Source organism: Bufo gargarizans, chromosome 1, assembly GCF_014858855.1.
Source record: "Bufo gargarizans isolate SCDJY-AF-19 chromosome 1, ASM1485885v1, whole genome shotgun sequence".
Classification (NCBI taxonomy): domain Eukaryota; kingdom Metazoa; phylum Chordata; class Amphibia; order Anura; family Bufonidae; genus Bufo; species Bufo gargarizans.
In genome coordinates, this window is record NC_058080.1 from 36,055,036 (window position 1) to 36,199,214 (window position 144,179).

Below are 144,179 nucleotides of genomic sequence, written 5' to 3' on the forward strand. Positions count from 1 at the left end.
CCTAGTAAAATTCGTTTCGGCTGATTCGCAGAATTTCACAAAAAATTTGCTGTGACGAATTACTTCATCACGAAGCGCATTTTTTTGTAACTAGCAGGTGCAATGACGGGGAGCTGCGATAGCCCCGCCCATTGTACCTCTCAGATGCTGCGTTCATACATGATCGCGGCATCTAAGTGTAAAATTAATAATTTTTTAATTTAATCAACTTACCGCCTCCGTTTGCTCGTGACGGGGCGGCCGCCGCCATCTTGCTTGAAGAGACCGGCCAAAATCCTGTGCGGCACGAGATTACTTCATCACGCCGCCTGGTGTAGTGACATATGATGTCATCGTGCCGGCCGGCGTGATGATGTAATCTTGCGCTGTACGGGATTTCGGCCGAAGATGGAGGCTGGCGGCCCGTTACGAGCAGATGGAGGCGGCAAGTTTGAATTTATTTGTTTTATATACTATTTCAGGTTAAATCGATTCGCTGACACAAAGTGCGAGGAAATTCGGCTTGTGGGCGAATCAAATTTATCCTGAAATTCGGATCGAATTCTACGTTGTGGGACTCGATTCGCTCTTCTCTGATCTTATTACACGGACAGGTAATAACACCTCCGGTATCCTGCACACATGAGCCAGCTGTATTTCTTCCAGATTTTTAGTCATTTTTACCCTTTTGCGCACCCCACATGTTCCACATGGAAAAAAAACTTTTTAATGGTTGCTTTATTTTTGGATTGTTCACCTGTATATTTATGCTTTTATTTGTTGGTGCCACCACATTCCCCACACTTCTAGCCTTCCTATATATACATTTGGGGAAGCCCGGTGACGTCACCGGCACTGATGGGTGGGATTTTCTGGCTAGGGCAGCGCTAAAGCCCGCCTATCGGAGCTGATGACATCACTGAACACCAATATCATTGCAGCGGGCAGGTCCCGTGCCAGGGGTCTCTTCTATGGTGGTATGTGAGTTTTTTGTTTGTTTTTTTATAGTTTTTGTCATCACGCCAGTTGCATTTCAACAACAAGGGACTAAGTCCCCCTTATGTAGATGGTGATGGTGGGACCCAGGTGCAGGAATGCCAGAGTGGTGTAAGGTTTGCCTATAGTGTCCCTTTTGGTGTGGCTTTGCACTTGTCACGGTGCTCCTACCTGGATATCTGGGAACTCCAAGCGTGGTCATAGGCAGCAGTGAAAAGAATGGGTGGTTAGCAGTTGAGGGATTGGTAGAAATGATGGAGTCCAGGCTTTTATTAATGTTGAAAACAGCTTTACTTCAATAAACTCTCATCAGGGAACAATCTTCCAAACTCTATCTTGGTTATCAGCAAGCTTTGGCATAAGGTTTGGCAGACAAACACATTCAGCTCTGCTACATCTGAACCTCTTTAGCTCTGCTGTGCTGTCAGATTAAATATAAACTTTTCCTTTCTGCTGTCCTTATCTTTCTGTAGTCTGACTCTGTCTTAGTCTGGATCTCTGATCTTTGTCTTGCTCTCTCTCTTCCTGGCTTCTGAGGCTCTTTACTTCTTTTCTCTTGTTCCAGCAGAGCTGAAGATACTCCTGGCTGCTTTGGCAAGGACCACCCAGCAGGGATGAGGAGGACCTGCTTCTTCCCCTTACAGGGGGTAAGCGAGACACAACCTGTCCCCAAGGAGGGGTAGGCTAGACACAACCTGTCCCCAAGGAGGGGTAGGCTAGACACAACCTGTCCCCAAGGAGGGGTAGGCTAGACACAACCTGTCCCCAAGGAGGGGTAGGCTAGACACAACCTGTCCCCAAGGAGGGGTAGGCTAGACACAACCTGTCCCCGAGGAGGGGTAGGCTAGACACAACCTGTCCCCGAGGAGGGGTAGGCTAGACACAACCTGTCCCCGAGGAGGGGTAGGCTAGACACAACCTGTCCCCGAGGAGGGGTAGGCTAGACACAACCTGTCCCCAAGGAGGGGTAGGCTAGACACAACCTGTCCCCAAGGAGGGGTAGGCTAGACACAACCTGTCCCCAAGGAGGGGTAGGCTAGACACAACCTGTCCCCAAGGAGGGGTAGGCTAGACACAACCTGTCCCCAAGGAGGGGTAGGCTAGACACAACCTGTCCCCAAGGAGGGGTAGGCTAGACACAACCTGTCCCCGAGGAGGGGTAGGCTAGACACAACCTGTCCCCGAGGAGGGGTAGGCTAGACACAACCTGTCCCCGAGGAGGGGTAGGCTAGACTTACTGTAACTCAAACTCCTCCCTCTCTAGAGAGGGCTAGAATGGAAAGCAGGCTCCACTCCAGACAAACTAGCGCTGCCATCTGCTGGTGAACCAGGCACGTTACACTTTAATATACCGGATCAGGAATAAATACACAGGATCAACCAGAAGAGATAGAGCTGGGGTAAAAAGAGTGGTAATACCCCCTAGGCGGCCGTTACATCATTATCCCCTCTTTCATTTTTTATTTTATTTTTCTTCATGAGTTATTTCTTTAATGCTAATCTCCTCATGAATTTTCGTATCCCTATGAACGCCTCAAATTTATAAAAAAAAAATGTTGTTACGCAAACTTCAAACCTTTCTCTAATACCTTTAGTTCTTCCTTTTGTCTTCTTCTTTTTGGTCAGTTTCCCTCCCCTACTTCCCCTTTTGTATTTCCTTTCTATCTGGCCTGAAAAAAAAAATCCTGTTTTACAGTTTTTCTTCCCCCTGCTTTCCTCTTACTCTCCGTGTCTCTCCATCACCCTCTTCACCCTCCATCTCTTTCTCTATCCCATATTTCTATTGATCCTTTCTCCTTTCATCATTATATCGGCTGCTCTTTTTTGTACATTTTTCTCTTCTTTTTCCTCACCGTCGTTGCCATCTTTCCGTGTATCATTCTGTCATCTTTGATGTTGCTGTTGGACTCCATCCTCAATACTCTCCTCACTGCGATCCGATAACGCATCTAATCAATGTTAGGAGGATAAAAGCTCCAGTGTAATGTGGGTTTTAGAGTTCAAATCAGCATTATTATTCCCAAAAATAAAGAAAAAAAATACAGATCCCATGCATCAGTTCTGCACATTTGGCATCCGTTTGAGCCATTTCTGGCTGAAATCCGCTATTTTTTTTCCTGCTTTCTGTTGGAAATGGCTCAAATAGAAGCCAAATGTGCAGAACTTATGCACGGGATCCTTTTTTGTTTTGTTCTATTTTTTATTTTTTACAGGATCAGTTTATTTTTTTCTTTATTTTTCTGTTCCGATGGAACAGAAGAACGGAAAACTAATGGTGATGTGAACTCTCCCTTACGAACTTCTCCAACAGTAGCAAAAAATGCAACTGGGTTTTTGGGAGGAAAAAGGAACAATTGCGCACCGTATTCAGGAAACTATATGCTGCTGGCGGTGCTGGAAATCTGCCTATAATACACTTTGCTGTAGAAGCTGGAGTAAAGGCTTCCACACAGAGTACTGTCTCTTTACAAGACCTTTCTCCAGACGTTTACACCACAGCCGATTGCCATTAGATTGCTGTTTGGACCCCGCGCTCTGTGGTCCCCCCCGTAATGATAATCGCTGTGTCTGCACGAACGGATCACCCGATGAATGAGGGCCCTGCTTGCTCATCAGGTGATCAGCGGCACCTTTAGACGGGCGGATTGTGGGTAACGAGCGTTCACGGGAACATTCTTCCCGATAGCCGCCACCTTATGCCGTGAACAGCTCCAGCAGCTGCCTCCCTGTAAACCAGCCGGTCCCAGTACACGAAGTGCCCCTCTCCTGTCCCTGCTGATAATAAAGCCTACAGTGTCCCCGACCCTATAAGGGCTGGCGGTGTCTGCCAGATACTTGGCCTCCAGGCTTCACAGCTAGCACACAATATCCTGACTCCTGATTGGCCGTGAGTCACCAAAACTTTGGGCAGAAACATTTTTGTGAAAGTCATGATGAATCCAATTAGTTTAGAATCAATTTGCTCATCTCTAATCTGATATGATAAGCAGTCAGACTTTCTCCTCTGTCCCTTCCCTATGCTTTACACTACAGCTGTGCTCTTTTATGGCACGGTTATGAGCAGTGACTCCAACTCAGCTGCTTTGTCTAACTCCTAACTCAGGCTCCTGTTCTAGACCTCTGTGCTTCACAGTGCAGCTCTGCTCCTTTATGGCACTGCTGCAATATCTTATCTGCATTGAGGGAGGAGCCTGCATAATGGGAGGAGTCTGGAGAGCGGTCAGGCATGTTTTGGGTACACAGCAGTTCCGCTGACAGGATGATAGAGGTTTTGAGGATTTTTTTACGGAAATTGTCTAGAAATGGAGTAAACATCATCCGCTTTCTTCATATTTTCTTTGTAAGACGTGGGGGAGGGGAGCGGGGTCTCTTAAAGGGAAGTTTTAGAATTGTTACTGCGTCCAAGATGCAGTCATAGCAGAGCGAGCTGGTGAATCCGAGACTGTATCGCACGAGAGGCTTAGATACAAGGCTCAGCAGACTGTATCGCACGAGAGGCTTAGATACGAGGCTCAGCAGACTGTATCACACATGAGAGGCTTAGATACGAGGCTCAGCAGACTGTATCACACATGAGAGGCTTAGATACGAGGCTCAGCAGACTGTATCACACATGGGAGGCTTAGATACGAGGCTCGGCAGACTGTATCACACATGAGAGGCTTAGATACGAGGCTCAGCAGACTGTATCGCACGAGAGGCTTAGATACGAGGCTCAGCAGACTGTATCACACATGAGAGGCTTAGATACGAGGCTCAGCAGACTGTATCACACAAGAGAGGCTTAGATACGAGGCTCAGCAGACTGTATCACACATGAGAGGCTTAGATACGAGGCTCAGCAGACTGTATCACACATGAGAGGCTTAGATATGAGGCTCAGCAGACTGTATCACACACGAGAGGCTTAGATACGAGGCTCAGCAGACTGTATCACACATGGGAGGCTTAGATACGAGGCACGGCAGACTGTATCACACATGGGAGGCTTAGATACGAGGCTCAGCAGACTGTATCACACATGAGAGGCTTAGATACGAGGCTCAGCAGACTGTATCACACATGAGAGGCTTAGATATGAGGCTCAGCAGACTGTATCACACATGAGAAGCTTAGATACGAGGCTCGGCAGACTGTATCACACATGAGAGGCTTAGATACAAGGCTCAGCAGACTGTATCACACATGATAGGCTTAGATACGAGGCTCAGCAGACTGTATAACACATGAGAGGCTTAGATACGAGGCTCGGCAGACTGTATCGCACGAGAGGCTTAGATACGAGGCTCAGCAGACTATCACACATGAGAGGCTTAGATACAAAGCTCAGCAGACAGTATCACACATGAGAGGCTTAGATACGAGGCTCAGCAGACTGTATCACACATGAAAGGCTTAGATACAAGGCTCGGCAGACAGTATCACACAGGAGAGGATTAGATACACAGCTCAGCAGACTGTATCACACATCAGAGGCTTAGATACAAGGCTCAGCAGACTGTATCACACATGAGAGGCTTAGATACGAGGCTCAGCAGACAGTATCACACATGGGAGGCTTAGATACAAGGCTCAGCAGACTGTATCACACATGAGAGGCTTAGATACGAGGCTCAGCAGACAGTATCACACATGGGAGGCTTAGATACGAGGCTCAGCAGACTGTATCACACATGAGAGGCTTAGATACGAGGCTCAGCAGACTGTATCACACATGAGAGGCTTAGATACGAGGCTCAGCAGACAGTATCACACATGGGAGGCTTAGATACGAGGCTCAGCAGACAGTATCACACATGGGAGGCTTAGATACGAGGCTCGGCAGACAGTATCACACATGAGAGGCTTAGATACGAGGCTCAGCAGACTGTATCACACATGAGAGGCTTAGATACGAGGCTCAGCAGACTGTATCACACATGAGAGGCTTAGATACGAGGCTCGGCAGACTGTATCACACATGAGAGGCTTAGATACGAGGCTCGGCAGACAGTATCACACATGGGAGGCTTAGATACGAGGCTCGGCAGACTGTATCACACATGAGAGGCTTAGATACGAGGCTCAGCAGACTGTATCACACATGAGAGGTTTAGATACGAGGCTCAGCAGACAGTATCACACATGAGAGGCTTAGATACGAGGCTCTGCAGACAGTATCACACATGAGAGGCTTAGATACGAGGCTCAGCAGACTGTATCACACATGAGAGGCTTAGATACGAGGCTCAGCAGACTGTATCACACATGAGAGGCTTAGATACAAGGCTCAGCAGACTGTATCACACATGGGAGGCTTAGATACAAGGCTCAGCAGACAGTATCACACATGGGAGGCTTAGATACGAGGCTCAGCAGACTGTATCACACATGAGAGGCTTAGATACGAGGCTCAGCAGACTGTATCACACATGAGAGGCTTAGATACGAGGCTCAGCAGACTGTATCACACATGAGAGGCTTAGATACAAGGCTCAGCAGACTGTATCACACATGGGAGGCTTAGATACAAGGCTCAGCAGACAGTATCACACATGAGAGACTTAGATACGAGGCTCAGCAGACTGTATCACACATGAGAGGCTTAGATACAAGGCTCAGCAGACAGTATCACACATGAGAGGCTTAGATACAAGGCTCAGCAGACTGTATCACACATGAGAGGCTTAGATACGAGGCTCAGCAGACTGTATCACACATGAGAGGCTTAGATACGAGGCTCAGCAGACTGTATCACACATGAGAGGCTTAGATACGAGGCTCAGCAGACTGTATCACACATGAGAGGCTTAGATACGAGGCTCAGCAGTCAGTATCACACATGAGAGGCTTAGATACAAGGCTCAGCAGACTGTATCACACATGAGAGGCTTAGATACGAGGCTCAGCAGTCAGTATCACACATGAGAGGCTTAGATACAAGGCTCAGCAGACTGTATCACACATGAGAGGCTTAGATACAAGGCTCAGCAGACTGTATCACACATGAGAGGCTTAGATACGAGGCTCAGCAGACTGTATCACACATGGGAGGCTTAGATACGAGGCTCGGCAGACTGTATCACACATGAGAGGCTTAGATACGAGGCTCGGCAGACTGTATCACACATGAGAGGCTTAGATGCGAGGCTCAGCAGACTGTATCACACATGCGAGGCTTAGATACGAGGCTCAGCAGACAGTATCACACATGAGAGGCTTAGATACGAGGCTCGGCAGACTGTATCACACATGAGAGGCTTAGATGCGAGGCTCAGCAGACTGTATCACACATGAGAGGCTTAGATACGAGGCTCAGCAGACTGTATCACACATGAGAGGCTTAGATACAAGGCTCAGCAGACTGTATCACACATGGGAGGCTTAGATACAAGGCTCAGCAGACAGTATCACACATGAGAGGCTTAGATACGAGGCTCAGCAGACAGTATCACACATGAGAGGCTTAGATACACAGCTCAGCAGACTGTATCACACATGAGAGGCTTAGATACGAGGCACATCAGACTGTATCACACATGAGAGGCTTAGATACGAGGCTCAGCAGACTGTATCACACATGAGAGGCTTAGATACGAGGCTCAGCAGACTGTATCACACATGAGAGGCTTAGATACGAGGCTCAGCAGACTGTATCGCACATGAGAGGCTTAGATACAAGGCTCAGCAGACTATCGCACATGAGAGGCTTAGATACGAGGCTCAGCAGACTGTATCACACATGAGAGGCTTAGATACGAGGCTCAGCAGACTGTATCACACATGAGAGGCTTAGATACAAGGATCAGCAGACAGTATCACACATGAGAGGCTTAGATACGAGGCTCAGCAGACAGTATCACACATGAGAGGCTTAGATACGAGGCTCAGCAGACTGTATCACACAGGAGAGGCTTAGATACGAGGCTCAGCAGACTGTATCACACATGGGAGGCTTAGATACGAGGCTCAGCAGACTGTATCACACATGGGAGGCTTAGATACGAGGCTCAGCAGACTGTATCACACAGGAGAGGATTAGATACACAGCTCAGCAGACTGTATCACACATGAGAGGCTTAGATACGAGGCTCAGCAGACTGTATCACACATGAGAGGCTTAGATACGAGGCTCAGCAGACTGTATCACACATGAGAGGCTTAGATACGAGGCTCAGCAGACAGTATCACACATGGGAGGCTTAGATACGAGGCTCGGCAGACTGTATCACACATGAGAGGCTTAGATACGAGGCTCAGCAGACTGTATCACACATGAGAGGCTTAGATACGAGGCTCAGCAGACAGTATCACACATGAGAGGCTTAGATACAAGGCTCAGCAGACTGTATCACACATGGGAGGCTTAGATACAAGGCTCAGCAGTCAGTATCACACAGGATAGGATTAGATACACAGCTCAGCAGACAGTATCACACAGGATAGGATTAGATACAAGGCTCAGCAGACAGTATCACACATGAGAGACTTAGATACGAGGCTCAGCAGACTGTATCACACATGATAGGCTTAGATACAAGGCTCAGCAGACAGTATCACACATGAGAGGCTTAGATACAAGGCTCAGCAGACTGTATCACACATGAGAGGCTTAGATACGAGGCTCAGCAGACTGTATCACACATGAGAGGCTTAGATACAAGGCTCAGCAGACTGTATCACACATGAGAGGCTTAGATACGAGGCTCGGCAGACAGTATCACACATGGGAGGCTTAGATACGAGGCTCGGCAGACTGTATCACACATGAGAGGCTTAGATACGAGGCTCGGCAGACTGTATCACACATGAGAGGCTTAGATGCGAGGCTCAGCAGACTGTATCACACATGCGAGGCTTAGATACGAGGCTCAGCAGACTGTATCACACATGAGAGGCTTAGATACAAGGCTCAGCAGACTGTATCACACATGGGAGGCTTAGATACAAGGCTCAGCAGACAGTATCACACATGAGAGGCTTAGATACGAGGCTCAGCAGACTGTATCACACATGAGAGGCTTAGATACGAGGCTCAGCAGACTGTATCACACATGAGAGGCTTAGATACGAGGCACAGCAGACTGTATCACACATGAGAGGCTTAGATACGAGGCTCAGCAGACTGTATCACACATGAGAGGCTTAGATACGAGGCTCAGCAGACTGTATCGCACATGAGAGGCTTAGATACGAGGGTCAGCAGACTGTATCACACATGAGAGGCTTAGATACGAGGCACAGCAGACTGTATCACACATGAGAGGCTTAGATACGAGGCTCAGCAGACTGTATCACACATGAGAGGCTTAGATACAAGGCTCAGCAGACTGTATCACACATGAGAGGTTAAGGCTACTTTCACACTAGCGTTCTTTGCCTGATCTGGCAGGGTTCAGCAAAAACACTTCCGTTACAATAATACAACCGCCGGCATCAATCGTGATTTGAACGGATCCGGTTGTATTATGTCTTCTATAGCCATGACCGATCCATCATAAACTCCATTGAAAGTCAATGGGGGAAGGATCCGTTTTGCAGCCCATAGACTTCTATTATGATGGAATGAATAATGGAATGCCTCTAAAGGCCCTATCGTCATAGAAGTGCCTTATGGTCCGTGGTGACAGAATCCATAACACTATTCTGATTTTAAATCCAAACAAAGCGTGAACGAATTTCAAAATATGAAATTCGCTTATCTCTAGTTGTAATCCCTAGTGATGTTCAGAGGAGAAGTCTACGATATCACAGTGATCCGGATGTACAGAGGTCAGTTCTGGTGATTCGGTGGTCATCCTCGGTGTTCCGGATGTACAAAGGTCAGTTCTGGTGATTCGGTGGTCATCCTCGGTGATCCGGTTGTACAGAGGTCAGTTCTGGTGATTCGGTGGTCATCCTCGGTGATCCGGATGTACAGAGGTCAGTTCTGGTGATTCGGTGGTCATCCTCGGTGTTCCGGATGTACAAAGGTCAGTTCTGGTGATTCGGTGGTCATCCTCGGTGATCCGGTTGTACAGAGGTCAGTTCTGGTGATTCGGTGGTCATCCTCGGTGATCCGGATGTACAGAGGTCAGTTCTGGTGATTCGGTGGTCATCCTCGGTGTTCCGGATGTACAAAGGTCAGTTCTGGTGATTCGGTGGTCATCCTCGGTGATCCGGTTGTACAGAGGTCAGTTCTGGTGATTCAGTGGTCATCCTTGGTGATCCGGATATACAGAGGTCAGTCCTGGTGATTCGGTGGTCATCCTCGGTGATCCGGATGTACAGAGGTCAGTTCTGGTGATTCGGTGGTCATCCTCGGTGTTCCGGATGTACAGAGGTTAGTTCTGGTGATTCGGTGGTCATCCTCGGTGATCCGGCTGTACAGAGGTCAGTTCTGGTGATTCGGTGGTCATCCTCGGTGATCCAGATGTACAGAGGTCAGTTCTGGTGATTCGGTGGTCATCCTCGGTGATCCGGATGTACAGAGGTCAGTTCTGGTGATTCGGTGGTCATCCTCAGTGATCCGGATGTACAGAGGTTAGTTCTGGTGATTCGGTGGTCATCCTCGGTGATCCGGATATACAGAGGTCAGTCCTGGTGATTCGGTGGTCATCCTCGGTGATCCAGATGTACAGAGGTCAGTTCTGGTGATTCGGTGGTCATCCTCGGTGATCCAGATGTACAGAGGTCAGTTCTGGTGATTCGGTGGTCATCCTCAGTGATCCGGATGTACAGAGGTCAGTTCTGGTGATTCGGTGGTCATCCTTGGTGATCCGGATGTACAGAGGTCAGTTCTGGTGATTCGGTGGTCATCCTCGGTGTTCCGGATGTACAGAGGTCAGTTCTGGTGATTCGGTGGTCATCCTCAGTGATCCGGATGTACAGAGGTCAGTTCTGGTGATTCGGTGGTCATCCTTGGTGATCCGGATGTACAGAGGTCAGTTCTGGTGATTCGGTGGTCATCCTCGGTGTTCCGGATGTACAGAGGTCAGTTCTGGTGATTCGGTGGTCATCCTCGGTGATCCAGATGTACAGAGGTCAGTTCTGGTGATTCGGTGGTCATCCTCGGTGATACGGATGTACAGAGGTCAGTTCTGGTGATTCAGTGGTCATCCTCGGTGATCCGAATGTACAGAGGTCAGTTCTGGTGATTCGGTGGTCATCCTTGGTGATCCGGATGTACAGAGGTCAGTTCTGGTGATTCGGTGGTCATCCTTGGTGATCCGGATGTACAGAGGTCAGTTCTGGTGATTCGGTGGTCATCCCCGATAATCGAGTTGTTCCACGTAATGATCTTTGAGGAAGGAGAATTTTTCTGTGTGTTCCTTATATCCAGATAAATCACGGCCTCTCTCTTTTGAGTTATTAGTCACTTTATGCATCACATTGTCACGGTTCACCCACAAGGGCAGCAGCACAGAGTACTTCAGGAGAGGAGTGTGCTGACTGGGAGGATATGTGATGATGTCACTGAGGACAGGACTGCTGTGACCTCTGTGTGGCATCCACATGAAGGGAGACATTGTGATTGAATCTTCTGTAAACATTTCCTGCCCAGATCCTCAGACATCTGGAATAACAGGATCACATGACTCACCCTCGCCCGCTGCGTCGAAAACATCTGCAGCCACTGTATCTAATCCTATCCTGTGTGATACTGTCTGCTCAGCTGTGTATCTAATCCGAGCATGTGTGATACTGCCTGCTGAGCTGTGTATCTAATCCGAGCATGTGTGATACTGCCTGCTGAGATGTGTAGCTAATCCAAGCATGTGTGATACTGCCTGCTGAGCTGTGTATCTAATGCAAGCATGTGTGATACTGCCTGCTGAGCTGTGTATCTAATCCGAGCATGTGTGATACTGTCCGCTGAGCTGCTGTATCTAATCCTATCCTGTGTTATACTGACTGCTGAGCTGTGTATCTAATCCAAGCATGTGTGATACTGCCTGCTGAGCTCTGTATCTAATCCGAGCATGTGTGATACTGCCTGCTGAGCTGTGTATCTAATCCGAGCATGTGCGATACTGCCTGCTGAGCTGTGTATCTAATCCAAGCATGTGTGATACTGCCTGCTGAGCTGTGTAGGTAATCTAAGCATGTGTGATACTGCCTGCTGAGATGTGTATCTAATCCTATCATATATGATATAATTTGCTGAGCTGTGTATCCGATTCGAGCATGGGTGATACTGTCTGCTGAATTGAGTACCATCTGCTCAGGTACGTGTTAAACCCCACTTGGGTTTCAGTACCCTGTGTGCTCAGGTACGTGTTACACCCCCCCCCCCTTTGGTTTCAGTACCCTGTGTGCTCAGGTACGTGTTGCACCCCCACTTGGGTTTCAGTACCCTGTGTGCTCAGGTACGTGTTACACCCCCACTTGGGTTTCAGTACCCTTTGAGCTCAGGTACGTGTTACACCCCCCCTTGGGTTTCAGTACCCTTTGAGCTCAGGTACGTGTTTCACCCCCCCTTGCGTTTCAGTACCCTGTGTGCTCAGGTACATGTTACACCCCCCCTTTGGTTTCAGTACCCTGTGTGCTCAGGTACGTGTTACACCCCCCCTTTGGTTTCAGTACCCTGTGTGCTCAGGTACGTGTTACACCCCCCCCTTTGGTTTTAGTACCCTGTGTATTCAGGTACGTGTTACACCCCCCCCCTTGGGTTTCAGTACCCTATGTGCTCAGGTACGTGTTACACCCCCCCTTTGGTTTCAGTACCCTGTGTGCTTAGGTACGTGTTGCACCCCCACTTGGGTTTCAGTACCCTGTGTGCTCAGGTACGTGTTACACCCCCCCCTTTGGTTTCAGTACCCTGTGTGCACAGGTACGTGTTGCACCCCCACTTGGGTTTCAGTACCCTGTGTGCTCAGGTATGTGTTGCACCCCCACTTGGGTTTCAGTACCCTGTGTGCTCAGGTACGTGTTACACCCCCACTTGGGTTTCAGTACCCTTTGAGCTCAGGTACGTGTTACACCCCCCCTTGGGTTTCAGTACCCTTTGAGCTCAGGTACGTGTTACACCCCCCCTTGGGTTTCAGTACCCTTTGAGCTCAGGTACGTGTTTCACCCCCCCCCCTTGCGTTTCAGTACCCTGTGTGCTCAGGTACATGTTACACCCCCCCTTTGGTTTCAGTACCCTGTGTGCTCAGGTACGTGTTACACCCCCCCTTTGGTTTTAGTACCCTGTGTACTCAGGTACGTGTTACACCCCCCCTTGGGTTTCAGTACCCTGTGTGCTCAGGTACGTGTTACACCCACCCCCCCCCCCCTTGGGTTTCAGTACCCCGTGTACTCGTTACCTGTATTACACTAATGAAGCACTCGTAGTGCTTCCGTGGGGTTCCGATCTGTGCTTCCGCACCGCATCTCCGGGTTTGCGGACCCATTCAAGTGAATTTGTCCGCATCTGTGATGCGAGGTGCACACGGCCGGTGCCCCGTGTATTGCGGACCCGCCGTATGCGGGCAGCAATACGGTAACGGCCATGTGCATGAGCCCTAAAAGTGAGCGCAGATGTGAGGATGCTCGTCATTGGTCACCGTTCACTTCAGGGGTCACACTTGTCTTCTATTAACCACTGCGCACTCTCCACTCTGATCTGCTGGTGGATCTTGTATAAGTATATGGCCAGTGGAGGGCTGCTGCCCGTAGCTGGAGGATCATCCAGACTGAGGTCACAGTGCAGAGCCCCAGTCTATGTGTACCAGGCATCCATGTGGGACTGGGGTCACTGCCTCGCCCATTACCTATGTCCCAGGAATGGGGAATTCCAGCGAATACAGAAGACTGGGAAATCAATCTGCCAGACTTCTCCTGTGCTGCGCCTCTTTTCTGGAATGTTCTTCCTTGGGCAGTCACCCTTTTTAACAATACCTCAGAGGTCATCACAATACAGATGAAAGGGGTGCGACGCCCCCACGGGGCTGTAACATTCACTTTCTGGGCATAAAAGGAGAGGCAGTTACTGTTGCACACGCATACTGGTTGCAGTCTCTAGAAGAGGTACACAAGCTTGACAGTTGCTCTCATACTTGGTAGGTGAATGCACTTGAGAACAGTTGCAGAAAGTCCAAAATCTCTATTGAGGGCTATTGGTGAAATGTCCTCCAAGACGGCTGACCACTCTTGGTAGACCCTTCCGTGTCACAGTTGGTCTCCTACCACAACCTGCCATTGCTTGGGGAGGTTGCACCAGTTTCTTGTATATGATCCCCTGGTACCTCCGAGGTCTCTGTGACCGGTAAGTCACTACCCATTTCCATAATCATTTAGAGCAGCCTCATTACACACCAACAGCACTGGTGTCTGACCCAGTCTGGTCCCTGTTCACACAGTCCATATGGGCTAATAGCTACATCCAGCTTCATGTGAGAGAAAGTACCAGTTCTGTAGGATCGTGGAAAACGTCTGACTGGGAGCAAGTGCACATGTAATCTGCCTATCTACATCCACTTTGTTGTCATCCTGCTGATTATAATGAGATGACTGTTGACTTTACAGCAGCCATAAAGCGAGATGTTTCTGTTTTTGCTGACATCTAGTGGCCAATATGAAAACTGCATGATTGGATAATCTATATTTGTATGAATAGAATATATAGAAACTTGCTGCAAAAAATATAAAATAAAATACAGTGTGAGCACGTGCTGATACTGAGGATTTATACCCTCACACTGAATTTCTGGACATTTCTTTACAATTTTAAGTCCTTGCACTTTTTTGCATTTTGGATTGTATGCAGGATAAAAGAGAGGAAGACGTGTACGCCGGGCGGGTGATAGATCTGTCACTGTAATTAATGCACTGGATCCTGCTGCACCTGCGTGTGAGAGGGTAAAGCCGACCACGGGCATCCGTACAGGATATTAGTACAATTCTGCTGTGTGTTCTGGGAAACAGTCAGCAGGTCTGATGTCAGACACAGTGAGCTATCCCATTATACATGTGTAGATTAACAGGAAGAGAGCCCTTCCCTATGTATGACTATACAGGGCACTGTTAACGGTCAGTATGTGCCAGTCCGCATGTACAGTTATAGATCCCTCTATAGAGCTACAGATCCCACTGTCCAGTTATAGATCCCTCTATAGAGCTACAGATCCCACAGTCCAGTTATAGATCCCTCTATAGAGCTACAGATCCTACAGTCCAGTTATAGATCCCTCTATAGAGCTACAGATCCCACAGTCCAGTTATAGATCCCTCTATAGACCTACAGATCCCACAGTCCATTTATAGATCCCTCTATAGAGCTACAGATCCCACAGTCCAGTTATAGATCCCTCTATAGACCTACAGATCCCACAGTCCAGTTATAGATCCCTCTATAGAGCTACAGATCCCACAGTCCAGTCATAGATCCCTCTATAGAGCTACAGATCCCACAGTCCAGTTATAGATCCCTCTATAGAGCTACAGATCCCACAGTTCAGTTATAGATCGCTCTATAGACCTAGAGATCCCACAGTCCAGTTATAGATCCCTCTATAGAGCTACAGATCCTACAGTTCAGTTATAGATCCCTCTATAGACCTACAGATCCCACAGTCCAGTTATAGATCCCTCTATAGAGCTACAGAATCCACAGTCCAGTTATAGATCCCTCTATAGACCTACAGATCCCACAGTCCAGTTATAGATCCCTCTATAGAGCTACAGATCCCACAGTCCAGTTATAGATCCCTCTGGAGACCTACAGATCCCACAGTCCAGTTATAGATCCCTCTATAGAGCTACAGATCCCACAGTCCAGTTATAGATCCCTCTATAGAGCTACAGATCCCACAGTCCAGTTATAGATCCCTCTATAGAGCTACAGATCCTACAGTCCAGTTATAGATCCCTCTATAGAGCTACAGATCCCACAGTCCAGTTATAGATCCCTCTATAGAGCTACAGATCCCACAGTCCAGTTATAGATCCCTCTATAGACCTACAGATCCCACAGTCCAGTTATAGATCCCTCTATAGAGCTACAGATCCCACAGTCCAGTTATAGATCCCTCTATAGACCTACAGATCCCACAGTCCAGTTATAGATCCCTCTATAGAGCTACAGATCCCACAGTCCAGTTATAGATCCCTCTATAGACCTACAGATCCCACAGTCCAGTTATAGATCCCTCTATAGAGCTACAGATCCCACAGTCCAGTCATAGATCCCTCTATAGAGCTACAGATCCCACAGTCCAGTTATAGATCCCTCTATAGAGCTACAGATCCCACAGTTCAGTTATAGATCGCTCTATAGACCTAGAGATCCCACAGTCCAGTTATAGATCCCTCTATAGAGCTACAGATCCTACAGTTCAGTTATAGATCCCTCTATAGACCTACAGATCCCACAGTCCAGTTATAGATCCCTCTATAGACCTACAGATCCCACAGTCCAGTTATAGATCCCTCTATAGAGCTACAGATCCCACAGTCCAGTCATAGATCCCTCTATAGAGCTACAGATCCCACAGTCCAGTTATAGATCCCTCTATAGAGCTACAGATCCCACAGTTCAGTTATAGATCCCTCTATAGAGCTACAGAATCCACAGTCCAGTTATAGATCCCTCTATAGACCTACAGATCCCACAGTCCAGTTATAGATCCCTCTATAGAGCTACAGATCCCACAGTCCAGTTATAGATCCCTCTGGAGACCTACAGATCCCACAGTCCAGTTATAGATCCCTCTATAGAGCTACAGATCCCACAGTCCAGTTATAAATCCCTCTATAGAGCTACAGATCCCACAGTCCAGTTATAGATCCCTCTATAGAGCTACAGATCCCACAGTCCAGTTATAGATCGCTCTATAGACCTAGAGATCCCACAGTCCAGTTATAAATCCCTCAGTACCCTAAGTACCCCAGTCCGACACTGTACTATGGGATCTACAGCTCTATACATGGATCTACACTGCCTGTCCCAAAAAAAATCCTCACTTTTTTTTTGGACAGGCAGTGTAGCATATAATGTTCCACCGTAGTGCCAGTATGTATATAAAATCTCCTCCATTCCTCCCCAGTAGTGCAAGTATATATATAAAGTCCTCTGTGCCCCCTCCATAGTAATAAAGTCCTCTGTGCCCCCTCCATAGTAATAAAGTCCTCTGTGCCCCCTCCATAGTAATAAAGCCCTCTGTGCCCCTCCATAGTAATAAAGTCCTCTGTGCCCCCTCCATAGTAATAAAGTCCTCTGTGCCTCCTCCATAGTAATAAAGCCCTCTGTACCCCCTCCATAATAATAAAGTCCTCTGTGCCCCCTCCATAGTAATAAAGCCCTCTGTGCCCCCTCCATAGTAATAAAGTCCTCTGTGCCCCCTCCATAGTAATAAAGTCCTCTGTGCCCCCTCCATAGTAATAACGTCCTATGTGCCCCCTCCATAGTAATAAAGTCCTCTGTGCCCCCTCCATAGTAATAAAGCCCTCTGTGCCCCCTCCATAGTAATAAAGCCCTCTGTGTCCCCTCCATAGTAATAAAGCCCTCTGTGCCCCTCCATAGTAATAAAGCCCTCTGTGCCCCTCCATAGTAATAAAGCCCTCTGTGGCTCCTCCATAGTAATAAAGTCCTCTGTGCCCCCTCCATAGTAATAAAGTCCTCTGTGCCCCCTCCATAGTAATAAAGTCCTCTGTGCCCCCTCCATAGTAATAAAGTCCTCTGTGCCCCCTCCATAGTAATAAAGCCCTCTGTGCCCCTCCATAGTAATAAAGTCCTCTGTGCCCCCTCCATAGTAATAAAGTCCTCTGTGCCCCCTCCATAGTAATAAAGCCCTCTGTACCCCCTCCATAATAATAAAGTCCTCTGTGCCCCCTCCATAGTAATAAGCCCTCTGTGCCCCCTCCATAGTAATAAAGTCCTCTGTGCCCCCTCCATAGTAATAAAGCCCTCTGTGCCCCCTCCATAGTAATAAAGTCCTCTGTGCCCCCTCCATAGTAATAAAGTCCTCTGTGCCCCCTCCATAGTAATAAAGCCCTCTGTGCCCCCTCCATAGTAATAAAGCCCTCTGTGTCCCCTCCATAGTAATAAAGCCCTCTGTGCCCCTCCATAGTAATAAAGCCCTCTGTGCCCCTCCATAGTAATAAAGCCCTCTGTGCCTCCTCCATAGTAATAAAGTCCTCTGTGCCCCCTCCATAGTAATAAAGGCCTCTGTGCCCCCTCCATAGTAATAAAGTCCTCTGTGCCCCCTCCATAGTAATAAAGTCCTCTGTGCCCCCTCCATAGTAATAAAGGCCTCTGTGCTCCCTCCATAGTAATAAAGCCCTCTGTGCCCCCTCCATAGTAATAAAGCCCTCTGTGCCCCCTCCATAGTAATAAAGCCCTCTGTGCCCCCTCCATAGTAATAAAGTCCTCTGTGCCCCCTCCATAGTAATAAAGGCCTCTGTGCTCCCTCCATAGTAATAAAGCCCTCTGTGCCCCCTCTATAGTAATAAGGTCCTCTGTGCCTCCTCCATAGTAATAAAGTCCTCTGTGCCCCCTCCATAGTAATAAAGTCCTCTGTGCCCCCTCCATAGTAATAAAGCCCTCTGTGCTCCCTCCATAGTAATAAAGCCCTCTGTGCCCCCTCCATAGTAATAAAGCCCTCTGTGCCTCCTCCATAGTAATAAAGTCCTCTGTGCCCCCTCCATAGTAATAAAGGCCTCTGTGCCCCTCCATAGTAATAAAGCCCACTGTGCCCCCTCCATAGTAATAAAGTCCTCTGTGCCCCCTCCATAGTAATAAAGCCCTCTGTGCCCCCTCCATAGTAATAAAGTCCTCTGTGCCCCCTCCATAGTAATAAAGTCCTCTGTGCCCCCTCCATAGTAATAAAGCCCTCTGTGCCCCCTCCATAGTAATAAAGCCCTCTGTGCCCCTCCATAGTAATACAGTCCTCTGTGCCCCCTCCATAGTAATAAAGCCCTCTGTGCCCCCTCCATAATAATAAAGTCCTCTGTGCCCCCTCCATAGTAATAAAGCCCTCTGTGCCCCCTCCATAGTAATAAAGCCCTCTGTGCTCCCTCCATAGTAATAAAGTCCTCTGTGCCCCCTCCATAGTAATAAAGGCCTCTGTGCTCCCTCCATAGTAATAAAGCCCTCTGTGCCCCCTCCATAGTAATAAAGCCCTCTGTGCTCCCTCCATAGTAATAAAGCCCTCTGTGCCCCTCCATAGTAATAAAGCCCTCTGTGCCTCCTCCATAGTAATAAAGTCCTCTGTGCCCCCTCCATAGTAATAAAGGCCTCTGTGCCCCTCCATAGTAATAAAGCCCTCTGTGCCCCCTCCATAGTAATAAAGTCCTCTGTGCCCCCTCCATAGTAATAAAGCCCTCTGTGCCCCCTCCATAGTAATAAAGCCCTCTGTGCCCCCTCCATAGTTATAAAGCCCTCTGTGCCCCCTCCATAGTAATAAAGTCCTCTGTGCCCCTCCATAGTAATAAAGCCCTCTGTGTCCCCTCCATAGTAATAAAGCCCTCTGTGTCCCCTCCATAGTAATAAAGCCATCTGTGCCCCCTCCATAGTAATAAAGCCCTCTGTGTCCCCTCCATAGTAATAAAGCCCTCTGTGTCCCCTCCATAGTAATAAGCCCTCTGTGCCCCTCCATAGTAATAAAGCCCTCTGTGCCCCTCCATAGTAATAAAGCCCTCTGTGCCCCCTCCATAGTAATAAAGCCCTCTGTGCCCCTCCATAGTAATAAAGTCCTCTGTGCCCCCTCCATAGTAATAAAGGCCTCTGTGCCCCCTCCATAGTAATAAAGCCCTCTGTGCCCCTCCATAGTAATAAAGGCCTCTGTGCCCCCTCCATAGTAATAAAGTCCTCTGTGCCTCCTCCATAGTAATAAAGCCCTCTGTACCCCCTCCATAATAATAAAGCCCTCTGTGCCCCCTCCATAGTAATAAAGCCCTCTGTGCCCCTCCATAGTAATAAAGCCCTCTGTGCCCCTCCATAGTAATAAAGCCCTCTGTGCCTCCTCCATAGTAATAAAGTCCTCTGTGCCCCTCCATAGTATAAAGGCCTCTGTGCCCCCTCCATAGTAATAAAGTCCTCTGTGCCCCCTCCATAGTAATAAAGGCCTCTGTGCCCCCTCCATAGTAATAAAGCCCTCTGTGCCCCTCCATAGTAATAAAGCCCTCTGTGTCCCCTCCATAGTAATAAAGCCCTCTGTGCCCCCTCCATAGTAATAAAGTCCTCTGTGCCCCCTCCATAGTAATAAAGCCCTCGGTGCCCCCTCCATAGTAATAAAGCCCTCTGTGCCCCCTCCATAGTAATAAAGCCCTCTGTGCCCCCTCCATAGTAATAAAGCCCTATGTGCCCCCTCCATAGTAATAAAGTCCTCTGTGCCCCCTCCATAGTAATAAAGCCCTCTGTGCCTCCTCCATAGTAATAAAGTCCTCTGTGCCCCTCCATAGTAATAAAGCCCTCTGTGCCCCCTCCATAGTAATAAAGCCCTCTGTGCCCCCTCCATAGTAATAAAGTCCTCTGTGCCCCCTCCATAGTAATAAAGCCCTCTGTGTCCCCCTCTATAGTAATAAAGCCCTCTGTGCCCCCTCCATAGTAATAAAGCCCTATGTGCCCCCTCCATAGTAATAAAGTCCTCTGTGCCCCCTCCATAGTAATAAAGCCCTCTGTGCCCCCTCCATAGTAATAAAGCCCTCTGTGCCCCCTCCATAGTAATAAAGTCCTCTGTGCCCCCTCCATAGTAATAAAGCCCTCTGTGCCCCCTCCATAGTAATAAAGCCCTCTGTGCCCCCTCCATAGTAATAAAGTCCTCTGTGCCCCCTCCATAGTAATAAAGTCCTCTGTGCCCCCTCCATAGTAATAAAGCCCTCTGTGTCCCCTCCATAGTAATAAAGTCCTCTGTGCCCCCTCCATAGTAATACAGTCCTCTGTGCCCCCTCCATAGTAATAAAGCCCTCTGTGCCCCCTCCATAATAATAAAGTCCTCTGTGCCCCCTCCATAGTAATAAAGCCCTCTGTGCCCCCTCCATAGTAATAAAGCCCTCTGTGCTCCCTCCATAGTAATAAAGTCCTCTGTGCCCCCTCCATAGTAATAAAGGCCTCTGTGCTCCCTCCATAGTAATAAAGCCCTCTGTGCCCCCTCCATAGTAATAAAGCCCTCTGTGCCCCCTCCATAGTAATAAAGTCCTCTGTGCCCCCTCCATAGTAATAAAGCCCTCTGTGTCCCCTCCATAGTAATAAAGCCCTCTGTGCCCCTCCATAGTAATAAAGTCCTCTGTGCCCCCTCCATAGTAATAAAGTCCTCTGTGCCCCTCCATAGTAATAAAGTCCTCTGTGCCCCCTCCATAGTAATAAAGCCCTCTGTGCCCCCTCCATAGTAATAAACCCCTCTGTGCCCCCTCCATAGTAATAAAGCCATCTGTGCCCCCTCCATAGTAATAAAGCCCTCTGTGTCCCCTCCATAGTAATAAAGCCCTCTGTGTCCCCTCCATAGTAATAAAGTCCTCTGTGCCCCCTCCATAGTAATAAAGTCCTCTGTGCCCCCTCCATAGTAATAAAGTCCTCTGTGCCCCCTCCATAGTAATAAAGCCCTCTGTGCCCCCTCCATAGTAATAAAGCCATCTGTGCCCCCTCCATAGTAATAAAGTCCTCTGTGCCCCCTCCATAGTAATAAAGCCCTCTGTGCCCCCTCCATAGTAATAAAGCCCTCTGTGCCCCCTCCATAGTAATAAAGCCCTCTGTGCCCCCTCCATAGTAATAAAGCCCTCTGTGCCCCCTCTGTATTAAAAACAAAAAACCACAGTACCTCCTCACCTTGTCCCGTTCCTGAAGCTCACAGTCCTCTCTTCCCTGCAGGCACAGATCGCTCGGCAGCACTGTGTAGGCGGAGCTTATGCAGATTTTCGGGTTGCCGGCTCCGCCCACACAGGCTGTCTGCAGACTGAATGGTGGAGCGGGAGAAGTCTTCCTGCTTCACCATTCTGTGCGCTGACGGCCTGAGGGAGGGGAGGAGCGCGGGGAGCTGAGCGGTGAGTGACAGGTCTGCCGCTCCTGTATTGATGGAAGCGCTCATCGCTTCTGGCACCCCCCGAGAGCCGGCACCTGGGGAGTACCGCCCCCCACCTTAACACGCCACTGGGACCCTACACTGCATTGTCCACCCGTTTGCTTCCTCGGACGTTCAGCTGAACAGCAGCACTGAAGCAGGGGGCCACTTAGACAATGGGGGCCCTGACCAATTGCCTAGTTTCCCCCCCCCCCCCCTATCTACAGGATCGGTGATAAATATCAGATTGCTGGTGTCTGACTGCTGGAACACAGTTTAGATCCTGCTCTACAGTTACAGTTCCCCTTCTAAGCTATAGATCCCCTTCTACAGTTATAGATCCCCTTCTAAGCTATAGATCCCACTCTACAGTTATAGATCCTGCTCTGCAGTTACAGATCCCCTTCTAAGCTATAGATCCCCTTCTACAGTTATAGATCCCCTTCTAAGCTATAGATCCCACTCTACAGTTATAGATCCTGCTCTGCAGTTACAGATCCCCTTCTAAGCTATAGATCCCCTTCTACAGTGATAGATCCCTTCTAAGCTATAGATCCTCTTCTACAGTTATAGATCCCCTTCTAAGCTATAGATCCTGCTCTACAGTTATAGATCCCCTTCTAAGCTATAGATCCTGCTCTACAGTTATAGACCCCCTTCTAAGCTATAGATCCCCTTATACAGTTATAGATCCCCTTCTACAGTTAAAGATCCTATTCTACAGTTATAGATCCCCTTCTAAGCTATAGATCCCCTTCTACAGTTATAGATACTGCTCTACAGTTATAGATCCCCTTCTAAGCTATAGATCCCCTTCTACAGTTATAGATCCCCTTCTACAGTTATAGATCCCCTTCTAAGCTATAGATCTCCTTATACAGTTAAAGATCCTACTCTACAGTTATAGATCCCCTTCTAAGCTATAGATCCCCTTCTACAGTTATAGATTCCCTTCTACAGTTATAGATCCCCTTCTAAGCTATAGATCCCCTTCTACAGTTACAGATCCCCTTCTAAACTATAGATCCCACTCTACAGTTATAGATCCTGCTCTGCAGTTATAGATCCCCTTCTAAGCTATAGATCCCCTTCTACAGTTACAGATCCCCTTCTAAGCTATAGATCCCACTCTACAGTTATAGATCCTGGTCTACAGTTAAAGATCCTGCTCTACAGTTATAGATCCCCGTCTAAGCTATAGATCCCCTTCTACAGTCATAGATCCTACTCTACAGTTATAGATCCCCTTCTAAGCTATAGATCCCACTCTACAGTTATAGATCCCCATGTGCATTTATAGAAGTATATGTCACAGTTACTGACAAAGCTACAGACCTATATGTACACTTATAGATCCCTATGTGCAGTTTTAGATCCCTATCTGAAGATATAGATTCCTATATGTAGATATAAATCCCTATGTCCAGTGATAGATCTACATATACACTGCACTCATACATACTATATTCATATATATACAGTACAGACCTATAGTTTGGACACACCTTCTCATTCAAAGAGTTTTCTTTATTTTCATGACTATGAATATTGTAGATTCACACTGAAGGCATCAAAACTATGAATTAACACATGTGGAATTATATACATAACAAAAAAGTGTGAAACAACTGAAAATATGTCATATTCTAGGTTCTTCAAAGTAGCCACCTTTTGCTTTGATTACTGCTTTGCACACTCTTGGCATTCTCTTGATGAGCTTCAAGAGGTAGTCACCTGAAATGGTTTTCACTTCACAGGTGTGCCCTGTCAGGTGTAATAAGTGGGATTTCTTGCCTTATAAATGGGGTTGGGACCATCAGTTGCGTTGTGGAGAAGTCAGGTGGATACACAGCTGATAGTCCTACTGAATAGACCGTTAGAATTTGTATTATGGCAAGAAAAAAGCAGCTAAGTAAAGAAAAACTAGTGGCCATCATTACTTTAAGAAATGAGGGTCAGCCAGTCCGAAAAATTGGGAAAACTTTGAAAGTGTCCCCAAGTGCAGTCACAAAAACCATCAAGCGCTACAAAGAAACTGGCTCACATGCGGACCGCCCCAGGAAAGGAAGACCAAGAGTCACCTCTGCTGCGGAGGATAAGTTCATCCGAGTCACCAGCCTCAGAAATCGCAGGTTAACAGCAGCTCAGATTAGAGACCAGGTCAATGCCACACAGAGTTCTAGCAGCAGACACATCTCTAGAACAACTGTTAAGAGGAGACTGTGTGAATCAGGCCTTCATGGTAGAAGATCTGCTAGGAAACCACTGCTAAGGACAGGCAACAAGCAGAAGAGACTTGTTTGGGCTAAAGAACACAAGGAATGGACATTAGACCAGTGGAAATCTGTGCTTTGGTCTGATGAGTCCAAATTTGAGATCTTTGGTTCCAACCACCGTGTCTTTGTGTGACGCAGAAAAGGTGAACGGATGGACTCTACATGCCTGGTTCCCACCGTGAAGCATGGAGGAGCAGGTGTGATGGTGTGGGGGTGCTTTGCTGGTGACACTGTTGGGGATTTATTCAAAATTGAAGGCATACTGAACCAGCATGGCTACCACAGCATCTTGCAGCGGCATGCTATTCCATCCGGTTTGCGTTTAGTTGGGCCATCATTTATTTTTCAACAGGACAATGACCCCAAACACACCTCCAGGCTGTGTAAGGGCTATTTGACCATGAAGGAGAGTGATGGGGTGCTGCGCCAGATGACCTGGCCTCCACAGTCACCGGACCTGAACTCAATCGAGATGGTTTGGGGTGAGCTGGACCGCAGAGTGAAGGCAAAAGGGCCAACAAGTGCTAAGCATCTCTGGGAACTCCTTCAAGACTGTTGGAAGACCATTTCAGGTGACTACCTCTTGAAGCTCATCAAGAGAATGCCAAGAGTGTGCAAAGCAGTAATCAAAGCAAAAGGTGGCTACTTTGAAGAACCTAGAATATGACATATTTTCAGTTGTTTCACACTTTTTTGTTATGTATATATTTCCACATGTGATAATTCATAGTTTTGATGCCTTCAGTGTGAATCTACAATTGTCATAGTCATGAAAAGAAAGAAAACTCTTTGAACGAGAAGGTGTGTCCAAACTATAGGTCTGTACTGTATACACTGAACTCATACATACACACTACAGTCATACATATACACTGTAATCATACATACTACAATCAGATATACACTGCACTGGAATATACAGACTACAGTCATACATATACACTGTACTAATACAAACACAGTACAGTTATACATACATACTGCCCTCATACATATACACTGCCCTTATACATATACATTGATACATACACACTACAGTGAAACATAAACACTTTAGTCATACATATACACAGAACTCATACATGCACACTACAGTCATACATATACACTGCACAGGTACATACACAATATAGTCATAGATATAAAGAGACAGCACATTCCACATACACACTACATTCATACATACAGACCATATTTATAGATAAAAAACATACAGTACTAATACATCCGCAATGCACTTATACATACACACTGCAGTCATAACTATAAAGGTATACACACTATACTAATTTGTACACACAACATTATCATAGTTATACACTAATACACTGTATGTACAGACAGCGCACTCCTCATACACACACTACACTAATACACTGTATGTACAGACAGCGCACTCCTCATACACACACTACACTAATACACTGTATGTACAGACAGCGCACTCCTCATACACACACTACACTAATACACTGTATGTACAGACAGCGCACTCCTCATACACACACTACACTAATACACTGTATGTACAGACAGCGCACTCCTCATACACACACTACACTAATACACTGTATGTACAGACAGCGCACTCCTCATACACACACTACACTAATACACTGTATGTACAGACAGCGCACTCCTCATACACACACTACACTAATACACTGTATGTACAGACAGCGCACTCCTCATACACACACTACACTAATACACTGTATGCACAGACAGCGCACTCCTCATACACTCACTACACTAATACACTGTATGTACAGACAGCGCACTCCTCATACACACACTACACTAATACACTGTATGCACAGACAGCGCACTCCTCATACACACACTACACTAATACACTGTATGTACAGACAGCGCACTCCTCATACACACACTACACTAATACACTGTATGTACAGACAGCGCACTCCTCATACACACACTACACTAATACACTGTATGTACAGACAGCGCACTCCTCATACACACACTACACTAATACACTGTATGTACAGACAGCGCACTCCTCATACACACACTACACTAATACACTGTATGCACAGACAGCGCACTCCTCATACACACACTACACTAATACACTGTATGTACAGACAGCACACTCCTCATACACACACTACACTAATACACTGTATGTACAGACAGCGCACTCCTCATACACACACTACACTAATACACTGTATGTACAGACAGCGCACTCCTCATACACACACTACACTAATACACTGTATGTACAGACAGCGCACTCCTCATACACACACTACACTAATACACTGTATGTACAGACAGCGCACTCCTCATACACACACTACACTAATACACTGTATGTACAGACAGCGCACTCCTCATACACACACTACACTAATACACTGCATGTACAGACAGCGCACTCCTCATACACACACTACACTAATACACTGCATGTACAGACAGCGCACTCCTCATACACACACTACACTAATACACTGTATGCACAGACAGCGCACTCCTCATACACACACTACACTAATACACTGTATGTACAGACAGCGCACTCCTCATACACACACTACACTAATACACTGCATGTACAGACAGCGCACTCCTCATACACACACTACACTAATACACTGCATGTACAGACAGCGCACTCCTCATACACACACTACACTAATACACTGTATGTACAGACAGCGCACTCCTCATACACACACTACACTAATACACTGTATGTACAGACGGCGCACTCCTCATACACACACTACACTAATACACTGTATGTACAGACAGAGCACTCCTCATACACACACTACACTAATACACTGTATGTACAGACAGCGCACTCCTCATACACACACTACACTAATACACTGTATGTACAGACAGCGCACTCCTCATACATACACACACTACACTAATACACTGTATGTACAGACAGCGCACTCCTCATACACACACTACACTAATACACTGTATGTACAGACAGCGCACTCCTCATACACACACTACACTAATACACTGTATGTACAGACAGCGCACTCCTCATACACACACTACACTAATACACTGTATGTACAGACAGCGCACTCCTCATACACACACTACACTAATACACTGTATGTACAGACAGCGCACTCCTCATACACACACTACACTAATACTCTGTATGTACAGACAGCGCACTCCTCATACACACACTACACTAATACTCTGTATGTACAGACAGCGCACTCCTCATACACACACTACACTAATACACTGTATGTACAGACAGCGCACTCCTCATACACACACTACACTAATACACTGTATGTACAGACAGCGCACTCCTCATACACACACTACACTAATACACTGTATGTACAGACAGCGCACTCCTCATACACACACTACACTAATACACTGTATGTACAGACAGCGCACTCCTCATACACACACTACACTAATACACTGTATGTACAGACAGCGCACTCCTCATACACACACTACACTAATACTCTGTATGTACAGACAGCGCACTCCTCATACACACACTACACTAATACACTGTATGTACAGACAGCGCACTCCTCATACACACACTACACTAATACACTGTATGTACAGACAGCGCACTCCTCATACACACACTACACTAATACACTGTATGTACAGACAGCGCACTCCTCATACACACACTACACTAATACACTGTATGTACAGACAGCGCACTCCTCATACACACACTACACTAATACACTGTATGTACAGACGGCGCACTCCTCATACACACACTACACTAATACACTGTATGTACAGACGGCGCACTCCTCATACACACACTACACTAATACACTGTATGTACAGACGGCGCACTCCTCATACACACACTACACTAATACACTGTATGTACAGACGGCGCACTCCTCATACACACACTACACTAATACACTGTATGTACAGACGGCGCACTTCTCATACACACACTACACTAATACACTGTATGTACAGACGGCGCACTTCTCATACACACACTACACTAATACACTGTATGTACAGACGGCGCACTCCTCATACACACACTACACTAATACACTGTATGTACAGACGGCGCACTCCTCATACACACACTACACTAATACACTGTATGTACAGACAGCGCACTCCTCATACACACACTACACTAATACACTGTATGTACAGACAGCGCACTCCTCATACACACACTACACTAATACACTGTATGTACAGACAGCGCACTCCTCATACACACACTACACTAATACACTGTATGTACAGACAGCGCACTCCTCATACACACACTACACTAATACACTGTATGCACAGACAGCGCACTCCTCATACATACACACACTACACTAATACACTGTATGTACAGACAGCGCACTCCTCATACACACACTACACTAATACACTGTATGTACAGACAGCGCACTCCTCATACACACACTACACTAATACTCTGTATGTACAGACAGCGCACTCCTCATACACACACTACACTAATACACTGTATGTACAGACAACGCACTCCTCATATACACACTACACTAATACACTGTATGTACAGACAGCACACTCCTCATACACACACTACACTAATACACTGTATGTACAGACAGCACACTCCTCATACACACACTACACTAATACACTGTATGTACAGACAACGCACTCCTCATATACACACTACACTAATACACTGTATGTACAGACAGCGCACTCCTCATACACACACTACACTAATACACTGTATGTACAGACAGCACACTCCTCATACACACACTACACTAATACACTGTATGTACAGACAGCGCACTCCTCATACACACACTACACTAATACACTGTATGTACAGACAGCGCACTCCTCATACACACACTACACTAATACACTGTATGTACAGACAGCGCACTCCTCATACACACACTACACTAATACACTGTATGTACAGACAGCGCACTCCTCATACACACACTACACTAATACACTGTATGTACAGACAGCGCACTCCTCATACACACACTACACTAATACACTGTATGCACAGACAGCGCACTCCTCATACATACACACACTACACTAATACACTGTATGTACAGACAGCGCACTCCTCATACACACACTACACTAATACACTGTATGTACAGACAGCGCACTCCTCATACACACACTACACTAATACACTGTATGTACAGACGGCGCACTCCTCATACACACACTACACTAATACACTGTATGTACAGACGGCGCACTCCTCATACACACACTACACTAATACACTGTATGTACAGACAGCGCACTCCTCATACACACACTACACTAATACACTGTATGTACAGACAGCGCACTCCTCATACACACACTACACTAATACACTGTATGTACAGACAGCGCACTCCTCATACACACACTACACTAATACACTGTATGTACAGACAGCGCACTCCTCATACACACACTACACTAATACACTGTATGCACAGACAGCGCACTCCTCATACATACACACTACACTAATACACTGTATGTACAGACAGCGCACTCCTCATACACACACTACACTAATACACTGTATGTACAGACAGCGCACTCCTCATACACACACTACACTAATACTCTGTATGTACAGACAGCGCACTCCTCATACACACACTACACTAATACACTGTATGTACAGACACGCGCACTCCTCATACACACACTACACTAATACACTGTATGTACAGACAGCGCACTCCTCATACACACACTACACTAATACACTGTATGTACAGACAGCGCACTCCTCATACACACACTACACTAATACACTGTATGTACAGACAGCGCACTCCTCATACACACACTACACTAATACACTGTATGTACAGACAGCGCACTCCTCATACACACACTACACTAATACACTGTATGTACAGACGGCGCACTCCTCATACACACACTAATACACTGTATGTACAGACAGCGCACTCCTCATACACACACTACACTAATACACTGTATGCACAGACAGCGCACTCCTCATACACACACTACACTAATACTCTGTATGTACAGACAGCGCACTCCTCATACACACACTACACTAATACACTGTATGTACAGACAGCGCGCTCCTCATACACACACTACACTAATACACTGTATGCACAGACAGCGCACTCCTCATACACACACTACACTAATACACTGTATGCACAGACAGCGCACTCCTCATACACACACTACACTAATACACTGTATGTACAGACAGCGCACTCCTCATACACACACTACACTAATACACTGTATGTACAGACAGCGCACTCCTCATACACACACTACACTAATACACTGTATGCACAGACAGCGCACTCCTCATACACACACTACACTAATACTCTGTATGTACAGACAGCGCGCTCCTCATACACACACTACACTAATACACTGTATGCACAGACAGCGCACTCCTCATACACACACTACACTAATACACTGTATGCACAGACAGCGCACTCCTCATACACACACTACACTAATACACTGTATGTACAGACAGCGCACTCCTCATACACACACTACACTAATACACTGTATGTACAGACAGCACACTCCTCATACACACACTACACTAATACACTGTATGTACAGACAGCGCACTCCTCATACACACACTACACTAATACACTGCATGTACAGACAGCGCACTCCTCATACACACACTACACTAATACACTGTATGTACAGACAGCGCACTCCTCATACACACACTACACTAATACACTGTATGCACAGACAGCGCACTCCTCATACATACACACACTACACTAATACACTGTATGTACAGACAGCACACTCCTCATACACACACTACACTAATACACTGTATGTACAGACAGCGCACTCCTCATACACACACTACACTAATACACTGTATGTACAGACAGCGCACTCCTCATACACACACTACACTAATACACTGTATGTACAGACAGCGCACTCCTCATACACACACTACACTAATACACTGTATGCACAGACAGCGCACTCCTCATACACACACTAATACACTGTATGTACAGACAGCGCACTCCTCATACACACACTACACTAATACACTGTATGCACAGACAGCGCACTCCTCATACACACACTACACTAATACTCTGTATGTACAGACAGCGCACTCCTCATACACACACTACACTAATACACTGTATGTACAGACAGCGCACTCCTCATACACACACTACACTAATACACTGTATGTACAGACAGCGCACTCCTCATACACACACTACACTAATACACTGTATGTACAGACAGCGCACTCCTCATACACACACTACACTAATACACTGTATGTACAGACAGCGCACTCCTCATACACACACTACACTAATACACTGTATGTACAGACAGCGCACTCCTCATACACACACTACACTAATACACTGTATGTACAGACAGCGCACTCCTCATACACACACTAATACACTGTATGTACAGACGGCGCACTCCTCATACACACACTACACTAATACACTGTATGTACAGACAGCGCACTCCTCATACACACACTACAATGTGTATTCGCACTTCCCCCATACGGACAGCAGGGGGCTCATTTCCTGGGGTCTCCTCTATTTGCTGATGATTTGATTAGCTGATGAGGCATGGGCAGGAAATGGGGGATCAGTAACGAGTGACTGGTATCATACCCTGCTGAGCGCTGTAATCTGCTTATCACATCCCCTTAACCCCTGCAGAGCCAGGACCCACCCTGCAGACACTGCCTTACATCTGGAATCTGTGAGGAGGTGCAGGGGCCTGGCCAGCAGAGGGAGGCTGCATGTCACTGGGGGAGGCCGGGGAGGAGGGGAGGACTGAGATATATATAGAGGCCCCTCACTAGCTGGAAGATGAGAGAAGGAGTCACACTCTGACATGAGGACACGCTGGGGAAGTAGTCCGCCGCCTGCAGCTCTATGGCCCTGGATATGGATTTTGTACATTATTCTTGTTATGTCCCCTTTAACCGCCCCACAGAAGACTCTCGGTAAGTAACCCCCTCATCTCTGCTGTTCTCTCATCTTCTGGGCCGGGGACCAGGCACCTTGTACCGCCATCCCCTGTGCTCTTCTATGTCGCATGGTATAGAGAATGACGTTATAATCACCTAATGTTATATCCACTGATACACTGTAACAAAGTCCTGCTGTGATACAGTATAGTCTCATTTAACGCTACAGAGCCCAATGTTTTATCCACCGATACACTGTAACAAAGTCCTGCTGTGATAAAGTATAGTGTCATATAACGCTACAGAGCTTAATGTTATATCCGCCGATACACTGTAACAAAGTCCTGCTGTGATATAGTGTAAAATCTCATATAACGCTACAGAGCTCAATGTTATATCCGCCGATACATTGGAACAAAGTCCTGCTGTGATACAGTGTAAAGTCCCGTATAACGCTACAGAGCTCAATGTTATATCAGCCGATACACTGTAACAAAGCCCTGCTGTGATATAGTGTAAAATCTCATATAAAGGTACAGAGCTTAATACCATATCCACCGATACACTGTAACAAAGTCCTGCTGTGATACAGTATAGTGTTATATACCGTCAGTGAGCTCAATACTATATCCACCGATACACTGTAACAAAGCCCTGCTGTGATACAGTATAATGTTATATACCGTCAGTGAGCTCAATACTATATCCACCAATACACTGTAACAAAGCCCTGCTGTGATACAGTATAGTGTTATATACCGTAAGTGAGCTCAATACTATATCCACCGATACACTGTAACAAAGCCCTGCTGTGATACAGTATAATGTTATATACCGTCAGTGAGCTCAATACTATATCCACCAATACACTGTAACAAAGCCCTGCTGTGATACAGTATAGTGTTATATACCGTAAGTGAGCTCAATACTATATCCATCGATACACTGTAACAAAGCAACTGCAATGATTAAATATTGTCTCATATAACGCTCTAGCACTGGGTTCTATCCAAGATACACAGTAACAAAGTTACTGGAAGGTTAGTGTCCCCTGATACATTGTAACGAGCTGCCAGGATAGAATATAATATACAGTAATGTGACGGAAGAGGGGGCGTCAGCACTGCGCACAACATTTAAAACTGATACATTGTAACAAATCACTGCTGTAATTATCAATAAAGTATAATATAAGAAAACATGTAACAACATCTGCAGCCAATAACACTGCACAAAGTGTATGAAGCACATGGGGATGCGTTACAGTGTGTCAGTCACTGCTCTTGTAGATAGCGGTCATCTAATTACCGATAATGAGATTCCTTGTGTAATTAATATAATTAAGACTAGTCTTTTCCTGTAGAGTGTAAGCTCTTATGGTCAGTGAGGTCCTCTCTCTCTTGTAGAGTGTAAGCTCTTATGGTCGGTGAGGTCCTCTCTCTCTTGTAGAGTGTAAGCTCTTATGGTCAGTGAGGTCCTCTCTCCTGTAGAGTGTAAGCTCTTATGGTCAGTGAGGTCCTCTCTCTCCTGTAGAGTGTAAGCTCTTATGGTCAGTGAGGTCCCCTCTCTCCTGTAGAGTGTAAGCTCTTATGGTCAGTGAGGTCCTCTCTCTCTCTCTTCTGTAGAGTGTAAGCTCTTATGGTCAGTGAGGTCCTCTCTGTCCTGTAGACTGTAAGCTCTTATGGTCAGTGAGGTCCCCTCTCTCCTGTAGAGTGTAAGCTCTTATGGTCAGTGAGGTCCTCTCTCTCTCTCTTCTGTAGACTGTAAGCTCTTATGGTCAGTGAGGTCCTCTCTGTCCTGTAGACTGTAAGCTCTTATGGTCAGTGAGGTCCTCTCTCTCCTGTAGAGTGTAAGCTCTTATGGTCAGTGAGGTCCTCTCTCTCCTGTAGAGTGTAAGCTCTTATGGTCAGTGAGGTCCTCTCTCTCTCTCTCTCTCCTGTAGAGTGTAAGCTCTTATGGTCTGTGAGGTCCTCTCTGTCCTGTAGACTGTAAGCTCTTATGGTCAGTGAGCTCCTCTCTCTCCTGTAGAGTGTAAGCTCTTATGGTCAGTGAGGTCCTCTCTCTCCTGTAGAGTGTAAGCTCTTATGGTCAGTGAGGTCCTCTCTCTTCTGTAGAGTGTAAGCTCTTATGGTCAGTGAGGTCCTCTCTCTCCTGTAGAGTGTAAGCTCTTATGGTCAGTGAGGTCCTCTCTGTCCTGTAGAGTGTAAGCTCTTATGGTCAGTGAGGTCCTCTCTCTCTCTCTCCTGTAGACTGTAAGCTCTTATGGTCAGTGAGGTCCTCTATCTCCTGTAGAGTGTAAGCTCTTATGGTCAGCGGGTCCCCTCTCTCCTGTAGAGTGTAAGCTCTTATGGTCAGTGAGGTCCTCTCTGTCCTGTTGACTGTAAGCTCTTATGGTCAGTGAGGTCCTCTCTCTCCTGTAGAGTGTAAGCTCTTATGGTCAGTGAGGTCCTCTCTCCTGTAGAGTGTAAGCTCTTATGGTCAGTGAGGTCCTCTCTCTTCTGTAGAGTGTAAGCTCTTATGGTCAGTGAGGTCCTTTCTCTCCTGTAGAGTGTAAGCTCTTATGGTCAGTGAGGTCCTCTCTCTCCTGTAGAGTGTAAGCTCTTATGGTCAGTGAGGTCCTCTCTCTCCTGTAGAGTGTAAGCTCTTATGGTCAGTGAGGTCCTCTCTCTCTCCTGTAGAGTGTAAGCTCTTATGGTCAGTGAGGTCCTCTCTCTCCTGTAGAGTGTAAGCTCTTATGGTCAGTGAGGTCCTCTCTCTCCTGTAGAGTGTAAGCTCTTATGGTCAGTGAGCTCCTCTCTCTCCTGTAGAGTGTAAGCTCTTATGGTCAGTGAGGTCCTCTCTCTCTCCTGTAGAGTGTAAGCTCTTATGGTCAGTGAGGTCCTCTCTCTCCTGTAGAGTGTAAGCTCTTATGGTCAGTGAGGTCCTCTCTCTCCTGTAGAGTGTAAGCTCTTATGGTCAGTGAGGTCCTCTCTCTCTCCTGTAGAGTGTAAGCTCTTATGGTCAGTGGGGTCCTCTCTCTCCTGTAGAGTGTAAGCTCTTATGGTCAGTGAGGTCCTCTCTCTCCTGTAGAGTGTAAGCTCTTATGGTCAGTGAGGTCCTCTCTCTCCTGTAGAGTGTAGGCTCTTATGGTCAGTGAGGTCCTCTCTCTCCTGTAGAGTGTAAGCTCTTATGGTCAGCTTGTCGTTTTAAGAATTATAGTAGAGAGGAGATATATTATGGGGACCCTGTGACCATACATGTTGACCTCAGGAATCATCTCCAGTTTAGATGTCCTCCAGGTCTCCTCCACTACTGACACTTGGTAATTTTGGTATTTATGAAGTCTCCATTCTGCTGGGACAGTTTTTCAAGGATAGTTGGATGTGGTCGGATCAGTCCCACCAGGTGGTCATGCTCGCATATAGCCCAGGCTCTGCTGGCTGCGGTGGGGGAAGGGTTAATGAGATGGCTCATTTCCTGCTGTGAGTTCATCTCTGTGCTGAGGTAAAGGAGATCCTCCTGATAACACAATGTACAGGAACATGAGAGAATAGCCGACCCCCCCCCCCCCCATATATAATCTGTGCCCCTGTTATAGCTGGAATCTGTGGCACCGACGTTTCTGGGCCTCTTGCCCACGACCGTCTGCCCTCCGAGATATAGGGTCCGTGAGCGGCAATGATCGGGAGCACAAAGCTTCATATGATCGTATAAGTGCGGGACAATAGCCCCGCGGGCGGCCAGAGGTGCACAGCATCATAGTAATCCGTGATACTGTGCAATCCCGGGAGCACCATCAATGCCGCTCACGGACTGTAAATCTCGGAGGGCAGACGGTCGTGGGCAAGAGGCCTTATTGTAATATATGAACACACTGAACAGAGACTGTAAAGCGGTGGAAGTGAGACTTCTAGATTTGTATTGAAGGGACGTGTACACAGGAATAGTCATCGACGACTGAAGTGAGACTTGCCTCAGAAACTAACAATCTAATCAGCAATGGGATGGTTTTCTGCATCTTCAGGGGATTGCAGCTGAGGGGGAAGAGCTGCACTCACTATTCTGCTGGTGCACTCACTATGTACATACATTACTTATCCTGTACTGATCCTGAGTTACATCCGGTATTATACTCCAGAGCTGTACTCACTATTCTGCTGGTGCAGTCACTGTGTACATACATTACTTATCCTGTACTGATCCTGAGTTACATCCTGTATTTCTTTTATTAAAATTTTAAAACAAACAGATAAATAAATATATAAAACAGAGACCAAACCAACCATACAGGACATGATGCTCCTCAGCGCGGCGCAGACAGCACCGGTCCAGCCCACTCGCCACAGAACACCAGCTATGTACAATATTTACAATATCTATGTACATGTACTAACCTTCCTGATCCGGTTGCACCTACCTACACTTAACAAATACAGAAGTTAAACTTACAAAAAGCCCACCCACCACCACCCCAATGCAACACACAATTTTTTTTATATATTATATATATATATATTTTAATTTTTTTTTATTTTTTATTTTTTTTTTTTTTTTTTGGTCCCTGAGCTGGTCCCGCATCCCATGCCCCCAGTACATGATAACAGACGTCCATGAACCAGCCCAGGATTTTCTTATATGTCCCAAAGTCCCCAATGTTCCATGGAACCCTCCCCCCATTTACCCACCACCCAACCTAACACTACACCCGACAACTCAACCTATACAAATATACAAATATATATAGACATAAAGACATATAAACTACATTACATAGTACATTACATAGTAGACCTTAACCTCACCACCCACCGTGAGGCTTTTCAGCCACACACAACCCATTAAAGCCCAAGTTTGGCGCCTGCAAGCCCTATGTCCTCATACAGCCACCAAAACAAAACAAAAATCTACAGTGTCAGCTTCAGCCCACCACCGGGAGGGGAGACAACAGGCTAGGGTACCCTAAAGGCAAAACCCCTCCAGAGGAGAGAGGCTCTACCCGCCCCCAACCTCTCGTACTCCAGAGAGCGCACCTTCACCAGGTCTCCGAGAATGTTCCTAACCACCTCATCCTCGGGGAGGATTTTGCGTTGCGTCGAAACTAAACACCGTGCATGCCACGTGTAGTACCTGACCACTGAGCTGACTAGGAATAAAGTGCAAAGGTCCCTACCACCCAGGTGTCTGAATGCTCCATAGGCCCATTCCGCATAGGAGAGAGTGACCAGCCTAGGCCAGCCAATGGAGGTCCCCACCCTGGTGTAAACCTCTGTGTTAAAGGGACAATGAAGCAGGAAGTGGTCCATGCTTTCCAGCACACCACCGCACTCCTCACGGGGACACCCCCTGTCCTCAGAGCTCCTACACTTCAGATTGTCCCTCACACACAGTTTCCCATGGAAGCAGCGCCAAGTCAAGTCAAAGAACTTCAAGGGGATCCTATTGGAATTTAAAAGCCGTAACCCAACCCTCAGATCCCGACCTGGGCAGTCCCTGAGGGCCAGAGGTTTCTGGAAATGGGTCAACAGAACCCTCTGGTCAAGGAGTCTCCTTGACTGAGTCCTGATTTCCCACATCCCCAGACCCCACCGACGTAATACCTTCAGAACCAGGGCAGCATAAGCCGGGAGATGCCCATGTGGTGTGCGGAGATCCTTCACTTGCCCCCCTGTCTCCCATTCCTGGAAGAAAGGCCGAAACCAACCCCGACAGGAGGCTACCCACAGAGGAGCCCTCTCTTGCCAGAGGTTCGAGAGATTAATCTTAATAAAGGTGTTCACCAGGAACACCACAGGGTTGACCATACCCAACCCTCCTAGTCTCCTCGTACGGTAAGTAACCTCCCTCTTGACAAGGTTCAGTCTGTTTCCCCATAACATCTGGAAGAACAGACTGTAGACCCGAGTCCAGAAAGGTTCCGGCAAGACGCACACACTGCCCAGATATAACAGCAAAGGGATCAGGTAGGTTTTGATAATGTTCACCCTTTCCCTGAGGGTTAAAGACCAACCCTTCCACTGGTCCACCTTCTGAGCGGCAATCTTAAGCCTGCTATCCCAGTTTTGATGGGGGTAATCCCCCTGGCCAAATTCAATGCCGAGGACTTTTGTAGATTCCTGGGGCTCTGGAAGGGTGTCCGGGAGATCAAAACCAGGATCTCCACCTCCCAGCCAGAGACTCTCACACTTATCTCGGTTGATCTTGGACCCAGATGACTCTGAGTAGCGCTCTACCTCAGACAGTACCCACTCTGCCTCCCCTCTCGAAGACACAAAGATAGTTACGTCATCAGCATACGCCACCACCCTCAGTGTAGTCTCCGGAGCCGCCCGGTCCATCCCGATGCCCGCCAACGGCCCACGATCAACCCCTCTAAGGAAGGGATCGATCGCGAACACGTACAAAAGCGGGCTCAGAGGACAACCCTGGCGAACCCCAGATCCCACCCCAAAAGGACGCCCAATCCAACCATTCACAAGCGGGAAACTCTCTGCCCCTGCATACAAGGTCTTAAGCCAATCAACAAACCCCCCGGGCAGGCCATATCTCAGAAGGACAGACCAGAGGTACTCGTGGTTAACACGATCAAATGCTTTTGCCTGATCCAAGGACAGCATGTACCCCTTCCAGTGACCTGCCCTGCCCTGCTCCACGGCCTCCCGGACACTGAGCACAGCACTAAAAGTACTGTGGCCGGGAACAGAGCAATGCTGGGCCCCAGAAAGGAGCTGGGGTGCAAACTTCACCAGCCGATTAAATAGCACCTTTGCCAAAATCTTTCTGTCCACACCGAGGAGCGCTATGGGACGCCAATTCTCAATGTGGAAAGGATCTTTACCCTTTGACAGGATGATCAGGGCCGACCTCCTCATTGACTTTGGTAGAGTACCCGAGGAGAGACACTCATTTAATACCTCAGTCAAGAGGGGAACTAAGGTGTCCTTAAAGGTCTTGTAAAACTCAGATGTTAAGCCATCCGGACCAGGTGATTTTTTGGGAGCAAGCCCCTCAATCACCAGACTGACTTCCTCTTCACTGATCATTTCCGTCAAACCGTCAAGAGAGGGGTCTACCCCTGGTTCAGGGACAGTTTCAGTCAGGAAAGCCGATATCTTATCACGATCAAGATCCCTCCTTGCCATGAGATGTGAGTAAAAGGATCTGACAACCTCCAGAATCCCTGATCTGGACCTTCTCAGAGAACCCGTACTATCAATCAGTCCTGACACAATCTTACTACTCACTGACATCCTGCAGTTTTTGTAAGGGTCGGGCGAGCGGTATTTCCCGTAATCCCTCTCAAAAACCAAAGATGCGTGCCTATCGTACTGACACCTCATAAGCAAAGACTTCACTCTGGAGATCTCCTCACGGCTACCCCCAGTCGAGACAAGACGTTCGAGTTTCCTCCTCAGGCCCTGATACAGGCGATACTTACTCAGACTCCTAAGGCTCGAGAGCTGGCGGAAGAATCTCCCCACCCTTTCCTTGAAGATCTCCCACCACTCAGACTTACTGCCGCAGAGATCCAGCAATGGTACCTGGCTCTGAACGAAATCCTCAAAGGACTGTCTTATCTCCGCTTCTTCCAAGAGAGACGAATTGAGCCTCCAGTAGCCCCTTCCCATTCGGGGGGTCTCTGCAACATTCAGAGAAAACAAAATCATACAGTGGTCGGAGAACTCCACCTCCACAGCGGACACGGCTGAAGAGACGGCTTCCTCCTTTAAATAAAACCTGTCTATTCTAGACCTACAACTAGCCCTATGATAGGTGAACCCCGGGTGGCCTGGGGTGTGCCGGATGTGGACATCCACCAGACGAGCCTCACTAGCTATTTTATTAAGCGCAATGCTGTCGTAAGTCAGCTTGTCCCTGGAACCTCCCCTATCCTGGGGCCTCGTGACAGTATTGAAGTCCCCTCCAAAGACCACCTGCCGACTTGTAAAAAGATAGGGCTTGATCCTCATGAAGAGACACTTACGGTCCCACTTGGACTGGGGACCATAGATGTTAATTAGACGAAGTTCTTGTCCCCTCATGAGGACATCCAGGATCAGGCACCTCCCCATTTCTAATTCAATAACCCGTCGGCATTCTACCGGTGCAGTAAAAAGGACTGCCACCCCGCTATACGGCTCGGCCGCAAGAGACCAGTAGGAGGATCCGCGTCGCCACTCCCTTTTAGCTTTAAATACAGATGCCAAATCTGGCAGCCTGGTCTCCTGCAAAAACAAAATGTCAGCTTCAACCCGGCTGAAAAAATCAAAGGCCGCAAATCTAGCCGTATCTGACTTAATGCTGGCGACATTAATGGACGCCAGCGTCAACGGAGTGAGTGCCGCCATCATGGGTGATTGAATTAGATGGCTTTCTTTTCCCACTGCCCCCACCAACTTTTTCATCAGATGATGGCTTACCCCTCTTCAAACAAACAGATGTGTCCATTTCACCTCTGCCCTTGTGCTCTGACTCCAAGCCAGCCCCCACCCCTGAGGACATGTTTTCCCCAGTAGAAGGAGGCTCGGCGTCCCCCGCAGGCCCAGGTGTCACCGCGACTCCCGAAACCTCCCCACCGGCTCCCTCCCCTGAGGAGGGGGAGGTGTCACCAATGGCTTGGAACCGGTTTGAGAGACTAATCAGAGGGGGGTTGGTTGTACCTTCCTTTGGCATCTGGCGGGTGGGAGAAGATCTTAAATCTCCCTTTTTCCCTGTACGTTTATTACCCTGCTTTTGCCATCCCCCACTTCCCCCGTCATGGGGGGATAATGAGGAGATGGCACCTTCCTCTTCCTGGATCCTCCTAATTTCCTCATCCAGCTCACTGTCCCTTTGGGCCTCAGCAGTAGCAGCAGTCTCAGGGGTGAGATCAGGGGTCATCCCAGCTTCCCCAGTTGCCTGAGGTTCCCGGGATTCACCCATCTCCCTCTCCCTTCGGCGATTTTCCTGACGCCTCAGTTGGGCAGGCGTCTTTTGCTTACTTTTCTTCCCTGGCCCCTCTGTTCCTTCACTTCTGCCAGCCCCTGCCCCAGTAGAATTGGCCTCACGGCTTCCTCCCGCCGGGGCATTGACCGCATTGGCAAAGGAATGAGGGCAGCGACTGAATGGGTGACCTAAGTCACCACACAGGTGACACCTAATCTCTGCACATGATGCAGCGAGGTGGCCAATCTCCCCACACAGCGCGCACTTCTGTACAGTGCAGTTAGCACTGAAGTGTGTGGGGCTGCCGCATCTGTGACAGAGCTTCGGCTGACCCTGGTAGAAAATCTGGATGCGATCCCTTCCAAGGAAGGTGGCAGATGGTATGTGAGTAACTGTTTCCTAAAAGCCTAAGTTTTACCATGAACGTCCAGGCCCCAGACCAGATGCCATGTTCATCCCTGTTCTTCTTGGGAACCTCCACCACCTCCCCATATCGGCCGAGCCACGTCATGATGTCAATACACGAGAGTGACTCGTTACGGGTTAGAACGGTCACCCTCTTCACATTGTTCTGACGAGACACTGCCTGGACGGCAAAATCTCGCCAGCTGGGCTCGTCCTTTGCCATCTCATAGTTCGACCAGAAGAGCTCAAGTCCCTCCGGCCGAACAAAGCTGACATCGAACTCAGGGGTCCCATAGGGATGTATCAAGGCGTAGATGTCTGTCGCCTTGAAGCCCATCTTTAGAAGGAGCTCAACAACTTCTGATCTTGAAGGACATGTATCACTGCCCCTCCACCTCAGACGGACCACATTCCTACGGAGAGCACCCTGCCCAGCTGTCGGGAGGGACCACGTGGTCTCCCCGCTCCTTTGCTCTCGGAAGGCTGAGAGGCCATGCCTATCTATCCAAAAGGATAGATCAACCTCCCTCCCCTCTACATTGATTGTGCTCTCCCCTCTCTTTAGAGCCTCCAGAAGACGCCGCTGCAAAACGCCGTCCCCAGAGCCAGAGGACAAGGAGGGTCCCCTACTCACCCCGGCCGTGACAGTAGCAAAACTGCGCACAGGGGCTGCCACAGCCGGGGGGGCAACCGGACCAGGTTCCACACCCTCCCCGCTTACCAAAGACCCTCCACCACCCACTTCCATATCTTCCATCCCCAAACCAGCCTTACTTACAACAGATTCTGCGACCTCCCTTCCTTCCCTGCTAACAACATTCACTCCACCATCCAAACCCCCAGACATATTTTTATTAAAAATAATTTTCTGCCCCCCACCTGCTCCCTCACTCATACTGGCTGAACCGGTGTGTTTTGGTGTAATTATTGGTACCTCAGCATCACTGGGCCCTGGGGTCGGAGCTGCCCCCAAAAGACAGACCACAGCCCCAACCCCACTTTTATCATTGCCCTCCGCTTCCTCAGTACTACCATTTACAACTTTTGGACGCCGCTGATCCATTACCGGGTGCCGCTGATCCAAACGCTGCTGATCTGTTCTTTCATGGCGCCGCTCATCTGGACCAGCAGCGCCAATACAAAACAAAGGCTTTGGCCTCAGTTCTTGACCTTCATTGGGAGGCGTAACCGTCATAGCTCCGACAGCTCCTTCATGCCTCTGCTGGCCCGAGGGAACAGCGTCATCAGCGGTTGGAGCCATCGGAGCTCCTGCAGCCATCTGTGGCGTGGAGCCACCCCCTCCTCCCATCAGGGAGCAAACTCCAGCGCCAGAGATTTTTCTCTCATCCTCCGCAGTAACCTTCCTGTCCGGCTTTTCAGCCGGTGTCGCACCAGCTCCATCCCCGTTACTGCAAACAGAGACGGAGCTCACCACCATATCGGATACCTCGCTCTCCCCTCTCTCCTGCACCGAGTCCACTGCAGGACACGGGCTGGGCTGAGAAGAGGGGCTAATACAGTGAGCCGGCCCTGCGGTCGACCCGGGGGTCCCAGGGAGGGGGGTGTATACATATCTTACCTGCTCCTGGAGCTTGGTGTTCTTAGCCTTTTTCTTTCCTTCCCCAGGCGTCTCCGGTGGCAACTCATCACCAAAGCATAAGTCCTGGAAACGCACTGGGGACTCCAGGAGCTGGATCTCCTCCACTAGGGCCCCTCCCGGGCTGCAGGTCTCATACTCATCCCCCGAGCCGCAGCTGGGTGACCTTGCTATTTGGCGTGCAGGGGGCCCACTGTACGGAATCTGCTCCTGCAGGCTGCCAGGTGGATCTTGCTGGTCATCATCATCATCCTCCTCCTGCACGACTGGTTCCTTCTCCACCTGGCTGTCAGGCTGCTGCCCCATCTGCCCCTTCTCCTCCGCCATCTTCCGAAAACGTTCCTCGTTTAGGAGTTTTTCCTTAAACGGGCCGCTTTTATCTCGGAGTACAGTCCGCCTTTGCTCAATCTCGCCAATGTCAGCTTGTAGCTGCTTTATTTGGTTCTCCAGCCCCTGCTTCTTCCTCTTTGGGGCCACTCCAACACAAGACCTCAAGCCGCGCAGCTCCTCCCGGAGCCTCCTCAGGGTCTTAGTCGCGTCTTCGTACTCACGGAGGTGGCTCATGACCCGGGATCCGTAGGTGGAAATGGACTCCCGGGCCCTCAGTACGCCCCAGCCTTCCTCCTCAAGATCTGCTTCACCTCCGTGAACACTCGGCTTTTGCTGGGCCCCGGAAGGGCCACTCTCACCCATGCTGGCATTCGGGTCCTCCTTAGCGGATCCAGCCTTGCGGCTCTTCCTACTACCCTCAGACTCAGGGGAGACAGAAGCCACATTACTGCGACTCCTGCCAGATCTTCTTACCCCTGAGTCCTCCATGCAGGCCAAACGCTGGCTTCTCCTGTCCCCTGAAGGCCTGCCGCTGGGAACAGGAGCCTGGGGCTTGCTTCCCTCGCTCATGCCTGAGAACCCACTCTCCCCCTGGGGAGGAGAGAGCCGGCCTCAGGTGGATAGATTTTCCTCCAAACGCTCAGGAGCAGCAGCAGCAGCAGCAGCTACACACAGCCACAGGCGACCACACCCACAGGTAATCGCAGCTCAGGAACAGCTGGTCCAGAGCTGCACTCACTATTCTGCTGGTGCAGTCACTGTGTACATACATTACTTATCCTGTACTGATCCTGAGTTACATCCTGTATTATACTCCAGAGCTGCACTCACTATTCTGCTGGTGCAGTCACTGTGTACATACATTACTTATCCTGTACTGATCCTGAGTTACATCCTGTATTATACTCCAGAGCTGCACTCACTATTCTGCTGGTGCAGTCACTATGTACATACATTACTTATCCTGTACTGATCCTGAGTTACATCCGGTATTATACTCCAGAGCTGTACTCACTATTCTGCTGGTGCAGTCACTGTGTACATACATTACTTATCCTGTACTGATCCTGAGTTACATCCTGTATTATACTCCAGAGCTGCACTCACTATTCTGCTGGTGCAGTCACTGTGTACATACATTACTTATCCTGTACTGATCCTGAGTTACATCCTGTATTATACTCCAGAGCTGCACTCACTATTCTGCTGGTGCAGTCACTGTGTACATACATTACTTATCCTGTACTGATCCTGAGTTACATCCTGTATTATACTCCAGAGCTGCACTCACTATTCTGCTGGTGCAGTCACTGTGTACATACATTACTTATCCTGTACTGATCCTGAGTTACATCCTGTATTATACTCCAGAGCTGCACTCACTATTCTGCTGGGGGAGTCACCGTGTACATAAATTACTTATCCTGTACTGATCCTGAGTTACATCCTGTATTATACTTCAGAGCTGCACTCACTATTCTGTCACTTTAAGGGCTGAAATCTCCCAGTTAACCCTTCCAGTCCGCTTGCTGTGTTGCGTTTTGTCCTCACAGTAGAATAGGATTATGGTGGACTGCCCCTTTAAGTGAGGCCTTTGGGTTACGTCACATTGCACCCTGTTCCACATGTGACCCCAGAGTGTCTCATGACTGTCAGATATTCGGGTAGTGCCCCCCGGGGGGCCGGCCGCCCTGTTACAATGTTTTGTCTGTTCCTGCGGGGGCTCAGAGTTACGGGACAAGCCTCGCTCTGTTCTGCCAAAACCACTAACACTTCAGCTGTTCGGAGAGTGAGTTCCAGGCCCCGGGTCCGCTGTGGGCCCTGCATGTCATCCCGGGGCCACATGTACACATCACATTGTAATGGGACGCATATGCTCTGGTCTAGAAGTGTCATTCCCCTCTGGATTCCGCTCTGTCAAGGTGTCAGTTTTCACTGTAGTTCTGGCATTCTATTCATGAAGTATTTGCTATGGATCCTGCAGTAAGATGATTCCTGGTGGGACATCTACTAATGAAGCTTCCTGAGAGCCCCGACCGAGGTCCACGTTGTCCCCTGTGACCCCCACAGGAAGCTCCGTCCCCGCACAGCCATTGGTCCTGCATTCTTTCCCATAAAGCAGCTATTAGGCTCCCGCATGACCTTCCATCATATGGGACAGCAACCCCCCCAGGACTATTTATAGAGACCCTCTAATTTCAGGTCATGAGAGTGGACCATGAAGGGGTTAAAGCCAGGAAGCTCCAGAGGCCGCTGGGGGTATCACTGTGGGTATAACTGGGGGTAACCATTGCTCTTAAACTTTCTAGTAGACTTTGTTTTGGGCTCCATTCACACATCCGCAATTCCGATCCCGAAAAAAAATAGAACATGTTCTATTTTTGTCCGCAATAGCAGACAAGAATAGGCATATTCCATTAGTGCCGGCGATGTGCGGTCCGCAAAATGCAGAACGCACAGTGTGAATGGACCCGTATTCATAACTGTCATTATTTGTGCTTGCTGTCTGTGAATGGCAATATTCGTTTTCATCCAGCTGAAAACCATCAGGACAGGGGGAGACTGGTGCTGCTGTGTTTAGAGCGTTGTCCGCACTGATACATTGTAACAAACCATCAGGACAGGGGGGAGACTGGTGCTGCTGTGTTTAGAGCGTTGTCCGCACTGATACATTGTAACAAACCATCAGGACAGGGGGAGACTGGTGCTGCTGTGTTTAGAGCGTTGTCTGCACTGATACATTGTAACAAACCATCAGGACAGGGGGAGACTGGTGCTGCTGTGTTTAGAGTGTTGTCTGCACTGATACATTGTAACAAACCATCAGGACAGGGGGAGACTGGTGCTGTTGTGTTTAGAGTATTGTCCGCACTGATACATTGTAACAAACCATCAGGACAGGGGGAGACTGGTGCTGCTGTGCTTAGAGTGTTGTCTGCACTGATACATTGTAACAAACCATCAGGACAGGGGGAGACTGGTGCTGTTGTGTTTAGAGTATTGTCCGCACTGATACATTGTAACAAACCATCAGGACGGGGGGAGACTGGTGCTGCTGTGTTTAGAGCGTTGTCTGCACTGATACATTGTAACAAACCATCAGGACAGGGGGAGACTGGTGCTGCTGTGTTTAGAGTGTTGTCTGCACTGATACATTGTAACAAACCATCAGGACAGGGGGAGACTGGTGCTGCTGTGTTTAGAGTATTGTCCGCACTGATACATTGTAACAAACCATCAGGACAGGGGGAGACTGGTGCTGCTGTGTTTAGAGCATTGTCTGCACTGATACATTGTAACAAACCATCAGGACAGGGGGAGACTGGTGCTGCTGTGTTTAGAGCGTTGTCTGCACTGATACATTGTAACAAACCATCAGGACAGGGGGAGACTGGTGCTGCTGTGTTTAGAGTGTTGTCTGCACTGATACATTGTAACAAACCATCAGGACAGGGGGAGACTGGTGCTGCTGTGTTTAGAGTATTGTCCGCACTGATACATTGTAACAAACCATCAGGACAGGGGGAGACTGGTGCTGCTGTGTTTAGAGCGATGTCTGCACTGATACATTGTAACAAACCATCAGGACAGGGGGGAGACTGGTGCTGCTGTGTTAGAGCGATGTCTGCACTGATACATTGTAACAAACCATCAGGACAGGAGGAGACTGGTGCTGCTGTGTTAGAGCGATGTCTGCACTGATACATTGTAACAAACCATCAGGACAGGGGGAGACTGGTGCTGCTGTGTTAGAGCGATGTCTGCACTGATACATTGTAACAAACCATCAGGACAGGAGGAGACTGGTGCTGCTGTGTTTAGAGCGTTGTCCGCACTGAAACATTGTAACAAACCATCAGGACGGGGTGAGACTGGTGCTGCTGTGTTAGAGCGATGTCTGCACTGATACATTGTAACAAACCATCAGGACAGGGGGAGACTGGTGCTGCTGTGCTTAGAGCGTTGTCCGCACTGAAACATTGTAACAAACCATCAGAACAGGGGGAGACTGGTGCTGCTGTGTTTAGAGCGTTGTCCGCACTGTAACATTGTAACAAACCATCAGGACGGGGTGAGACTGGTGCTGCTGTGCTTAGAGCGTTGTCCGCACTGAAACATTGTAACAAACCATCAGGACGGGGTGAGACTGGTGCTGCTGTGCTTAGAGCGTTGTCCGCACTGATACATTGTAACAAACCATCAGGACAGGGGGAGACTGGTGCTGCTGTGCTTAGAGCGTTGTCCGCACTGAAACATTGTAACAAACCATCAGGACAGGGGGAGACTGGTGCTGCTGTGCTTAGAGCGTTGTCTGCACTGATACATTGTAACAAACCATCAGGACAGGGGGAGACTGGTGCTGCTGTGTTTAGAGCGTTGTCCGCACTGAAACATTGTAACAAACCATCAGGACAGGGTGAGACTGGTGCTGCTGTGCTTAGAGCGTTGTCCGCACTGATACATTGTAACAAACCATCAGGACAGGGGGAGACTGGTGCTGCTGTGCTTAGAGCGTTGTCTGCACTGATACATTGTAACAAACCATCAGGACAGGGGGAGACTGGTGCTGCTGTGTTTAGAGCGCTGTCTGCACTGATACATTGTAACAAACCATCAGGACAGGGGGAGACTGGTGCTGCTGTGTTTAGAGCGTTGTCCGTACTGATACATTGTAACAAACCATCAGGACAGGAGGAGACTGGTGCTGCTGTGTTTAGAGCGTTGTCCGCACTGATACATTGTAACAAACCATCAGGACAGGGGGAGACTGGTGCTGCTGTGTTTAGAGCGATGTCCGCACTGATACATTGTAACAAACCATCAGGACAGGGGGGAGACTGGTGCTGCTGTGTTTAGAGCGTTGTCCGCACTGATACATTGTAACAAACCATCAGGACAGGGGGGAGACTGGTGCTGCTGTGTTTAGAGCGTTGTCCGCACTGATACATTGTAACAAACCATCAGGACAGGGGGGAGACTGGTGCTGCTGTGTTTAGAGCGTTGTCCGCACTGATACATTGTAACAAACCATCAGGACAGGGGGAGACTGGTGCTGCTGTGTTAGAGCGTTGTCCGCACTGATACATTGTAACAAACCATCAGGACAGGAGGAGACTGGTGCTGCTGTGCTTAGAGCGCTGTCCGCACTGATACATTGTAACAAACCATCAGGACAGGGGGAGACTGGTGCTGCTGTGTTAGAGCGTTGTCCGCACTGATACATTGTAACAAACCATCAGGACAGGGGGAGACTGGTGCTGCTGTGTTTAGAGCGATGTCCGCACTGATACATTGTAACAAACCATCAGGACGGGGGGAGACTGGTGCTGCTGTGCTTAGAGCGTTGTCTGCACTGATACATTGTAACAAACCATCAGGACAGGGGGAGACTGGTGCTGCTGTGTTTAGAGCATTGTCTGCACTGATACATTGTAACAAACCATCAGGACAGGGGGGAGACTGGTGCTGCTGTGTTTAGAGCGTTGTCTGCACTGATACATTGTAACAAACCATCAGGACAGGAGGAGACTGGTGCTGCTGTGTTTAGAGCGCTGTCCGCACTGATACATTGTAACAAACCATCAGGACAGGGGGAGACTGGTGCTGCTGTGCTTAGAGCGCTGTCTGCACTGATACATTGTAACAAACCATCAGGACAGGAGGAGACTAGTGCTGCTGTGCTTAGAGCGATGTCTGCACTGATACATTGTAACAAACCATCAGGACAGGGGGGAGACTGGTGCTGCTGTGTTTAGAGCATTGTCTGCACTGATACATTGTAACAAACCATCAGGACAGGAGGAGACTGGTGCTGCTGTGTTGTCTGCACTGATACATTGTAACAAACCATCAGGACAGGGGGAGACTGGTGCTGCTGTGTTTAGAGCGTTGTCCGCACTGATACATTGTAACAAACCATCAGGACAGGGGGAGACTGGTGCTGCTGTGTTTAGAGCGTTGTCTGCACTGATACATTGTAACAAACCATCAGGACAGGGGGAGACTGGTGCTGCTGTGTTTAGAGCGCTGTCTGCACTGATACATTGTAACAAACCATCAGGACAGGAGGAGACCGGTGCTGCTGTGTTTAGAGCGCTGTCCGCACTGATACATTGTAACAAACCATCAGGACGGGGGGAGACTGGTGCTGCTGTGTTTAGAGCGTTGTCCGCACTGATACATTGTAACAAACCATCAGGACAGGGGGAGACTGGTGCTGCTGTGTTTAGAGCGTTGTCTGCACTGATACATTGTAACAAACCATCAGGACAGGGGGAGACTGGTGCTGCTGTGTTTAGAGCGCTGTCCACACTGATACATTGTAACAAACCATCAGGACAGGGGGAGACTGGTGCTGCTGTGTTTAGAGCGTTGTCTGCACTGATACATTGTAACAAACCATCAGGACAGGGGGAGACTGGTGCTGCTGTGTTTAGAGTGTTGTCTGCACTGATACATTGTAACAAACCATCAGGACAGGGGGAGACTGGTGCTGCTGTGTTTAGAGTATTGTCCGCACTGATACATTGTAACAAACCATCAGGACGGGGGGAGACTGGTGCTGCTGTGTTTAGAGCGTTGTCTGCACTGATACATTGTAACAAACCATCAGGACAGGGGGAGACTGGTGCTGCTGTGTTTAGAGTGTTGTCTGCACTGATACATTGTAACAAACCATCAGGACAGGAGGAGACTGGTGCTGCTGTGTTAGAGTGTTGTCCGTACTGATACATTGTAACAAACCATCAGGACAGGGGGAGACTAGTGCTGCTGTGTTTAGAGCGTTGTCCGCACTGATACATTGTAACAAACCATCAGGACAGGGGGAGACTGGTGCTGCTGTGTTTAGAGCGTTGTCTGCACTGATACATTGTAACAAACCATCAGGACAGGGGGAGACTGGTGCTGCTGTGTTTAGAGCATTGTCTGCACTGATACATTGTAACAAACCATCAGGACAGGGGGAGACTGGTGCTGCTGTGCTTAGAGCGTTGTCTGCACTGATACATTGTAACAAACCATCAGGACGGGGGGAGACTGGTGCTGCTGTGCTTAGAGCGTTGTCCGCACTGATACATTGTAACAAACCATCAGGACAGGGGGAGACTGGTGCTGCTGTGTTTAGAGCGTTGTCTGCACTGATACATTGTAACAAACCATCAGGACAGGGGGAGACTGGTGCTGCTGTGTTTAGAGCGTTGTCTGCACTGATACATTGTAACAAACCATCAGGACAGGAGGAGACTGGTGCTGCTGTGTTTAGAGTGTTGTCTGCACTGATACATTGTAACAAACCATCAGGACAGGGGGAGACTGGTGCTGCTGTGTTTAGAGTATTGTCCGCACTGATACATTGTAACAAACCATCAGGACAGGGGGAGAATGGTGCTGCTGTGCTTAGAGCGATGTCCGCACTGATACATTGTAACAAACCATCAGGACAGGGGGAGACTGGTGCTGCTGTGCTTAGAGCGTTGTCTGCACTGATACATTGTAACAAACCATCAGGACAGGGGGAATTTGGTGCTGCTGTGTTAGAGCGATGTCCGCACTGATACATTGTAACAAACCATCAGGACAGGGGGGAGACTGGTGCTGCTGTGCTTAGAGCATTGTCTGCACTGATACATTGTAACAAACCATCAGGACAGGGGGAGACTGGTGCTGCTGTGTTTAGAGTGTTGTCTGCACTGATACATTGTAACAAACCATCAGGACAGGGGGGAGACTGGTGCTGCTGTGTTTAGAGCATTGTCTGCACTGATACATTGTAACAAACCATCAGGACAGGGGGAGACTGGTGCTGCTGTGTTTAGAGCATTGTCTGCACTGATACATTGTAACAAACCATCAGGACAGGGGGAGACTGGTGCTGCTGTGCTTAGAGCGTTGTCTGCACTGATACATTGTAACAAACCATCAGGACGGGGGGAGACTGGTGCTGCTGTGCTTAGAGCGTTGTCTGCACTGATACATTGTAACAAACCATCAGGACGGGGGGAGACTGGTGCTGCTGTGTTTAGAGCGTTGTCCGCACTGATACATTGTAACAAACCATCAGGACAGGAGGAGACTGGTGCTGCTGTGTTTAGAGCATTGTCCGCACTGATACATTGTAACAAACCATCAGGACAGGGGGAGACTGGTGCTGCTGTGCTTAGAGCGTTGTCTGCACTGATACATTGTAACAAACCATCAGGACAGGGGGAGACTGGTGCTGCTGTGTTTAGAGCATTGTCCGCACTGATACATTGTAACAAACCATCAGGACAGGGGGAGACTGGTGCTGCTGTGCTTAGAGCGTTGTCTGCACTGATACATTGTAACAAACCATCAGGACAGGGGGAGACTGGTGCTGCTGTGTTTAGAGCGCTGTCCGCACTGATACATTGTAACAAACCATCAGGACAGGGGGAGACTGGTGCTGCTGTGCTTAGAGCGTTGTCTGCACTGATACATTGTAACAAACCATCAGGACAGGAGGAGACTGGTGCTGCTGTGTTTAGAGCGTTGTCCGCACTGATACATTGTAACAAACCATCAGGACTGGGGGAGACTGGTGCTGCTGTGTTTGGAGCGTTGTCTGCACTGATACATTGTAACAAACCATCAGGACAGGGGGAGACTGGTGCTGCTGTGTTTAGAGCGTTGTCCGCACTGATACATTGTAACAAACCATCAGGACTGGGGGAGACTGGTGCTGCTGTGTTTGGAGCGTTGTCTGCACTGATACATTGTAACAAACCATCAGGACGGGGGGGAGACTGGTGCTGCTGTGCTTAGAGCGCTGTCTGCACTGATACATTGTAACAAACCATCAGGACAGGAGGAGACTGGTGCTGCTGTGCTTAGAGCGATGTCCGCACTGATACATTGTAACAAACCATCAGGACGGGGGGAGACTGGTGCTGCTGTGTTAGAGCGCTGTCCGCACTGATACATTGTAACAAACCATCAGGACAGGAGGAGACTGGTGCTGCTGTGTTTAGAGCGCTGTCCGCACTGATACATTGTAACAAACCATCAGGACAGGAGGAGACTGGTGCTGCTGTGTTTAGAGCGTTGTCCGCACTGATACATTGTAACAAACCATCAGGACAGGGGGGAGACTGGTGCTGCTGTGTTTAGAGCGTTGTCCGCACTGATACATTGTAACAAACCATCAGGACAGGGGGGAGACTGGTGCTGCTGTGTTTAGAGCGTTGTCCGCACTGATACATTGTAACAAACCATCAGGACAGGGGGAGACTGGTGCTGCTGTGTTAGAGCGTTGTCCGCACTGATACATTGTAACAAACCATCAGGACAGGGGGAGACTGGTGCTGCTGTGTTTAGAGCGTTGTCCGCACTGATACATTGTAACAAACCATCAGGACAGGGGGAGACTGGTGCTGCTGTGTTAGAGCGTTGTCCGCACTGATACATTGTAACAAACCATCAGGACGGGGGGAGACTGGTGCTGCTGTGCTTAGAGCGCTGTCTGCACTGATACATTGTAACAAACCATCAGGACAGGGGGAGACTGGTGCTGCTGTGTTTAGAGTGTTGTCCGCACTGATACATTGTAACAAACCATCAGGACAGGGGGAGACTGGTGCTGCTGTGTTAGAGCGTTGTCCGCACTGATACATTGTAACAAACCATCAGGACAGGGGGAGACTGGTGCTGCTGTGTTTAGAGCGATGTCCGCACTGATACATTGTAACAAACCATCAGGACGGGGGGAGACTGGTGCTGCTGTGCTTAGAGCGTTGTCTGCACTGATACATTGTAACAAACCATCAGGACAGGGGGAGACTGGTGCTGCTGTGTTTAGAGCATTGTCTGCACTGATACATTGTAACAAACCATCAGGACAGGGGGGAGACTGGTGCTGCTGTGTTTAGAGCGTTGTCTGCACTGATACATTGTAACAAACCATCAGGACAGGAGGAGACTGGTGCTGCTGTGTTTAGAGCGCTGTCCGCACTGATACATTGTAACAAACCATCAGGACAGGGGGAGACTGGTGCTGCTGTGCTTAGAGCGCTGTCTGCACTGATACATTGTAACAAACCATCAGGACAGGGGGAGACTGGTGCTGCTGTGCTTAGAGCGATGTCCGCACTGATACATTGTAACAAACCATCAGGACAGGGGGGAGACTGGTGCTGCTGTGTTTAGAGCATTGTCTGCACTGATACATTGTAACAAACCATCAGGACAGGAGGAGACTGGTGCTGCTGTGTTGTCTGCACTGATACATTGTAACAAACCATCAGGACAGGGGGAGACTGGTGCTGCTGTGTTTAGAGCGTTGTCCGCACTGATACATTGTAACAAACCATCAGGACAGGGGGAGACTGGTGCTGCTGTGCTTAGAGCGTTGTCCGCACTGATACATTGTAACAAACCATCAGGACAGGGGGAGACTGGTGCTGCTGTGTTTAGAGCGTTGTCTGCACTGATACATTGTAACAAACCATCAGGACAGGGGGAGACTGGTGCTGCTGTGTTTAGAGCGCTGTCCACACTGATACATTGTAACAAACCATCAGGACAGGGGGAGACTGGTGCTGCTGTGTTTAGAGCGTTGTCTGCACTGATACATTGTAACAAACCATCAGGACAGGGGGAGACTGGTGCTGCTGTGCTTAGAGCGTTGTCTGCACTGATACATTGTAACAAACCATCAGGACAGGGGGAGACTGGTGCTGCTGTGTTTAGAGTGTTGTCTGCACTGATACATTGTAACAAACCATCAGGACAGGGGGAGACTGGTGCTGCTGTGTTTAGAGTATTGTCCGCACTGATACATTGTAACAAACCATCAGGACGGGGGGAGACTGGTGCTGCTGTGTTTAGAGCGTTGTCTGCACTGATACATTGTAACAAACCATCAGGACAGGGGGAGACTGGTGCTGCTGTGTTTAGAGCGTTGTCCGCACTGATACATTGTAACAAACCATCAGGACAGGGGGAGACTGGTGCTGCTGTGTTTAGAGCGTTGTCCGCACTGATACATTGTAACAAACCATCAGGACAGGGGGAGACTGGTGCTGCTGTGTTTAGAGCGTTGTCTGCACTGATACATTGTAACAAACCATCAGGACAGGGGGAGACTGGTGCTGCTGTGTTTAGAGCGTTGTCTGCACTGATACATTGTAACAAACCATCAGGACAGGAGGAGACTGGTGCTGCTGTGTTTAGAGTGTTGTCTGCACTGATACATTGTAACAAACCATCAGGACAGGGGAATTTGGTGCTGCTGTGTTAGAGCGATGTCCGCACTGATACATTGTAACAAACCATCAGGACAGGGGGGAGACTGGTGCTGCTGTGCTTAGAGCATTGTCTGCACTGATACATTGTAACAAACCATCAGGACAGGGGGAGACTGGTGCTGCTGTGTTTAGAGTGTTGTCTGCACTGATACATTGTAACAAACCATCAGGACAGGGGGGAGACTGGTGCTGCTGTGTTTAGAGCATTGTCTGCACTGATACATTGTAACAAACCATCAGGACAGGGGGAGACTGGTGCTGCTGTGTTTAGAGCATTGTCTGCACTGATACATTGTAACAAACCATCAGGACAGGGGGAGACTGGTGCTGCTGTGCTTAGAGCGTTGTCTGCACTGATACATTGTAACAAACCATCAGGACGGGGGGAGACTGGTGCTGCTGTGCTTAGAGCGTTGTCTGCACTGATACATTGTAACAAACCATCAGGACGGGGGGAGACTGGTGCTGCTGTGTTTAGAGCGTTGTCCGCACTGATACATTGTAACAAACCATCAGGACAGGAGGAGACTGGTGCTGCTGTGTTTAGAGCATTGTCCGCACTGATACATTGTAACAAACCATCAGGACAGGGGGAGACTGGTGCTGCTGTGCTTAGAGCGTTGTCTGCACTGATACATTGTAACAAACCATCAGGACAGGGGGAGACTGGTGCTGCTGTGTTTAGAGCATTGTCCGCACTGATACATTGTAACAAACCATCAGGACAGGGGGAGACTGGTGCTGCTGTGCTTAGAGCGTTGTCTGCACTGATACATTGTAACAAACCATCAGGACAGGGGGAGACTGGTGCTGCTGTGTTTAGAGCGCTGTCCGCACTGATACATTGTAACAAACCATCAGGACAGGGGGAGACTGGTGCTGCTGTGCTTAGAGCGTTGTCTGCACTGATACATTGTAACAAACCATCAGGACAGGGGGAGACTGGTGCTGCTGTGCTTAGAGCGTTGTCTGCACTGATACATTGTAACAAACCATCAGGACAGGGGGAGACTGGTGCTGCTGTGTTTAGAGTGTTGTCTGCACTGATACATTGTAACAAACCATCAGGACAGGGGGAGACTGGTGCTGCTGTGTTTAGAGCGTTGTCTGCACTGATACATTGTAACAAACCATCAGGACAGGGGGAGACTGGTGCTGCTGTGTTTAGAGTATTGTCCGCACTGATACATTGTAACAAACCATCAGGACGGGGGGAGACTGGTGCTGCTGTGTTTAGAGCGTTGTCTGCACTGATACATTGTAACAAACCATCAGGACAGGGGGAGACTGGTGCTGCTGTGTTTAGAGCGTTGTCCGCACTGATACATTGTAACAAACCATCAGGACAGGGGGAGACTGGTGCTGCTGTGTTTAGAGCGTTGTCTGCACTGATACATTGTAACAAACCATCAGGACAGGAGGAGACTGGTGCTGCTGTGTTTAGAGCATTGTCCGCACTGATACATTGTAACAAACCATCAGGACAGGGGGAGACTGGTGCTGCTGTGTTTAGAGCGTTGTCTGCACTGATACATTGTAACAAACCATCAGGACAGGGGGAGACTGGTGCTGCTGTGTTAGAGCGATGTCTGCACTGATACATTGTAACAAACCATCAGGACAGGGGGAGACTGGTGCTGCTGTGTTAGAGCGATGTCTGCACTGATACATTGTAACAAACCATCAGGACAGGGGGTGACTGGTGCTGCTGTGTTTAGAGTGTTGTCTGCACTGATACATTGTAACAAACCATCAGGACAGGGGGAGACTGGTGCTGCTGTGTTTAGAGTTTTGTCCGCACTGATACATTGTAACAAACCATCAGGACAGGGGGAGAATGGTGCTGCTGTGCTTAGAGCGATGTCCGCACTGATACATTGTAACAAACCATCAGGACAGGGGGAGACTGGTGCTGCTGTGCTTAGAGCGTTGTCTGCACTGATACATTGTAACAAACCATCAGGACAGGGGGAATTTGGTGCTGCTGTGTTAGAGCGATGTCCGCACTGATACATTGTAACAAACCATCAGGACAGGGGGGAGACTGGTGCTGCTGTGCTTAGAGCATTGTCTGCACTGATACATTGTAACAAACCATCAGGACAGGGGGAGACTGGTGCTGCTGTGTTTAGAGCGTTGTCTGCACTGATACATTGTAACAAACCATCAGGACAGGGGGGAGACTGGTGCTGCTGTGTTTAGAGCATTGTCTGCACTGATACATTGTAACAAACCATCAGGACAGGGGGAGACTGGTGCTGCTGTGTTTAGAGCGTTGTCTGCACTGATACATTGTAACAAACCATCAGGACGGGGGGAGACTGGTGCTGCTGTGCTTAGAGCGTTGTCTGCACTGATACATTGTAACAAACCATCAGGACGGGGGGAGACTGGTGCTGCTGTGCTTAGAGCGTTGTCTGCACTGATACATTGTAACAAACCATCAGGACGGGGGGAGACTGGTGCTGCTGTGTTTAGAGCGTTGTCCGCACTGATACATTGTAACAAACCATCAGGACAGGAGGAGACTGGTGCTGCTGTGTTTAGAGCATTGTCCGCACTGATACATTGTAACAAACCATCAGGACAGGGGGAGACTGGTGCTGCTGTGCTTAGAGCGTTGTCTGCACTGATACATTGTAACAAACCATCAGGACGGGGGGAGACTGGTGCTGCTGTGCTTAGAGCGTTGTCTGCACTGATACATTGTAACAAACCATCAGGACAGGGGGAGACTGGTGCTGCTGTGTTTAGAGCATTGTCCGCACTGATACATTGTAACAAACCATCAGGACAGGGGGAGACTGGTGCTGCTGTGCTTAGAGCGTTGTCTGCACTGATACATTGTAACAAACCATCAGGACAGGGGGAGACTGGTGCTGCTGTGTTTAGAGCGCTGTCCGCACTGATACATTGTAACAAACCATCAGGACAGGGGGAGACTGGTGCTGCTGTGCTTAGAGCGTTGTCTGCACTGATACATTGTAACAAACCATCAGGACAGGAGGAGACTGGTGCTGCTGTGTTTAGAGCGTTGTCCGCACTGATACATTGTAACAAACCATCAGGACTGGGGGAGACTGGTGCTGCTGTGTTTGGAGCGTTGTCTGCACTGATACATTGTAACAAACCATCAGGACAGGGGGAGACTGGTGCTGCTGTGTTTAGAGCGTTGTCCGCACTGATACATTGTAACAAACCATCAGGACTGGGGGAGACTGGTGCTGCTGTGTTTGGAGCGTTGTCTGCACTGATACATTGTAACAAACCATCAGGACGGGGGGGAGACTGGTGCTGCTGTGCTTAGAGCGCTGTCTGCACTGATACATTGTAACAAACCATCAGGACAGGAGGAGACTGGTGCTGCTGTGCTTAGAGCGATGTCCGCACTGATACATTGTAACAAACCATCAGGACGGGGGGAGACTGGTGCTGCTGTGTTAGAGCGTTGTCTGCACTGATACATTGTAACAAACCATCAGGACAGGAGGAGACTGGTGCTGCTGTGTTTAGAGCGCTGTCCGCACTGATACATTGTAACAAACCATCAGGACAGGAGGAGACTGGTGCTGCTGTGTTTAGAGCGTTGTCCGCACTGATACATTGTAACAAACCATCAGGACGAGGGGAGACTGGTGCTGCTGTGCTTAGAGCGTTGTCTGCACTGATACATTGTAACAAACCATCAGGACAGGGGGAGACTGGTGCTGCTGTGTTTAGAGCGTTGTCTGCACTGATACATTGTAACAAACCATCAGAACAGGGGGAGACCGGTGCTGCTGTGTTTAGAGCGTTGTCCGCACTGATACATTGTAACAAACCATCAGGACAGTGGGAGACTGGTGCTGCTGTGTTTAGAGCGTTGTCTGCACTGATACATTGTAACAAACCATCAGGACAGGGGGAGACTGGTGCTGCTGTGTTTAGAGCGCTGTCCACACTGATACATTGTAACAAACCATCAGGACAGGGGGAGACTGGTGCTGCTGTGCTTAGAGCGTTGTCTGCACTGATACATTGTAACAAACCATCAGGACAGGGGGAGACTGGTGCTGCTGTGTTTAGAGCGCTGTCCACACTGATACATTGTAACAAACCATCAGGACAGTGGGAGACTGGTGCTGCTGTGTTTAGAGCGTTGTCTGCACTGATACATTGTAACAAACCATCAGGACAGGGGAGACTGGTGCTGCTGTGTTTAGAGCGCTGTCCACACTGATACATTGTAACAAACCATCAGGACAGGGGGGAGACTGGTGCTGCTGTGTTTAGAGCGTTGTCCGCACTGATACATTGTAACAAACCATCAGGACAGGGGGAGACTGGTGCTGCTGTGCTTAGAGCGATGTCCGCACTGATACATTGTAACAAACCATCAGGACAGGGGGGAGACTGGTGCTGCTGTGTTTAGAGCGCTGTCTGCACTGATACATTGTAACAAACCATCAGGACAGGGGGAGACTGGTGCTGCTGTGTTAGAGCGTTGTCCGCACTGATACATTGTAACAAACCATCAGGACAGGGGGAGACTGGTGCTGCTGTGCTTAGAGCGTTGTCTGCACTGATACATTGTAACAAACCATCAGGACAGGAGGAGACTGGTGCTGCTGTGTTTAGAGCGTTGTCCGCACTGATACATTGTAACAAACCATCAGGACGGGGGGAGACTGGTGCTGCTGTGTTTAGAGCGTGGTCCTGCACTGATACATTGTAACAAACCATCAGGACAGGGGGAGACTGGTGCTGCTGTGTTTAGAGCGCTGTCCACACTGATACATTGTAACAAACCATCAGGACAGGAGGAGACTGGTGCTGCTGTGTTTAGAGCGTTGTCCGCACTGATACATTGTAACAAACCATCAGGACAGGAGGAGACTGGTGCTGCTGTGTTTAGAGCGTTGTCTGCACTGATACATTGTAACAAACCATCAGGACAGGGGGAGACTGGTGCTGCTGTGTTTAGAGCGCTGTCCACACTGATACATTGTAACAAACCATCAGGACAGGAGGAGACTGGTGCTGCTGTGTTTAGAGCGTTGTCTGCACTGATACATTGTAACAAACCATCAGGACAGGGGGAGACTGGTGCTGCTGTGTTTAGAGCGCTGTCCACACTGATACATTGTAACAAACCATCAGGACAGGAGGAGACTGGTGCTGCTGTGTTTAGAGCGTTGTCTGCACTGATACATTGTAACAAACCATCAGGACAGGGGGAGACTGGTGCTGCTGTGTTTAGAGCGCTGTCCACACTGATACATTGTAACAAACCATCAGGACGGGGGGAGACTGGTGCTGCTGTGTTTATAGCATTGTCTGCACTGATACATTGTAACAAACCATCAGGACAGGGGGAGACTGGTGCTGCTGTGTTTAGAGCGTTGTCTGCACTGATACATTGTAACAAACCATCAGGACAGGGGGAGACTGGTGCTGCTGTGTTTAGAGCACTGTCCGCACTGATACATTGTAACAAACCATCAGGACAGGGGGGAGACTGGTGCTGCTGTGTTTAGAGTATTGTCCGCACTGATACATTGTAACAAACCATCAGGACAGGAGGAGACTGGTGCTGCTGTGTTTAGAGCGATGTCTGCACTGATACATTGTAACAAACCATCAGGACAGGGGGAGACTAGTGCTGCTGTGTTTAGAGCGTTGTCCGCACTGATACATTGTAACAAACCATCAGGACAGGGGGAGACTGGTGCTGCTGTGTTTAGAGCGTTGTCCGCACTGATACATTGTAACAAACCATCAGGACAGGGGGAGACTGGTGCTGCTGTGTTTAGAGTGTTGTCCGCACTGATACATTGTTACTGATTATTATGATACATTCCTCTTATCACACAGTGATACCCCAGCGGTTGGGGCCACACTGCGGGTAAGGGGGGCTGTCGTGTGCGGAGAAACCCTTCATGTGGAGCTGATGTAGGGGGTTCCCCAAGTTTAGCAAACTCCTCTTACTCCCCCCCAATCCTTACCATTACCCATCATCTGTGCCTCTCTGCTCTGGGGACCACCACCCCAAAATCAACCAGTCTCTGTCTCATAATGGCCCCCCCTTTTATGAAGCCATGGCTTGGAATCTTCCAGGAGATCCCACTTGTACAGGGAGGGCTTTGGCCTAGGGGCTGAGTAATCTTGGATCTGGAGGGGAAGGATGTGACACTCACCCCAAGATACATGTATACTGCAAGCCTTAAGTCAGGCCACCCCTCCCCCACCATAATGAGTAGGTTATGCTATGATGGGTCACCAACCATGAGTCATCTGGCAGCTGATAACAATCTCCTCTATTTACATGTCCTCCCTGGTGAGACCCAAGACAAAGGGTTAAATCAGCAGAAACAATCCCAGGTAGGCTACTGGGGCAAGTGCCCGGGGCAGGTCATTTAAAGAGACAGCTACTCCAGGGAGGCTGTGGTTTTCACATATTGGAGATCAGGTTTGTACCAGTGGCTTTATAAATACATTCAGACACTTCCGGCCTTGTCCTGCTCACACAGCTGAGGTTTTGTTGCAATGTATAAAGTGTAGGCAGAAATTCTTCTCCTGTCCTGGACTCCATGTGTGAGCAGGATTATTATTATTTGTTTTGTCCTATGGATGTAAACAAGAATGTTTCCATTCACTGACAGCAAGTAGGCATTTTGAGAGTAATAGAAAGTTAAAGTATGCTGTAACCTTGCTGAAAACCCCAGAGATCTGTAACAATGAGGCTGGTGCACAGTCAGAGGGCGCCGCTGATCATTCGCAGTCTGGGCAGCATATTTGCCAATTATTTATAGTCTCATCACCAGCTTTCTTCCTGTGTGCCCTGTCCATAAAAGCGGTAGCACCAACCCATGTGCCTCGCGGGGCCGTCGGTGAACACCATGGTTTTCTTTGTAATATATTCTGTAATTGATACATTGTATCCCTAAGTAACTATGTACCATCTATACGGTAAAAGAAAGCTCCAAATCCTCTGCATGGACATAGTTACATGCTAAGGTTCTGTCTGCAGCCAGCACTAGAGGGAGCTCAGGAGCTTACTGCATACAGATATATACAGCCACCACTAGAGGGAGCTCAGGAGATTACTGCATACAGATATATACAGCCACCACTAGAGGGAGCTAAGGAGATTACTGTATACAGATATATACAGCCACCACTAGAGGGAGCTCAGGAGATTACTGTATACAGATATATACAGCTACCACTAGAGGGAGCTCAGGAGATTACTGTATACAGATATATAGAGCCACCACTAGAGGGAGCTCAGGAGATTACTATATACAGATATATACAGCCACCACTAGAGGGAGCTTAGGAGATTACTACATACAGATATATACAGCCACCACTAGGGGGAGCTCAGGAGATTACTATATACAAATATATACAGACACCACTAGAGAGAGCTCAGGAGATTACTATATACAGATATATACAGCCACCACTAGAGGGAGCTCAGGAGATTACTATATACAAATATATACAGACACCACTAGAGAGAGCTCAGGAGATTACTATATACAGATATATACAGCCACCACTAGAGGGAGCTCAGGAGATTACTGCATACAGATATATACAGCCACCACTAGAGGGAGCTCAGGAGATTACTGTATACAGATATATACAGCCACCACTAGAGGGAGCTAAGGAGATTACTGTATACAGATATATACAGCCACCACTAGAGGGAGCTAAGGAGATTACTGTATACAGATATATACAGCCACCTCTAGAGGGAGCTCAGGAGCTTACTGCATACAGATATATACAGCCACCACTAGAGGGAGCTAAGGAGATTACTGTATACAGATATATACAGCCACCACTGGAGGGAGCTAAGGAGATTACTGTATACAGATATATACAGCCACCTCTAGAGGGAGCTCAGGAGATTACTGTATACAGATATATACAGCCACCACTAGAGGGAGCTCAGGAGATTACTACATACAGATATATACAGCCACCACTAGAGGGGGCTCAGGAGATTACTACATACAGATATATACAGCCACCACTAGAGGGAGCTCAGGAGATTACTGCATACAGATATATACAGCCACCACTAGAGGGAGCTCAGGAGATTACTGCATACAGATATATACAGCCACCACTAGAGGGAGCTCAGGAGATTACTACATACAGATATATATACAGCCACCACTAGAGGGAGCTCAGGAGATTACTACATACAGATATATACAGCCACCACTAGACGGAGCTCAGGAGATTACTACATACAGATATATATATACAGCCACCACTAGAGGGAGCTCAGGAGATTGCTACATACAGATATATACAGCCACCACTAGACGGAGCTCAGGAGATTACTACATACAGATAATATATACAGCCACCACTAGAGGGAGCTCAGGAGATTACTACTACATATATACTAGCCACCACTAGACGGAGCTCAGGAGATTACTACATACAGATATATATACAGCACCACTAGACGGAGCTCAGGAGATTACTACATACAGATATATACAGCCACACTAGAGGGAGCTCAGGAGATTACTACATACAGATATATATACAGCCACCACTAGAGGGAGCTCAGGAGATTACTACATACAGATATATACAGCCACCACTAGACGGAGCTCAGGAGATTACTACATACAGATATATATATATACAGCCACCACTAGAGGGAGCTCAGGAGATTGCTACATACAGATATATACAGCCACCACTAGACGGAGCTCAGGAGATTACTACATACAGATATATATATACAGCCACCACTAGAGGGAGCTCAGGAGATTACTACATACATATATATATATAGCCACCACTAGACGGAGCTCAGGAGATTACTACATACAGATATATACAGCCACCACTAGAGGGAGCTCAGGAGATTACTACATACAGATATATATATACAGCCACCACTAGAGGGAGCTCAGGAGATAACTACATACAGATATATATACAGCCACCACTAGAGGGAGCTCAGGAGATACTGCTATACAGATATATACAGCCACCACTAGAGGGAGCTCAGGAGATTGCTACTTACAGATATATACAGCCACCACTAGAGGGAGCTCAGGAGATTACTACATTACAGATATATACAGCCACCACTAGAGGGAGCTAAGGAGATTGCTACTACAGATATATACAGCCACCACTAGAGGGAGCTCAGGAGATTACTACACACGACATATACAGCCACCACTAGAGGGAGCTCAGGAGATTGCTACTTACAGATAATATACAGCCACCACTAGAGGGAGCTCAGGAGATTACTACATACAGATATATACAGCCACCACTAGAGGGAGCTCAGGAGATTACTGCATACAGATATATACAGCTCTTACTAGAGGGAGCTAAGGAGATTACTGTATACAGATATATACAGCCACCACTAGAGGGAGCTCAGGAGATTACTGCATACAGATATATACAGCCACCACTAGAGGGAGCTCAGGAGATTACTACATACAGATATATACAGCCACCACTAGAGGGAGCTCAGGAGATTACTACATACAGATATATATATATACAGCCACCACTAGACGGAGCTCAGGAGATTACTGCATACAGATATATACAGCCACCACTAGAGGGAGCTCAGGAGATTACTACATACAGATATATACAGCCACCACTAGAGGGAGCTCAGGAGATTACTGCATACAGATATATACAGCCACCACTAGAGGGAGCTCAGGAGATTACTACATACAGATATATACAGCCACCACTAGAGGGAGCTCAGGAGATTGCTACTTACAGATATATACAGCCACCACTAGGGGAGCTCAGGAGATTACTGCATATAGATATATACAGCCACCACTAGAGGGAGCTCAGGAGATTACTACATACAGATATATACAGCCACCACTAGAGGGAGCTCAGGAGATTGCTACTTACAGATATATACAGCCACCACTAGGGGGAGCTCAGGAGATTACTGCATATAGATATATACAGCCACCACTAGAGGGAGCTCAGGAGATTACTACATACAGATATATACAGCCACCACTAGAGGGAGCTCAGGAGATTACTACATACAGATATATACAGCCACCACTAGAGGGAGCTCAGGAGATTACTGCATACAGATATATACAGCCACCGCTAGAGGGAGCTCAGGAGATTGCTACTTACAGATTTATACAGCCACCACTAGAGGGAGCTCAGGAGATTGCTACATACAGTTATATACAGCCACCACTAGAGGGAGCTCAGGAGATTGCTACATACAGATTTATACAGCTAGCCCCAGCCTCTAACAATATGTGGATTCTTTACTGCAGCAGAACAGCTGCCATGTGCTCGTGGGTCACGCCAGCGTCATGTTACATGTGACCTCATGCAGATATAACGCTCACCCCTCCGAGTTGATTGACACGACAAATCTCTCAGAATGCTAAGGTACGAGGCACCAAGAACCTCTCTTTGCCGCAGGCTTAGTTTTGAAAAGCTGGGTAACGGCTCTTATGGCCAAAAAGTCACCCAGCTTTCCTGACACAGATAGGAGAGTACAACTTTTATCTGCTGGGGGTGGTTGTACTTGGGGTGGTGCTCTGGGCAGATCGTGCCTGTCACCCACATTGTTTTTCCTGTGTTTATGACACTTCCCATTAGTAACCTGTGATGTGGATGATGGGTGTGATTGCATCTCTCCATCCTGCAGATGCTCGTGTTCATGTTTAACCCCCGCTTGGTTTGGCTGTCAGCTGTGGATGGGCCCCCGGAGGAGCTCTATGGCATCACCTGGTGTAAAGAAGAGGGGTGCAGAGGCGGCAGGGAGTGAGTCGGTGTGTGGCTGCAGCAGCGTGTGAGGCCGGGGCCCCTGTTACTTGGGCCTGGGACTCGCTGTCATGGGTAGTCGGGTAGTGGAAATAAGGAACCCCGGGTGTCAGGACAGATCTGCATAAAGTGTCCAGTGAATCTCTGCCAGATATGGAAGGAGAAGACCAGCAGCAGCGTAAGACGGTCAGCATACCCCCCCACCCCCCTCCGCAACTGTGGTGGACCAGCTGGAGGACCTCCCCGGCCCTGGTGTGCCCTCACATTTGGTGGTGTTATTAGTTTCTCGTGCATCCACAGTTGTTGCGAAGAGAATAACATTGTTTAAGGTCCACGCCCCATAAATCTGCTGATGGAGTAAATATAGCTGTCATCGCCGGATGCTGTGCGGTTCCTATACGCTAAATGAGGGACAGCTGCATCCTGCCCGCACCTGCCACCGCCAGCAACAGATACCGCTTTAATCTTCCTTCCTCCTCTGCTGCAGAGCTTCAACCATGCTTCTCCAACTGTGCTACTCCAACTGTGCTACTCCAACTGTACAGCTCCAACTGTGCTTCTCCAACTGTACAGCTCCAACTGTGCTACTCCAACTGTACAGCTCCAACTGTGCTACTCCAACTGTACAGCTCCAACTGTGCTTCTCCAACTGTACAGCTCCAACTGTGCTACTCCAACTGTGCTACTCCAACTGTGCTACTCCAACTGTGCTACTCCAACTGTACAGCTCCAACTGTGCTACTCCAACTGTACAGCTCCAACTGTGCTACTCCAACTGTACAGCTCCAACTGTGCTACTCCAACTGTACAGCTCCAACTGTGCTACTCCAACTGTACAGCTCCAACTGTGCTACTCCAACTGTACAGCTCCAACTGTGCTTCTCCAACTGTACAGCTCCAACTGTGCTACTCCAACTGTACAGCTCCAACTGTGCAGCTCCAACTGTACAGCTCCAACTGTGCTTCTCCAACTGTACAGCTCCAACTGTGCTACTCCAACTGTACAGCTCCAACTGTGCTACTCCAACTGTACAGCTCCAACTGTGCTTCTCCAACTGTACAGCTCCAACTGTGCTACTCCAACTGTACAGCTCCAACTGTGCAGCTCCAACTGTACAGCTCCAACTGTGCTACTCCAGCTGTACAGCTCCAACTGTGCTACTCCAACTGTACAGCTCCAACTGTACAGCTCCAACTGTGCTACTCCAACTGTGCTACTCCAGCTGTACAGCTCCAACTGTGCTACTCCAACTGTACAGCTCCAATTGTACAGCTCCAACTGTGCTACTCCAACTGTACAGCTCCAACTGTGCTTCTCCAACTGTACAGCTCCAACTGTGCTACTCCAACTGTACAGCTCCAACTGTGCTACTCCAGCTGTACAGCTCCAACTGTACAGCTCCAACTGTGCTACTCCAACTGTACAGCTCCAACTGTGCAGCTCCAACTGTGCTACTCCAGCTGTACAGCTCCAACTGTGCTACTCCAACTGTACAGCTCCAACTGTGCTTCTCCAACTGTACAGCTCCAACTGTGCTACTCCAACTGTACAGCTCCAACTGTGCAGCTCCAACTGTACAGCTCCAACTGTGCTACTCCAGCTGTACAGCTCCAACTGTGCTACTCCAACTGTACAGCTCCAACTGTACAGCTCCAACTGTGCTACTCCAACTGTGCTACTCCAGCTGTACAGCTCCAACTGTGCTACTCCAACTGTACAGCTCCAATTGTACAGCTCCAACTGTGCTACTCCAACTGTACAGCTCCAACTGTGCTTCTCCAACTGTACAGCTCCAACTGTGCTACTCCAACTGTACAGCTCCAACTGTGCTACTCCAGCTGTACAGCTCCAACTGTACAGCTCCAACTGTGCTACTCCAACTGTACAGCTCCAACTGTGCAGCTCCAACTGTGCTACTCCAGCTGTACAGCTCCAACTGTGCTACTCCAACTGTACAGCTCCAATTGTACAGCTCCAACTGTGCTACTCCAACTGTACAGCTCCAACTGTGCTACTTCAACTGTACAGCTCCAACTGTGCTACTCCAGCTGTACAGCTCCAACTGTGCTACTCCAACTGTGCTGCTCCAACTGTGCTACTACAACTGTGCTACTCCAACTGTACTACTCCAACTGTACAGCTCCAACCGTGCTACTCCAACCGTGCTGCTCCAACTGTGCTACTCCAACTGTACTACTCCAACTGTACAGCTCCAACCGTGCTACTCCAACTGTGCTGCTCCAACTGTGCAGCTCCAACTGTGCTACTCCAACTGTACAGCTCCAACTGTGCTGCTCCAACTGTGCTACTCCAACTGTGCTGCTCCAACTGTGCTACTCCAACTGTGCAGCTCCAACTGTGCTACTCCAACTGTACAGCTCCAACTGTGCTGCTCCAGCTGTACAGCTCCAACTGTGCTACTCCAACTGTACAGCTCCAACTGTGCTACTCCAACTGTGCTGCTCCAACCGTGCTACTCCAACTGTGCTGCTCCAACTGTGCTACTCCAACTGTACTACTCCAACTGTACAGCTCCAACTGTGCTACTCCAACTGTGCTACTCCAACTGTACAGCTCCATCTGTGCTACTCCAACTGTGCTGCTCCATCTGTGCTACTATAACTGCACAGTTCACCTGTGCTGCTCCAGTTGCTTTGTTCCTAGCCATGTGTCTGGGGTGGGAGCAGTGACAAGACTGCGTCATGTGTCTCCGGAGCTGCCTTCACAGTTCTGCTGGCTGCTCTGTAGCTGAGCTCCTATCATACAGGTGGTTACAGGTTGTCACACAGTTGTCAGCTGTATGGTCGGTGCTGTCATATCTCGGGGGCTTCGCCCAAAGTCTCATATAAGAACCAATTCTGTAGTTACATCAGGTCTTATACTCCAGTCACCTTCAGAGCAGCATTCACAATTTTGCAGTTACATCAGGTCTTATTCTCCAGTCACCTCCAGAGCTGTGATTCTTGTCAGTGTCTTGGTTAGTATTAACCCTTTACTATTCTGTGTTTGTCAGGTGAGACACGGGGCGAGGCAGTGACGGCACAATGGCTCCTGAATGGGCGGACGCGGAGGTCACTGGATGCACCGGACAAGGTAACTGAGGTTTTCAAGAGGAGGCAGAGGACACTGGGTGCAGGAGGCAGAGGACACTGGGTGCAGGAGGCAGAGGACACTGGGTGCAGGAGGCAGAGGAAACTGGGTGCAGAGGACACTGGGTGCAGGAGGCAGAGGACACTGGGTGCAGGAGGCAGAGGACACTGGGTGCAGGAGGCAGAGGACACTGGGTGCAGAGGACACTGTGTGCTGGAGGCAGAGGACACTGTGTGCTGGAGGCAGAGGACACTGTGTGCTGGAGGCAGAGGACACTGGGTGCAGGAGGCAGAGGACACTGGGTGCAGAGGACACTGGGTGCAGGAGGCGGAGGACACTGGGTGCGGGAGGCAGAGGACACTGGGTGCGGGAGGCAGACGACACTGGGTGCGGGAGGCGGAGGACACTGGGTGCGGGAGGCAGAGGACACTGGGTGCGGGAGGCAGAGGACACTGGGTGCGGGAGGCAGAGGACACTGGGTGCGGGAGGCAGAGGACACTGTGTGCTGGAGGCAGAGGACACTGGGTGCTGGAGGCAGAGGACACTGGGTGCGGGAGGCAGAGGACACTGGGTGCGGGAGGCAGAGGACACTGGGTGCGGGAGGCAGAGGACACTGAGTGCGGGAGGCAGAGGACACTGTGTGCTGGAGGCAGAGGACACTGAGTGCAGGAGGCAGAGGACACTGTGTGCAGGAGGCAGAGGACACTGAGTGCAGGAGGCAGAGGACACTGAGTGCGGGAGGCAGAGGACACTGGGTGCGGGAGGCAGAGGACACTGGGTGCGGGAGGCAGAGGACACTGGGTGCGGGAGGCAGAGGACACTGGGTGCGGGAGGCAGAGGACACTGGGTGCAGGAGGCAGCTGTTTGGGGAAGCAGCCTTACCACATTTAGGGAACAGAGCTCATCATGTGTTTAACCCTTTCTTCTCTGTACTGATGCATTGTAAAATGTCTCCCTGCGGAGAATAACCTAATTATCCTGGCGGTGGGGGACCCCCATATTCAGTCCCTACATGGATGCTGTACTTGTATGTAGCAGAGCCGACAGCGTGCTGTAGGAGGTAGCTGAGCCGACAGCGCGGTATGTAGCAGAGCCCACAGCGCGGTATGTAGCAGAGCCAACAGCATGCTGTAGTATGTAACAGGGACCACAGCGTGGTATGTAGCAGAGCCCACAGCGTGCTGTCGGAGGTAGCAGAGCCCACAGCGCGGTATGTAGCAGAGCCGACAGCATGCTGTAGTATGTAACAGGGACCACAGCGTGGTATGTAGCAGAGGGTCCATGTTAAGGTGGAGACATCCCCACTACATGAGAGTCCATGTGATGGAGGAGACACCCCCCACTACATGAGGGTCCATGTGATGGAGGAGACATCCCCACTACATGAGGGTCCATGTGAAGGTGGAGACACCCCCACTACATGAGGGTCCATGTGTAGGTGGAGAAATCCCCACTACATGAGGGTCCATGTGATGGAGGAGACACCCCCACTACATGAGGGTCCATGTGAAGGTGGAGACATCCCCACTACATGGGGGTCCATGTGATGGAGGAGACATCCCCACTACATGAGGGTCCATGTGAAGGTGGAGACACTCCCACTACATGAGAGTCCATGTGATGGAGGAGACACCCCCACTACATGAGAGTCCATGTGATGGAGGAGACACCCCCACTACATGAGGGTCCATGTGATGGAGGAGACACTCCCACTACATGAGAGTTCATGTGATGGAGGAGACATCCCCACTACATGAGAGTCCATGTGATGGAGGAGACATCCCCACTACATGAGGGTCCATGTGAAGGTGGAGACACCCCCACTACATGAGGGTCCATGTGATGGTGGAGACACCCCCACTACATGAGGGTCCATGTGATGGTGGAGACACCCCCACTACATGAGAGTCCATGTGATGGAGGAGACATCCCCACTACATGAGGGTCCATGTGAAGGTGGAGACATCCCCACTACATGAGGGTCCATGTGAAGGTGGAGACATCCCCACTACATGAGGGTCCATGTGAAGGTGGAGACATCCCCACTACATGAGGGTCCATGTGATGGAGGAGACACCCCCACTACATGAGGGTCCATGTGATGGAGGAGACACCCCCACTACATGAGGGTCCATGTGATGGAGGAGACACCCCCACTACATGAGGGTCCATGTGATGGAGGAGACACCCCCACTACATGAGGGTCCATGTGATGGAGGAGACACCCCCACTACATGAGGGTCCATGTGATGGAGGAGACACCCCCACTACATGAGGGTCCATGTGATGGAGGAGACACCCCCACTACATGAGGGTCCATGTGATGGAGGAGACACCCCCACTACATGAGGGTCCATGTGATGGAGGAGACACCCCCACTACATGAGGGTCCATGTGATGGAGGAGACACCCCCACTACATGAGGGTCCATGTGATGGAGGAGACACCCCCACTACATGAGAGTCCATGTGATGGAGGAGACATCCCCACTACATGAGGGTCCATGTGAAGGTGGAGACACCCCCACTACATGAGGGTCCATGTGATGGTGGAGACACCCCCACTACATGAGGGTCCATGTGATGGAGGAGACACCCCCACTACATGAGAGTCCATGTGATGGAGGAGACATCCCCACTACATGAGGGTCCATGTGAAGGTGGAGACATCCCCACTACATGAGGGTCCATGTGAAGGTGGAGACATCCCCACTACATGAGGGTCCATGTGATGGAGGAGACACCCCCACTACATGAGGGTCCATGTGATGGAGGAGACACCCCCACTACATGAGGGTCCATGTGATGGAGGAGACACCCCCACTACATGAGGGTCCATGTGATGGAGGAGACACCCCCACTACATGAGGGTCCATGTGATGGAGGAGACACCCCCACTACATGAGGGTCCATGTGATGGAGGAGACACCCCCACTACATGAGGGTCCATGTGATGGAGGAGACACCCCCACTACATGAGGGTCCATGTGATGGAGGAGACACCCCCACTACATGAGGGTCCATGTGATGGAGGAGACACCCCCACTACATGAGGGTCCATGTGATGGAGGAGACACCCCCACTACATGAGGGTCCATGTGATGGAGGAGACACCCCCACTACATGAGGGTCTATGTGATGGAAGAGACACCCCCACTACATGAGGGTCCATGTGATGGAGGAGACACCCCCACTACATGAGGGTCCATGTGAAGGTTTAGACATTCCCACTACATGAGGGTCCATGTGAAGGTGGAGACATCCCCACTACATGAGAGTCCATGTGATGGTGGAGACATCCCACTACATGAGGGTCCATGTGATGGAGGAGACACCCCCACTACATGAGGGTCCATGTGATGGAGGAGACATCCCCGCTACATGAGGGTCCATGTGAAGGTGGAGACATCCCCACTACATGAGGGTCCATGTGATGGAGGAGACACCCCCACTACATGAGGGTCCATGTGATGGAGGAGACACCCCCACTACATGAGGGTCCATGTGATGGAGGAGACACCCCCACTACATGAGGGTCCATGTGATGGAGGAGACACCCCCACTACATGAGGGTCCATGTGATGGAGGAGACACCCCCACTACATGAGGGTCCATGTGATGGAGGAGACACCCCCACTACATGAGGGTCCATGTGATGGAGGAGACACCCCCACTACATGAGGGTCTATGTGATGGAAGAGACACCCCCACTACATGAGGGTCCATGTGATGGAGGAGACACCCCCACTACATGAGGGTCCATGTGATGGAGGAGACACCCCCACTACATGAGGGTCCATGTGATGGAGGAGACACCCCCACTACATGAGGGTCCATGTGATGGAGGAGACACCCCCACTACATGAGGGTCCATGTGATGGAGGAGACACCCCCACTACATGAGGGTCCATGTGATGGAGGAGACACCCCCACTACATGAGGGTCCATGTGATGGAGGAGACACCCCCACTACATGAGGGTCCATGTGATGGAGGAGACACCCCCACTACATGAGGGTCCATGTGATGGAGGAGACACCCCCACTACATGAGGGTCTATGTGATGGAAGAGACACCCCCACTACATGAGGGTCCATGTGATGGAGGAGACACCCCCACTACATGAGGGTCCATGTGAAGGTTTAGACATTCCCACTACATGAGGGTCCATGTGAAGGTGGAGACATCCCCACTACATGAGAGTCCATGTGATGGTGGAGACATCCCACTACATGAGGGTCCATGTGATGGAGGAGACACCCCCACTACATGAGGGTCCATGTGATGGAGGAGACATCCCCGCTACATGAGAGTCCATGTGATGGTGGAGACATCCCACTACATGAGGGTCCATTTGATGGAGGAGACACCCCCACTACATGAGGGTCCATGTGATGGAGGAGACACCCCCACTACATGAGGGTCCATGTGATGGAGGAGACACCCCCACTACATGAGGGTCCATGTGATGGAGGAGACACCCCCACTACATGAGGGTCCATGTGATGGAGGAACCATCCCCACTACATGAGGGTCCATGTGATGGTGGAGACATCCCACTGCATGAGGGTCCATGTGATGGAGGAGACACCCCCACTACATGAGGGTCCATGTGATGGAGGAGACACCCCCACTACATGAGGGTCTATGTGATGGAGGAGACACCCCCACTACATGAGGGTCTATGTGATGGAGGAGACACCCCCACTACATGAGGGTCCATGTGATGGAGGAACCATCCCCACTACATGAGGGTCCATGTGATGGTGGAGACATCCCACTGCATGAGGGTCCATGTGATGGAGGAGACACCCCCACTACATGAGGGTCCATGTGATGGAGGAGACACCCCACTACATGAGGGTCCATGTGATGGAGGAGACATCCCCACAGCACCAGGATGTGTCTTCTTCTGGAGCAGGGACGTTGCTATAGGGGAAGCAGAGGAAGCGGCTGCTTTGGGGCCCACTCAGGAGCAGGACTGGAAGGGCCCCCGCAGCAGTATTATACAGTGACACTATATACAGTATATACGAGCAGGAATCGGACGCAGCGGCTGCCGGGCCCGGTCTGAAAGCGAGCGGGGGTTGTACAGAAATTTCTATGTTTACGACGCGTTGTATATTACGTGAGGCGTTCTCTCCGGCTGTGCGATCTTACGCCGGGCAGATCTGTGGAGATTTTTGTAGGACAGATGTGACGATGCTCGGCCTCCATTGTGGTCTTCTGGGTAGAAGTCTTGGATGGGGCTGCGCCGCAGTTCCCTGCACAGAGGGGTATGACGGGGGCGCTGCTGAGCAGGGAAACGGTCAGGGTTCTGCAGCGCTAAGCCATGACTGTGACCCCTCCATTCTCAGGAGCGCTGGGGTCTCAATGATCGTAAAGTGGCAGCGTCACTTTATAAGATGGGAGTACCCCTTTAAATTGGCCATTCTGCATCTTGTAAGAGCTGCTGCTTCGTGCCAGTGTGTTTCCTACCGCCCTGTGCACTGTATATGTCCTGGTGTCACACCTGCAGGTCACCCCCTGCTGCCCGGATAAACAGAGCGGGCGACGGGCGGGAGCGGGCTGTTATTATAAGAGATTCAGCATGGGGCGAGCTTTATTACAAACATGGCCGCTCCTCTGGAATTCCATCCCTGACCCCTGCGGATATAATAGTACATACCCCAACATTAACTCTTCCCTGACCACAGACCTATGGACTGTGTACGAGCAGGAACCCCCAAATAATGACGCTGACACTTGGGGTACAGGATAATGGCACTGACACTCGGGGTACAGGATAATGACGCTGATACTTGGGGTACAGGATAATGGCACTGACACTTGGGGTACAGGATAATGGCACTGACACTCGGGGTACAGGATAATGGCACTGACACTCGGGGTACAGGATAATGACGCTGACACTTGGGGTACAGGATAATGACGCTGACACTTGGGGTACAGGATGATGACACTGACACTTGGGGTACAGGATAATGACACTGACACTTGGGGTACAGGATAATGACACTGACACTTGGGGTACAGGATAATGACGCTGACACTTGGGGTACAGGATGATGACGCTGACACTTGGGGTACTGGATGATGACACTGACACTTGGGGTACAGGATAATGACACACTGACACTCGGGGTACAGGATAATGACACTGACACACTTGGGGTACAGGATAATGACACTGACACTTGGGGTACAGGATAATGACACTGACACACTTGGGGTACAGGATAAACTGACACTGGTACGAACCTGACACACTTGGGGTACAGGATAATGACACACTGACACTCGGGGTACAGGATAATGACACTGACACACTTGGGGTACAGGATAATGACACACTGACACTCGGGGTACAGGATAATGACACTGACACTTGGGGTACAGGATAATGACACTGACACTTGGTGTACAGGATAATGACACTGACACTTGGGGTACAGGATAATGACGCTGACACTTGGGGTACAGGATAATGACGCTGACACTTGGGGTACAGGATAATGACGCTGACACTTGGTGGTACAGGATAATGACACTGACACTTGGGGTACAGGATAATGACACTGACACTTGGGGTACAGGATAATGACACTGACACTCGGGGTGCAGGATAATGACACTGACACTTGGGGTACAGGATAATGACACTGACACTTGGGGTACAGGATAATGACACTTACACTTGGGGTACAGGATAGTGACACTGACACTTGGGGTACAGGATAATGACGCTGACACTTGGGGTACAGGATAATGACACTGACACTTGGGGTACAGGATAATGACACTGACACTTGGGGTACAGGATAATGACACTGACACTTGGGGTACAGGATAATGACGGTGACACTTGGGGTACAGGATAATGACGCTGACACTTGGGGTACAGGATAATGACACTGACACTTGGGGTACAGGATAATGACACTGACACTCGGGGTACAGGATAATGACACTGACACTTGGGGTACAGGATAATGACACTGACACTCGGGGTACAGGATAAGGACGCTGACACTTGGGGTACAGGACAATGACACTGACACTTGGGGTACAGGATAATGACACGCTGACACTTGGGGTACAGGATGATGACACTGACACTTGGGGTACAGGATAATGACACTGACACTTGGGGTACGGGATAATGACACTGACACTCGGGGTACGGGATAATGACACTGACACTTGGGGTACAGGATAATGACACTGACACTCGGGGTACAGGATATGACGCTGCCACTCGGGGTACAGGATAATGACTCTGACACTCGGGGTACAGGATAATGACTCTGACACTCGGGGTACAGGATAATGACACTGACACTCGGGGTACAGGATAATGACACTGACACTTGGGGTACAGGATAATGACACTGACACTTGGGGTACAGGATAATGACACTGACACTTGGGGTACAGGATAATGACACTGACACTTGGGGTACAGGATAATGACACTGACACTTGGGGTACAGGATAATGACACTGACACTCGGGGTACAGGATAATGACACTGACACTCGGGGTACAGGATAATGACGCTGACACTTGGGGTACAGGATAATGACACTGACACTCGGGGTACAGGATAATGACACTGACACTTGGGGTACAGGATAATGACGCTGACACTTGGGGTACTGACCAGTTTACAGTCAGCAGTGGTGCATCCAGCAGGGTGGGAGAGGTCCACCAAGTGAGGACCACATATCTTGGTTTCCTGGGGGGATATATAAGGGCAGCAGAATGTTAAGGTCCTGATTAGACCTGTGGTCAGGATCGTCCCGGTATCGGGATCACCCCGGTATCAGAATCGCCCCGGTATCAGGATCGTCCCGGTATCAGGATCGCCCCGGTATCAGGATCGCCCCGGTATCAGGATCGCCCCGGTATCAGGATCGCCCCGGTATCAGGACCGTCCCGGTATCAAGATCTCCCCGGTATCAGGATCGCCCCGGTATCAGGATCGCCCCGGTATCAGGATCGCCCCGGTATCAGGACCGTCCCGGTATCAAGATCTCCCCGGTATCAGGATCGCCCCGGTATCGGCATTGCCACGATATCAGGATCGCCCCGGTATTGGCATCGCCCCGGTATCGGCATCGCCCCGGTATCAGGATCGTCCCGGTATCGGCATCGCCCCGGTATCAGGATCGTCCCGGTATCGGCATCGCCCCGGTATCAGGATCGTCCCGGTATCGGCATCGCCCCGGTATCAGGATCGTCCCGGTATCGGCATCGCCCCGGTATCAGGATCGTCCCGGTATCGGCATCGCCCCGGTATCAGGATCGTCCCGGTATCGGCATCGCCCCGGTATCAGGATCGTCCCGGTATCGGCATCGCCCCGGTATCAGGATCGTCCCGGTATCGGCATCGCCCCGGTATCAGGATCGTCCCGGTATCGGCATCGCCCCGGTATCAGGATCGTCCCGGTATCGGCATCGCCCCGGTATCAGGATCGTCCCGGTATCGGCATCGCCCCGGTATCAGGATCGTCCCGGTATCGGCATCGCCCCGGTATCAGGATTGTCCCGGTATCGGCATCGCCCCGATATCAGGATCGTCCCGGTATCGGCATCGCCCGGTATCAGGATCGTCCCGGTATCGGCATCGCCCCGGTATCAGGATCGTCCCGGTATCGGCATCGCCCCGGTATCAGGATCGTCCCGGTATCGGCATCGCCCCGGTATCAGGATTGTCCCGGTATCGGCATCGCCCCGGTATCAGGATCGTCCCGGTATCGGCATCGCCCCGGTATCAGGATCGTCCCGGTATCGGCATCGCCCCGGTATCAGGATCGTCCCGGTATCGGCATCGCCCCGGTATCAGGATCGTCCCGGTATCGGCATCGCCCCGGTATCAGGATCGTCCCGGTATCGGCATCGCCCCGGTATCAGGATCGTCCCGGTATCGGCATCGCCCCGGTATCAGGATTGTCCCGGTATCGGCATCGCCCCGGTATCAGGATTGTCCCGGTATCGGCATCGCCCCGGTATCAGGATTGTCCCGGTATCGGCATCGCCCCGGTATCAGGATTGTCCCGGTATCGGCATCGCCCCGGTATCAGGATTGCCCCGGTATTGGCTTTCCCCCGGTATCAGGATCGTCTCAGTATCAGGATCGTCCCGCACATCTGTTGCCCCCAGTGCATCCTCCGGTCACATCTGGTACAGACAGGACTGTAATCGGATCTTCTGTCCCTCCTCATGTTGTATGGAAGTCATTACGTCCTGACTGGGGGAAGTGTTTGGGGGCGGACGTGTCGCCGGTTCTCACGGTCGGGTGTGGCTACTACAAGGGAAACCGACCGACTGCTGCGGCCTCAGCCTTTCCATTGGGAGTTGTCTGAGCTCTGTGGATTCCATGGAACGCCCGGACTCCCTATATCTGGGTCACGTTTTGTGGGTGTGCACGGGGAAGTAGGGGTCCTGTAGTGATTACTGTCTGACCCCTTTCCTCCAGGGTCCCCACCATGTATGACCCTGCAGATCCAAGAACCCCACCACTAAAGTGGGGCCCTGAAGGGCCAGTCCTGTCTCCTGTAAAGCTGAACAGTGCTCATCATCTTCGTTCTTGAAGGACAGGTCCTAGAACTTTCTAGTAGACTGTATGGTTCAATTTCTCACAGTTTTCAAGATCTCTGCTTGCTGTCAGTGCATGAGAGCACTTCTAGACAATGCTCTTGCAGCAGCTGCACAGGTCTCTGCTACAATGTATCACAGAGCATTGTCTAGATCTGATACAATTGTATCTGCTCCCAGCTGAGAGCAGGACCCTATGTACAGAATGACTGCCTCTCACAGTGAGCAACAGTGTTCTCATTCACTGACAGCAAGCCAGTACCTGAGTTGCAGAACTTTTTATTGAAATCATGATTTATGTTTTCCTTATACAAAACCTTCAGATTATTGAATTGTAATGAACCGATGACACAATGTAGTAGGAGACGGTGCGGAGATGAGTTGCAGATGCCTCCACCTCATTCTTATAGGGGGAGCCATGTGGAGAGGCTTTGAAGTGTCTATTTCACAAGGACAACTTATAGGAGGCATTGGAGAGGAGCACACTCAGTAGGGGGGACCCTAGAGCAAAAAAGATAGACCTCCAGGACGGTGCTCATACCGCAATATCTGGGGAAGAGACCCCCTCCTACCCTGTATGTCCTGAAGGCAACCCTTTTATTTCCTTCCAGTGGAAAGTGGGAATCTCGTAAAGATCCAACACCATTATATGACTAGGAACACACAGCTTTATAAACAGGCACCGTCCCGGTGGGATAGATGGGCGGTATATATGGAGAAGGGCCAACATATGATATCAGGTGCTCAAATCTGTTACTAGGAAATCACTTATTATATTATATCTGTATCTACTGCTGAGTCACCCGGATCTGACCAGACCTCACCCTGAGGTGTCTACCAGTGCTGACACACTTCCTGATGGCATGTGGCTTCTGGTTCTTCAGAATTACCGCTGCACCTGCAATGTATACGTCCACTGAGTCATTCTATGGACCGCAATACAACGTATGTAATGTAGAAAAATATAATTATTATAATAATGCCAGTTATTTACAAGAATATAACTACTATAATACTGCCTCTTATGTACAAGAATATCACTACTATAATACTGCTCCTATGTACAAGAATATAACTACTATAATACTGCTCCTATGTACAAGAATATAACTACTATAATACTGCCTCCTATGTACAAGAATATAACTACTAGAATACTGCTCCTATGTACAAGAATATAACTACTATAATACTGCTCCTATGTACAAGAATATAACTACTATAATACTGCCTCCTATGTACAAGAATATAACTACTAGAATACTGCTCTTATGTACAAGAATATAACTACTATAATACTGCTCCTATGTACAAGAATATAACTACTATAATACTGTCTCCTATGTACAAGAATATAACTACTATAATACTGCTCCTATGTACAAGAATATAACTACTATAATACTGCCTCCTATGTACAAGAATGTAATTACTATAATACTGCTCCTATGTGCAAGAATATAACTACTATAATACTGCTCCTATGTATAGGAATATAACTACTATAATACTGCACCTATGTACAAGAATATAACTACTATAATACTGCCTCCTATGTACAAGAATATAACTACTATAATACTGCTCCTATGTGCAAGAATATAACTACTATAATACTGCTCCTATGTATAGGAATATAACTACTATAATACTGCTCCTATGTACAAGAATATAACTACTATAATACTGCCTCCTATGTACAAGAATATAACTACTATAATACTGCTCCTATGTACAAGAATATAACTACTATAATACTGCCTCCTATGTACAAGAATATAACTACTATAATGCTGCTCCTATGTACAAGAATATAACTACTATAATACTGTTCCTATGTACAAGAATATAACTACTATAATACTGCTCCTATGTACAAGCATATAACTACTATAATACTGCTCCTATGTACAAGAATATAACTACTATAATACTGCTCCTATGTACAAGAATATAACTACTATAATACTGCCCCTATGTACAAGAATATAACTACTATAATACTGCTCCTATGTACAAGAATATAACTGCTATAATACTGCCCCTTAGGTACAGGAATATAACTACTATAATACTGCTCCTATGTACAAGAATATAGCTACTATAATACTGCTCCTATACAAGTATATAACTACTATAATACTGCTCCTATGTGCAAGAATATAACTGCTATAATACTGCCCCCTATGTACAGGAATATAACTACTATAATACTGCTTCTATGTACAAGAATATAACTACTATAATACTGCCTCCTATGTACAAGAATATAACTACTATAATACTGCTCCTATGTGCAAGAATATAACTGCTATAATACTGCCCCCTATGTACAGGAATATAACTACTATAATACTGCCTCCTATGTACAAGAATATAACTACTATAATACTGCTCCTATGTATAAGAATATAACTACTATAATACTGCCTCCTATGTACAAGAATATACCTACTATAATACTGCTCCTATATACAAGAATATAACTACTATAATACTGCTCCTATGTACAAGAATATAACTGCTATAATACTGCTCCTATGTACAAGAATATAACTACTATAATACTGCTCCTATGTACAAGAATATAACTGCTATAATACTGCTCCTATGTACAAGAATATAACTGCTATAATACTGCCTCCTATGTACAAGAATATAACTACTATAATACTGCTCCTATGTACAAGAATATAACTGCTATAATACTGCTCCTATGTGCAAGAATATAACTGCTATAATACTGCCCCCTATGTACAGGAATATAACTACTATAATACTGCTCCTATACAAGAATATAACTACTATAATACTGCCTCCTATATACAAGAATATAACTACTATAATACTGCTCCTATGTACAAGAATATAACTACTATAATACTGCTCCTATGTACAATAATATAACTACTATAATACTGCCTCCTATGTACAAGAATATAACTACTATAATACTGCCTCCTATGTACAAGAATATAACTACTATAATACTGCTCCTATGTACAAGAATATAACTACTATAATACTGCTCCTACATACAAGAATATAACTACTATAATACTGCTCCTACATACAGGAATATAACTACTATAATACTGCTTCTATGTACAAGAATATAACTACTATAATACTGCCTCCTATGTACAAGAATATAACTACTATAATACTGCTTCTATGTACAAGAATATAACTACTATAATACTGCCTCTTATGTACAAGAATATAACTACTATAATACTGCTCCTATGTACAGGAATATAACTACTATAATACTGCTCCTATGTACAAGGATATAACTACTATAATACTGCTCCTATGTACAGGGATATAACTACTATAACACTGCTCCTATGTACAAGAATATAACTACTATAATACTGCTCCTATGTACAAGAATATAACTACTATAATACTGCTCCTATGTACAAGAATATAACTACTATAATACTGCTCCTATGTACAAGGATATAACTACTATAATACTGCTCCTATGTACAGGGATATAACTACTATAACACTGCTCCTATGTACAAGAATATAATTACTATAATACTGCCTCCTATGTACACGAATATAACTACTATAATACTGCTCCTATGTACAAGAATATAACTACTATAATACTGCTCCTATGTACAAGAATATAACTACTATAATACTGCCTCCTATGTACAAGAATATAACTACTATAATACTGCTCCTATGTACAAGAATATAACCGCTATAATACTGCTCCTATGTACAAGAATATACCCACTATAATACTGCCCCCTACGGACTAGAATGTAACTTGTGCAGTCATCTGCTCTACAGTAGTAGTGGGTGATATTAGGTGTTTCGTTCTATTCACCATGTGTCGGTCTTTTGAAGTTAAAGCTCGCCTCATAGACATATACATTTATATACTGTACGTTGCGGATTCTCGGGAGTGATATCACTTTCTTGGTATCTTCCCAGCAGGGCACTCGACTCTGGGAAAATGTGGTGTGAGGGACATTATCTGAGATGACTGCTCGCCTTATTTGGAGAAATGAAGTGACTGTTCTCCGCCGCTCCACTAATAGCTTACAAATGCTATAAAAATTACAGCGATATAAGCAAAACCACTGGAATATGCCCAACATTGTTAGAGGGCGACTCAGAGCAGGGCTGGACTGTTTAACTCTTGGCGGGACCAGAAAGGTCACTTCTAGAGACCACTCTGAACAGAGTTATATTCCTGGAAAACATGAACATTCCCTGTCTAATAGATCATGGGTTGAGGTGAAGCCTCCTGAGATGCCTTTGGGGAGATACTGACCAGAAATCTAAGAAGTTTTGTTCCTGATTAGACTATAGGGCTCATTAACAAATAGCTATGCATGATCACTTATAACATGTCTGCCATATACCGCATCAGTTATCACATATAGCCTCATCAACTTACATCAAGCCCAAATCAAACATAAGTCCAACACCATAATGTGCATATCCCTCACTTCAGTCTATAGGTCTATCGCCTCAACATTTATCTCATCTACCCTGATCTATAGATCTATCACCTCAACCTTTATCTCATCTACCCTAATCTATAGGTCCATCACCTCAACCTTTATCTCATCTACCCTAATATATAGATCCATCACCTCAACCTTTATCTCATCTACCTTAATCTATAGGTATATCACCTCAACCTTTATCTCATCTACCCTAATCTATAGGTATATCACCTCAACCTTTATCTCATCTACCCTAATCTATAGATCCATCACCTCAACCTTTATCTCATCAACTCTAATCGATAGATCCAGCACCTCAACATTTATCCCATTAATATGTTGATTTGACAGCTCAGTATTTATTGCACTACATCAATCTATATGTCTATCACCTCAATATTTATCTAATTAACCTTAATCTGTAGGTCCATCACCTCAACATTTATCTCATTAACCCTAATCTATAGTTCTGTCACCTCAACATTTATTCTATCAATCCTAATCTATACCTCCAATAACTCAATATTTATCCCAACACATCTATCTATAGATCATCCCCTCAACAAAACATGTATACTCTCCTATCAATCTATAGATCCATCACATCAGTCTATAGGTCTATCACCTCAACATTTATCCCATCAACTTCAGTCTATAGGTCCATCACCTCAACGTGATCCTATCAATTTGGAGATCCTTCACCTCAACATTATGTCATCAACCTCAATTTATAGTTCCATTACCTCAACATTTATACCATCACATTAACTTTGGATCCAGACACGCACAGAAAACATCACTCAGGAGATCTAACCCTGAGACAAGACATTCTGGAGGGGCACTGGTCATACTGGCAGCAGAAATCAACACAGCTCCATGTATAAAGTCTTGTTTCTGTCCTCTGGCCAGATGTTCTTGAGGTACCCTGAAGTGCTATGTGCCTCATTCACAAACCCACATGGATGGTGCCTGGACCATGTAGAGTTAACTGCTAGCTATAGACTCACATCCCTTATACACTCCCTTACTCTAAACCTAGCAGGAAGACCCATGGCAGTCATATTAATCACCCCGACCTCGTCTCTGTCTGACATTCCAGAGATATAAGAGGTTTATTAATACAACACCCTTATGATTGCGAGGGAAACTGAGGCATCTGAGACCCACCAGAAGACACCTATAGGCCCCTACATTCATCTATAGTCCACTTACCGTAAAGAGCATTCCCACCCTAAAAAGGCAAAACTAAATTAAAAACCCTATAAACCTAACTCCTTATGCTGCTTTTTTTGGGTGACAAAGATTTTCTGTCATTTACACTGTTGTTTTCTTTGTGGACAACCAGAGGTTAAGACATGAGGACCTCCTACACCAACCAGGATTCGAGCTCCAGTGACAGGAAGCCTAACTGCCGATTAGCGCACCCAGCAACCCTGTAGTTAACGGAGCAGATTGTTATTATTGCTGGAAGTCGTGGAGAAATAATAGACTTTCCATTTTTGTAGACTATGGACCACCGGGAGGGTAATGACCACCTTCATGTCCTTGTGATGTCCTCCTCAGAGAATGGTCTACAGAGCTGTAAGACACATTTCAGATCTTGCCAAATAAGGACGAGAACCTCGGCCACACGTGTGGATGGTGGTGATCAGATGCTGATCAGAAGAGAAATAAAACTGCTACCTGTCTGGTTATAATTCCAAGGACTTACCTGCAGGCCAGGGTGCAGCTACTGTACTGGAAGCCATGTAGGAGAAGAAGTTAGCCACTTCCTTCTGCCATATTATTCTAAGGGATATAGCCTCATCTAGCACCATCAGGCTATATGTTTATATTCTGATAAAACACAACCAGAGAGAGCCACCTCAGTGTATTATTGCATTGCACAAGTAATCACACCCTGTAGTTTAGATGACTCCAGGTAATCAGCTTGTCAAGTGTGAAGTATGTCAGCTCTGGTGCTTGTGATGTCTGCCTGATCTGATAAATCAAATACGACTGTATATCATGTCTGAGAGGTTGTCACAGCCCTGCCCCCTGTTACTGACATCACTGATATGATGACCTTGTGATCAGACTTTTGCTGCTGCAGACAGATGCTGGGGCTCAGTCGATGGAGTGGATCTGGACCATTACTGACAGCTGAACCTGGAATTCCTCACACTGCAGCTTGTGCCAGACGTTCTGTAGAATTTTTGGCATCTGAAGCCCAAAATAGCAGAGACCTCAGCGAGGAGTCTCGATAATGAGGCCCAGAGACGGAGGTTTAATTATACCTCGGGTTTGTGGGAAGAGGTTGTTCATTCACAACTCCAGGAGGGGGGTGAATACTTTTAATTTTTGTACAAATAAACAGAAGGTGCTGAGGTCAAGACACCCAGACTCAAGAATGATTAGGGACCTAGACTCTCTGGTGTCCAGACTGACGCCAAGCCATTGATCATTGTCCTGTTCTAGTTGTCCCAAGAATAAAGCTGCCCACAAACAGGAACATGCCCGTTCTGCACTGACTATGAAGGGGTACTGCTGGCACCGGTTATACCAGGCGGAAACAATGGATCAGACAGAAAACAATGTGACTGATCCTAAAAATAATCATTTCCTTTAAACCGTTTAAGATTGTCAGGAGATTTCACCGAAACTTCTGATGACCATGTCTTACTATGCAGCAAGGACACATTGGTAATTCATAATGTGCCACCCAGGTGACAAGACCTCCTGTAATGCTCTATGGCAGGTTTTGCATTTTCTACTCTTTCTGCTTCAGATCTGCTGATACCAATGATTTTGTCTTCTTCAGGTGCCTCCAGCTCAAGGGGAGATCTTAGTGACGGCAGAAGGAAGACATCTCATCCTAGAAGTGGAGAGGAACCAGTAGGTGTCACTCCTTATCTGCATGGTCCACATTTGATTATGTTTTTTGTTGTTGTTGATGGATCTTGGTTTATCTGTTGCTCCCAGGGGTGTAATATGTAGTATGGGCCCCATAGCTGACACTTCAAGTGGGGCCCAACCTCATAGGCAGCCAATAAAGTTAGGACATAAAAAGCCTCCTGTACCATGTCCTCCACCATCATCTACTGTGATCACTATCTGCACCTCTCTTCTGATTGTAGTGACCCCCTGTAGGTGCACTCATTCATTTAGTCAAGTGAGGGGCCCTAAGTATAGCTGTATAGATGTGTGTGTATATATATATATATATATATATATATATATATATTTATCCTGTTTATTTGCACTGTATTTGTGAGGCTCTGTGGAAAGGGATGTACTATGAATACTAGGAGACTTTTGGGACTTTGAATAACTGTGGAAAATTACCAACTTCTTATCATAGAGTTTAAAGAAGAGCATGTTTTGGGGGGAAAATGCCAGACTTGTTTACCACCAAAACCAGACAGACTGACCTTGTGAATGTCTGGTTTTAGCTCTGTTGTTGTGTCTGGAAACTTGTTTTTGTCTGGAAAAAACAGCTGTGTCATTGCCATTGAGTATCACTGAAGCTCTAATGTAAGTCTATGAGAGACTTGAGTTGTAACATTGTATCTGTTTGTGCTGAGCTTCTCCACTTCACCCCTCCCACTAGAAGGTTCCAGTCTCTGCAGTTAGGGACCAGTGCTTTAAGATGGAGACTCATGCCAGTCTGCATGAGTGACCAGAAGAAGACGCATAGATGGGGACATTGAGCCACAAACATGGGTCACCAGCCCTGTGACCAAGGAGCCACCCGGACAACCCGACAGACCATGGGCCTCCAGCCTTCGGCCAGGGTAACAGCCTTCTGAAGAGAGAGAGGAACAGCTATCTCACGCCTTTCCTCAACATCAAACCCTTTTTCTGCCAGGGAGGAGACTGGAGAAGCCAGCCCTATGCCTCGCCTGTATTGTTTTGCACCTGAATTCTTCCAGTAAAGAAGCACCCTGGTGACTGCAGGCCCTGACTCTCTGGACTTATTTTCTATTGGAGTGCACCACCCCTTACCATCCCTTCCTGAGAACAGCAACATGTGGTGACACCTCGAACGGTCCGGGGGACCCAGCGTAATGTTTGGGCCACCCCCAGACCTCATGGCTGCTTACACTTACATGGCAAAAAGGCAGTTCTGTGTATGACCCATCACTGAGCCCACCAGCTGAATCCGCAGATTTCTGCATGACTGGCCGATGATCTGAACGATTTGGGGGTATCCGGAGTCTGAAGCAGAACCGTGTTGTTGAAGTCCAGCATGCCTGATTCTTTAGTTTTTTTGGAGAGACAAGACAGTGCCAAACGAGTCTGGAGAGGGCAGAAGAGTATAGAGGATTTGGGAGCATACTGAGGTGTCCGGAGGAGTCCGAAGGAGGACGTAGTAGTCTGGAAGGGACAGAGGAGCCTGGAGAAGGATGAAGGGTCTGGAGGGGACAGAGGAGTCTGGAGAAGGATGAGGTGTCTGGAGGGGACAGGGGAGTCCAGAGGGCAGAGAAGTATAGAGGAAAGAGAGGAGTATGGAGCAGAAAGAGAAGTCTAGAGAGGACAGAGGAGTCTAGATGAGGACAAAGGTGTTTGGAGGACGACAGAGGGGTCTGGAAGATACTGAAGGATAACATCGTATGTAAGGGACAGAGGGGTCTGTATAATGGCACAGAGGTCTGAAGGGGACTGAGGGGTTTTGAGATAACATATATATCTGGAGTGGACAGAAAAGTCTGAACGGGACAGACTAGTCAAGAGGGGCCAAATAAGTCTGCAGGGGGGTGAGGGGTCTGGAGGAGGATGAGGGGTCTGGAGGAGGATGAGGGGTCTGGAGGAGGATGATGGGTCTGGAGGGGACAGAGGGGTCTGGAGGGGACAGAGGGGTCTGGAGAAGGATGAGGGGTCTGGAGAAGGATGAGGGGTCTGGAGGAGGATGATGGGTCTGGAGGAGGATGATGGGTCTGGAGGAGGATGAGGGGTCTGGAGGAGGATGAGGGGTCTGGAGGAGGATGATAGGTCTGGAAAAGGATGAGGGGTCTAGAGGGGACAGAGGAGTCCGGAGGAGGATGATGGGTCTGGAAAAGGATGAGGGTCTGGAAGGGATAAAGGAGTTAAACAGCTTGATTTTATTTATTAAGCTCACATCTATAGCGCTGACACATTCGGCAGCGCTGTACAGACATTACCATCGCTGTCTCCAGTTTGTCTATGACTATGTGAAATGTCTGACCACCTTTAGTGGCTGCTCCCACAGGACGTATACACTGAGAATTTAATGACACAGAATTGTCGATTTCCCCAGTTTTTGTCCGAAAACCTCAGTGTGGAATGTCCATAGCAGCTGACCATGATAAGATGTCTCTGTCCATGGCATGTCCACAGCAAAGTCAGTGAGCTTCTCCTGCAGATTCCTTGCATATTTCTCAGTTGCAATTTACGTCTGGTGGGAACACATCGCTATCCACTGCCCGGCCTCCACCGGTAGAGCGCCCTGTCCTGAGACGACTGTAATGGATACTTCCACTCCTCTGTATCTGCTCCGCTTACTTGGACTGAGATCCAGACAGGACGTGTTTGGGGTGAAGAAGTAACAGAGAGAAGGACGGAGGAGAAACGTCAGCATCTGGAAGACACTGCAGCAATGGAACAGGAACACTATGTGACCTCTGCTACATCATCAAGACGGATACATAGAGGTCACACTATGGAGTCTCTACTGTAAGAGCGGTCACACTATGGAGTCTCTACTGTAAGAGTAGTCACATTATGGAGTCTCTACTGTAAGAGCGGTCACACTATGGAGTCTCTTCTGTGAGAGCGGTCACACTATGGAGTCTCTACTGTAAGAGCAGTCACACTATGGAGTCTCTACTGTAAGAGCAGTCACACTATGGAGTCTCTACTGTAAGAGCGGTCACACTATGGAGTCTCTACTGTAAGAGCGGTCACACTATGGAGTCTCTACTGTAAGAGCAGTCACACTATGGAGGTCTCTACTGTAAGAGCGGTCACACTATGGAGGTCTCTACTGTAAGAGCGGTCACACTGTGGATGTCTCTACTGTAAGAGCGGTCACACTATGGAGTCTCTACTGTAACAGCAGTCACACTGTGGATGTCTCTACTGTAAGAGCGGTCACACTATGGAGGTCTCTACTGTAAGAGCAGTCACACTATGGAGGTCTCTACTGTAAGAGCGGTCACACTATGGAGATCTCTACTGTGAGAGCGGTCACACTATGGAGTCTCTACTGTAAGAGCAGTCACACTATGGAGGTCTCTACTGTAAGAGCGGTCACATTATGGAGCTGTTATGTCCATGTGAGACTTATTTCGGGGACTCCTTAGACGCACACCGGATTAGGGGCCCTATTTCGCTCTGGGCCCTTCCTCTGTAGTCCGGGCCCCTGGCTGGCTGTTGACTGGCACGTAAGCGCCCATCCCCTGTAGCCTGCAGGCAGCGGCTCTGGAGATGATCAGGTTTCTGCTGCTGGAAGAGAAAGCATTGACTTAAGCAGAACCATCTGTGAGACGCCCAGATCCGCCGGGAGATAATGGAGTGCTGTTCTGGGTGGTGCCAGGGCCAGGATACCCGCTTCCATATGCCCCAGCAGTGACTGCTGCAGATATTGTTCTCAGGTGTCTGCATGTAACAGGATGCCTCATACAAAGGGTTAATCGGCATGCTGGCCCCCAGAGGACCCACACACATATTCTCTCGTTGAGGTCATGTCTCTGCTGCTCACTGCTAAACTCATAGACTCATCTGGGACAGTCCGACTTCACACTGTGTAGATGTAGCAGAGCTGGGCCTGCACCATTCAGTAACACTATAGATGATATATGTGGTGTTACCAGCTGCGGGGTGCACAGTCCTCCCTAAGGTAGGTGACCGGCAGTACAAATCCTCCCCCTGTTACAATGTATCAGTGCAGGGAAAATGTAGCAATCTGGAGTCTAGGCTGAATACAATTGTAACAAACCCTCAGCTGTTAGAAGTATTCATCAGAATGAATTTCGGTCTCAGTATGTGCAGTGACCCAGTGGTTGACTGCTAAGGTTGTCAAGTGGTTCACTAATACATTGCCTAGGGTTGCTACTGCTGTAGTGTTTGTTGCCACTCGGGGTTAATGTATGCACTTTCCGAGGTACAAAGGAACTTGTACTCCAAACGGCTGTCTATAGGTAGGAAACAGTTAACTGGCGGTCCTTAGAGGCAGTTACCAGGTAGAGGCTGGCCCCACCTCCCTGGCTATAGACATGTGTAGAAGCTGCTGATGAAGATACATAGAAATCCTTGTCCAGGGAGACACCATCGCTGTGAGTAAAAGAAAATCTGCCATCATAGCAGCTTCTAAGAGGCAACCTCGGTGGGAGAGACAAACAGGGTTTTTGCAGAAGGTTGAGGACCATTAAAAAGGGACACTGCTTGGACAAAGGCAGTGAAAGCTAACGCTCATTTCTGGCTTCAGACTTTACTGCACATGGGTTGAGGTATTTGCTTCTGGCTCTCGTCCACATTTCTTAGATGGATCGGCCATTGTTCCAGGACTGGGCCCCGCAGCTGGGCATTGCACAGACATACTCCGAGAGTTTGCAGGCCTTTGGTCATTTGAGAAGAATGCTTCTATCTATAGAGAGAGACGCAGGGAGGACCACCATAGTAGCCACCCCCTATGAGAAGAGCCCACCCTGTGAGATATCTGACAACTACTACCAGTATTGTACTGTGACACCCATCATCCACTCAGTAAAGGAGAGACTCTATCTTACTGTTACACCAGGGGCACCCTAACCACCACCAGGCAGGAGATCCCACCATAAAGGGTGAGTCCTGACGGGAAGAAGGGTTGCTCCCCTTTACTCACTGCACACACGGCCTAGGGGAGCGCTGGGGCCGGGTTAGCTACCACTACTAACACCCTCATCGCTGCTGCCACCACTGCCGTCTCCATTCACTGACAACAAGCAGAGATCCTGAGAAGTGCTGATTACACAGGGTTTATCTTGGATCCTCACTCGCTGACTCGCAGTTATCAGCCACATTATCCCCGACCTCAGGATTTCATCGTTTTCTGTAAACGGAGAGAAGTCGCAGATTTCTCGCCAACACTTCCTGCTGACACATGGGAAAAGACAAAAAACAGGCGGGCGGGGGATGGGACTCTGTGCATCCCATTACTTATCCCGAGGGTCACCTATAGGGATGAGCGAATCGACTTCGAGGAAACATCCGAAGTCGAGTCGCATAAAACTTAGTTTCAATATTGTACGGAGCGAGCGCTGCGATGAGCCGAAGTTATTACTTTGCAAAGTCTCACGAGACGTCGGGTAATAACGTCATCAATTCAGCTTTACCCGCAGACTGTCAGTCAGCTTTACCCGCAGACTGTCAGCTTTACCTGCAGACTGTCAGCTTTACCTGCAGACTGTCAGCTTTACCCGCAGACTGTCAGCTTTACCTGCAGACTGTCAGCTTTACCTGCAGACTGTCAGCTTTACCCGCAGACTGTCGGCTTTACCCGCAGACTGTCAGCTTTACCCGCAGACTGTCAGCTTTACCCGCAGACTGTCGGCTTTACCCGCAGACTGTCGGCTTTACCCGCAGACTGTCAGCTTTACCCGCAGACTGTCGGCTTTACCTGCAGACTGTCAGCTTTACCCGCAGACTGTCGGCTTTACCCGCAGACTGTCGGCTTTACCCGCAGACTGTCGGCTTTACCTGCAGACTGTCGGCTTTAACCGCAGACTGTCGGCTTTACCCGCAGACTGTCAGCTTTACCCGCAGACTGTCAGCTTTACCTGCAGACTGTCAGCTTTACCTGCAGACTGTCAGCTTTACCTGCAGACTGTCAGCTTTACCTGCAGACTGTCAGCTGTAATCTGAGGGCATTTACATCCAAATCAGGTGAACGGTGCAGGAATTACAACAGTTTGCATCTGTGCCTCCTACTTGTTAAGGGACCAGAAGTAATGGGACAGAATAATAATCATAAATCAAACTTTCACTTTTTAATACTTGGTTGCAAATCCTTTGCAGTAAATTACAGCCTGAAGTCTGGAACGCATAGACATCACCAGACGCTGGGTCTCATCCCTGGTGATGCTCTGCCCGGCCTCTACTGCAACTGTCTTCAGTTCCTGCTTGTTCTTGGGGCATTTTCCCTTCAGTTTTGTCTTCAGCAAGTGAAATGCTCAATCGGATTCAGGTCCGGGGATTGACTCGGCCATTGCATAACATTCCACTTCTTTCCCTTTGGTTGCTTTTGCAGTATGCTTTGGGTCATTGTCCATCTGCATTGTGAAGCGCCGTCCAATGAGTTCTGAAGCATTGGGCTGAATAGGAGCAGATAATATTGCCCGAAACACTTCAGAATTCATCCTGCGGCTTCTGTCAGCAGTCACATCATCAATAAATACAAGAGAACCAGTTCCATTGGCAGCCATACTTGCCCACGCCATGACACTACCACCACCGTGCTTCACTGATGAGGTGGTATGCTTAGGATCATGAGCAGTTCCTTTCCTTCTCCATACTCTTCTCTTCCCATCACTCTGGTACAAGTTGATCTTGGTCTCATCTGTCCATAGGATGTTGTTCCAGAACTGTGAAGGCTTTTTTCTAATCTGGCCTTCCTGTTTTTGAGGCCACCAATGGTTTACATCTTGTGGTGAACCCGCTGTATTCACTCTGGTGAAGTTGTCTCTTGATTGTTGACTTTGACACACATACACCTACCTCCTGGAGAGTGTCCTTGATCCGGCCAACTGTTGTGAAGGGTGTTTTCTTCACCAGGGAAAGAATTCTTCGGTCATCCACCACAGTTGTTTTCCGTGGTCTTCCGGGTCTTTTGGTGTTGCTGAGCTCACCGGTGCATTCCTTCTTTTTAAGAATGTTCCAAACAGTTGTTTTGGCCAGGCCCAATGTTTTTGCTATCTCTCTGATGGGTTTGTTGTGGTTTTTCAGCCTAATGATGGCTTCACTGATAGTGACAGATCTTTGGATTCCATCTTGAGAGTTGACAGCAACAGATTCTAAATGCAAATAGCAGACTGGAAATGACCTCTGGACCTTTGATCTGCTCATTGTAATTGGGATAATGAGGGAATAACACACACCTGGCCATGGACCAGCTGAGAAGCCAATTGTCCCATTACTTTTGGTCCCTTAACAAGTGGGAGGCACATATGCAAACTGTTGTAATTCCTGCACCGTTCACCTGATTTGGATGTAAATCCCCTCAAATTACAGCTGACAGTCTGCGGGTAAAGCTGACAGTCTGCGGGTTAAGCTGACAGTCTGCAGGTAAAGCTGATAGTCTGCAGGTAAAGCACATCTTGTCCGTTTAATTTCAAATCCATTGTGGTGGTGTATAGAGCCAAAAATGTTAGAATTGTGTCCATGTCCCAATATTTATGGACCTGACTGTATGCATGATGCTTCATATGTGTATGATACTTTATATGATATGATATAAGTCTCTTTGTCTCTTGCAGCCTCCTGCTTTCTCCAGGGTTCACAGAGACACATTACACTGAGGCCGGAGAGATGGTGACTCTGACTCCAAACCAGACAGTAAGTCCTGCCGAAACTGTGTTGTCTGTCAGATCGGTGGGGTCATCTGTCAGATCGGTGGGGTCATCTGTCAGATCGGTGGGGTCATCTGTCAGATCGGTGGGGTCATCTGTCAGATCGGTGGGGTCATCTGTCAGATCAGGTGTGGTCATCTGTCAGATCGGTGGGGTCATCTGTCAGATCAGGTGGGGTCATCTGTCAGATCAGTGGGGTCATCTGTCAGATCAGGTGTGGTCATCTGTCAGATCAGGTGTGGTCATCTGTCAGATCAGTGGGGTCATCTGTCAGATCAGTGGGGTCATCTGTCAGATCAGTGGGGTCATCTGTCAGATCAGGTGTGGTCATCTGTCAGATCAGGTGTGGTCATCTGTCAGATCAGTGGGGTCATCTGTCAGATCGGTGGGGTCATCTGTCAGATCGGTGGGGTCATCTGTCAGATCAGTGGGGTCATCTGTCAGATCAGGTGTGGTCATCTGTCAGATCAGGTGTGGTCATCTGTCAGATCAGTGGGGTCATCTGTCAGATCAGTGGGGTCATCTGTCAGATCAGTGGGGTCATCTGTCAGATCAGGTGTGGTCATCTGTCAGATCAGGTGTGGTCATCTGTCAGATCAGTGGGGTCATCTGTCAGATCGGTGGGGTCATCTGTCAGATCGGTGGGGTCATCTGTCAGATCGGTGGGGTCATCTGTCAGATCGGTGGGATCATCTGTCAGATCAGGTGGGATCATCTGTCAGATCAGGTGGGGTCATCTGTCAGATCAGGTGGGGTCATCTGTCAGATGGGTCATTTCTCATTCATGTTACCACTGACGAGAAGATGGAGGAGGACATGAGACGTGTCGGAGCTCTTCCTTCCTGTAGACTTCAGGCCTCAGCACATGAAAGAAAGCTGTAGAGCTGCACGTTGATACTGGGTAGATAACCCTTAAAGGGCTAGTCCCATCTTAAGCATTTATGGCATATCCACAGCACCCTTCCCTCTGGGTCCCTTCCACCCCCCAGGGGTATGAGGGCCCGGTAACACCCGCTCAGTGACTCACATCTGCCGCAGTTGGCATACAGTTCAATGTGCGCATTTCTGTGCATCTTCGATCAGCACAATCACCCCCATTTTCCTCCTATCTGCAGGAGCACTGTTACTACCACGGTCGGGTGAAGGGTCATGACTCGTCTTCGGTGGCTCTTAGCACCTGCTCAGGAATCAGGTAGGACTGAGGATCTACAACCATCAAAAGAGACGCGTTAGCTTTTCTTTCCTATGAACTGTCCATTATAATGACCACCTAGGATGAGATTTCTTATCTGATGTGCCTTATTTCCAGTGGCCTCATTGTCCTGAGTGCCAACGACAGCTTCTACCTCCACCCTCTGGCTGGGCCAGGCTCCAGGAACCATATGCTGTACCAGACAAAGCACCTGCCCATTGAAGGAGGAAGCTGTGGACACGAAGAACACTCCAGTGCTGCCACCTCTCATCTGGGTGACTTCATCTCCCAGCCCGGGCATCACAGGGTTAGTCTGGTATTGACCCACCTAGCACTGTGTTAGATAGATTAAGCAGAATTCTCTTGAGTGGACATCCTATTGTCGAAGAACCTTTTGTGGTTCCATTTAAGGGCAGATTCTGATGTGAGGATCTCAGTCATAGTCAAATTCATGCAGAATAGGCCCCACAATTATGATATCTCTTCCCCTCTACCATCAGGGTGACCTCTGGGTGGAAAGAATAATCTGAGTTTTGGCAGCAGATGTTAGTATTGCTACTTTATGGTTTAGATCGCCACCTAATGGTCATTGTGTAGAACAGCTTTGGTATCACAGTACTTTATCTCCACCTGCTGGCAGAGAGCTGAAGTGTTACCTATTATATAGATAGTCGAAGGGACTCATTGTATGGATGTATGTGGCACATGTGAGATGACTTTAGAGGATACCTGCTGATATCTACCCTTACTATCCTCACATTGCAGATGAAGAGGAATGTCTGGGGCGCTCAGAAGTACATGGAGCTGTATATAGTCGCTGACTACTCACTGGTGAGTAGAGATGAGCCTTCCACAGACATTGATATTGGCCTCATACTTGTCTGTCATTCTATATTTTATCTGTTGTCTCCTTACTATATTACAGAATCTCCCCTTCATGGGTTCTACAATCTCGGCTTCTCTCTTAGACTGATAATGCCCTGACGTTCTCTGACCTCCTATTTCTAGCCTCTTCCCTTCTACAGTCATGTGAAAAAATTAGGACACCCTTTGAAAGCATGTGGTTTTTTGTAACATTTTTAATAAAAGGTTATTTCATCTCCGTTTCAACAATACAGAGAGATTAAAGTAATCCAACTAAACAAAGAAAACTGAAGAAAAGTCTTTTCAAGATCTTCTGTAAATGTCATTCTACAAAAATGCCTATTCTAACTGAGGAAAAAGATAGGACACCCTCACATGTATTCCCTCTTAAATTGGCTCAGATCTCACACAGGTATATCACACCAGGTGCACATAATTAGTAGATCGTTACTCTGCATGTTGAATGAGGCTTGCCCTATTTAAACCTCAGACATTTAGTTTGGTGTGCTCCTGACTGTTGAAGTGAGAGTGAGCACCATGGTGAGAGCAAAAGAGCTGTCAGAGGACTTCAGAAAAAAGATTGTAGCAGCCTATGAGTCTGGGAAGGGATTTAAAAAGATCTCAAAAGATTTTGAAATCAGCCATTCCACTGTCCGAAAGATAGTCTACAAGTGGAGGGCTTTCAAAACAACTGCCAACATGCCCAGGACTGGTCGCCCCAGCAAGTTCACCCCAAGAGCAGACCGCAAGATGCTAAAAGAGGTCTCCAAAAACCCTAAAGTGTCATCTCGAGAACTACAGCAGGCTCTGGCTACTGTTGATGTAGAAGTACATGCCTCTACAATCAGAAAGAGACTGTACAAGTTTAACTTGCATGGGAGGTGTGCAAGGAGGAAACCTTTGCTTTCCAAGAGAAACATCGAGGCCAGACTGACATTTGCCAGAGATAAAGTTGACAAAGACCAGGACTTCTGGAATAATGTTCTTTGGACAGATGAGTCCAAAATTGAATTATTTGGACACAACAGCAGAGGACATGTTTGGCGTAAACCAAACACAGCATTCCAAGAAAAGAACCTCATACCAACTGTGAAGCATGGAGGTGGAAGTGTCATGGTTTGGGGCTGCTTTGCTGCAGCAGGACCTGGTCAGCTCACCATCATAGAATCCACGATGAATTCTACTGTGTATCAGAAGGTGCTTGAAGAACATGTGAGACCATCAGTTAGAAAATTAAAGCTGAAGCGGAACTGGACCATGCAACATGACAATGACCCAAAACATACTAGTAAATCAACCAAAGATTGGCTGAAAAAGAAGAAATGGAGAGTCCTGGAATGGCCAAGTCAAAGTCCAGATTTGAATCCCATTGAGATGCTGTGGGGTGACTTGAAAAGGGCTGTACGTGCAAGAAACCCCTCAAACATCTCACAGCTGAAAAAGTTCTGCATTGAGGAGTGGGGTAAAATTTCCTCAGACCGATGTCGAAGACTGGTAGATGGCTACAAGAACCGTCTCACTGCAGTTATTTCAGCCAAAGGAGGTAACACTCGCTATTAGGGGCAAGGGTGTCCTATCTTTTTCCTCAGTTAGAATAGGCATTTTTGTAGAATGACATTTACAGAAGATCTTGAAAAGACTTTTCTTCAGTTTTCTTTGTTTAGTTGGATTACTTTAATCTCTCTGTATTGTTGAAACGGAGATGAAATAACCTTTTATTAAAAATGTTACAAAAAACCACATGCTTTCAAAGGGTGTCCTAATTTTTTCACATGACTGTATGTCTGCACCCAATGTCTCCCATATGTTTTCAGATACTGATTTGCTTTGTGAGTTGTTGGGGACCCCATTGCTGTTCCTCTTTCATTAGCTTTGAATATATCTTGCATATTTTTCCAGTTCTGAACCCTCTCTTTCCAAGATTCCTCTTCTCTCACTGTCTCTGCTTGTCTCTTCTGTCTCCCATGTGTTTTTAATACTGATTTGTTTATTTTTAATGGCTATAGCTAAATCCTGCCTATTTTGCACAGAGTTAATTTTTCTTCCTTATAGTTCTGGTCTCTTTCCTTTGTCCCCATGATCTTACTCTTAATGTGCGTCTCCTTCATCTTCCTTATGTTTTCACACAATGATTTGTTGTGGGGTAGTTGGGGATCCCATTGCTGTTCCTTTCTCATTTCAGCTTTGAATAAATCTTGCATATTTTACACATGCTTCCTTTTCTCTTTTTATAGTTCTGATCTATTTTTCCATGGTTCCTCTTCCCTAAATGTCTCTGCATACCTCCTTCGTCCCCCATGTGTTCACACACTGATTCGTCCTGGGGTAGTTGAGGGCCCCATTGCTGTTCCCTTTTCATTTGCTTTGGCTAAATCATTTCTATTTCATACAAGCTCTCTTTTCTCTCCAAAAAAGTATGGGTCTCCCTTTGTACCCAATCTCTTATTCTTTATGTATGTGTTTCCACATAGTGGTTTGTTTTTGGCTAGTCGAGGGCCCCATCACCATTCATTTTCATTAGTTGGCTAAATCTTCCCTTTTTTGCACAAGTCCATTTTCTCTTTCCTTTGTTCCCAGACTCTTACCCTTTATATATGTCTCCAGTGTCTAGGTTCGTACTGGGGTAGTTGGGGGCCCCATTGCTGTTCCCTTTTCATTTGCTTTGGTTAAACCATTTCTATTTCGCACAAGCTCTTTTTTTCTCCAAGATAGTTTGGGTCTCCCTTTGTACCCATTCTCTTACTCTTTATGTATGTCTTCTCTCAGTTTCCCATGTGTGTTTCCACATATTGGTTTGGTTTTGGCTAGTCGGGGACCCCATCGCCATTCATTAGTTGCCTAAATCTTCCCTAACGTGCACAACGTACATTTTCCTTCCGTATAGTTCTGGTCTGTCTCTTTCCTTTGTACCCAGTCCTCTTACACTTTCTGTAGATCACCTGTCTCTCATGTGTGTGTACACATAGGTTTGTTCTGGGGTAGTTGGGGGACCCCATTGCTGTTCCCTTTTCATTAGATTTTTGGTTTTATTTGGCACAAGCTCCCTTTCTCCCCTTATAGTCCTAGTCTCCTGCTCCTTTTTGTCTCTCTATAGTATATGGCTGCAATCTTTTACATCTCTTCACAACTTGTCTGTCTCGCAGATCATGAACCGTGCACTTACATGCATGTTATCAATGTGTGATAGGGATCAGACCCCCTCCTGGGTGCTCTATGCTTTGTATTATTGCCTGTGGTTCACAACTTATCTCCATAAATTCCTAAATGACATTTCTCTGCTTGACAGTTCATTAAACAGAACAAGAATCTGGGACAAACAAAGCATCGTATTATGGAGATAGCCAACTTTGTAGACAAGGTGAGTCTGCTGGTGAAATTTGGCATTATATACAATACCTCTCTGGAGAAGCTAGACCTAAACTGTCCTATGGGTTACGGAAAAGACTGAAAGGTGGCCATGCCCAGGAGAGCGCTACCCCTCTGGGGTATCCATAAACATGTACGATGGGACCAACTCAACACCCATGTTTTTTACAGTACGGAGAGGGCGATGAGCAGCTGCCGGACACAACTGGCTTCTCATATGTTTTATTAGAAGATCAGGCATGTGTGATCCTTCATGATCACAATGTTTGATTTAGAGATATGGTCAGATCACCATATTGTAGGAGGAGATGTGATCATACCGCCTTACCAGACATCCCTACTGTGTCATCGATAATAGAGAATCTTTTGATTAATTGGTCCAAATAATTGAAAACCTATAAACCTGAGAAATGTCAGTACAGTATGATGCTCCGAGAGATTGTCTTCTAGGACGTCAAAGAGATTTTCTGGTTTAAAAAAATTAATTTCCAAATATATTTTTGGGAAATTTTGGGAATGCCCCACTCAGGACTCAGTAGCCCACTATGCAGAACAACAGTAGCTGACTACAAAGTCTGGAGGACCTGAGATGTCCAAGCATTATATGGCCAGCCCAATGATTTTAAATCAAATTGTGTAATACTTGATCTTACCTGTGCTGGCGCTGCAGAGGAATTGAACACTTGCTTCCAGGTTCCTCTACAATTTACAGCTCTGTGATCAACTTATTCCCATAGGACCCTAGAATGAGACTGTCCAAAGTGACATGAGATTTAGGTCAGATTCCCTCTAATCCAGGTCGTGTTTATAACTGTTTTTTTTTATGTTGTTGCGTAAATAGTTTTACATGTCCATGAACATCAAGATTGCTCTTATCGGCCTGGAGGTGTGGACAGTGGAGAACCAGTGTGACATCCAGGATGACGCAAACCACAGTCTGAAAAATTTCCTGGCCTGGAAGCAGAAACTGAGGACCAGGAAAAAACATGATAATGCCCAACTGATCACGTCAGTATAATAGCATCAGCTCATCTATTAGTATAGAGCTTCAGCTCATGGCAGTACCCCGTATATCAGATAGAGGGACCTCCTGCTGCCCTAACCCTTCCTAACCCACCATACACTCCAACCTGATACACCTGAGTTAACACTTGATCCCCAAACCCCCACTCCCATCACCTACACCTCAGACTTTCCTGCTTACTAATGTTCTGCATAGGAATGCACTTGATGTTGTTGAATATTTATGTTTGTATCTCTTCAAGGGGAGTGACCTTCAAAGGAACGACCATCGGGATGGCACCCGTAGAGGGAATGTGTTCTGCAGATAATTCAGGGGGAGTCAGTATGGTAAGAACTCACCATTAGATCTTAGTTATCCATGTCTAATTCTTATAAAACCACTTATAGTTTGGCCCCACCCCCGAGGAACATCACTATACATAACTATGGCAAATAAATAAGACACTGGAGAGGAATGTTATAATTGGTATAGTCTACAGTTATACTTGCAGATGAGGAGCAGTCACTGGTGGTAATGGCTGCAGGAATCAATTCTATGTCTTAAAATAACTAAAAAGATTTACTTAAATGGTTATTCCAACCTCTGTCCTTTATCATATATGTTATTGATACACCACGAATGGCTTATAGCTGCAGGTTTCACCTCTGGGACCCACTACCATTTTCATAACAGGGGTCCTCTGACCCACATCCCTCCAGGCTTCAATCAGTATCTGAGAGTATCCTCCATATGGGACAGGGAACCCCCATTCTGGAGATAGGTGAGGGTCCCAGAGGTGAATCCTACAGCTATAATACATTTATGTGAATAGGCTACAAATATATACGTTGATAATTTCCCATTAATTCTGAATGTGTCTTAGGAGGAAGCAAATATTTCATATTTTCTAGTTCTCAGTGCCGCCCTTGAGGAGCTGAATTAATATTCTATAGCCTGTAAGGATTTATAGGACCTTCTCATTTTGGCTAATTCTAGGACCACGCAGAGCTGGCAATTGGAGCAGCGGCCACCATGGCTCATGAAATTGGACACAATTTTGGAATGAGTCATGACAAGGACTCCTGTTGTGTAGAAGACACTTCTAAGCAAGGAGGATGCATCATGGCTGCTGCCACTGGGTGAGCATAAGGACCGGAGTGAGAACTTCTAGTATAAGGAATTAAAGGGGTGAATTACCAAGATGGGTATATGGTTCAGCAGACTGGTAGACATCATGGTGGTCTGGGTGGGTAATTATCAGAACAGCTCATTATTTTCTTCTTTGAGAGGTTCTGGAGGTAGGAAGTGAGGAACCCTATGTTTTAAGGAGTATAGCATCTTGGGTCATTGGAGATGCATCAGAAAGACTCCAGCGCTACTCCAGCTGACAAACCGCAGCAGATACCTTCAAAAAAGTTCCACTCAGGACAAACCTGAAGAACTCAATGTGTGATTGGTTGCCCAGTGATTACATTTCCCCAGTATTGATCCTGTAGAGGAAATGTGGATGGTCACGTGTTTAAGGTACGTCCACCAAGGACAGATACTTTGCAGCCAAGTGGATGAGATTTTATGAAAACACTGTTTCAGTCTTCGCAGTGCATGGCAAATCCACAGCAAAACCCGTGACAAATCTACGTGCTGCTTGCGTGTATTGTCCCACGGATGCGTTGCAAATTTTGCCACAGATTTTGGTGAATAACTTTCTCTGAATTTATGTCCCGTGTGCTTGACCCATTAAGGAGACCTTTACCAATGTTCTCTTGGAAGGTTCCCTATTTTGTGCCTTGTCCTTGAAGACCAGAACCGTGTTCTGTGCTAATGAGGTTCACTGGCCTGGAGCATAAGCGTCTGAAGCTCCTCCATTAATTAATGCCGAGAGCCTCAGATCGTTATGTACCTGGCTGGCAGCCATGAGCAGGGCTTGGGCGGTCCCATGGGCATTGGCGCACTGGGAAATTTCTATGGCCATTCTGCCTATGGTTTCCACCCACAACATACAATTAAAGCAATACCTGTGGGTGAGCTCATTAGAGCCAAGAGAAACTGCAGCTCTTCAGAGACATATAAGGTGGAGGCCAGTAACACCATAGGAGATTTCAGAAGCAGGGATCTAAGTATTGGCAACTGTCAAGGGCTAGAAATATGGTAGCTAACAAGCCAAGATCTGAATTGTTACAAGAAAAACCAAAGAGGATCAGCGATACGAGACCCGCGGTAGTTTTCCAATATAGTAACCAATATGAACAGATAAAAAATATCACAAATACCTTCCCATACCGATGGATGAGGATGCTGTGCCGCCTGGTGATCTCCAGACGCCCACCATCTCTGATAATTTTCTCTCACCCAGCCATGTGGTTGAAACAGAAAGGTCTTTTAGGTGCGGTTCTCACCCGTGTAGGGTCTGCCGGTTCATTTACCTTCCCTATAAAGTCCTACATCAATAGTAATTCTAAGGATGTGATATCTATGGTCATGTGTGTGGACTCTCAGAAAGGTCCACCTCCAGAAAACTAAGAACCCGTATCCTGGAACATGGGACATTTCTAATCAGAATAACTCAAACAGGAATATATCTAATGCATTACGCCATGTTGTTCAGGCAGATGACAGATCAACTAAAGCCTTCAGATTCATGGACATAGAGAGGGTCTTCAGTCCCCCCCCCCCCCCCCCCCCCAAGTTGGTGGCCGACAGCAGATCCTCCAAAAAGTTAGGAATACTTTTTAACCCTTCAGTGCTGGATGAACTGTTTACTGGATGTTACAGCTACCATCAAAATTGATAGCCCTCTGAGCGAGGAGACTTGAGGCACGGGGGACACAGAAGGAGAAACAAATGGCAAAGTGGGTGGTCAGCGTCATATCTCCATGCAGGCTCTGATCTGTACGGACAGGATCTGTGGATAGCAAAGCCTGCAAATATATTTAAAGGCTATGTAAACCTTCAGAGGCATTTTTATTATTATTATTATTGCATTTTACTCCTTTTTGGATAAAAATATTTTTTTTCAATTGGCCTTTATTAAAAATATTGAGCTGTTCTGTCACAAAGGGTTAACTGTTTTTCTAGCTGTGTGACTGATACTTTCATGTTCACTTTGTGCGGTCATCTAATAATGCTCATCTGTCCATTACTAAGAGGTCATAATAAACACTTATCAGTAAGAGAAGTACTGAGCTATAATGAGTGATAAGGAGAGCAGAGATAAGGAGTCCGTCAGCTCCTGGTCTGACGGAAAAGACAGAACATCCATAGGCTGCTTCTAGAGCATCTCAGCTTTGTAGAGAAAAAAGGGCTCCATGTTTTTAATAAAGACCAATTGAAAAAATATATTTTAGCTCAAAAGGAGTACAATGCAATAAGGAATAAAAAATGCCCCCAAAGGTGTACATAACCTTTAAGGCTCCTGACGTCTGGGACGGGAGCTGAAGTGGTGCCTGTTCCCGCGATTTCCTTACAATGTCCTACTGCAGATGCTGTGGCCTCCTGATGCTCCCCGATCTCCGGAGTTTCTGGGAGTCACATACAATTAGCTCGATGAAGACTATAGAAGGGGGGAGCAGAATAATGGCGCCCGACACCCACCGGGTGTTATTCATTTTGTGGACTGTGCGGTTCACAGGTGGCCCTCACCAATGATATGGTATCAGGTCGGGAGGTGTCCATTGACTGTGTGTCGCAGATGCCTTCTATGTACGGCAGCGCCCAATTATCACCCTTGTTTTATTCTTATTTTTTCCTATTATTTTTACTCTTTTAGTAATATACACACATTAATAATAATTCCCTTTAAGGTAAAGGCAGAAGACAAGCGTTCTCAGTAATGACCTTCCCTGTCTCCTTCTCAGATACCCCTTCCCGCGTAAGTTCAGCTCGTGCAGCCAGCAGCAGTTGCGCAGTTACTTCCAGAAGGGCGGCGGTATGTGTCTGTTCAATATGCCGAACACCAAGGACCTGGTGATGGGGAAGAAGTGCGGAAATGGCTTCTTGGAGGAGGGAGAGCAGTGTGACTGTGGAGAGCCTGAGGTAAGTCCTGGTGGCCTGCTGGATGTAGGAGATCCACCTCTCTGAGGGCACAACGTGGTCTAATGGAGGATGTCTCCTGCAGGAATGTACCAATCCCTGCTGCAACGCCAATGATTGCACCTTAAAGGAAGGAGCCGAGTGTGCGCACGGAGACTGCTGCCAGGACTGCAAGGTGAGGAGCCCCAGGGTGGGACATTCAATAACCTGGAGACATCTGATGTGTGACTGTACAACTGCAATTCCACATGATGCACAGGAGTAAATACTGAAATACAGATTTTGGGATATCATGATGTATTATCTGCTGTTTTACATGGGACTGCAGGTAAACTAAGTGCAGAGGGTTACCACACTACACAAAGAGCTGCATGCGGCTTTCAGCTCTGCTACATCTCTGTGTAGGTCTATGTCTATGATCAGCTAAAGGGAAGTACCTGATCAGTGCTATCATCTTAGTGATCAGTCCATCATCTCCTGGTCAGAAGATCTGGAGACTTTCCAGGGCCTGAGCCCCTTTGTCACTGCTTTATGAAATGTAGATCTGCCGTTATAAATTCTCTGAGATGTAATATTCAATTATTTGTCCATAGTTGAAAGCTGGCGGGACTCTCTGTCGCGAGAAGTCAGGAGCCTGCGACCTGCCTGAGTTCTGCCGAGGAGACAACGCCTACTGCCCGGGCAATGTGTACATGTTAGACGGCACTCCCTGCGCCTATGGCGAGGCGTACTGTATGAATGGAATGTGTCTGACTCACGGTCAGCAATGTCTGCACCTCTGGGGATCAGGTACATAACGGTGCAACATATAGACCATATCTACATAGACAGCAGAGCCGCTGTGTATATACATCCTGCATTATACTCCAGAGCTGCACTCACTATTCTGCTGGTGCAGTCACTGTGTACATACATTACTTATCCTGTACTGATCCTGAGTTACATCCTGTATTATACTCCAGAGCTGCACTCACTATTCTGCTGGTGCAGTCACTGTGTACATACATTACTTATCCTGTACTGATCCTGAGTTACATCCTGTATTATACTCTAGAGCTGCACTCACTATTCTGCTGGTGCAGTCACTGTGTACATACATTACTTATCCTGTACTGATCCTGAGTTACATCCTGTATTATACTCCAGAGCTGCACTCACTATTCTGCTGGTGCAGTCACTGTGTACATACATTACATTATACTCCAGAGCTGCACTCACTATTCTGCTGGTGCAGTCACTGTGTACATACATTACTTATCCTGTACTAATCCTGAGTTACATCCTGTATTATACTCCAGAGCTGCACTCACTATTCTGCTGGTGCAGTCACTGTGTACATACATTACTTATCCTGTAATGATCCTGAGTTACATCCTGTATTATACTCCAGAGCTGCACTCACTATTCTGCTAGTGAAGCCACCATATAGAAAAAACCTACTGCCCTTCTCTTATTTTAAAGCGCTCAGCTAAACCATTATGTTGTGCCTGATTATAGACTTGCTGACTAAGCCAATAGTTGTGACTCTGGAATATTATGACCCGAGATGGACATGGACAGTTGTAGACATCTTCCATGGCTTTAGAATACAGCATCTTCCTCTTATAGTTGACACCATGTTGTTTTACATTGTCTATGGAGCGGCAGACGAAACCCATTGTGACTTATGACCGTCACCTGCTGTATCCAGTGCTTCACCCTTAATTTCTGAGCATGTGTAATCGTGATCTTCTTTTCAATGTTCCTGCAGGAGCGCGTCCGGCCCCTGACATCTGCTTCATCAATGTGAACATGGCCGGGAATAAACACGGGAACTGCGGGAAAGATGGCTCGGGGCAGTTCGTGAAGTGTAAATTCAAGTGAGTGACATGCTAACCATGATGGATGACATAATCATGGACACTGGTGATCACTGGCTCATTGACCAATACAAGACCACCCAGATTGCTGCCCTGATCCCATCAATATCCAAGGAAACAGTCAACAGGGAGACACAATTCACTGCTAGCACCCCTCTTTTCCGTGGCTAGAGTCGAGATGCTCCACTGTCCCTATGACTTACGTGACCTTGAATGGTCTAGTGATTGACCAGACACAATGGGAATAGTTGGTCAGACATTATTGTGGGCTATAAGGACATGAAAACTTGAAATGTATGCAGGAGTAGAGCACAAAAAGAAGGGGGCATCAGAGCATAGTCAAATGGGCCAACAGGCAGGTATACGGTACTTTGTATTAGACGTGAGCATTGTCAGGGGAGCCATTGGTGCAGTATTGGAGACCAAGCAGAACTGAGTGAGCAGTACCATGGGAGCAAAGAAATTGTTTGTATTGTCGCATAATATGGATGGTTTATTGGATGTTCATTCCTACACCAATTCCATACTGGATTGTCTATCACTTGAGGTGATGCCCATGTCAACCTTCTCAAATTACTCTTGATGTTTTTTGACAGAGATGCCAAGTGTGGGAAAATCCAGTGTCAGAGCAGCGCTGAGAGACCCAAAGATGATAACACAGTCTCTGTGGACACCACCATCCAGTTTAATGGACATGAGGTGAAGTGTCGAGGAACATACTCCTACTCAGTGCAAGATGACGAAAGTGACTCCTCAGACCCAGGGATAGTCATGACTGGGACCAAGTGTGGAGATGGCATGGTGAGTCTAAGTATAGGATGATATGTTGTATTTAGTACAGGGTCAAATCTTTGGACAATGACATCTACAGGGATCATGTCTATGATTTGTACATTTGAGTCACAATGAGTGTGAATGACTGGAGACTGATGAGTGTGATGAGCAGATGGTTGTATGGTCCAGCAATGGAGAACAGTAAATGGGATTCTAAGAGGGAAAGTGCATACCACCTGGCCAATAACATGTTATGGACTATTACTTTTTTTTATGGACACTACTATTACTTGTTGGTGTGAACCATGGATGGGGGCTGCGTGGTGGGTGGCTGGTTGTTTGGCTGATGGTTGGAGGGTGATATCCTGAAGAAAAGTAGTATACATGCCCCTTGGATTTTGGATATATGGCTACTAGTCATACAATCTTTTTTGGCCATGGTGTTCACATACAGGGCAGCAAACAGAATATTGTGCTTGGATGAAGGAAAGCCTATCTTCTCCTTGAGGCTTAACACGTGTTCACCTATCAGCTATCTCCCCAGTCCACCACATCAATTTCAATGAGAAGAGCCTCTTTGAGATGCCTGTCTCATCCAGATCCATCTAGACACCTCTATCAGCCAGGTTATCTCCCATAGGAAAAAAGCATCAAACATGTTGAAATCCAGGGTGTCGATCCTTTCCACCAGTTTCTCCTGTTAGGAACCATCAAGATGCCTCCATACACTTATGTTTTGGTCTCCATATCTTTCCCTTCTGTCTCTAATGTGATATGTTTAGTACTCGTATTAGTATATTTCAGAATGGGTATATGGACAACGCATTTTTCTAGAAAAGATTCCGCTGTGACATTTCTCTCATGTCTCATTCTAGGTCTGTAAAGATAGACAATGTCAGAACGCTTCCTTCTTTGAATGGGATGAATGTATAGCTCGATGCAATGGACATGGGGTGAGTCTTCGAAAAGTGCAAGAAAAATATTTTAAAAATAATGTACACAGTAAAAACAACAACAAATACCAGTAATACACTGCAAACATCATAATGCAGGCACAGTTCAGCTTTGTGAGCAGACCTGGGGTGAAACCCGTGAGGAGATACAACTACCCACCTGCCCCGCTCACATCATATACAATCATGCTTGCCTTCTTTCATTTATCACATACTAACCTGTTCCTTCCTCATTGTTTAGGTGTGCAACAGTAACAGAAACTGCCATTGTAATGCCGGCTGGGGCCCTCCCTACTGTAAAACGTCCGGCCATGGGGGAAGCATTGACAGTGGTCCAGTCCCCGATGACTGTGAGTTAGTCCTGTTGTGAACTCTATGTTCTAGCTTACTTCATCACCATTATTATGACTAGTCACCATGCAGGTGGAGATCATGTCATACTATACACTAAAGTCCACCCTCCTCCATTACCTAAGTGTTAACCGATCTTGTGTTTATCTTGACAGTTGAAGATGGTCTCATCGTCTTCTTGCTACTCCTGTTCCTGGTTGTCCTTCCGCTTATTGGCTTCGGGATCTACTATTGGTACAGAAGACCAGATTCTCAACTAAAGAAATGGGTCTACAAGAACAGAGCGAAGTGCAGGTGAGACAGCCTATCCTCACCGCCCATAGAATGAGAAACATGTCGTTCCCATACTTGGCCACTTTAAGCTAAACATTCACTATCAGACAAATATTTCGGGCTATAGGGTCAATCTCCTGCTCAAATCCAATGGCAAAATGATACTTGAAGGAAAGGAGCGCAAGTTAATATAGTAAGACATGATTAATTGCAGATTTTATATGAGGAGCAGCTAATATGAGAAGGCTTAATATTCTTCCATTGTCTTCTGCTTGTGAGATGATCCTTGGTGTAGAAATATAACAGCTCTCTATAGGGTCCTCATTTCACACCCCTGGACTCTTGCACCATTCAATGTGATGAAGACACCTGAGAAGAGCATCAATGACCCAAATACATTTTTGACATAGGTCGTATGAACCTTTTTCCATGGTTGTATTGTATTTACAGAATGGGAAACTCCCTTCGCCATCCTGCGTGCAGAGGACATTCCAAAAGTATCTTCACGCAGCGCAGTTTTCCTCCTCCAGCTGCATCTCCAGCCATACAAAAGGTAATGACGGTAATGCATACAAGCAGTAATGTTGCCCATGCATTTCATGTTTCTCTTGCTTCCAGTTGTACATGTGTGAAATCCCATTGGATTTGATAGTTTCCAGCTGATGATACAAACAACATTGTAGTCTTTCAGTTCAGTGCAATTATATTGTGAAATTCAATGTCCTCGATTCATGATACCCTTCGCCAGATATGTTCCCATTTAGATAGTTCCTCATGTGCAGAAACAACTGCAATGGAGAAAACCTTTAATGATATGTCAGCAGGAGCCAATTTTGGCCATTTTGGCTGACCATTGTGTGAATATTTTACGTAAATGATGCTGAAAACATGATCTGCCATGTTGGAAATTTTTAGGCTTAGTTGGCTAGAGCTACATGTGCCATATTTGGTGAATCCCTTGCCACTTTTAGCAAGACCACAATTTTTTTTAAACTAGCTCCCATTCCAAGGATGACTTTCTTCTTTCCAGCCGATGCTTATCTTCTATGTTTGGGCAGCCTCATACAGACTGCCTGTGTTGACTGTTGTTTGATATTTTGCTGTCACTACAGAGTTCATGGTCCACTTTCCATGGAAAAAATGGAGCCTCGCAGGTCAACACTCAGCCGATCAACATTGTGCGTCCAATGTTGACACCAATCAGTCAGCCACCCAACACCATCATACAGCTGAAGCCATCAAGACCTCCTCCACCAGTCAAGTCCTCCCCAATCATACCAACCAAGCAGGAGAGCCAGAAAACAAAGCTCCTGCCCCCTAAGAAGCCATTGCCCACAAGTCCCATCCGGACACCACAGGTACCTCAGTCAAGTGCCTATTTCAAAGCTTGCAAATGCTGATGATTTGCTCTATTTGGGGGGAATAATACATATAGTTGAGACTATAAATTTAATTTGATTTCTTTGTTTGTTAAAGCTGAACCCCCCTCGAAAGCCGCTACCCCTGAATCCCATCCAGAAGGAAGGTCTTCTGGTAAAGACACCTTCTGCAAATGCCAAACCTCCTGTGATCAACTCAGCCATGCAGATAAAAGCTCCTTCAAGGCCGAAGCCAGGGAGCAGAGTTCAAGCAACGGTTGCAGCCTTTCTCCAGAAGCAATGATGTCGACATCAAGCCAAGAATAGGAAATGACACCAGGAACTAGGATATATACACCATCCTGATATTTGCACTATGAGGATGAAAATACCGTAAATCTGCTGAGGTTTCCATTTTGAAGCTGTTGACACATCAAGGTTAAATAAGGAACAGTGATCATACAGGACACCAAACATCCCTTCATTGTGTATTGCACTGAAGTACTTCATTGAGGAGCTTCCAAGGTCTCCTCAGATTTATTTGGAATGATCCATGAATTCCTATAATAGGACACTCCATTGATGTTCTGCTGGATGTGATTTGAGTATTTCGAAGTCTTTCATTATTTCAGAGGACCATTTTTAGACTTTGTCAGTGCCTTATAGAATTAGGACATTAAGGAATATTGGGCATAGAGGAACTGTGCTCAGAGCCAAAAAAAATCTCATCTTTCATCCATGTGTCCATGAGGAAACTGAAGAAGAGTAATATCGCTCACCATAACATTCTATAGCTTTCACATTTCCCCTGACCTGACTTTTTCCATGGTCCAGTGGATTCTCATGTGGACCTCTGATGATATCTATCACACTGGTATGTCCATGGCTTTTCATTGGTTTGAGTTTTCAGTTCACGGGAAGAAGATGCAAAGGAGTGAGAAGTCTTCGTGTAATCTTCTTCAAATTGATGAGGTAATGGAGAAAAGGAATTCCTTTTACCATGGCCCTCATCATCTTCGATTGCATGTTGTACATTCTTATTTCCAGGGATTATGGGTCCCTCATTTTCACTTACTGCAAACCTTCATCTATGCACCAGCTTTAATTCTTCATGAAGGACTGTTCCTCTAGGATAGGCACTGAAAGAACTATATTATATACTGTATGTGTCCCTATATTTCCAGTTTACATCTTTCTCTGATATCATAGGAAATATAAACAGTGCAATATGGTCAGTATAGTATATATATACATATATGACCTGGTGCTGATATTCTGGTCAAGTTCTGTGGACCAGTGGTACCCCAGCAGTAGATGTGCCAGGGGATGCTCGGAGTTGAGGTTTTTCCACAGCAGACCACTGTTGTAGATATTATCCAGTTGATTTTACACTTTCCACCTAGGATGTTTTATGGTCACCATATACATTGGTACTTTTATGTGCTGGAGAAATCGCATACTTTTTAGATAATAATATGAGACGTGTACATCTGCATTGTTGAGATTTAAGGTGTCCCTTTAAATTATTTATTTGCTATAGGAATCCCTATCGTCAGTCTACAGGCAGAAAGGCGTTATATGATTGACTGGTGATGTTGTTTCCAGTGTGTATGGGTAATATCAGACATTTAGGAAGCAAGTTCTATATTCTTATGTTTATTGACCACTCAAAGTATGGGGGATGGGCATGGGGTCTGCACTGACGCCAGATTAAAGAATTGTATGTAATCCTCCTCCTGACCATAGCGCTTCATCCCTGCGTCTTGTGTATTTCCTACTATTGACCCCAGACTGCCGCACCCGGACAGCCTGACAGGTGCCCAGCCCAGTACTGCTGAATGTTTACAAGGCCCTGAGCCGACTCTTGTTAGGATGTGATAATCATTTTGTATTGTATTTAATTCTGTGGTACAGAAAATAGTTTTGTTTTTAATAAATTACTTTTTTACGAGGATTTTATCTCTTTTTCTTCTATCTGTTATGTGAAATGGGGCAAAAGACAAGCGTTAAGGTGAACCTATGAGTGTCTCTTGAAGGCCCTCAGATGTCTTCATATGCTGTATACCACAGGGGACAGACCTGTTTTATCACAAGATGCATTTATGGGAACAGAAATTATTTTGTGACCCATGTCCTGTATTTTCTGTGGGTTCAGACACCTTTAGCCCATGCAATCTTCTGAAAACGTTCTGGCTGACAGATCACAAGTCATCACTTGACACAGATCACCACCAGGTATTGGTGCTACAATCCGAGCTCCATGTTTTTCTAGCCCTGTATCCATGTTGCACAGACATGCCATTTGGTCCCTTTCTTCATTTTCTTAGCCCCAGAAAAATGTATTTTAATCCATATGCAAATTAAGGGCAATCCCCATTCCCCAGAGCTGACATTACCCATCTACATTGAGCCCACTCCTCCCTTCAGTGTCTTCACTGCTGGACTGGTCTTGCATCTGCCCAGTCAGTATCCTGCACTGGTCACCATAGACATTGGAACTTTTATGTATCTTATATGTATCTAAAAAATCCCTGCTGCATTTTTACTTTTGCAGAGTGATGCCATAATTTTTTGAGAGACTTGTACATCTGTATTGTTGATATTTATGGTGTCCCTTTACTTGTTTTCTATGGGAATCACTATCATCAGTCTATAGGCAACTATACATTGTATGATTGACAGGTGATGTCATTTCCAGTGCATATGGTGCTTTACTGCCAGGGAAATATCAGAAATGTAGGGAGCAAGTTCTTTCTTGTTATGTTTATTGACCACTCAAAGTTTGGGGGATGGCCATGGGGTCTGCACTGATGCCAGAATAAAGAGTTGTATGCAATTCTCCTACTGACCATAGAGCTTTCATCCCACCATTGTCTCCGGTTTGTTCAGCTCTCTATGTCAAGAAACCTTAAGTTGAAATCCTGCACAGACCCATGGCTGGACTGGTCCTGCACCTGCGCAGTCAGTATACTCACTGCACAACCTTGTTGCACATGTGCAGTGAACCTCATGACACCACTGCCCACGGAGGAGCACTGACTGTGCAGGCGCGAGTTGAGGACAGAAGTGCATCTGAATAAGATTTCATCCAGGGACTTGCTGATGTTGGTAGCTGAAGGAGGTGAAGAGAAGACACTAAGAGGAGGAACCTGGCTCAATGTAGATTGGAGTGCCGGAGCATCGCTAGCCTGGGGGGCTCTTATAACTTATGTGCATACATAGATATAGTTGGGTTCTGTAGTTAATGTGTTACTAAAGTTTGTTCATTGTGAAAGGAAAAGGAATCTGTCTATTTTTACAAAGGTTTTTGAATGTTGATAATCGGATGAGTGAGGGTTCATAAGAAAACTTATCTGTCTAAACGCCCCCCCCGAGCGGCCAATGCTCAGTACACTCCAGACCTCACTTGCATAAACATTAAAGTGTTTGTACTTCTCGGGAACATCCTGAGTGGTCCCTGCAGATGGTATGTAGTGCTATCTTGCGTTTACTGGGTAGCTGGTAGCAGGTGGAGTGGACAGCTCGAGTAGCCCCACTAGCTGACATCAGAACCAGAAACCCAACAGCAATGTCAGAAAGAAGCCAAGTCAGAACCAAGAGAGACAAAGGTACAGAGACACAAAGCCAAGGTCAAACAGAGTCGCAAGCAAGGAGATGGCTGAGTGTAATCCAGTACATACAGAAACCAGGCTGAAAGCACAATAACTGGCACCGAGCAGTCTCACAGCAGGATTTAACCCCTTAACGCCCAGCGCCGTACATGTACGGCCTTTAACCACTTCCAGATCGGGCCATTTACCCCCCTCATGACCAGGCCTAATTTTGCTAATCTGACATGTGTCACTTTATGTGGCAATAACTTTGGAAGGCTTTTACTTATCCAAGCCATTCAGAGATGGTTTTCTCGTGACACATTGTACTTCATGTTAAAGGTGAATTTGAGTTTATTTATAAAAAAAATCCAAAAGTTAACAAAAAATTAAAAAAATTCACTGTTTTCTAAATTTGAATCTCTCTGCTTTTAAAACAGAAAGTGATACCTCATAAAATAATAATTACTTAACATTCCCCATATGTCTACTTTATGTTGGCATCATTTTGTAAATGCCATTTTATTTTTTTAAGACGTTAGAAGGCTTAGAATTTAAAGAAATTCTTAAAATTTTAAAGAAAATTTGCAAAACCCACTTTTTGAGGACCAGTTCAGGTCTGAAGTCACTTTGTGGGGCTTACACAGTGGAACCCCCCCCCCCATAAATGACCCCGTTGTAGAAACTACCCCCCTCAAGTTACTCAAAACTGATTTTACAAACTTTGTTAACCCTTTAGGTGTTCCACAAGAATTAAAGGAAAACGGAGATGAAATTTCTAAATTTCACTTTTTTGGAAGGCAGATTTTGCTGGACTGGTTTTTAGATGCCATGTCCCATTTGAAGCCCCCCTGATGCACCCTTACAGTAGAAACTCCCAAAAATGTACCGCATTTTGGAAACAGGGCAATGAGGTGCCAGTTTTCATTGGTGCTATTTTGGGGTATATATTATTCTTAATTGCTCTACATTAAATTTTTTTGTGAGGCAAGGTGACAAAAAAATGTGTTGTTTTAGCACAGTTTTTATTTATTTTTACAGCGTTCACCTGAGGGGTTAAGTCAGGTGACATTTTTATAGAGCAGATCGTTACGGACGTGGCAATACCTAATATGTTTACTTTTTCTTATTTATTTAAGTTTTACACAATAATAGCATTTTTGAAACAAAAAAAATGGTGTTTTAGTGTCTCCATAGTCTAGTCTGAGAGCCATAGCTTTTTTATTTTTTGACCGATTGTCTTAGTTAGGGTCTCATTTTTTGCGGGATGAGGTGACGGTTAGATTTGTACTATTTTGGGGGAGCATACGCCTTTTTGATCGCTTGGTGTTTTTTTTTTTTTACGGTGTTCACCTAACGGGTTAGCTCATGTGATATTTTTATAGATCTGGTTGTTACGGACACGGCGATACTTAATATGTATACTTTTTTATTTTTATTTTACTTTAACACAATAATAGCATTTTTGAAACAAATAAAAAATATTATATTATTTTTTGAGCGATTTTCTTATGTAGGGGCAAATTTTTTGTTGGATGAGGTGACAATTTTATTGGTACCATTTTGTGGGACATATGTATTTTTGATCACTTGGTGTTGCACTTTTTGTGATGTAAGGTGACAAAAATGGCTTTCTTTTACAAAGTTTTTTTAAATTTATATTTATGGTGTTTATCGGACGGGGTGGATCATGTGATATATTTATAGAGCCGGCCGTCACTGACACGACAATACCAAATATGTCTATTTTATGTATATTTTTTAAATTTTTAATCTTTTTTTTTTAATTACTTTTTTTTTTTTACATGTAAAACCTTTTTTTTTATAAAACACTATTTTATTTTTTATTTTACACTTTGCGTCCCCCATAAGGTCATACAAGACCTCTGGGGTACATTTAGCTTCACTTTTTTTTTTTACTATTATAGTAGCCAAAGTTACAGGGGAAATACACCCCCCCCAGAGAGGCTGTACAGCGGTATACTGATCGAGGTCTGTGGAAGACCCGACAGCTCCTGCACTCTCCAGTTGAGTGGTGTGTATACAGCGATCTAAAAGCCAGGGACACCTGGGAACTGCCCCTGCCTTCCCTCTGGGTTGCCCTGCTGTCACTGACAGCGGGCCCCCCGCTCTGCAGCTGCCATCTCTGAATGGATGTTTTAGAACGTCCATTTAGAGATAAACAACCACCCATAGGATGTTTATATCCTATGGGCGGTCAGGAAGTGGTTAAAGATGGCGCCCGCTCCTGAGTGGGCGCCATAGCCCGCTTCTTCTAGCAGACACCCGCGGCTCATGTCCACAACCGGCAGTAATGCCGATTGCGGACATTTAACCTCTAAGATGCCCTGGTCAATCTAGACCATGTCCTCTGAGTGAATGAAACACCGGAAGTGCGCGTTTCTGGTGAGGTTCCGGCTCCCCCGTGTGGCGATCGGAGGAGCCGGAGCATGTGTGCAGCAGCCCCTGTCATTATGAATGACACAAGGCTGCTGCATAGTATTTCCTATGGAGCCCTTACCTGTAACAGGGCTCCATAGGAAACAAGCAATTTTCTCATAGACTCCAATGCTAGTGCAATGGAGTCTATGAGAATAGCAATCTAATGATTGCTTGTTATAGTTCCCTATGGGAACTATTAAAAAGAGTGTAAAAAAATATAAAAATAAAAGTAAATAAAAAGAAAAGTTCAAATCATCAAAAATGTAATAAAAAGTGATCAAAAAGTCATACACACCCCAGAATGGTATCAATAAAAAGTTTAGATCGCCCCACTATTAAAACGCAAGAAAAACTATACAAATAAGGGATCGCTGGATTCGTACTGACCTGTAGAATACAAGTTACTGGTCAGTTTTATCGTAAATCGAACGCCGTAAATAAAAAACCTGCAAAACTGTGGTGGAATAGCTTTTTTTTTTTGCAATTTCATCACATTTAGAATTTTTTTCCTGCTTCCCACTATATCATATGCAATAATAAATGGTGGCGTTGGAAAGTAAAACTTGTCCCGCAAAAAACAAGACTGGCGATATGGCTATGTGAACAGGCGAATGCAGGGAGCGCAAAAAAACCACAAAAGACCTCAGGGCCTGAAAAGGTTAAATATAGAGCGCATCTCATTCATTATATCTCAAGCTTAGGCATCGCTACTGGGGGCAATTGCGCCCCCTAGGTTATTCCTTGCCCCCCCCCCCCCGCTGTCGGAAGCAAGCAGCTGCTTCGGGCCCAGGCTAACAAGGGGCCCGGTAGCAATGTCACACACACGCACTCACTGTGTGTACACCAGTCCTCTCCTCCCCACCACATCCAGCAGCTGTTCCTATGAAACCCCTCCTGAGCCTGTCATGGGGTCCGCTTCCCTCTAGTCATGCGGTTCCTCTAGAGGAGAAGAGCACCTAAAGCCCGGGGAGTTGCGGCACCGCAGCCGCCAGCATGTTCTGCACCAAGCTCAAGGAGCTGAAGCTGTCTGGAGAATGTCCCTTCTCTAAGCTGACACAGCGCCAGGGCTCGGAGGACCGCCACCTATCTGCACTGACACCACTGTCCTGCAGAGGAGACTGCAGGAGGAATTGCTCTACAGCAAGCATGTCAAACTCAAAGGCTAACATGGGCCAAAAAAACAAAATTTAAGTTTATGTGGGCCGCATAAAAAAAAAAACGCCTGGCCGTGCGGAGGCAAGCGGATCCGTCCAGACTTACAATGGAAGTCAATGGGGACGGATCCGTTTGAAGATGACACAATATGGTGCAATCTTCAAACGGATCCGTCCCCCATTGACTTTCAATGTAAAAGTCTGGACGGATCCGTTCAGGCTACTTTCACAGTTAGAATTTTTTTTACAATATAATGCAGACGGATCCGTTCTGAACGGATCCACCGTCTGCATTATATGAGCGGATCCGTCTCAGACGGATCCGCTCTGAACGCAAGTGTGAAAGTAGCCTTAGGGGCGAGAACCTGGGATCTTTCATCCCTTGTCCTATTCAGCTCTATCAGGGTGAATAGGACTTCACACTGTCCCTGCTGCTCTGTGCCTTGTGCACACAGCATCAGGGATGTTACCATGGCAACCAGGGCTTCTGTAGCGTCCTGGCTGCCATGGTAACTGATCGGAGCCCCAGGCTTACACAGCTGGGGCTCCGATCAGAAGCTGCCACTGCACCACCAATGAGGGGGAGGGGAGAGGTCCCTGTGGCCACTGCCACCAATGATTTCAATACTGGGGGGGTTGAGAGGGGCTGGCGCACTGTGCCACCAATGATTTTAATGGGATGGGGGGGTTGAGGGGGGGGGGGCACACTGCACCACCAATGATAAATTACCCCTTTATACAGGAGGCGGGTACTGGCAGATCAGCAGTTAACCCCTTAGGTGCGGCACCTAAGGGGTTAACTGCCTCTGATCGCAGCTCCCTGTCAGCGGCAGGGTGCCGGCAATGCGATTCTGCTGCCGGCACCCGCCTCCTGTATTGTGTTAAACTTCTTTCACTATCAGGCCACACAGAGCGGCGCCCAGCGATGTCTCAGCACTCACCATTAGTCCTGGGCGCCGCTCGTTCGACTGCAGTGCTCCATTACTGTCTCCTGCTCCACATGCTGCTGATTACTATCGGAGCGATGGGAGGAGACATCAGCTTCACTAGAGGGCGTTCCTTCTTCCTGGCTGTAGCGCTGTCCAATCGCAGCGCAGGGAGAAGGAACGCCCACTAGTGAAGCTGATGTCTCCCCCCATCGCTCCGATAGTAAGCAGCATGTGGAGCAGGAGAGGAGACAGTAATGGGGCACTGCGGGCGAACGGAGCGGCGCCCAGGACTAATGGTGAGTGCTGGGCGCCGCTCTGTGTGGAAATAGTCCAATCATTGGTGGCGCAGTGCGCCCCCCCCCTCCTCCCCCCCCCCTTTATTCTCATTGGTGGCGCAGTGCGCCCGCCCCTCCTCCCCCCCTCTATTCTCATTGGTGGCGCAGTGCGCCCGCCCCTCCTCCCCCCCCTCTCTTCTCATTGGTGGCAGCGGCAGCAGCACAGGGGGAGGGAGGACAGCTTCCTTCTCCCCGTGCTGCTGAGAGAACATGAGCGCGCCGATAGCAGCGCGCTCATGTTCAGAAATACTTGCCGGGCCGCAAAGATATTCATTGCGGGCCGCATGTTTGACACCCATGCTCTACAGGTAGCCGGATCACAACCTCTGCCCAATCCTTTCTCTGCCAGCCTCCTGTACTATAGCATGCGGTACATGGCAGCCTCCCCTCTCTGCTCGCTGTTCTGCCATCTACTAGAGCTTATTATGGCACTCTTATTACATATACATACATGTGATGGACCATGTGATGAGCGCAGTGACGTCATCAAAGGTCCTTTAGCCAGGTCCTGAAGAAAGTAGAAAGAAGAGGAGATCTGCTACGCGATCAAGTGGATGGGGCGAGTTAAATTTGTTTATTATTTGTAACCCCTCAATGGACATTTTACTGAGCATTCTGTATTAAGAATGCTAATATTTAACCTTATAACCGAGCTATAAGGGAAAATAATAAATCTACACGACTCCGATCCGAAACCCGAACTTCTGTGAAGAAGCCCTGGTTCAGGCCTGGGTACCAAACATGGCAATTTTTCTCACGCGCGTGCAAAACACATTAAAACGCTTTGCACTCGCGCGGAAAAATTGTGCATTTTCCCGCAATGCACCCGCATTTTGTCCGGCCCTCACACGCGACGCCCATGTGAAAGAGGCCTAAGGCTTTGTCCTCTTCAACCTCTATACCCCATGTCAGAAACAAGAACAGGTGAACTTGTCACAGCTCTCAGGCCGTGTCCTCTCCAACCTCAATGCCTCATATAAGGAGCAAGAACAGGTGAACTTGTCACAACTCTAAGGCCGTGTCCTCTCCAACCTCAATGCCTCATATAAGGAGCAAGAACAGGTGAACTTGTCACAACTCTAAGGCCGTGTCATCTCCAACCTCAATGCCTCATATAAGGAGCAAGAACAGGTGAACTTGTCACAACTCTAAGGCCGTGTCATCTCCAACCTCAATGCCTCATATAAGGAGCAAGAACAGGTGAACTTGTCACAACTCTAAGGCCGTGTCATCTCCAACCTCAATGCCTCATATAAGGAGCAAGAACAGGTGAACTTGTCACAACTCTAAGGCCGTGTCATCTCCAACCTCAATGCCTCATATAAGGAGCAAGAACAGGTGAACTTGTCACAGCTCTCAGGCCGTGTCCTCTCCAACCTCAATGCCTCATATAAGGAGCAAGAACAGGTGAACTTGTCACAACTCTCAGGCCGTGTCCTCTCCAACCTCAATGCCTCATATAAGGAGCAAGAACAGGTGAACTTGTCACAACTCTCAGGCCGTGTCCTCTCCAACCTCAATGCCTCATATAAGGAGCAAGAACAGGTGAACTTGTCACAGCTCTAAGGCCGTGTCCTCTCCAACCTCAATGCCTCATATAAGGAGCAAGAACAGGTGAACTTGTCACAACTCCCAGGCCGTGTCCTCTCCAACCTCAATGCCTCATATAAGGAGCAAGAACAGGTGAACTTGTCACAACTCTCAGGCCGTGTCCTCTCCAACCTCAATGCCTCATATAAGGAGCAAGAACAGGTGAACTTGTCACAACTCTCAGGCCGTGTCCTCTCCAACCTCAATGCCTCATATAAGGAGCAAGAACAGGTGAACTTGTCACAACTCTCAGGCCGTGTCCTCTCCAACCTCAATGCCTCATATAAGGAGCAAGAACAGATGAACTTGTCACAGCTCTAAGGCCGTGTCCTCTCCAACCTCAATGCCTCATATAAGGAGCAAGAACAGATGAACTTGTCACAACTCTAAGGCCGTGTCCTCTTCGAATTCTATGCTCCGTGTCAGGAGCAAGAACTTCTTTGAGTGGCTTCTGGAGCAGAGCTTGTTATAATTAAATGTAAATGAAAAATAGCATTGGCTCTTCTGTTATTAGTAGCTTGGAAATATATACTAAAAGGTGGATTACACATAAACCAACCGGTGTGAATACTTTTCGGCACCTTGTCAATTATTTTTTGCAAACAGAGGATAAATCGGGCAGGGGGAGTAGGATGGAGAGAAATCCATGAGGCTTAAAATTCCATCTGGGGAATCTGGTAATGTCTTTGTGAAGTAAAAATACAGGCATTGGAGTTAATTGTTTCTTGTTTTTTAATTTCTTCCCTTTCTTTGCTTCTTCTTTCTCTCGGCGCCTCCTCTGTGGTTGGGTATGGGTGAGTCACGACAGTTTTGATGGAGCTACATTAGGGATTGGCATTAGGGAGAAACTGATTATATTAAATATATGGTATTGTTTTCTTAGAACTATAAAAAATATAATATAAAAACTCCCCCAACCCCCCTCCAGCCCCTCATTGACAGCTTTATCACTCTCGCTTTATATTGTCAAAAATGTGAGCCATCAGTTCGAAAAATTTCTACTGGCTGAAAGTACAAGTATATGGCACAATCAAACATGTGTCCAACCATTTAGCACAGGTATGGCCAACCTGTGGCTCTCCAGCTGTTGCAAAACTACAACTCCCAGCATGCCCAGTCTGCCTACAGCTATCAATAGGGTTTTGATGGGACAGAGTAGTCTGGAGTGGACAAATGTGTCTGGAGGGGAAAATGAGTCTGGAGATTACAGAGGAGTCTAGAGAGATGACAAATATCTGAAGAGGACAGAGGAGTCTTTAGGAAGGGCAGATGAGTCTGGAGTCGGAGATAAGTGTCTGAAGAAGATAGATACGTTTTTAGGGGACTGTGGAATCTAGAGGGTAACAGAGATGTTTTGAGGGATAGAGGAGTCTGAAAGGGAGAAAGTTTCTCAAAAGAACAAAGGGATCTTGAAGTAAAAGAGGGGACTCAAGAGGACAAAGGAGTAAGTCATCATAAAGCAGAGTCTGGAGGGGCAGAGGTATTTATAGGGGGCAGAAGGGTCTGGAGAGGCCAGTGGAGTCGAAAGAGGACAAAGGAGTGTGAAGGGGACAGAAGAATATGGGTAGTGACAGATGAGTTGTCTGTAGGAGGACAGAGAAATCTAGAGGGGACAGAGAATTCTGCCATGGAAAGAAGAGTCCGGAAGGGACAGAGATATCTCAGAGGAACAGGGATGTCTGGAGGAGACAGAGCAGTGTGGAGTTTTCTGTAGGGAGCAGAGGAATTTAAAGCAGTACAGAGGAGTCTGAAGAGGACAGAGTTGTTTATTGGTGACATAGGAGTCTAGAGGGATCAGAGGTGTCTGGAGAAAGCAGAAGGGTCTGGAAAAAACAAAGGAGGACAGAGGATTCTGGAGTGGGAAAGAGGAGTTTGGAGGGGACAGAAGAGTATAGAGGGAGACAGAGGAATTTGGATAGGACAGAGGAGTCTGGGGAGAGAAGTCTGGAGGGGATAGAGGGGTGTGGAGAAGATGGATAAATCGAGAGAAGAACAGAAAAATCTAGAGGGGACAAATGTATCTGGGGAGACATAAGTCTGGATGGACAGAGGTGTCTGGAGGATCCAGAAGAGTATGCAAGGGATAGGGCAGTCTGGGATGGATAGAAGAGTCTGGAAGGGATAGAGGAGTCTTGAGGGAACAAAAATGTCTAGAAGCGACACAGGTGTCTGGAGGGGACAGCGGAATCTGGAAAAGATAGAGAAGTCTGTAGAAGAAAAGACTCTAAAGGGGACAGAGGTATGTGGGGAGACATAAGTCTGGACGGGACTGTAAGCCATTTACCGGGGTGGGCTCCCCAGGATATAGCAAAGTCACGAACAAGGAAAGCAACTCAAACACCGTTTTTGCCAAAATCTCATTTTTACTTAAACGTGGTAACGAACGCGACCACAGATGCTGGTTACACACAAATAAATTTACATACACCCAGCCAGGAGGCTGAGACCCTTGTGTTGTACAGTGCAGCGCCCTCCGGTGGATGCTGGAGGTAAGAGCGGAAAATTTACATACTGGTGGGCTCAAATAGCTCAGTCACGCCTTATGTATTATTACCCTTGAGTCAGGAACAATTGGGTGCGTAATGTGGGTTTGCTTGTGGTGCAGCACAACAGCATACAATTGCATGATTTTCCTAATTTATGTAGTAAAGTCATGATTTTATTAAAGACACGGAGGCTCCTGTTGCTATCTCTTTCTTTACTGAGAAACCAATGGCAGCAAAGAAACACATATGATGCAGAAAGGTAACCCTGGAAACCGGCCCCTCCCCTCACAGCCGTAGCATAACAGTCCGCTCAGCAGTAAGCCCATCCTCTTTCTTTGGCGAGCGACACCAATCAGGAACTGGAGAAAACGCAAAGAATCTTCCAACCGTTGAAGTCTCCTCATCTAACATCGTCGGAAACGTAAACTTCCAAGAACTTGGCCGAAACCAGAACAAACAACTTTTAGTCAGACTCTCCCGATGCCATCTAGTTATCCTGTGAAGATATAAAGACATGAAACACGGACTTATAAAAGAAATAGATGGATGGTAAGTGAGGAAAAACACAGTACAAATGTACCATTAACTACTAGTCATATGACATAAACTTAGTGACCCAGGGCGGGTAGACAAAAAAAGGGGGGGGGGGGGGGCAATACTCGCCTCGGTGTCTTTAATAAAATCATGACTTTACTACATAAATTAGGAAAATCATGCAATTTTATAACATGACAAGGAGGCTCCTATTGCGAGTTCAAAGCTGACCCATAACCAAAGAAAAAGTGTGTGGTGGAAATAAAAGTCTCTAAAGGTGGAAAGTCGAGACCAATCCGCCAATCTCATGATGTCTTTCAAACGCGCCCCTGAGATTGCCATCGAGGTAGCCGCCGCCCCTCTAATGGAGTGAGCAGTGAAAACAGAGGTGTCCACCCCCACTAAAGACATGACCCACTTAAGGCTACTTTCACACTAGCGTTCGGGCGGATCCGTTCTGAACGGATCCGCCCATAATAATGCAGACGGAGGCTCCGTTCAGAACGGATCCGTCTGCATTATATTAGCTAAAAAAAGCTAAGTGTGAAAATAGCCTGGGACGGATCCGTCCAGACTTTCAATGTAAAGTCAATGGGGGACGGATCCGCTTGAAGATTGAGCCACATTGTGGCATCTTCAAACGGATCCGTCCCCATTGACTTACATTGTAAGTCTGGACGGATCCGCACGCCTCCGCACGGCCAGGCGGACACCCGAACGCTGCAAGCAGCGTTCAGCTGTCCGCCTGTCCGTGCGGAGGCGAGCGGAGCGGAGGCTGAACGCCGCCAGACTGATGCAGTCTGAGCGGATCCGCCTCCATTCAGACTGCATCAGGGCTGGACGGCTGCGTTCGGGTCCGCTCGTGAGCTCCTTCAAACGGAGCTCACGAACGGAAACCCGAACGCTAGTGTGAAAGCAGCCTAACCCACCGGGCCAAGGTGGTGCTAGTGACCGGAGCAAAAGGGCGACGGAAGGAGAGAAATAACTGAGGACATGTAGGCAGGCTACCGGACAGAGCGCCGGAAATGAAGGAAAACTGGGGTAAGATACTGAACGGATGTTAGTCTTGGTGCAACGCGAAATGTTGAAGGTAACGCCCTCCGGGGCAAAAGACCTTACGTCTGGCACGGACATCCGAAACTCTCTTACAAGAAATTAGGCAGAAAAGAGAGACTAACTTAGCTGATAATTGACGTAAGGAGAGGTCCGAATTAGAAGGCCAGGATGAGAAAAGCGACAAAATACAGGAGACATCCCAAGTCGTAGAAAAACGAGGTCTAGGAGGCCGAGAAAGGCGAGAACCCCGAAGCAAATGACACACAAGCGTGAGTTGACCAGCGGGGCAACCATCGAAACCCCGGTGGGAAGAGGAAATGGCCGATCCGAACAGGTTAATCGTCCGATAAGCTTTGCTGTCTTCAAACAAAGAGTTAAGGAACTGAAGGATGTCCGTCACAGGGGCCGAAAAGGGATCCAAATCTCTAGCCAAGCACCAGCCAGCCCAATATCTCCAGGCTGCTCTATAAGAGCGTCTGGTGCCGGAAGCCCATGCGTCTTCCAAAAGGCGTCTAGTCGAATCCGAAACTCCTGGGACTTCCCAGGAGTACCTGAAACCCTGCATGCTAGAAGCCGAAGAGACGCGTTGAGGATGAAGTAGACCAGAAGGTCCTTGCAGGAGGTCTGGGAATACTGGAAGAAGAATGGGAATCTCGACCATCAATTCTAATAGTTGAGGGAACCAAGACTGTGTGCCCCAAAGGGAGCTACCAAGACCAGGTCGGCCATTTGACATCGAACCTGGGCAAGGACTCATGGAATCATAGCAAACGGCGGGAAAGCGTACATGAGATGGCCTGACCAGTCCTGTAAGAAAGTGTCTACCGCCTCCGCATCTGGATCCGGGCGCCAACTGAAAAACCTGGGAAGCTGGGTGTTCAAATGGGAAGCAAAGAGATCTATATAGAAAGGCCCCCAAAGAGACGCAATGGCAGAGAACACTGTCAAGGCTAATTTCCAGTCGCTGCCGTCTGTAAGATATCGAGAACTCCGATCCGCAGACCCGGCAGGTATTCTGCCAAAACCGTAATGTCTCTGGAAAGACAAAAGGACCAGAAGTCCCTCACCAGATGGGAAGAACCAAAGAGCATGTTCCTCCCATGGCGTTGACATATCAGACAGCCAAGACGTTGTCCATGCGAAGTCTGACACAGGCCTTGGCCATACCATTCGTGAAACTCCGAATGGCGAACAAACCCGCCAAGAGTTCCAGAGCGTTGATGTGAAGCCGGGCTTCCTCTTCTGTCCAATGTCCCCCAGTGGTCACCCCATTGCAGTGAGCTCCCCAACCTAAAATACTGGCGTCCAATTCCACGGTGAAGTCTGGACGAGGACCAAAGATTGCTTTGCCATTCCAAGCCGAAAGATTGTGGATCCACCAAGTTAACACGTCTCTGGTCTCCGTATGCAGTGAGATTAGATCTGCATACGACGCTCCCGAGTGGAGGCGTTGAAGGGCCCGGTAGTGCAAAGGAGCTGGGAAGACTGCCTGGATTGAGGAGGAAAGGAGGCCGATGATCTGAGCCAGGTGACGCAGAGAAATCTGACAATGTGTGATGGAGCTCTTTGCAGATAGCTCAAACCTTGGCTGGCGAGAGACTTAGTGTCTCCGCAAGAGAGTCTATCGTGAAGCCGAAGAACTCCATGGATCGAGAAGGCACTAGACAGGATTTTTCCAGGTCGAGGAGGAAACCCAAGCGGGACAGAAGGGCCATAGTCCATTTCAAATGCTTCAGGACGACGGAATGGTCTTGGGCCATAATGAGGATATCGTCTAGATAAATTATTAGACAAATTCCCCGACTGTGGAGCCAAGCTACTACGGGCAGCATCAGTTTGGTGAAACACCAAAGGGGCTGAGGAAAGACTGAGGGGAGGCATGTGAATCGCCACACGTCTCCCTTCCAGAGAAAGCGAAGTAGATCCCTGGAAGACTCTGACACTGGCACCGTCAGATACGCATCCTTTAGGTCCAGCTTCACTAACCAATCCCCCTGGATGAGAATATCTCTGAGGAGGTGAATCCCCTCCATCTTGAAGTAGCGGTACCGAATGAAAGTGTTCAGCGCTCGAAGGTTGATAACTGGGCGCATTTGTCTGCCCTTCTTTGCCACGAGGAACATATTGCTGAGGACCCCCGTGAGTGAGGCGGGAGCCTGTTCTATTGCTCCTTTTTGGTAAAGGACCGTAAGCTTCTTGTCTAACAACAGCTGCGCTTGACTGGAGAGGACCATATGAGGGGGAGGAATAAAGAGTGGAGCGTCCACCAAACCCCGGACTGTGGACATAACCCAGGTGTCCGAGGTGATGTTTGACCAGACGTGGGAAAAAAGATGGAATCTGCCCCCTACACAAGTAGCCTAAAAACATAGAGGGGGTTGAAGTCTTACCATAAGGTCGTCTAAAGTTCGTGGTCCCTCTAGCACCTCTGGAACGCCAAGATCCACCACGGGCGGGGAAGAAAGTAGGAGGCTGTCTGGCCTCTTGATAGGGAGGTCTCTGGGAGAAGGAGCCTTGACCCGAGCCACGGGTCTGGTAGGAAAGCGGCCGGACAGACCCTGGAGCTGCCGGCCCTGGTAGAAAACCCTCCCCTGAAAGACTCGCTTCATTGAGGATTGGGCCTTATCTAGGGCGGTAAATGCGCCGACAAAGCGGCTGAGGTCTTTGATAAAGGAGTCTCCAAAAAGAAGACCCTGAGCCTCTTTACCTGCTTCGGTCAAAGCAAGGTTGGAGAGCTTCGGCTCAATCTTAAAAAGAATGGCCTTTCTCCTTTCAATGGAAAGGGAAGTGTTTACATTGCCCGCTATACAGACAGCTCGCTGAACCCAGCAATGGAGTTTGTCCGGGTCTACCCGTCTATTCTCAGCTCTGGCGGATTCCGCCATCTCAAAAATCTTAGTCAAGGGGCCAAAAATATCTAAGAGCTTGTCAGAATCCATTGTCCCTCAAAACAGGCAGGCTCTCAGAGCAGACTCCAAGCCTTTGCAGGAATTTCAACCCGATTTTGACAGAAGTTGGGACATTTTCGGCTCGACTACCGTGTTCTCACAGACCTTGTTAGGTATTAGCGGCCTAGGACATTCCGGCCTTAACTTATTACGAGCCCCCTTACTAAGGGGACGCCGTACGCGGGCCTCTAAATATTTTGCAATATGGGAGCCATTCTGCAGATCTCGGATGATGGAGGGCATCCGGATCAAAGAGGGGTTCCCCGGTTGGATCTAAAAGGGACCCTGAGGGATCCGTAGCAACCGCCGCAGGGGAGTTATTGACCGGTGCTACAGTCGGAGGTAATATGGGTGGCTCTAAACCCTCATTCATAAAGTCCTCCTCAGAACTATCAGTGGCGTCAGCCTGAGCCTCCTCATCTGATCCGAATTAAGATACGGATTTTGTGTCAGGTTGCGCTCTGGCGCATTTCTAATGCAGTGCCTTTTCTGCCTGGCGCGGAATAGGCTCTCTTGCGCGACGGAAGCGCGCTCTAATGGCCAGAAGATCTAACACCAGAGATAATACTTCTGGAGGCAGTAGTTTCAGGGTCTGTAGGAGGAATCCCAGATGCCCTAGGGAGTCCCTGGGACCTGGACGAGGAAGGGTGGGCCATAAGGGCCTCAGAAATGGACTAGGTAATGGCCGTGGACATAGAGTCCATAGCTGCCCTAATGGCAACTGACACTGAGCGCCGCAGTGCTAATGTTTGGGCGTCCTCATTAACAGATCCAGCATCCCCAGAAGATAATTGGGATCCAGGCTCATGTGGAGGACTCCCAGTCTGCATATCTGTAGGTAAAGAGTTAATGGTAGGATGCTGATGTAGGGGAATGAAGAGACTAGAAAAGGTAAGTCACCCAGACTAGCGGTTAGATGTGATAATGCTAATATATATAAGGTCCCCTATGCCGGTGAAAAACCCTAAATACCTGTCCGAAACTATAGAAAAAACCTCTGGCCAAAACGAATCCCCACGATGTCTGTTAGGGAAGTGAAGATGACGGCCGAAATCACGTGATGTTTCAGCCGCCAATGCGAGATGCAGAGGTCGCGAGAACTCGCGGCGCTGAAAGCAAAAGGGAAGAGGAGGTGGCGGCCTAAATCTCGCGATACTTCGGCCGTGCCACCTGAAGGAGAAAGGGAGACAAAATGGCGAAGAGCGCGAAGAGAAACAGCAGAGGTAATACAGGTTAGCACTAAGGGGAACCGAAGGGCCGGTGCGGAGAAAAAACAAAGGGATAAGATGAAAAATAAGCACCAAACACAAACGGAAGTACTAAACGAAGGAAAATCTACAAATGAGTGAAAAGCAGCGCACAACATAGAAAGATATACTTAACAAGGTGGCAGCAGCCAAGAAAGAGGATGGGCTTACTGCTGAGCGGACTGTTATACTAGGGCTGTGGGGAGGGACGGCTTCCAGGGTCACCTTTCTGCATCATACGTGTTTCTTTGCTGCTATTGGTTTCCCAGTAAAGAAAGAGATAGCAATAGGAGCCTCCGTGTCATGTCATAAAATCTTATTTCATGGTATAATATTGTTGTTCAATTTGTTGTGATGCTTATCTGCTCTCCGGTGTGAACTGGCACTTTAAATGTGAAGTCCTTGTTATGAGCAGTTACCAAAACTTGTGGCTTGACACAAACAGAAACCCTACAGGCCTGGTTGCAGCCTCTAGGTTTCCGGCAGCAGTTTCCCTTCCTCTGGACAAGATCAGTTCCCCTTTGCTGCAGCTTTGGTCCCTGAAGGATGTTCTCAATCCTTAATGTCAATGGATTCCCTTCACATAGCTCCTGTGTGCTTCTCCCAAGCTCACCCTAAGATGGAGGATCCTTCACTTCCTTTCCAGGCTTGTAACTCCACCAATGCGAGTTTTTAATTTGACATGAATCGAGAAATGCAGTCCTTTTAGCTGTGCTTTGAAAACAGCGGCCTCTTGTGGCCAAACAGCAGAATGTCAGTCCAAATCATTTAACTTAATTTACACAAATACAATCTCCAGACTAAGAGTGCCGTTTCCTCTTCTCACAGGACAGAAGGGCTGTAAGGGACAGAGGTGTCTGGAGGGGACAGAAGAATCTGCAAGGGACATAGCATTCTGGAGTGGATAGAAGAGTTTGGAAGGGATAGAGGAGTCTGGAGGGAACAGAAACGTCTAGAAGGGACACTGGTGTCTGGAGGGGGCAGATGAGTCTAGAGGGGGACAGAAGTCTTTTGAGGGACAACGGATTCTGAAAACAGAGTAAGGTTTCTCAAAGAAACAAAGGGGTCCTGAAGGGAAAGAGGAGTCTGGAGGAGGACAGAGAAAACTGGAGTGGACAGAGAAGTCTGTGAGGGATCAAGAAGTATGTAGGAGACAAAGGAGTCTGGAGAGAAAACAGGTGACAGGAGAGGACAGAGGTTTCTGCAGGGAACAGTGATATTTGGTAAGAGCAGAGAAGTCTGTCTATTATGAATATATACCAGAGATGATAGGGGTTGTTATATATATATATATTACTCCTTTATTACTCCTATATCAGAGATCGGGGAGTTTGTACTGTATATTATGGAGATATATATATATAGTAAGGAACAGAAGTATTTGAACACCCTGCAATTTTGCAAGTTCTCCCACTTAGAAATCATGGAGGGTCTGACATTCACATTGTAGGTGCACTCCCATCTGAGAGACAGAATTAAAAAAAAATCTGGAAATCACATTGTATGATTTTTAAAGAATTTATTTGTCTTCAGACCTTCAGACCCCTCCATGATTTCTAAGTGGGAGAACTTGCAAAATCACAGGGTGTTCAAATACTTCTGTTCCTCACTGTATATATATATATATATATCTTAGAGATGATTGTGTGTATATATATTAGAGAATTTTGTATTTTATGGATATATCCCAGAGATAATGGGGTTGTGGTGTATATTATAAAAAATCAAGGCACGGCATAAACAAACAAAAGTCTCTCTTTACTTACTGGTTAGTGCAAAATATAACTTGTGGCACATCCTTTGAATTAAGTACAAAGTGTCACTTCTGGCACCAGATGAGGAGGTTTGATGGCAACTAAATGGCCCTTGCAGGTACTTGTGGAAATAGGTGTCCACTGTGTGACTCAAGCATGATATTTGTCGGACCTGGTGGTTGGTGATAGGCGTCTTAGCCGTAGTCCCTAACATTCAGCAGTGTCTTTAAAGCTGTAATTTTGCTGAACACTCTGCTGTCTTGACACTCTGATGCTTTCTGGAAGCATTGTTCTGGATTTTAATGCTCCATCTTGAGTAATGGTCTTATAGGAGAACTGATTTGGTCCCTAGGAATAGGAGCTCTATCATGTACTTCTTCTCCCTTCACTGTCTGATCAGGAAGGGAGGGAAGGACCAGGGTGGTTAGTTGCGGTTGTTGTATTGGATGGTGTGCTATAGCAGGGCCATGTTCTGATGAGAAAAAGGAGGGAAGAGGGGATTGTCAGCCACCAGACATTGGACAAGGGGAGCTGTCTTCCAAGTGGTGTTGTACACTTTCTATTGCGGATTCCCTTACGTCCTACCAGCAGCACAGATGGGGTTAACTGCCCCCCGTGGACTGGTAGGACCGGCGGAATTTTTAATGAGCCCAAAGATTAAACCAATGAAAGAACTCCAGCTCCCTTAAAGGGAGGGGTTCATCCCCCAGCCCACCGTGTTTTTTTCTGTCCTTTGGACAGGTGGACTGGCGAGTCTTTCCTCTCCCTGGTTTATTTTTTAAATAGGGAGTTAGGGACGTTATCGTGACTGACCTGAGAAGGTCTCCTTTAGTCCCTTTTTTTATCTGAGTGCGCTTATATTTGCGCCCCATTGCAGCAGTGGGTTTCTCCACACGCTCGCAGGACCTTCCCTCTGTTTTTTCCCCTGCGTTAGTTCGGCAGCGCTCCGCTGTGAAGTTTGACCTGGGCGCCGCCATAACCGGAAGTGATGCGGGCCTAGCCGCGGCGTCACTTCCGGTTTCCCCGGCGTCAGTTGGCCGTTTTTTTCCGGCCGTTTTTTCTTTCGCGGGGGGGGGGAATAGGTGGATGTGTGGGACACTCTCACTTAGGCTTAGGCCTTTCTTTCCCCTTTCTTTGCAAGGGAAGACTGTTTGCATAGCTGTATTAAGGGGGAGGTTTAGACCTGGACTTCACCACTCCCCTGGGCGGAGCTACTCTATTTAAGCTCCCTGATTCCCTCAGTCGGTCTCTGGCTGCGCTGCTTTAACAAGCTAGCTCCAGAGTCTCCTGCTATTTGTGAGACATTGCTTTCAGACCGGTCTGTTTTGCTGTTCAGCTATCTGTGTTCTCTCCTCTGGTTCGTGCTCTAAAATTTGGAGGGATTTCCCTTATTTCCATTCTATGATGTTTTAAATTCTTCTCCTTTTGTTCCTTTTCAGCTATGGCCTCTCCCAGAGAGCCCGATCAGCTACGGAAATCAGCCACCAAGAGGAGACACCTGGCTTGCTATGATTGCAATACGCCTCTTGAGGACAGCTGCCTGTTTTCTAGGTGCAACAGCTGTCGTTCCGCCACTGCTACAGAGCCTTCAATGCAGGACATGTAACAGTGGGCTAAGACTTATGTCGACGACTCCATTAACTAACCATTAAGGGGGTCGTAAATCTCCTTAACGAGAGACTACCCATTCCCTCCCAAACGCCTATGGAGGTGGCCGCCCCCACCGATAGGCCTATGCCCCTTTTTGTGGGGTCATCTTCCTCGGATGAGGAAGAATCGACTTCTGGCTTCTTTCCACCGGAAAAGACCCAGAAGCTTCTAAGGTCCATCAGGTCGGGGGACCATGATGTTGACGTAGGGGAGTCTTCCGATCCCGCCTGCCGGACCCAGCGGGTCTTTAGGGCAGATGAGACCCTTCTTTCTGTGATGCGCACGGAGTGGAAAAAGCCAGAAAAAGTCCTTACCAGGAAGTTTAAATTAATGTTTCCTATGGCTATACCCTTAGTGGAATCATGGGGTTCCATTCCTAAGGTGGACATGGCGATTGCCAAGTTGTCCAGGCGCACTCTGGTCCCTGCAGACGATGGGTCTAGCCTGCAGGACCCTCTAGATAGGAGGGCAGAGTGCACCCTCAGAAGAGGTTACTCGGCGGCCGCAGCCTCGGCCTCGACTTCCATTGCTGCCACAGAGGTCTCCTCCTTCCTCAGAACCAAGCTGAACCAGATCCAGACGGATATTGACCAGAGTGTCTCTCGTGACGATATTCTCGCTGCCTTTAAATCCGTCAATCTAGCCATGGATTTTCTTTGTGACACAGCCCAACTCCAATTAAAGTTGGCGGCCAAGACTATGGCTTTAGTGTCTGCCGCCAGGAGACCTCTGTGGCTCAAACCTTGGAATGCGGATAACGCGTCCAAATATAACCTCTGTGGGCTCCCCTTTGAACCTAGCCGTCTATTCAGATCTGAGTTAGACACCATTATGGAGGGTCTCTCAGACAAAAAGGGGAAGAGCCTTCCCCAACAGTCCTTTCGAGGCAGGGGAAGACAAGCCCGCGGGGGCCGACCAGGACAGCAGGGATGTAAGGATTGGGGGGGGCCGCCTAGAAAGTTTTCTAGACGTTCCCGCAAACCCACCAGGGAGGCAAAGCCCTCCTGACTATGGGCTCTTGGATAAACCCTGCTATCCCTGCCGTTACGCCTCTGGATTTTCCCGTACCCCTCCCCCACCTCCCTGTGGGGGGGTCTTCTTTTCTTCAGACACGTATGGGCCCAGGAAATCCGGGACCCCTGGGTCCAAAATATAGTAGCCGCCGGCTATCTAATAGACCTTATTTCTCCCCCCCCCCCAGGAAGATTCATTGCCACACGCAGTTTTTTGCCAACCAGGCAAAGGATCTTGGAAGCCTATATCCAAGACTACCTTTCCAAGGGAGCCCTGGAGGAGGTACCGGCAGGGGAGAAGGGTCTAGGGATTTATTCTCCAGTATTCCTGGTACCCAAAAAGACGGGAGATCTTCGGATGATTATAGATTTGAGATTTCTCAATCGTTTCATAAGGAGGACCAGGTTCCGCATGGAAACCATAAGGTCAGTCAGCCACCTCCTCAACCCTGGGGATGTTATGGCTACTCTGGACCTCAAAGACGCTTACCTCCACATCCCGATCCACCCTTCCTCCCGGAAGTTTCTCAGGATCGCGGTCCAGATATCAGGAGTGTGCAAACATTTCCGGTTTGCCGCCCTTCCCTTCGGGATCTCGTCTGCCCCCCTGATCTTCACCAAAGTGGTAGTATCGGTAGTGGCAGCATTGAGACTCCAAGGTCTGACCATTGTCCCTTACCTGGATGACTGGCTTCTTCTAGCCCCTTCAGTCCCTCTACTTTCCCACCAGCTTCATGTCGCAATTTCTTTTCTGCTCCGCCTAGGCTGGATGGTCAACTGGCCGAAGTCGAACGTGAGCCCTTCGACTTCTATCCATTATCTGGGATTCATAATCGACTCTCTGGAGATGTCCCTCCAGTTGACACCAGAAAGAAGGATGCGGATTCAGGACCTAGCAAGGTTCCTTTACGTACCACGACGATTCTCCATACGGACCCTCATGAAGATGGTGGGGCTCATGTCAGCGGCTGCGGATGCAGTCCCTTGGGCTTTATGGCACCTCCGACCCCTTCAATCGGAGGTCTTAAGCAAATGGAACGGCAGCCCCAAGGGGCTAGATTCCCTGTGCTCCCTATCCAACCAAACCCGGAATTCCCTCAGATGGTGGTTCCATCTACCAGAAGGGAAGTCTATGACCCAACCAGCTTGGCTCATATTGACCACGGACGCGTCCCTTGTAGGCTGGGGCGCTCATCTAGACGGGTCCCCAGTTCGGGGATCCTGGTCTCCTCAGGAGCGGCATCTTTCTTCAAACCTCCGCGAGATGCGCGCTATCCGGCTAGCCCTCCTTCACTTCACCCCTCGGATTCGGGGCAAAGCAGTGAAAGTCCAGTCAGACAACATGACTGCCGTGCTTTATATAAACAAGCAGGGAGGCACAAGATCCATACCCCTTCTTTTAGAGATTGGGGTAATTCTTCGGTGGGCAGAGCTGAACTTATCCCATCTATCCGCCACTCACATCAGAGGCTCCCTCAATGTCATTGCGGACCGCCTAAGTCGCGGCCTACCGACCATGGAATGGTCATTACATCCGGAGATCTTCAAACAATTAGTCCTCAGGTGGGGGATGCCAGAGGTGGATCTCATGGCAACCAAGTTCAACGCCAAGGTACAGAGGTTCTGTTCCCTATACAGGGAGGACAACCCCCTGGCGATAGATGCTCTGACAATACCTTGGAGGTTCAGGCTGGCGTACATCTTCCCTCCTTTTTCCATGATCCCGAGGGTATTGATGAAAATCCGTCAGGATCAGGCCTCGGTAATAGCCATCATACCGTTTTGGCCCAGGAGATCCTGGTTTACCCAGTTCATTCAGATGAGTCGGGGACAATATTGGAGACTCCCCCCGGAGCAGACCCTGGTGTCGTGGGACACTCATCTCTGCCCAGATCTGCACAGATTCAACCTGACAGCCTGGAGGTTGACCAGTCCCTTCCCAGAGTGGAAGGGCTCTCTGAGTCGGTCCTGAGAACATTATCGCATTCTAGAGCAGAGTCTACCAGAAAGGCCTACTCCCGGATTATGAGGATCTTCACCTCTTGGTGTAGCTCCAACCAGGAGGCGTTTGCAGATCCGCCCCTCGCAGCGATCTTACAGTTCCTTCAGGATGGGATAGACAGAGGTCTCTCCCCTTCTACCCTGAAGGTCCAAGTGTTTGCCATCTCGGCCTGTCTTAACAGACCATATTCTCGGGACCCGCTCATCAAGCGCTTCCTTAAAGGAGCGGAAAGATTGAAGCCTACAATACTGAGACCCGTTCCTCAATGGGATTTGTCAGTTGTTCTTAGGGGGCTAGCATCTCCCCCCTTTGAACCCTTGGAGGAGGCAAGTTTTAAACTCTTAACACTTAAGATGGTTTTTCTTCTGGCCATAACTTCGGCCAAAAGAGTTTCGGAGCTTCAAGCTTTCTCCGCATCTTACCCTTATACCATGTTTCTACAAGATAGGGTCCTTCTGAAATTTCTACCTTATTTTAGACCTAAGGTTTCTACCTTTCAAAATATTAATCAGGTAGTCTCTCTACCTGTATTGCTCTCTGCCTCCTCCTCTGATGTTCCAGTCCGACATCCACTGGATATATCTAGATGCCTTCAGATCTATGTGGATAGATCCAAAGACTTCAGGATGGATGAAAATCTCTCTATCCTGTTTGCCGGTAAGTCAAAAGGCCGTAAGGCGTCTAAAACGACTATTAGTCGCTGGGTTAAGGAAGCCATTAGGGAAGCCTTCATTTCCCAAGCCTTAGATCCTCCGGAGTTTGTGAGGGCCCATTCTACAAGGGCCGTAGCTACCTCTGTTGCGGAGAGAAATCTTCTCCCCCTAGAGTTGATCTGTAAGGCAGCTTCCTGGAGCTCTGAGTCTACCTTCATCTCCAATTATAGGATCGATGCTAGGATATCGGAGTTCTCGGCCTTTGGGCAGACAGTCCTTACTTCTGCCGAGCATGAGGACCCTCCCTAGGGGATTCTTCTTGCTATCTCCCCATCTGTGCTGCTGGTAGGACGTAAGGGAATCGTTAATTTCTAACGATAATTTGTTTTCCCTTAGTCCTAACAGCAGCACACAAATTTCCCGCCCTAAAGTACTTTTCTCTTGTGACATACACGGTGGGCTGGGGGATGAACCCCTCCCTTTAAGGGAGCTGGAGTTCTTTCATTGGTTTAATCTTTGGGCTCATTAAAAATTCCGCCGGTCCTACCAGTCCACGGGGGGCAGTTAACCCCATCTGTGCTGCTGTTAGGACTAAGGGAAAACAAATTATCGTTAGAAATTAACGATTGATTTGCTGCCATTGGAGTACTCGGTGGCTTCCCGGGATTTGTTTCATTCTTGTTTTGTTGGATTCGGCCTTGCGAGTTGGTGCTCGGTAGTGTTAATTCTTGCTTGTGGGCCAATGAGAAGGTTGCAATATCTTTGACTTTAGGAGTAGTGTTGATCGCGAATTTTCGCATCGTGAATTTTCCGATTGCCGATTTTTGCAATCAAGAAAATAATGACTGGAGATCACAAATTCATGAATATATATGATGAATATTCGCCCAAATATTCGCAAAATATTGCAAATTCGAATATATTGCCCCTGCCACTTATCACTTGTGCTCGGCCATGTTCTGTGGAGCAGTTTCCTGGTACACGATAAAGCTGTCTAGATAAGGGCGTCCTCTCTGAGCACGTCCTCACTGCTGTGCAGATAGGCAGGGCTGCTGTGCAGATAGGCAGGGCTGCTGTGCAGATAGGTAGGGCCAGGCTGCTGTGCAGATAGGTAGGGCTGCTGTGCAGATAGGCAGGGCTGCTGTGCAGATAGGTAGGGCTGCTGTGCAGATAGGTAGGGCCAGGCTGCTGTGCAGATAGGCAGGGCTGCTGTGCAGATAGGCAGGGCTGCTGTGCAGATAGGCAGGGCTGCTGTGCAGATAGGCAGGGCTGCTGTGCAGATAGCCAGGGCTGCTGTGCAGATAGGTAGGGCCAGGCTGCTGTGCAGATAGGCAGGGCTGCTGTGCAGATAGGCAGGGCCAGGCTGCTGTGCAGATAGGCAGGGCCAGGCTGCTGTGCAGATAGGCAGGGCTGCTGTGCAGATAGGCAGGGCTGCTGTGCAGATAGGCAGGGCTAGGCTGCTGTGCTAGCTTTCACTACTGCACTGGTATGATCAGAGGAAGACACGCTGAGTGGTAAGTACTGAGCACTCTATTTACTGGTATATACTGCTATAAACATATGTACTGCTATATACTGTTATATACTGCTATACACTGTTATACACTGATATATACTGTTATACACTGTTATACACTGATATATACTGCTATACACTGATATGTACTGTTATATACTGTTATACACTGATATATACTGATATATACTGCTATACACTGATATGTACTGTTATACACTGTTATACACTGATATATACTGTTATACACTGTTATACACTGATATATACTGTTATACACTGATATATACTGCTATACACTGATATGTACTGTTATACACTGTTATATACTGTTATACACTGATATGTACTGCTATACACTGATATGTACTGTTATACACTGATATATACTGTTATACACTGATATGTACTGCTATACACTGATATGTACTGTTATACACTGATATATACTGTTATACACTGATATGTACTGCTATACACTGAGATGTACTGTTATACACTGTATATATGTTATACACTGATATGTACTTCTAACACTGATATGTTACTGTTATACACTGATATATACTGTTATACACTGATATGTACTGCTATACACTGATATGTACTGTTATACACTGATATATACTGTTATACACTGATATGTACTGCTATACACTGATATGTACTGTTATACACTGATATATACTGTTATACACTGATAGTACTGCTATACACTGATATGTAGTCTGTTATACAACTGATATATACTGTTATACACTGATATATGTACTGCTATACACTGATATGTACTGTTATACACTGATATATACTAGTTATACACTGATATGTACTGACTATACACTGATATATACTGCTATACACTGATATGTACTGTTATATACTGTTATACACTGATATATACTGATATATACGCTATTACACTGATATGTACTGTTATACACATGTTATGACACTGATATATACTGTTATACACTGTTATACACTGATATATACTGTTATACACTGTATATACTGCTATACACTGATATGTACTGTTATACACTGTTATATACTGTTATAACACTGATATGTACTGCTATACACTGATATGTACTGTTATACACTGATATATACTGTTATACACTGATATGTACTGCTATACACTGATATGTACTGTTATACACTGATATGTACTGTTATACACTGATATATACTGTTATACACTGATATGTACTGCTATACACTGATATGTACTGTATACACTGATATATACTGTTATACACTGATATGTACTGCTATACACTGATATGTACTGTTATACACTGATATATACTGTTATACACTGATATGTACTGCTATACACTGATATGTACTGTTATACACTGATATATACTGTTATACACTGATATGTACTGCTATACACTGATATGTACTGTTATACACTGATATATACTGTTATACACTGATATGTACTGCTATACACTGATATGTACTGTTATACACTGATATATACTGCTATACACTGATATGTACTGCTATACACTGATATGTACTGTTATACACTGATATATACTGTTATACACTGATATGTACTGCTATACACTGATATATACTGTTATACACTGATATGTACTGTTATACACTGATATATACTGTTATACACTGATATGTACTGCTATACACTGATATGTACTGTTATACACTGATATGTACTGTTATACACTGATATATACTGTTATACACTGATATGTACTGCTATACACTGATATATACTGTTATACACTGATATATACTGTTATACACTGATATGTACTGCTATACACTGATATGTACTGTTATACACTGATATATACTGTTATACACTGATATGTACTGCTATACACTGATATATACTGTTATACACTGATATGTACTGTTATACACTGATATATACTGTTATACACTGATATGTACTGCTATACACTGATATGTACTGTTATACACTGATATGTACTGTTATACACTGATATATACTGTTATACACTGATATGTACTGCTATACACTGATATATACTGTTATACACTGATATATACTGTTATACACTGATATTACTGTTATACACTGATATGTACTGCTATACACTGATATGTACTGTTATACACTGATATGTACTGTTATACACTGATATATACTGTTATACACTGATATGTACTGCTATACACTGATATGTACTGTTATACACTGATATATACTGTTATACACTGATATGTACTGCTATACACTGATATGTACTGTTATACACTGATATATACTGTTATACACTGATATGTACTGCTATACACTGATATATACTGTTATACACTGATATGTACTGTTATACACTGATATGTACTGCTATACACTGATATATACTGTTATACACTGATATATACTGTTATACACTGATATGTACTGTTATACACTGATATGTACTGCTATACACTGATATGTACTGTTATACACTGATATGTACTGTTATACACTGATATATACTGTTATACACTGATATGTACTGCTATACACTGATATGTACTGTTATACACTGATATATACTGTTATACACTGATATGTACTGCTATACACTGATATGTACTGTTATACACTGATATATACTGTTATACACTGATATGTACTGCTATACACTGATATGTACTGTTATACACTGATATATACTGTTATACACTGATATGTACTGTTATACACTGATATATACTGTTATACACTGATATGTACTGCTATACACTGATATATACTGTTATACACTGATATGTACTGCTATACACTGATATGTACTGCTATACACTGATATATACTGTTATACACTGATATGTACTGCTATACACTGATATGTACTGTTATACACTGATATATACTGTTATACACTGATATGTACTGCTATACACTGATATGTACTGCTATACACTGATATATACTGTTATACACTGATATGTACTGCTATACACTGATATGTACTGTTATACACTGATATATACTGTTATACACTGATATGTACTGCTATACACTGATATGTACTGTTATACACTGATATGTACTGTTATACACTGATATATACTGTTATACACTGATATGTACTGCTATACACTGATATATACTGTTATACACTGATATATACTGTTATACACTGATATATACTGTTATACACTGATATGTACTGCTATACACTGATATGTACTGCTATACACTGATATATACTGTTATACACTGATATGTACTGCTATACACTGATATGTACTGCTATACACTGATATATACTGTTATACACTGATATGTACTGCTATACACTGATATGTACTGTTATACACTGATATATACTGTTATACACTGATATGTACTGCTATACACTGATATGTACTGTTATACACTGATATGTACTGTTATACACTGATATATACTGTTATACACTGATATGTACTGCTATACACTGATATATACTGTTATACACTGATATATACTGTTATACACTGATATGTACTGTTATACACTGATATGTACTGCTATACACTGATATGTACTGTTATACACTGATATGTACTGTTATACACTGATATATACTGTTATACACTGATATGTACTGCTATACACTGATATATACTGTTATACACTGATATATACTGTTATACACTGATATATACTGTTATACACTGATATGTACTGCTATACACTGATATGTACTGTTATACACTGATATATACTGTTATACACTGATATGTACTGCTATACACTGATATGTACTGCTATACACTGATATATACTGTTATACACTGATATGTACTGCTATACACTGATATGTACTGTTATACACTGTTATACACTGATATATACTGCTATACACTGATATATACTGTTATACACTGATATATACTGTTATACACTGATATGTACTGCTATACACTGATATGTACTGTTATACACTGATATGTACTGTTATACACTGATATATACTGTTATACACTGATATGTACTGTTATACACTGATATATACTGTTATACACTGATATGTACTGCTATACACTGATATGTACTGTTATACACTGATATGTACTGCTATACACTGATATGTACTGTTATACACTGATATATACTGCTATACACTGATATATACTGTTATACACTGATATGTACTGCTATACACTGATATATACTGTTATACACTGATATGTACTGTTATACACTGATATGTACTGTTATACACTGATATGTACTGTTCTACACTGTTATATACTGTTATACACTGATATGTACTGTTATACACTGATATGTACTGTTATACACTGATATGTACTGCTATACCACTGATATATACTGTTATACACTGATATGTACTGCTATACACTGTATTTACTGTTATACACTGATATATACTGTTATACACTGATATGTTACTGCTATACACTGATATGTACTGCTATACACTGATATGTACTGTTATACACTGATATATACTGTTATACACTGATATATACTGTTATACACTGATATGTACTGCTATACACTGATATATACTGTTATACACTGATATGTACTGTTATACACTGATATGTACTGCTATACACTGATATATACTGTTATACACTGATATGTACTGTTATACACTGATATATACTGTTATACACTGATATGTACTGCTATACACTGATATGTACTGCTATACACTGATATGTACTGTTATACACTGATATATACTGTTATACACTGATATGTACTGCTATACACTGATATGTACTGTTATACACTGATATATACTGTTATACACTGATATGTACTGCTATACACTGATATGTACTGTTATACACTGATTATACTGTTATACACTGATATGTACTGCTATACACTGATATATACTGTTATACACTGATATGTACTGTTATACACTGATATGTACTGCTATACACTGATATATAGTTATACACTGATATATACTGTTATACACTGATATGTACTGTTATACACTGATATGTACTGCTATACACTGATATGTACTGTTATACACTGATATGTACTGTTATACACTGATATATACTGTTATACACTGATATGTACTGCTATACACTGATATGTACTGTTATACACTGATATATACTGTTATACACTGATAGTACTGCTATACACTGATATGTACTGTATACACTGATATATACTGTTATACACTGATATGTACTGCTATACACTGATATGTACTGTTATACACTGATATATACTGTTATACACTGATTGTACTGTTATACACTGATATATACTGTTATACACTGATATGTACTGCTATACACTGATATATACTGTTATACACTGATATGTACTGCTATACCACTGATATGTACTGCTATACACTGATATATACTGTTATACACTGATATGTACTGCTATACACTGATATGTACTGTTATACACTGATATATACTGTTATACACTGAATATGTACTGCTATACACTGATATGTACTGCTATACACTGATATATACTGTTATACACTGATATGTACTGCTATACACTGATATGACTGTTATACACTGATATATACTGTTATACACTGCTATGTACTGCTATACACTGATATGTACTGTTATACACTGATATGTTACTGTTATACACTGATATACTGTTATACACTGATATGTACTGCTATACACTGATATATACTGTTATACACTGATATATACTGTTATACACTGATATATACTGTTATACACTGATATGTACTGCTATACACTGATATGTACTGCTATACACTGATATGTACTGCTATACACTGATATGTACTGTTATACACTGATATATACTGTTATACACTGATATGTACTGTTATACACTGATATGTACTGCTATACACTGATATATACTGTTATACACTGATATGTACTGCTATACACTGATATGTACTGCTATACACTGATATATACTGTTATACACTGATATGTACTGCTATACACTGATATGTACTGTTATACACTGATATGTACTGCTATACACTGATATATACTGTTATACACTGATATATACTGTTATACACTGATATGTACTGCTATACACTGATATGTACTGTTATACACTGATATATACTGTTATACACTGATATGTACTGCTATACACTGATATATACTGTTATACACTGATATGTACTGCTATACACTGATATGTACTGTTATACACTGATATGTACTGCTATACACTGATATATACTGTTATACACTGATATATACTGTTATACACTGATATGTACTGCTATACACTGATATGTACTGTTATACACTGATATATACTGCTATACACTGATATGTACTGTTATACACTGATATATACTGTTATACACTGATATGTACTGTTATACACTGATATGTACTGTTATACACTGATATATACTGTTATACACTGATATGTACTGCTATACACTGATATGTACTGCTATACACTGATATGTACTGTTATACACTGATATATACTGTTATACACTGATATGTACTGCTATACACTGATATGTACTGCTATACACTGATATGTACTGTTCTACACTGTTATATACTCAGGGATCTCAACTCTCCCGGAGGTTCAGGGAGTCTCCCGCTATTAGATAGCGGCTCCCTGACACCCGCATGTGAAACAATATCTCCCGGAAAGGTTTATCTCAGTCAGATAGCAGAGCAGAGAGATAAGAGAAGTGACAGGACAGAGTTTAGATTACAGGTTGAATTAACCCTTTAGGGTCAAATTGGCTTCTCAAGGAGATATATATGTTAAAGGCATCCCTTCTGTCTCATTCAGTAGCTATATAACTATTGAGAGAGATGTATTTTTTTTTTTTAATACATTTACACATTTAACCCTCCATTTTAATTCTATTATTTACCCCAGTTAAATTCACACCCCCTGGATGCTTTAATCATATATATAAATATGATAATTTGGGGCAGGGTAATGATCCCGGTCCTCCACACCATAGAGCAAAGTGTGCAGATACTTCATATGTTTGGAAAATGTAATAAAAAGTTCGTGAAAAAAACCAAAAAAAAAACCTCCCTGAAATGAGAAGTGCACCTCCCTGAAATGAGTTTTTGCAGGTTGGGATGTCTGTATACTGTTATACACTGATATATACTGTTATACACTGATATATACTGCTATACACTGATATGTACTGTTATACACTGTTATTTACTGCTATACACTGATATATACTGTTATACACTGATATGTACTGCTATACACTGATATGTACTGTTATACACTGATATATACTGCTATACACTGATATGTACTGTTATACACTGATATATACTGCTATACACTGATATGTACTGCTATACACTGATATGTACTGTTATACACTGATATATACTGTTATACACTGATATATACTGCTATACACTGATATGTACTGTTATACACTGATATATACTGTTATACACTGTTATACACTGATATATACTGTTATACACTGATATGTACTGTTATACACTGTTATACACTGATATATACTGTTATACACTGTTATATACTGTTATACACTGATATATACTGTTATACACTGATATGTACTGTTATACACTGTTATATACTGTTATACACTGTTATATACTGTTATACACTGATATGTACTGTTATACACTGTTATATACTGTTATACACTGATATGTACTGTTATACACTGTTATATACTGTTATACACTGATATGTACTGTTATACACTGATATATACTGTTATACACTGATATATACTGCTATACACTGATATGTACTGTTATACACTGTTATATACTGTTATACACTGTTATATACTGTTATACACTGATATATACTGTTATACACTGATATATACTGTTATACACTGATATACACTGATATGTACTGTTATACACTGTTATATACTGCTATATACTCTTATATACTGTTATACACTCTTATACACTGTTATATACTGTTATACACTGATATATACTGTTATACACTGATTTGTACTGCTATACACTGATATATACTCTTATATACTGCTATACACTCTTATACACTGTTATATACTGCTATACACTGTTATATACTGCTATACACTGTTA

General features: G+C 46.7%; 1 protein-coding gene across 1 annotated transcript; it reads left to right on the forward strand.

The window, feature by feature from the left end:
- The first annotated feature begins 31,953 nt into the window (after positions 1-31,953).
- Positions 31,954-111,167, forward strand: LOC122938907 (disintegrin and metalloproteinase domain-containing protein 33-like). The gene is made up of 22 exons (XM_044294778.1): positions 31,954-32,225; positions 68,495-68,574; positions 85,448-85,521; positions 93,099-93,177; positions 94,307-94,383; positions 94,501-94,690; positions 95,149-95,214; positions 98,534-98,605; positions 99,455-99,621; positions 99,879-99,963; positions 100,613-100,755; positions 103,471-103,648; positions 103,731-103,820; positions 104,239-104,434; positions 105,396-105,504; positions 106,101-106,305; positions 107,154-107,231; positions 107,473-107,581; positions 107,738-107,876; positions 108,306-108,408; positions 108,968-109,213; positions 109,332-111,167. The coding sequence occupies exons 1-22, from the start codon at positions 32,114-32,116 to the stop codon at positions 109,515-109,517; spliced, it is 2,784 nt and encodes a 927-aa protein (XP_044150713.1). The 5' UTR covers positions 31,954-32,113; the 3' UTR covers positions 109,518-111,167.
- Positions 111,168-144,179: the final 33,012 nt, after the last annotated feature.

Excerpts from the sequence above, each read along its gene's own strand:
- LOC122938907 (XM_044294778.1), top strand. The coding sequence starts at position 32,114 with ATGAGGACACGCTGGGGAAGTAGTCCGCCGCCTGCAGCTCTATGGCCC. Across the intron at positions 103,821-104,238 it reads ACTGCTGCCAGGACTGCAAG|TTGAAAGCTGGCGGGACTCT; the intron begins GTGAGGAGCCCC and ends ATTTGTCCATAG. Across the intron at positions 107,232-107,472 it reads CTCGATGCAATGGACATGGG|GTGTGCAACAGTAACAGAAA; the intron begins GTGAGTCTTCGA and ends CTCATTGTTTAG.